General features: G+C 40.2%; 3 protein-coding genes across 9 annotated transcripts; 1 reads left to right on the top strand and 2 right to left on the bottom strand.

The window, feature by feature from the left end:
• Positions 1 to 5,353: 5,353 nt before the first annotated feature.
• On the bottom strand, positions 5,354 to 25,243 carry Casp3 (caspase 3). Of its 2 annotated transcripts, none has more exons than XM_070016409.1 (7): positions 25,115 to 25,243; positions 16,736 to 16,803; positions 14,903 to 15,027; positions 11,114 to 11,242; positions 10,621 to 10,796; positions 9,965 to 10,085; positions 5,354 to 7,137 (listed from the first exon to the last, which is right to left on the bottom strand). In XM_070016409.1, exons 2-7 carry the CDS (start codon positions 16,786 to 16,788, stop codon positions 6,908 to 6,910), a joined length of 834 nt encoding a protein of 277 aa, XP_069872510.1. In that variant the 5' UTR covers positions 16,789 to 16,803; positions 25,115 to 25,243; the 3' UTR covers positions 5,354 to 6,907. The 2 variants fall into 2 exon arrangements, with proteins under 2 accessions (XP_069872510.1, XP_069872511.1); XM_070016410.1 differs by lacking the exon at positions 25,115 to 25,243 and adding an exon at positions 20,108 to 20,126.
• A 257-nt stretch (positions 25,244 to 25,500) lies between these two features.
• On the top strand, positions 25,501 to 54,156 carry Primpol (primase and DNA directed polymerase). 3 transcript variants are annotated; one of them, XM_070016402.1, is made up of 14 exons: positions 25,610 to 25,629; positions 25,924 to 25,951; positions 29,627 to 29,852; positions 31,943 to 32,040; positions 34,115 to 34,244; positions 37,880 to 38,027; positions 41,923 to 42,210; positions 45,096 to 45,258; positions 47,028 to 47,116; positions 49,509 to 49,598; positions 49,677 to 49,785; positions 52,071 to 52,153; positions 52,253 to 52,299; positions 53,820 to 54,156. In XM_070016402.1, exons 3-14 carry the CDS (start codon positions 29,673 to 29,675, stop codon positions 54,066 to 54,068), a joined length of 1,674 nt encoding a protein of 557 aa, XP_069872503.1. In that variant the 5' UTR covers positions 25,610 to 25,629; positions 25,924 to 25,951; positions 29,627 to 29,672; the 3' UTR covers positions 54,069 to 54,156. The 3 variants fall into 3 exon arrangements, with proteins under 3 accessions (XP_069872504.1, XP_069872502.1, XP_069872503.1); XM_070016403.1 differs by lacking the exon at positions 25,924 to 25,951 and having other exon boundaries at positions 25,501 to 25,629; positions 42,073 to 42,210; XM_070016401.1 differs by lacking the exon at positions 25,924 to 25,951 and having other exon boundaries at positions 25,501 to 25,629.
• Cenpu (centromere protein U) lies at positions 37,899 to 85,763 on the bottom strand. 4 transcript variants are annotated; one of them, XM_070016408.1, is made up of 13 exons: positions 84,578 to 84,649; positions 82,319 to 82,370; positions 80,789 to 80,888; positions 77,317 to 77,419; positions 75,197 to 75,257; positions 74,498 to 74,776; positions 70,167 to 70,236; positions 66,883 to 66,991; positions 62,870 to 62,948; positions 62,600 to 62,647; positions 61,963 to 62,024; positions 57,938 to 58,094; positions 37,899 to 38,040 (listed from the first exon to the last, which is right to left on the bottom strand). In XM_070016408.1, the coding sequence occupies exons 1-13, from the start codon at positions 84,640 to 84,642 to the stop codon at positions 38,020 to 38,022; spliced, it is 1,206 nt and encodes a 401-aa protein (XP_069872509.1). In that variant the 5' UTR covers positions 84,643 to 84,649; the 3' UTR covers positions 37,899 to 38,019. The 4 variants fall into 4 exon arrangements, with proteins under 4 accessions (XP_069872509.1, XP_069872508.1, XP_069872506.1 ...); XM_070016407.1 differs by lacking the exons at positions 37,899 to 38,040; positions 84,578 to 84,649 and adding exons at positions 54,703 to 55,054; positions 85,697 to 85,763; XM_070016405.1 differs by lacking the exon at positions 37,899 to 38,040 and adding an exon at positions 54,703 to 55,054.
• Positions 85,764 to 102,828: the final 17,065 nt, after the last annotated feature.

Here is a 102,828-nt window from a genome sequence, read left to right as displayed (position 1 = left end):
GCTGCAATCTACCCACCCACAACTGCAGGCTGTGTCTCTGGGTAAATACTATTGAGAATTAAAACATAAAAAGAAACAAAAAATCAAAGCCAGGTGCCAGTGGCTCACATCTATAACCCTAGCTACTCAGGAAGCTAAGATCTGAGAATTGTGGTTTGAGGCCAGCCTGAGTAGGAAAGTCCCTAAGATACTTATCTCCAATTAACCACCAAAATAAAAAGCCAGAAGTGAAGCTGTGACTCAAGTGGTAGAGCGCTAGCATAGGTCCTGAGTTTTAGCCCCAGGACTGGCATACACATACACACACACACACACACACACACACACACACACACACACACACACACACACACACACACACACACACACACACACACACACACACACACATGTTTTCTATGTCTTTTTTTGATACTAGGGTTTGAACTAGGGTTCTCAAGCTTATTGATGTTTTCAGTGATGGCACAACTTGATGGATCTCTAGAAAATTTTACCACGGTTCTACAGTACTCTAATTTGTCAGACACTATTTCTGCAATTATTTTATTTAAAGATTCTCACACCATTTCCACTGGAAGAAGATATTGATAAATCAGCTTTACAGGGAGATCTCCTTTGGACTGAGTTTCCTGCTCTAGGCCCTTACATTAACTAAACCAAACCAGAATGGCGTCACTCATGCTAAGTGCCACATACTCAAATTGGGTTTTTGTATTTTTGTGTTTGTTTTTGTGGGGCTTGAACCCTGGGCCTGGGCGCTGTCCCTGAGCAATTCAGCTAAAGGTGAGTGTTGTACCTCTTGAGCCACAGTACCACTTCTGTTTTTCTGGTGGTTTATAGGAGATAAGAGTCTCTTGGACTTTCCTGCCTGGGCTGGCTTTGAACTGTGATCCTCAGATCTCAGCCTCCTGAGTAGCTAGGATTACAGGCATGAGCCACCGGTGCCTGGGTCTCAAATTGAGTTTTGAATTCAGCCAGTTTTTTTTTTTTTTTTTTTTTTTTAAATCAAGTGTCACAGCAGCCTATCAGAAAGGGGACGGTTTACCATTGTGCTTTATCCCCTAGGGACATTAAATAAAATGATCAGTTTCCCCTTTTTTCCCCTTCCTCCTGCTTTCTTTAATAAACCCCTCCTCCTCCCCCTCCCCTTCCCTCTCCTCCTCCATCTGCCAATTAATATAAAGTGTGAGAAAGTGAGTTTGGGACCTGGTCTTGGGGAAAAATAAAGCCAGCCTCCTCTGCCCAGGCAACCAGAGTGTCCCTTTTAATAGCTATAAGACTGCAACTAATGAATTGCTGTAATTTTCCCCCCAAATATGATTGTGGCCAGTTCCAACTAAGTGGTGGCCAGCCAGGGGGCTCCAGAGCTGGTGCTACCTAAAGTGCTGAAAGGGAGGGAAGCTGAGTCCTTCCACCTCCCCTCCCCCAAAGTCTTAGTCATAGTTTACCTGGAAGTTTTACATGCTGAAAAACAGCTTCCCGACAAACAGTAACTATAATGCACGTCAACTTGGAACTTCCTGGAATTTACTTTGTGATTTGAAATGATGCCTCTTTCCAACGAAGCTGCATGGTTGTTATTCATGAGTGACTTGAGGCGGAATTCACCTCAGGGTTTCAACACAAAGGAAGAGGGGAGGGGGAGAGAGACAGAGGGATGGCTCACAGATAAAAGTTCACAAGACTCTACCAATGACTTGGTTTTTTTTCAGTTTTAATTTCTTTTTTTCTGTCAGTTGTGAGGCTTGAACTCAGTCCCTGAGCCTCTTTGTGCTCAAGGTAGCGCTCTACCACTTGAATCACAGCGCTGCTGCCGGCTTTGAACCATGATCCTCAGATCTGAGTCTCCTGAGTAGCTAGGATTACACGTGTGAGCCACTGGTGCTCGGCTGATAAGCCTTTTCCCCTCTATAGCCTTCTAAAGGTTGTACAAGGGGATTATAATTTCATGGATCATCTAGTATCAAGTGTTTCTTGATCAGTCAGTCTTCCCATCATTCCCCTCCTCCTAGACTGATTTCACATTTTCCACTGCCTTCATCACAAATAGACATTGAACATTATGGCTATATTTATCCTCAGTTCCCTTTTTTTTATTAATCCACCTATCTTGGAGGTTTGTTTTTAGATTTTTAAGGAAATACATAAGGAAAGCCCACAGTAAACCACTTAAACATTTTAGTAGGAATAACTTTAAGGATGTAAATATATTAACACAGGCCCTGCCTCTGTTACAGTTTTTCCCTTTGTCCAGCGTTCTAAATGCTAATGAAAACTTCAATGATTACAATACTAACTGTGAATTACTTTTTCCTTCAAGTAAGAACCCAGAACATCTGGTCACCTCTAGATAAAATCAGAGAAGTAATGCTTCTCCCCGATCTTCAGTTCTGTGTATCCTCAGTTCTGTCCATCAACTGACTCAAAGCATGTAAACTGTGAGTGGTTTTTTTTTTGTATCATCCTGGCCTTTGGTACCAGATTGGTAAGACTACAGGTCATGTGTGCATACCAGACACATGCAAATCGGTTTTTTTCTCATTCCAGGGTCTCAAGCTCACATTAGGGGATGAGAATCCTGGGTGGAGGAGGCAGGATAAAGTTGTGCAGGGGAAGATTTGGTGCACGGATTGCTTCCACCACACATGACAGCACGTGGGCAATTTATGCTCACAGATTTATAAATAGAAGTGGTCCAACAGAAACCATTTGCAAATCTTATTCTCAGTCCCTTCCATTTGAATTTGCACCAGCAACCATCGCCCTGGAGCAAATGTTGAGAATAGACTAGCTGAAAGCAGGGAACGACTATTTCTATATGACACACATGCTGGTTAAAAATCAGAACCAACAATGTATTTTTAGATTTTGCACAGAAGCATAGTTATTCTTGTAAGCTTTTAAAATGGGCAAAAAGTCTTAAAGAGAACTGGAAGGTCAAGAAATTAAATGCTGTAAATGGACTCAGGATATGAATATGTAATAAACCCCGTTGAAGATGGTTAGATGATAGGAGAGTTATTTTACAGAATATCAGGGTTTTATCTCCTTGGCATCCTTGCTACCACCATCTTTCAAGTCTTGATCATCTCCAAATCTTGAGCATTTCTACCATCCCACAGGGCTCTTCATCCTCTATCGTCCACTTCTACTAACTAAGCTACTTTTGCTCTGGCCACTAATGGGGGAAAAAATCACTTTCTACACAGCCTTAGGTAGAGAGATGCTTCTTAGTTATAAGACTTTGATATATAACTTGTAGTAGAAAAGACATACATTTGGTATTGCATTTGATTTTGGTATCCTGGTATTGTATATGTTTATTCGAATTAGGGACAGGAAGGGGAACAACAGAATGGTGAAACAAAGGACAAGGGAGGAACTAATGCAACAGCGATATACACAAGACAACATGTTGGAAATGAACTGTACAACTTGGGTGGGGGGTGAGGAGGGAAAGTAGGAGAAAACTGAGGAAAGGGGTAACAAGGTTGACAAGAAATGTATTCATTACCTTACTTTATAACCGAAACCCCTCTGTATAACATCTTCATCTTCATAATAAAAAAAATAGAGGGAGAGCAAACACACACACACACACACACACACACAAACTTGTCTCAGTTCCTAGCCACAGAGCTCCTGAAATCTTCAGATGTCCTGCCTTAAGAGTGGCTGTTGCTCTCCATAGCCAACTCCTTTAGAACACATCTGAGTTTATGCTAATAAGGTGGATGTGGTCCCCCTAGATAATCTCAAGATAGGATTGGCCACCACCTGAATGACCAAATGATTAGAAGATCATAACTTGTCACCCAACCCTCAAAGCCTCAGGGAAAGACAAGGATGCCGGAGATTTTCTACACAAATTCTTAAGCAATGAGATTCAGAATTTACAGGTTGGTGAACATATCAAAGTGTTGGCATGCTGGGGCACCCAGAGAAGGTATGTGAGTTCTAAACTCCTCCTCCCCCCACCCCTTGACCTGCACATCTTTTCCACATAGATTCTCTTCTCCCTTCAGTACTCCCAATTATGTTGACTTACCCTTCTTAGGTCTCAGGAATATTAAAGTATTACTTTCTTTTCTCTCTACTATTTTCAGTCTTCCTCTCAATTGGATCCTTGACAGACTCAATTCTCTCCTACTCCAAAAAACCAAGCCAAACTAAAGCTCTTACTATAGTAGGTATTTCCTGCTGTTCCCCTGATCCAGAGTGTTTTATCTTCCTTAGAGCTGGGTTGATTTTTTTTTGTTTTTGCTTGTTTGTTTCTTTGAGGCAGGCTCTTACGTAGCTTAAGTTAAAACTCAGGCTAGTCCTGAACTTGTGACCTTCCTGCATCAGTCTTTCTTTCAAGTGCTGGGATTACAGGAGTGTTACCACCTCACCCAGCTTCAAGAACAACCTTGTATAGAATTTTGCACATGTGCAAGTATACCAGCAGGCAGATCCAAGAATGAGACTGCTATTTTAGAGTAAAGAATCTGATAGGTGTGGCTAGGTTTTTACCACATAGAATCAAACCATTTCATGCTTCCATCTAGGGGAGATTGTACCTCTCTCTAATCTTGACAACAGGTGTTAACACCCTCTGGAGATTTGCCAGACAGATGACACATTGTTTTGTCTGCATTTCTTTATTGTGATCGAGATTAACTTTGCTATCTGGGTTAAGGAATTGTCTGGTGTTTCTTTCTTTTTTTTTTTCTGTAGGTTAATGCCCTTTATCCAATTTTTAAAAATTGGGTTGCTAGTTTTTTTTTTAAATAACTGAGCCCTCTTTATGTAGCAGGAAGATTGGAACGTGCTAGATTTTCTGTAACAGGTCAGAATCATAGGGTTATAAAGAGGCTACTCTGCTACTGGAAAACAGCTACTCTGCTACTGGAAAACAGAAGATCCTCTCAATCTTGTTTCGGGTCTGAAAGGCATGCATTCATTATAGAAATAGAAGAAATTAACCACCTCAGTCCCATGTTTCTATACTTGTTTTTAAGGTACACAGTGAAAGGGAGTATTTCCCTGTCCAAGCCAATAGCTACCAACAGCTCACAGCCTGTACTTTTGCTTGTTTTCATTCCCTACTGTTCCTATTAAAAATCTGGGTTGTAGAAAATTCAAAAGATGGTCATATTTAAGGACTGAACTTATTTAGTTTTGCATCTTTCTGCAAGGAGCTTCAACACAGAAAAAGGCTGATTATTTATCAACATCTCAAACAAAATACCAGGTCAGAGCCTTGATGTACCCTCCTGGACTCTTCCAAAGTCAATTCTTGGTTATCAAGATTTTAACTTCTACTTAATAGCACAACCTCAAAACATCAACACAAAAGACTCGAACCCACCAGTGATTCTAAGTTTAAATTTATGTTTTGAAATTTAAAAAATGCAAAATAACAATTTAATAAAAATCGTCACACAGACACACACTTTAAAATGCCATTACATGCTATAGTTACTTAGAAAAAGTTAACAGATCTAATCAAAACAAAACAGTAATGGATTACAAATATGAGTTGTGTCTTTGAGGAAGAAACTCCTTGAAATGTCAGAGCCAGTAAGGAAGGGCTCAGCCCCTCAGGGAAGGAGGAAGCCTGGATCCCAGCTTCCTGGGGGCGCTGAGTTCAGACCTGTAGCTTCCTCATGCGCTCTGCAGCACTCTGAAGAGAAGCTTCCGGAGTCTGGATGCCTTCCATCCTTTCCACCCAGGTACAGTATAAACATTAGCATGCTGTTCCTTTTGATTGTAAACTTCAACAGAAAAATCACCGGCTAACCAATTTGACTACAAGTATTATTGTTTTCATTGTGATTCCCACCACCTCTGGATGAGCTCCCCTTCAGAAATTTGGTTACTTTATTACAGGGTGATTTATACCTTGGGACGTCCTCCAGGCCCTACTGTATGTGTGTCTGAAGAAGGCAGCTTGGTGGTCCTTCTCCAGAGCCTGGCTGGAGCTCTGTGTCCATTCAATAGGCTGAGCCCTGTTTTGGTCAGACTCCTCAAATTACAGTGCTCAGTAGGTCTATTTATCATTGTTTTCCTTATGCTCCACTATTTATTGTACAAATGGAATATTAGTATGTTCATGAAGAATTTCTTATCAAGTTTGAGGTTTTTTGTTTTTTTAAAAAAACTTGGCTGGTCTGTACATCTCACCTGATTTGTATAAAGACAGTGAGAATAAACATGCTGGTAGATCACCTTAGCACCTTATAGTCAGGTTTCTCTCTTAATGTTACACATTAGCCTTAAAAGAATCAACTTGATTTACTCGTATTTTCTCTCAAATAAATATTTAGCTTCTTTTTCAATAGTAAACATTTTTTTTTCCACAACAACATGCTCAGGAAAAACATTACAAAACCATGAGTTATGGTAACATGATCTAAAAATGCAGTCCATTCAATTCATTTTCCTAAATCAGTTTGAAAAGGAAAGTTCAAGAGTTTGACCAAGTTCCTGGATCCCAGAGTACTGAGACTCATGACTCCACATCTCCGTATCTATAGTATGACAAAAGCTAGGACTGCCCAGTTGTAATGTAGGGAGAGAGGATCATGAAATTCACTACTGCTGAGTCTTAACTTCCTTATAATTCCTTGATAATTCATAGCACAGGACCCTCAAATCTTCCTAATTATCAAAGACAGAAGTTTAATCGTGGCCTTTCATAATAATGGTACCATGCTCTGTATTTATTTGTTCCTATTCACATTCACTTTCAACTACCTGTGATTGAGTTTGAGGTAGTGTGACTGTGGTTCTGAGAAGTGGGTATGGTACAAGTATCATCTAGAGTATCACATGAGATTTAAATGGGAGGAAAGTAAAGTATTATCTACTGTCTTCTCATTTGGCATAGAAACTAAAAAGGAAAAAAAAGAGAATCAGCATCTCTTCAGTGATGGAAATACAGGTCTTTTGTGAGCATGGATACAATGCATGGAATCTGTTTCTTTGCATGAAACATGGAATCCAAGGAAAAGGACTCATATTCTCTTGCTACCTTCCAGTTAACCCGCGTAAGAATGTGCATCAGTTCCAGCTTGCTCGCGTAGCATTTCAGCATGGCACAAAGAGACTGGATGAACCAGGACCCATCCTTTGAATTTCGCCAGGAATAGTAACCTACAAAGCAAAATAGAACCAAAATACCACAGATATCTCATTTTCACTGGAAACAGAAATCACAGATGAACTACCATTGGATCAGAGTTTTATTTCTGCTCTCCCCTCCCATAGGGATGAACAGGTAAACATGCACATAATATAATGAAAAGTGGAGACATATAAAAATATCATTATAGGTGGTTTGGTGTTTTCAATTAGATTTTATTGTTTTAGCACTGGCCTAGCTAAGACATAAAGTGTATATGTACGTGCATACACTCCAGACTGAGAAATGAATGACAATTCATTTCTCTATATTACATCTGATTCAAGTATTATAAACACAAAGCATTAAAAAATCTGAAAGGTGGGGCTGGGAAGGTGGCTCAGTGGTAGAGCACTTGCCTTACATATATGAGGCTCTGGGTTCGATTCCTCAGCACCACATAAGTAAAAAGAAAAAAGCCAGAAGTGGCGCTGTGGCTCAAGTGGTAGAGCGCTAGCGCTGAGGGACAGTGCCCAGGCACAGAGTGCAGGCCCCACGTCTGGATGCGCCCCCCCCCCCACCAAAAAAAAATCAGAAAGGTGATGGCAATGCATTTACTGTACTTATTTGCACATTAACTATTAGACTCATTGCATTTAAAACAGAAGTACAGTGAATAGAAAGATGCCCAGAGGATAAAAGATAGCATATCAAGCACATGCTAAAATATTAAAAAAATACTTTTACCTTATATTTCCCAACTCTGATACACTGAATTAGTCATCAATAGTTGTATGATTAATATATTTATACACATGCACATCTGAGGGAAGCTGGGAGGAAGGCACAGAATCAGTGGAAAGCGGGTGAAAAAATACAGAAGCAAGGCCCATCATCTGCACTGGACATTGATGAAAGTGAACTAAGCAACTCAAGTGTGGTGATGGGAGGGAGGGAAAGAGAAAGAAAGAGAGGGAACAGGTGATATTAAGCAAAAGAAGAGAAATGTAGATATCACCCAATTTCTAAGAAATAGTTTTATTGCGAAAGTTCATAGAGGTCATAAGATTTGTAGATTAAGATAATGATGATTATCATTGTGAAGGTTAAAATGTATTTCTGACATTAGCTAAGTATAACTATGCCAGAGTACTGTGAAATTTATGTATCAATCTCAATAAAGAAATTTTTGGAGAAAAATATATTTATTTATATGATGACATGTAGTACCACAAAAAGGTGGAGGTAAGCAGCATATCCAAGTATTATCTTCTCTCTCTCTCTCTCTCTCTTTTCTCTTCTTTTCTTTTTTTTGGGTATAGGTGTTGGGGCTTGAACTCAGAGCCTGGGTGCTGTTGCTGTCCTTGAGCTTTTTTTGCTCAAGGCTGGCACTCCACCACTTGAGCCACAGCTCCACTTCTGGTTTTTTTAATGGTTAATTGGAAATGAGAGTCTCACAGACTTTCCTGGCTGGGTTGGCTTTGAACTGTGATCCTCAGATCTCAGTCTCCTAAGTAGCGAGGATTACAGGTGTAAGTCACCACTGTCCAGCTTGCTTGGCCTTTTCTGGTCAAGGCTAGCACTCTACAGCTTGAGCCACAGCTTCACTTTTGGATTTTTGCTGGTAAATGGGAGGAGTTTCTTGGATTTACTCTCAGGAGCTGGCTGGCTGAATTGATAGGATTATAGTCCTGAGCCACCAGTGCACTTCTACTTGTCCTAGATTAATCATGCTTATCTCCTAGCTCACAATCCAGAAATCTCCCTTGTCCACTAGGACATGTTCTAAGATGCTAGAGGAGGGCTGAATCCTATACACATTATGTGGTTCCCTATGTACACATGTATACACACACACACACACACACACACACACACACACACACACACACACACACACACACACACGTTAATGTTTTTTCCATCTTAGCTTCCCTTAGGCAGAGTGGCAAGAGCTTCTGCAGTTTGATATTTGACAACAAAACCTGGATGAAAATTCTTTTTCAGAGGCTTTTGGGGGCTCAAGAAGATGGATTTTACTACATAGGTTTCTTTACTTATGAAGGCAAGACCTTTCATCTCATTTCTGGACAAAGGGATGACTCATGACCCAGGAGGGAATGAGCAATTACACTATTCAGAATATTATCCAACTTAAAACTTCTATTGCTTATTTCCAGAACATTCCATTTAATATTTTCGGTCTGCAGTGAACCATGAGTAACTTGCAAACACAAAAGAGATCTTCTACTCTAAAATATTACATGGGGTGACTTCTGACTTAAGACTCAGTTTAGTATAGTGTACTATGTAGTATTAAGTCTATGAGTGGCTTGGGTTAGTTTTCTGATCTCTGTGGTTAAGGTACTGTACAATATAGACAGATTAGCTAATTTTTAGGGATATAAAAATCTTGATAGACTCTGGCTATCCAGTGATAGTCACACTATTGTTAACCTCTATAGTTATGACACACACACACACACACACACACACCCTACATCACATTTACTTTTGGTAACTTACACACACACACACACACACACACACACACACACACACACACACACACACACACACACACACACACACACACACACACACACACACACACACACACACACACACACACACACACACACCCTACATCACATTTACTTTTGGTAACTTTCTTACCAGGTGCTGTGGAATATGCATACAGGAAGCACACCCCCACACCCCCACACACCTACATCACATTTACTTTTGGTAACTTTCTTACCAGGTTCTGTGGAATATGCACACACACACACACACACACACACACACACACGCACACACACATCCCTACATCACATTTACTTTTGGTAACTTTCTTACCAGGTGCTGTGGAATATGCATACAGGAAGTCAGCCTCTACTGGTATTTTCTGGCATGGCATGTCATCATCAGTACCACTATCTGTCTCAATGCCACAGTCTAGTTCTGTGCCCCGGCAGGCCTGCAGGTTAGAAAGTCAATTTATATATATATATATATATATATATATATATATATATATATATATATATATATATATATGTATATATAATTTTATTTTTATTTTTATTTTTTGGGTCCAGTCGTGGGGCCTGAACTCTGGGCCTGAGCGCTGTCCCTCAGCTCTTTAACTCAAGGCTAGCGCTCTACCACTTGAGCCACAGTGCCACTTCTGGCTTTTTTCTTTTTGCTTATGTGGTGCTGAGGAATTGAACCCAGGGCCTCAGGCATGCAAGGCAAGCACTCTACCACTGAGCCAACTTTGTATTTTTTAAAAGATGCATATACACATAAATGTGTATCTGAGAAATGTAAGGACAGTGAAAAAAATAGAAGATAAAAGTCCAAAATTGAAATACACTTCATTCTTCCTAAGCAGTGTTTTAAATAAATACAAAAGTAGCCTCAAGACAAAAAAGTTCATCTACTGGATAATCTACAACAGAGGAAGTGAATCTGTGATTAATACTCCACCATGATGTTCAGTTGTAACTGACCTGAAAGATGAAAAGCTTAGGTTTCCCAGCTAGAGTTTTGCAATAATCTCCTCGGAAGAAACTTGTTAATTTTTTCAGTTCAACAGGTCCATTTGTTCCAAAAATTATTCCTTCCTCACCATGGCTCAGAATTACACAAATAAAGCTGCTCCTTTTGCTGTGATCTTCTTTAGAAACTGGAAAGACATAAGTAAGAAAAAAAATATTTCCAACTTTTTTCAACAATCTCAGATAAACTATGAGAACAAGATGATGAATTTTCGATGTTTTGTTTTGTTTCTTGATTTTTTGAGACAGGATCTTACTAAGTAATATAGGCTGGGTCTCCATCTCTTAATTCTTCTGCTCAGCTCTATGAGTGCTATGATTATAGGCATTAACTCCAAATGTGGTAGGATAAAGACACTACAAGGAGAACCCAACTTGGGCATAGTCAAATACCTGAAATAATTTTAGGGAGTTGGCATGAATTAAAATTCTTCTTATTTCTTACCATTATACAGTAATTCTACAATTTCTTCACGTGAAAGGTCATTTTTATTCCTGACTTCATATTTTAAGTTCAGGAATGTTTCTCTGAGGTTTGCTGCGTCTACATCTGTACCAGACCGAGGTGACATTCCTGGAACAGAAAGAATAACTTTTAATTCATTTGAAAAGAAGAGAATCACTTTGAAATGAAATGAATGACCTAGCAATTCACACAATCAACAAATTCTTCATTTTAAATGCTAAGAAAATTCTAATTAATCATGGTGATACAAAGTGTCTTTAGTTTTCTTTTTTTTTTTTTTTAGCATGTAAGACATTTCATTGTCTTTACAATGAAATGTAAAAGCTGTCTCAGTGCTAGTGCTTCAAGGATAGCTTTCACAGAGCTTGGATGGGAAAAAAACCAGAAGCAACTTAAATATCCTCCCACATAGGGGCTTGTTAATAAATTAAGACATTTACATAACAGAATACTAGGTTGCCATTTTTTGTGTGTGTGCTGGTGCTAGGTGGGCTTGAACTCAAGGCCTTGACTCTGTCTCCGAGCTTTTGCATTCAAGGCTAGTGCTCTACTACTTTGAGACACAGCCCCACTCATGTTTTCTGGGAGTTAATTGGAGGTAAGAGTCTCATGGACTTTCTTGCCTGGGCTGGCTTTGAACTGTGATCCTCATATCTCAGCCTCCTGAATAGGTAGGACTACAGGCATAAGCCACTGATGCCCACCTAGGTTGCTATTTTTTAAGGCAAAAATTTGCCATAGGACAATGGTCATTGTTTCAAAATGGTTTGAAATTCAAAAAAGAAATTTGTTCAAGGGGAAAGTTGGTGTTAGGTCTACACACCCAGGTCTACAGCTTTTCGTCGTTCTTTTCTAATGCCCCCCACATAATGGACAGATTTAGTACATGATGCACTCAGATTAAGAAATGCTGACATTCTGAGGGAAACACGCCTGAAAATCTGTATGAATATTAAAGTATCTATCTTTAAAACATATGGAAGCTGGGTTTGGTGGTATACATTTGTAATCCCAGCACTCTGGAGGCTGAGCCATCAGACTAAGAAGAGTTCCAGAACATCATGACTTACATAGCAAGACTGTCTACAAAGCAATGAAAACAAATGAGAAAGTGAATACTTTTCCCTTTCCCCTCCAGACTTCTATATTCATCCAATAGAAACATACAACAACAGCAAAAAATCTTGTTTCTGAGGAATGTGTCAGTGCTTTTTTTTTTTTTTCTCTCTGCTAATCTTTAATTTTTAAAAGTTCTGTTATGTGCATCTGAAGTTAAAATATACTCCTGGAGGTGCTTATAAAGAATGGCTGAGGCTGATGTGGTACTGTGTGAAAGATGGTTGAGTTCTGAGGCTGGTTTGTTCAGCTACTTTATAGACTAGAAAGCCTTTAAGTTTCAAGCTGATAAAAGAGCTCACTTTAAGACAGAAGTCAGGCCATTCAGCCAATATTTTTCAGAAGAAATATAATGACAAGCTTCAGAAAGAAAAGAAAAAAGAAAGAAAAGGCAAAGAAAATTGTACAGGAAGAAGATATTATTATTGGCAATAGGAGGTAGAATGTAGGTAAAATCTTTAAAAAAAATCATAAAACAAAAAGAAATGAAGCATTTTGTCTGTTATTTCATAGTTAAAGTTGGTATTTCAAGTTACAGCTAGGAAATGGAGGTGTGGCTCAAGTGATAGAGCACCAGCCTTGGGCGAAAAAGCCAAATGAGTGTGCATACATGAGTCCAAGCCCCAGAACTGGCTAAAACAAAATCAAGTTATAGCTAAAGCAATCAACCTAATGCTGTGGAAGAGTTATAGCTAAAAGCAATAAACATAATGCTGTGGAGGTTTAGTACCCGCTTCCAACTATCATTCTGACTCTTTCAACTATTCTACAAGTCCTGGTGATTTTTTCCTGGTGTATCATGACTTCCTCCCAGATCTAGTTTCTCAAATTAAAAAATTAATTCTAATATAATTACTAGCTACTTCAAAGAATGATCATAGCTTCATCTTAAAGAAAAATAGGAAGATTGCCCAAATGCTTATTATTACAGTAAGTTATACAAATTAGACAAAAAGTATATTTAGAACATACAGTCATATACCCACTAAAATGACAGATCAGAAAACTACATAGCAACATCAAAAATGCTTATATTAAGTGGAATAAGCAGAGTGCTACACTGTATGCATGTTATACATAAAATAAAACTATCATCATAATTACAAGCAAGATAATAAATTAACTTTTGGGTATTGTGAAGGGTTTTATTTTCTATATTTTTCTATATTCTCTTATGTGCTTAGGCCATACTGAACTTAAAGAGAGCCATTTCAGTGGGAGAGACAGAAAAACTGAGAATTAAACTCCAGTGAATGTCTAGAAATGAATCTATCAGTAATACCACCAGAGAATGAGATATGAGGATCAAGATATAAAAGCAACCAGCAATGGGCTCTTATCTCTAACCAACAAAAGGCCTAAAGTAGAAGTTCCGCTCAAGTGGTAGAGCACTGGCCTTGAGCAAAAAAGCCCCAAGATAGCATGAGGCCCTATTCAAAATTTAGGGAAGAAAGAACAAATATCTGACCAAAGCTTAAGGGAAAAGCTTCTTCAATGTGCAAGGTCTCTGTCTTCCTCATAGGCTCTGAGGAAAGGGCAATCAAGCAAAGATATAAGGAAGAAAAACAGAACAGAGGGTGGAGTAAGAGCTTGCACTGGCGTCACAGCTGGGCAGACCAAGGCCCAGCCTGCAGCCCTCAGCCCCAGACCTGATAGTGAACTACAACCCACACCCACACCCCACTCCCCCCCTCGTGCCTGACAGGTTTCCAAGCTCTCAGCATAGAATCCTAGCTACTTTTCAGAGTTACTATTCAAATAAGGAGATGCCCAGTAGGTTCTGGAAAGAATTCAAACAAGACAATTTACTACTTGTCAAGAACTTTTCACTGGTATAAAAGAGGAGAGGGGAAAGAAGGAAGGGTTGCAGATACAGAAGTGAGGCTCACAGATAGGGCTGGCTGTCAGAAGTGGGGCTATACCTTAAGGCTCCCTCCTCCTCCCTTCTCTTCCTTCTTTCTATTTATAAGTAGAACTCTGTTTTCTCCCCACACCCTGTTCCACGTCTTAATTAGTAACTGTAGAGTTTGTTCAAAACAACTCCTCCCCCTGTGCACTCCTTACTCTCAGGTTAGGAAACCAGATCACAATTAAAAAGTAGTTGTAGCTGGTCATTGTAGTTCATGTCTGTAATTCCAGCTACTAGGGAGGTGGAGCTCAGGAGCATCAGCGTTAGGGTCCAGCCTAGGAGTTAGTGGGATACCATTTTAATAAGCTGAGTGTGGTGGCGCTGCCTGTGATCCTAGCTACACAGGAAGGAGAATCTGGTTCTAATGTCTGTCCTGGGCAAAAATATAACAGTATTCTGGAAAAACTAAAGCAAAAGTGAGTTAGAGCATGGCTCAAGCTGTGCAGTACTACTGCCTCCCTCCCCAAAGTAGTGTAAAAGCACAGAATGGAGACCAGCTACGAACGAAACTAGAGATCCTACGAAACTAGAGATCCTGCGAAGGGAAAGCCTACAAACACATTTCCTCAGTTCATATGGCATTATAGAATCTGAAGGGCCCTGCCTTCTCTCTACTTGATGGTTTACTTCACTAATAATTCTAATAACTCACTTCACTGACCAATACAATAAACACATCAGTATGGCTTTCTATATCAAATCAAATACAAATGATATAGGACAAATCATGTTAAGGTACATACCTGTGCTTTTATCAAAGTTCTTATTATTAATTATTATACATACACCCATTTCAGGATAATCCATTTTGTAACTATTATCCAAGGATATGCCAGAGTCCATTGATTTGCTGCCATGGATGATCTTTCTGTATGGAAATCAAACAACAGGTTACAAAGGGAGAAAGGATTACTCCATGAATAAAACTTTTATGACTCATAACAACAGTTAACTTTTGCTTAAGACTATATACCAGACTTTGTGCTACAGATTTTTCCTTGTTTAAATCACAACATTGGGTGTCATCTCTAGCACATCACATACAGATAGGTGGATACAGTTAATTAATTTCACAATGACCCACTTCAGGGTTAAGGCTGAAGGCTTTCCTTTAGGTTTTAGTAAAATTTCATCAAACATACTTTATAATTTAACATTTTCTGATAACTTTATGAAATAGTTCATTTTCAAGGTAAGAGTAAAATCTCAAATTACCCTGAGATGATTGGAAACCACTAAATTATTTGTCAAACTTCATGAGCTGAACAAATTAGGGTCACTAAAACATTTTCTTAAAGGGTATTAAAGGGAAGCTGGGACAGGAGGATCTCCAGTTCAAAGCTGGCCTGTACTATCTGTCTATCTCAAATCATCTGAAAGAAAAAAAGAAAGAGGCAAGGAGACATTAGTTCAAAATCCTAAGAATAGAATAATAAAAATGGGCCTCAGAAATAAACTCTGATTAAAAAAAAAAGACAATAAAATTATAAAAGACAACCATTGTCCATCTTTGTGGAGTACAGTATGAGATTTTACATTTGTGCTGATCACCTCAAGATACTTAATGTCACACAAATTCTCACACAGGTAGTAACAGACATGGATTAAATGGAGATTATTTGAGGTTTAGTTTGCTCTTCTTTTTTTTTTTTTTTTTTTTTTTTACTGTCTGCCAGTTATGAGAAGCAATACTAAGCACAAAAAAGAAAATAAAAGAACAATGAAGGATAAAAGATGATCTTCAACAAGGCAGATATTCCCAGACTGAAAAACTAGAATTGCATTTTTGTCTTAAAACCTATAAACAAGAGGTGAAGACACAAAACCAACCTCTCTGTGTAGTGACTTGGGAAAGTTCACAATACCCTGAGGGATGTGTTCTGTCTGGGAAGGGTGGAGAGGAGGGGAAAGGAGCAGAGTCTTTCTGTTTCTTTTCTTTTTTTTTTTTTTTTTGGGTTTGGTCATGGGGCCTGAACTCTGGGTCTGGGCACTGTCCCTCAGCTCTTCAGCTCAAGGCTAGCGCTCTACCACTGAGCCACCTTCCCAGCCCGAGTCTTTCTGTTTCTAGGGACTAGATTCCAATTATGGCTCCATAAAACTCACAGGGTCTATTAGGTCAAGCATTTTCCTTTCTTCTTCTCCATTTCATGAGGAGGTTGAGAGACCGGAGCTTAAGTAAAGTCAGAGAGCTGAGGTAGAAAGTGAGTTTGGGTTCTGGCTTGAAAGTTTGTATTCTTTCTTTTTTATATGTGTCAGTTGTGGGCCTTGAACTTGGGGCCTGGGCACTGTCCCTGAGCTTTTTCACCCAAAGCTAGCACTTTACCACTTTGAACCACACTGTCATTTCTGGTTTTCTGGTGGTAAATTGGAGATAAGAGTCTTACAGACTTTCTTGCCTGGGCTGGATCTGAACTTCGATATTCAGATTTCAGCCTCCTGAGTAGCAAGGATTACAGGCGTGAGCCACCAGCACCAGGCTAGGCCTGCGTTCTTTCCACCTCCACATTCCTCCAAGTCTTCTGTACTACGCATACTCATCTTTCTTTGACTACACAGGATTCATTTTTAATACTCACGTTTCAAAAGTTTTAATGGATTTTGAATCCACTGAATTTTCAGAGTTCTCCATGGCTACTTGTCTTAACTAGAACATAAAGAAAACAAAAGTTAGTGAAGACAGTCAGCCATTATAAAACCATAGCATTAATCACAGTGGTTATTTCTCCGAATATTCTTCATTTGCCTGTATTGTCTGATTCCTGTCAGACCTGGGGAGTAGGCTCATTTGCATAAAGTTTAACTCCTCCTCCCTTCATTCTTCCTTAATTGGTGATTTTTTTTTTTTTAAATTCCCAACTGCAGTATCTCTGCCAGCTGAAGAGACTGCAGTTTCTTTCCATTACCACACAACAAATCAGGTCTTCATAGGAACTCAGCTTCCAACTCAACAGAGTTAAAACAAAATCCTAAAAACTTTCCACAATGGCATACTTCACATAACACTTTATTGCAACGGTTAAATTCCCAAGAGATTCTGTACCAAACCACCATATAACTTTATTCTTAAACTGGACTTTACAGTTCCAGCTTCTCATGTAGAGTGGTGGAATGGCCTAGGAAACCTAAAAGTAAAACCTAAAAGCTCTTTCATCTCAGCAGTACAACTACATGCACACGGTAAAAAGTCTTTATAATCAAAGCAGTTGCCACTTCCTGTATTATTAGGTTTGCTAGGCATTTCATATTACTCTTCCCAGTAATTCTAGCCAGGAAAGTCTAGTAATTAAGTCACTGTCACAGGTCACAGACACAAGACACAGTCAGGAGCCCTTTGCCTTTATGGGGCTGAGGGAACTAGCCCCTGACTACTTTTCTTTCAAGAGTTCCACTAGATATTCTCTAGCTTTCCAGAAGCAAAGGTACTTGTTATGGTGGTCTCTCTCACTAAGTTACATAGAGGAAAAAGTAAGCAGAGAAAAGCATGTGCACATGTGTGCACTCGCATGCACACGCGTGCACACACACACACACACAGAAATCCTAAATGAATTTCTCTAGACTCTGGAAGCCCTGCTTATGTCAAATATTTCAATCAAAATACCTTTAACCTCACTCCTGTCCTAAAATCAGAAATACTATAGACCTACTTCAGTTTTTTCTTGTTTTTTGTTTTTTTTTTTTTTTTGCTGGCTAACTGGAGATAAGTCTCACAGATTATTCTGTTGGGCTGGCTTTGAACTTGATCCTTAGAAACTTAGCCATGGATTATAGCAGGATTATAGATAGGCATGAGCTACCAGCACTTGGCTTCTGCTTTTTAAAATTTGTAAATTGTAATGCAATGTAATGCAATGTATTTCAAATATTTCTGTTTGCAATTGCACAGTTCATTCAGTCACACTGTTGTGCAGACTATTCCCTCCAGAACTTTATTTTCCCAAACCAAAACTGTATTAAGCTTCTCCATGAAAGGTTTTTAGGAAAAGGTAACTCTCTCCTCTCTCCCTTTCCCAAAGCTCCCACAGATGGGAGAGTTATACCTTCATCTAGCCTGTGTTTTGTATTGCTATGAAGGCTCTTTGCTTTTCTACCATGTTCCTTCCTATAGGTTTTCTAGATAACCACAGGAGGTTGTGAGCATACCTGAGCAACACCATCTTTTAGTCAGTTATTGAGCTTTTAGAAAGCACATATTTTATATCAGGAACCATTATGAGTACTTTGACAAAAGACAAGATAGAGTTCCTACCTTCAAGAAACTCTCATTCTAGAGAGGAAAAGTGGTTACAGATTGATAGAGTCTGGTAGGAGCTATGAGAAAATAACATAAAATAGGGTAGCCCAGGCAATAATCACCTTTGGTGATTAACCTATATCTAAATAATATAGAGACAGCAATTAGAGGTTGTCCTTCTTGGGGAAAGGCCAGCAAGAGAGACCAGTTTGATTAGTTTATCAAGGAGTGGAGGGAGATAACAAAGGAAAGATAAGATATCATAATGTCTTTGGAACTAAGAAGATCTTTGATTCTATTCTACTTTTGGTTTGGTTTTGCTTTCTTTGACACTGGGTCTCAAGAAAGTCCTAAGCTGGTCTTGAACTTCCTATGTAGCCCCCAGCTTAGCTCAAGATCATCTTATCTCTGCCTCTTCAGTGTTCAGATTACAGGCATGCGCTATCACGCTCAGCTATTATTGGAACACTTTAAGTGGAAAAATAAACAGCATGCTTAAAAAAAAAATCACTTTGGCTGCTGAGTAAACAATCAACTATAGAAAGTCAGTATGAAAACATACAGAAGTCTTTTGGAATAGTCTAGGCAAGAGACAATGAGATCTGGGGATGATCAAGATTGGAGATGTACAGTGATGCTGTAAGACTGTATATATGAGAGGTTAAATACAACTTACGTAAGGAAAAGCTTGAGCCTCCCTCAGTAAGAACAGAGACAGCTCTTCACTGCAATTAACAGTTTTAAGCCTGCAATTAATGTTTCAGTCTTAACTCAAGTAATTACCATTTGACTATTTCCAATATTAGGCAAGAGACAGATACTTATCTTTTAGTAAAGTAGTCGGTAGCTAAAAGAAAAAATAATACTAATTCTTTTAGGAGTTAACAGAGCATCATCCTATTTGATGAGGATTTCTCAGGAACAAATTCTATTAAGGTACTTTACTTCCTTCATTATCAGCATGTGAATGATACATATCTTCTCAGTTATCACTTGATCTTAATGAAAATTTGACTCTGGTAAATAAGGTCATCTAGCACCACACATGTGCACACTTGCTCTCTATTTGTCATGGATTTTCCCCATATGACACACTCAGTTCTCACTTGGGAGCTGAGCTCTGCTTCCTGCTGAGCTCCCTAAAGTGGTACACTTAGCATTACATCATCCCCATTAGCTAATGCCTCGCTGAATATATATTATTCTAGGGCTAGTGATCTCATCTTAGAAAGCCAAAATATTACCTCCTAAGGGAAATATTCACTGTCCTCCATGGTTACAGGAGTTTAGGCTTTTGTATTTTCATTTGACAACGAACATTGTCAACTGTAGAGAAAATACACAATAGATGCTTAAAAGCATATATCCTGGCACGGCCATGGCTTTAACATTAATTAGTTCTTGCTGTGTTGATGTATGTAATTCTTTGCACCAATTTAAGATGCTGACAGCAGAAGGAAAAAAAAATCTAACGATATTACAGGGAATTTGTAGAAAACCACTGACTGATAGGAACTGATTAGATAGGAACTTAGGACTTAGGCCTCAAAATTCTCTACTTTCTACCTCTCCTGAGCACTGAAGATATAACAGATATTCAAAAGATTACATACGTTGTCAGAAGAAATTTACTGTCACTCTGAAGTAGATATTTAAACATTTCAAGCTGTGTTTTCCTAAAGAGGTGAAAAGCTGGAATATTTTCCCTACTTACATGATGGTTAGCCAGTAATTCATTGCAATAGTAGGGGTAAAATAGAATAGATTATCTGTGGAATTAAAACAGAGGAATGAAAATTAATTTCTAAGATTGAAATCTCTTTCTTAAGCTATACTATGTTAACATTTTGATATAAAGGACAAACAGCTTGTTATGTAAGAAGGAGCAGTATGAGAGTTTTCTATGGTAGGGATTTGTAAATGAGATGTTAAATGAGTCAAATCAGTTTTAGTGAACCTTGATGAAGAAATCTGTCCCCAATCATTATGCAGTTCCTGGTGTCTGTCCTACAAGGAAATGCTGAGGTCAGGAATAAAACTTAGTCTCTGCTCTAGTGATTTTTGAAATCTCAGAATGAGATAGAAGAATCAACATGGTTTATTTTCGAACATTTCCATGAATATACTTTCAAAGATTTAAGAGTATGATTTACCAAAAGAGCAGCCAAAGAAAGGAACAAAATCCTTCTGCTCCAAGCTTACATAGGCTAAACACTGAACTAAAAGATATTTATTTATTTATTTATTTAGGTGTCAGTATTGGGGCTTGAATTTAGGATCTGGATGCTTTCCTAGCTTTTTTGCTTATGAAAAAAGAAGAAGCCAGGCACCAGTGGCTTATGGCTATAAGCCTAGCTACTCAGGAGACTGAGATCTGAGGATAGCAATTCAAAGCCAGTCTGGGAAGGAAAGTCTGTGAGAACTCTTAACTCTATAAACCATTCAGAAAACCAGAAGTGGCACTGTGGCTCAAGGGGTAGAGTGCTAGCCTTGAGCTGAAGAGCTCAAGGACAGTGCCCAGGCCCAGAATCAAGCCCCATGACTGACACAAAAAAAAAAAAAAAAGAGAGAGAGAGAGAGAAAAGAAAAAAGTAGAAAGCTCACACTTAAAATCCTACCTACTCAGAAGGCTGAGAGCTGAGGATCATGGTTTGAAGCTACTCTGGGCAGGAAAGTCCAGACTGAGACTCTTATCTCCAATTAGCTACCAAAAAAGCTGGAAATGGAGCTGTAGCTCAAGTGTTAGCCTTGAGCAAAAGACACTCAGGACCTGAGTTCAAGCTCTAGGACCATTCCCACCCCCCCTAAAAAAAAGGGAAGCCACAGTGGCTTTTTGGTGGTTAATTGGCTTTTTGGTTGTTAATTACAGATAGGAGTCTCAAAGACTCTCAGACTTTCCTGCACCAGTTGGCTTTGAAGTGCAATCTTCAGATCTTAGCCTCCTGAGCAGCTAGGATTATGGTTGGCAGAGCCTACATATATGAAGAGCCAACTGAAAGAGCACTTACTCTATCTAAGCAATGAAAAAAATAGAAAAGATGATTATGGTGTATCTGGTGCCACTGGGCAACTTACTTCTAAATGCAATGCACAGGTTTCCTGCTAAGCATTCCATCTACATTGCTACTTACTTCCATACAAAAGGTAGAGTCAAGTCCAGTATGACTTCTGGGAAGACTCTATCTCTGTGAAACAACTGATTACACTCATTGCCAACCAGTGAGAACTAAGTCTTAAAAGCAGTTTGATTTCCAGATTAAGTAAATGAAACAGAAAGCACTCTTGTTGAACGATAGATTGGGTAAGAAAAGACTTTAGTTGAAATGTAGTACAGGTTGTACCCAATCTGTCCTATCTGGTGTCTGAATTTCTTTGGGGACATATAAAAAATAACTGAACTGGTAAGACAAGACATGCTTAGTGGTAGAGTGCTTGCCTTGCATGCATGAGGCCCTGGGTTTGATTCCTCAGCACCACATAAGCAGAAAAAATCAGTAGTGGTGCTGTGGCTCAAGTGGTAGAGCGCTAGCCTTGAGCTGAAGAGCTGAGGGACACTAGCCTTGAGCTATAGAACTGGGGGACAGTGCCCAGGCTCAGAGTTCAGGTCCCATGACTGACAAAAAAAAAAATAGTTATCATAGGTTTTTGCTCATAGGTGGCAGTATACAGGTATATATGTATATGTGTGCATGTACATATATGTATATGCATGTCTGCCCATATATTTCTCTCCATGGGAAGACATACATATATCTCCATGGGCAGACATACATATACATATGTACATAGAATACACATATACCTGTATACATAACTATGTACATGGATAAACATAGAATATATGTCTAAGGGACTACTTAGGAAGTAGAGGGGTTAGGGGAAAAATAAATGTACATATATGTATACACATACATATATATACATATATAATTGAGATTCACTGTAATTGTACATAAAAAACAGTATAAAGAACCTCAATGAAATGTGATGATTGGTAGGGGTTGGGGGAAGAGAAAAGACAGCACTAGTGAGAGAGCATTGGGCTAACAAGGGGGAAGGAGGATAACTGTGGCTGAAATAGATTGTTGACATAGACGAAAGTGAAACCTAATGAAACTTTATTAGGAAGTGGGGAAGAGAGCAAGGCCAAGTGATAGACCGTTCAGATTGGTTGTAGTAAGTTGTACACGTGCAGGGAAATGTCACAATGAAATCTCCCCTTGTATAGGTAATGTATGCTAATAGAAAAAGGGAATAAGGGCTGGGAAGTTGGCTCAGTGGCAGAGCGCTTGCCTTGCATGCCTAAGGCCCTGGGTTTGATTCCTCAGCACCACATAACGCAAAAAGAAAAAAGCCGGAAGTGGTGCTGTGGCTCAAGTGGTAGAGCGCTAGCTTTGAGCTGAAGAGCTGAGGGACAGCGCTCAGGCCCAGAGTTCAGGCCCCACGACTGGATCCAAAAAAAAACAAACAGAAAAAGGGAATAAAATTTCATTGTCATAAAAAATAATCATTGAACTAGCTATTATTGTCACTGGGCTTGGTAAAGTCAGTCTTTCAATACTTAAAATGCAACTTAAGGGAAAACACTCAAACTGGAAAGGAAAATTAAACACAGAATATGCTAAGTTCAACTGTAATATAGGAACAAATAAAACCAGCCTTTTCTCTGGCATGGTCTACAGAACCAGGAAGATGCATAAGTATGCAGAGCATCTGACTTTGTGCTACAAATCAGAAAAAGACATGATACTTTGTGCAAGAGTTTGGTCTTTTTACTTTTCCCAACTGAAGCCAAGCTTATATGTATGTGGTGACAATAGCACAAAGTGGCTAAGCACATTCTGATACTTACTTATCTAACCAGCTTGCTTAGCATCTCTGGTAGTTGCCATAAGCACTGCAACTATTACAATACTCCCATATTTGATTGCTAGCATTTTTTAATCCACATGTATTAATTCTAAATTACTATGTAACTGTAAATCAACTTTGTGTGTGTGTGTGTGTGTGTGTGCGCGCGCGCGCACATGCGCACGCATGCAGAACATAGGTTCTGGACCATGTCCCTTAGCTTTTTTGCTCAAGGTTGGAACTCTACCACTTGATCCACAGCTCCACTTCCAGCTTTTTGGTGGTTAAGAGTCTTATGATTTTTCCTTTCTAGGCTAGCTTCAGTGACCCTTAGATCTCAGCCTGAGTAGCTAGTTTACAACGTTGAGATACTGTAGCCTGGATAAAATTTGACTTTTTTAGATAGGGAATAGTCATTAAAAAGCATGTTACTGTAATAAAAGCCAGTGGACAAGCACTCACGTGTGTCAGGATCTAATTATAAGGAAATGGGTCAATAAGGTACACCATGATAAATAAACTAGTCTCGGTATTTGCTTACAGCGTAGTAGGAAAGATAGTAAATATGCAAATATGAAAGATGTGGCACATTCCTGTTAGGAAATGTCTGGTGCAAAAGGATAGGAAGACTTACTTAACCTTGGAGCTGTTAAATGAGAACAGACTCCTAACTCGTTCCTACTTGTAAGTCAATTCTATGGGGAGAAAGAGAATGCAAAAGAACTCTAAGCAGAGAATAGGTAAGAAGGTAAGCACATATCTATTCAGAAACTGAAAGGACACTAAGGTAAAAGATAAGACAGAGGAGGTTATTCAGGACCCAATAAACGTTTGGCCTTGTTAACTAGGTTAAGGGATAGGGTCTATTCTATAGTTTCACATTTAAAGAATAGCCTAGAGAGGTGTAAGTTAAGAGAGCCCAGCCAGGAAGCGGATGCACTTAGCACAAATTGGCAGAAACCAGAGATGGACAGACATGCACACATGCACATGCAGGAGGTCTGCAAGGGTCTTGTGACTCATTGTGGAAGAAATGCGGTAGGGGAGGGGGAGCGGTGAGGAACCGTTGGATTCTGGGTGACGCTTACTAAGAAGGGGTTAAAGTCCCAGATGTTCAAGTTAGGCTTGAGAGCAGACCGACTAAGAACAAGAGTGACCTGAAAGGCCCTCTAATCCAACCTGGTCTGAGATGCCAAGGCAGCTCCTACAGTGACTTGGACCCAACAGAACAATGAGAAGGATTCACGACTTCAAAGTGCTTCCAATGAGCATCTTGAAGGAACTACAACACAATCGATCCCCGAAAAATCCAGGTCCCAGACACCTAGAAGGTACCAGACGAAACCTTCCTGCCATAACGGGAGGCCTCTCGCCCTGGGGCCATGTTTCCCTGAGCCTTTTCCCTCACTCCTCCCTTTCCGATCCACGCCTCGGCCTGCAGCCGGCTTGTCTCAGCGTGCACCGGGCTGCCACCAGCTTCCTGGGCTCGGTGGCTCTGGCCTATCCACCGCTGCACCCCTAGGTGGTCTCTGGATCCGAGGCCTGGCCCGCTGGAACCCAGGCCCTGTACCCTGTTCCTCCGTCCGGCACCCTGACGCCCCGCTCTCCAGGCTCCGCGGGCGGCACTCACCGCGCTGCCCACCTGCCCGGGTCTCCCGGTTCCTCAGCCCCAGACCCCGCTCCCCGGCTGGAGCGTCACGCCGCTGCCTTCACGGCTCGCCCCGCAGAACACTGAAGCAAAACAAAGGATCCGCCGCCCGGAGGGCCTGTCTCCTCGGCTTCCATCAGGCAGCTGCAAAACCTTGAGAGGATGAGGGAACCGGCCTAGGAAGCCCGCGAAGGGGGCCAGAGGGGTGAGGGTCGCACTCACCGCTCAGATCGCACTGATCCACCGAACTGCAAACACCGGCTCGCTCGCCTTAGGCAACTTGCTGCTTCCAGCTAGGCTTTAACAAGGGAGCAGCTGGTAGAGATGAGTGACTAAGTAGGCCTCCTCCAGAAGCCACGCCCCCTCCTGCCAGCCACGTCTCGGCAGGCCACGCCTCCTGCTCCGCCAAGCCACGCCCTCTTTTCCTGGTCCCTCTTCCCCTCTCACTCTCCTAGGTCTCTTCGTCTCCTCAGCCCCGCCCCGTTCCGGCCCCGCCTCCTGGAGAACGCCACTCCCCTCCAGGCTCTGCGTGGAGCTCGCCTTCCGGTTGCGGTAGCTCCGCCCCACGTTGGTCCCGCCCCCGCGCCAGTTTTGAAGCCCGGATCCCGCCATTTGCTGAGGATTCTCCAGCCTTCTCCTCTGATGCTGAGTTCTGTGGGCATATTTAGGAAGACGCTCAAAACTCAGGCCGGCTGCCTGAGCTCGAGGGGAGGAAGGAGACAGGCCTGGACCCTCAGGTAATCCCTTTTTCCTCTCAAATGACCTGAGGCCTTTCCTCAGATTGTTGTGTGTGGTGTGTGTGTACAAAACTTTTAATTTCTCTACTGGTTCCGGGGCGACTGTGCTTTTACATTTTCATAAGATTGTCTTGTTTTTGTCCTTTCAACAACCCTTTTAAAGTAGGAATTCCAGCTCTTAAAGAGATTAGGTGGTTTGTTTCTAAAGGAGAAACATGGATCCCAGAAATAAAGCTTCTCCCATTTCTTTCTTTTTCTTTTATGTCGGTCATGGGACTTGAACTCTGGGCCTAGGCGCTGTCCCTCAGCTCTTCATCTCAAGGTAAGCGCTCTACCACTTGAGCCACAGCGCCACGTTCAGTTTCTGAGTGGTTTATTGGAGGTAAGAGTCTCAGGAATTTCCTTACCTGAGCTGGCTTTGAATTGCTATCCTCAGATCTCAGCCTCCTGAGTAGCTAGGCAAAATGATAAAACAAAAAATAAACAACAGGGGCTGGGAAGGTGGCTCAGTGGTAGAGCGCTTGCCTTGCATGCTCGAGGCCCTGGGTTCAATTCCTCAGCACCACATAAGCAGAAAGAAAAAAGTCGGAAGTGGCACTGTGGCACAAGTGGTAATGCGCTAGCCTTGAGCTGAAGAGCTGAGGGACAGCGCCCAGGCCCAGAGTTCAAGCCCCACAACCGAAAAAAAAAAACAAAAAACCAACAGAAAACAATGATAGGCCAAAGGACTGAAGTAGGGAGGGGAGAAATTCAGTCAGTTTATGTTTAGTTTCTTAAGTTGTTATTTATCCAGGGAATAAGCATATAGTAATTTTTGTTTAAGTGAATTTTTATCTCATTTTAATATGGATACTTAAGTCAGTAGGAGAAATAGCATAAATTCATTACAAGAAGTCATGAAAAAGCTAATGCTAAGAAAATGTTAAATACCAGAACATTAGTCAATATTAGAATTTGATAATTGTTAGGAAATATATAATACTGGTGTATCTAATCTCAGGGTAGAGGGAAAAGTTCACATTGGAAAAATGAATCCAGCTGCTCCAAGGAGCTGGACATCCACAGTCCTAGCTGGCTAAGTCTGGGCATAAACCCAGATGAGACATGCTACACAGATCTAAGTCATCTCCACTTCTAGCCTTGTTTCCTCTTTTACTCCTTAATGTGAAAGAATAACCCTGGCCTTTTTTTGTAACTCGACCACCTTTAGTTGTAAAATGGTGTAAAATATGTAAATAACATTCTGTGTTAAAAAATAAACCACAGAGCTCTTTAAGCCTACTCTTTTAAAATACAAGTATTTTCCATTAGAACATGGAAGCTATTACCAAAAATAGTGAAAAGAAGCTTTGATGTATAATCATATAAAAGAACAACAGAACTCTTTTCCCTCCAAGAATTAAAAGCATTTCTAATATGATGACCTCCCAGAGGGTAGGAATAAGGAATATGATAGTCCCAAACTAGAATGCCACCTGCTGTCCTTGTCTCCATTTCTTTCTTTTTTTTTGGTCAGATAAAGTCCCAGTTTTCTGACCCTCTCCCAGTTGTTAAAATTTTCAATCTTTGCAAAGAACCCACAGTCATGACAGGTATTGTGCTTCCCCGCTCCTAACCCAGTTTCTCATGGTTTTCTCATGCTAGTGAATATTCAGATGGTTTTTGGTGTCACTATGTGTCAATGTCAATGTGGCCATTCCTATACCGTTATTGGTTAAATATTGTGATTTACGTGTGATTGCACTGTTTATTTTATTCACTAGTCTGGGGATGTGTTGGAAATCAATCAACTTAATATAATGAAGTCGGTTTCTCAATTAGGTTTATATATAATGAATTTTTTTTTTTTTTGTCGGTCATGGGGCTTGAACTCTGGGCCTGGGTGCTGTCCCTCAGCTCTTCAGCTCAAGGCGAGCGCTCTACCACTTGAGCTACAGCGCCACTTCCGGTTTTCTGGTGGTTTATTGGAAATAGGAGTCTCACGGTCTCTCCTGCCCGAGCTGGCTTTGAACCTCAATCCTCAGATCTCAGCCTCCTGAGTAGCTAGGATTACAGGCGTGAGCCACCAGCGCCCGGCTTTATATAATGAATTTTTAATCTGTGAAGCAAATTTAACTCAATATTCAGAATCTTTCTAGCAATAAGGAGTCCTAGCATTTTGAATCAACAAAAAAAAATCCATTTTAAAAACTGCCCTACTTCCTCAAGCTAATGACATGATATTCTTTTCCAAAGCCTATCTGTTATGAAACTTTATATTGATATTCCTAGAATAATGTTTGTTTCTTGTTTTATAATTCGTGATTTTCACGTGAATTAAGCATAAAAAAATTCGGAGAAAATAATCTTAAGTCTGTTACAGTTGACGTCAATTTGAAACCATAGTAATATGTCTTCTTTCCCCTAAAAAGTGATAATATTCTTACTTTCTCCTAGTATTTTAATGATAATATTTTTACTTCTCCTAGTGCTTTTTCCTTTCAGGCAATATATCATTAGCCAAAGAATTTGGTTGCTCCAAAATTTTCTGATAAAGTTGAAGAGAAATGCATAAGTAAAAGGAATTTACTCTCAAATGGTTTAATAAATAGTTATTTCACTTAAAAAGGAATACATCTGTTTTCAGCAGGGTATCTTACGAAACAGATGACATTAATGAGGAGAGAAACAGTAATCAGTTATCTGTTTCTGTGTAAAAACTAGCCCCAAATTTACTGGTTTAAAAGACTCAATGAATTTGTTTTTTTCTTAATAATTCTGTGGGTTGGCTGGGCAATTCTGTAGGTTTGTCCCTGAGGACAGACTCCCTGAGGCTTACTCATGTATCAGATTCAGATGCTGGCTGTGGAATGGCCTAATGTGTCTGACAGCTGGTACCAGCTGTTGGCAGGGATGCCTTGGTTCTTGTCTATGTGATCTTCCATCTTCTGTAAGACTAAAGTTGTAACATAGCAGTCTCAGGACAGAACTCCACAATAGGTGAATCTGACACAAAACACCTATTAAACCTTTGCTTATTTTACATTTGTCAGTGTGACATTGACCCAAGCAAATCACATGACCAGGGCCAGAGCTGATATGAAAGGGAGCTTAAATAGCATCTCTTGCTGGAAAAATAACAAAAGAAAAGCCTGTAATGACATTAAAGTGAAGTTTTTTTGTTTTTTTTTTTGTCGGTCGTGGGGCTTGAACTCTTGGCCTGGGCGTTGTCCCTTAGCTCTTCAGCTCAAGGCGAGCGCTCTACCACTTGAGCTACAGCGCCACTTCCGGTTTTCTGGTGGTTTTATTGGAGATAGGAGTCTCACAGTCTCTCCTGCCCGGGCTGGCTTTGAACCGCGATCCTCAGATCTCAGCCTCCTGAGTAGCTAGGATTACAGGCGTGAGCCACCAGCGCCGGGCTGTGAAGTTATTCTTTAAGGAGTTACCTTCCTTACTAAAAATTGTGTTGAGAATAAAGAGGAGAGGAAGTGGAGGTGTGGCTCAAGTAGTAGAGTGCCAGCCTTGAGCAAAAAGGCAAAGCAAGAGTGTGAAGCCCTGAGTTCAAGTCCTGCTACTGGCACAAAGTGTAGGGTAGGAGAGAGAAATGTTTTCTTAGAAGCATAATTTCATAAATGATTCAGAAAGCACTTACATCTAATGAGGCTTTATAGTTTACAAGACATTTTCATATCTCATCACATCCTCTGGGTACTGTATAAAGTTTTCAAGATAATTATTTTGCAGTTGATTAAAGCAAGATTCAAGGAGCTTCATTAACTTTGCATGGTCTAACACTATTAGGTGAAAGAGCTAGGGTCTAAGGATGTGATAGCCAACTTCTCCCTGTTCTGTGGCAAAACTTGAGGTAAAGAGCAAAATGTAAAGAAAACATTTATTTCTTATTTCTTGATATATATAGATGTATATACATCTATATTTTAAAGAAATGAAGTTTGAAATTTATCAGATAAAACATGTTAATATTTACAAGAGAAATGTATGGCCTTTTTGTTTATAGAAAGCGTATATGATGCTAGATTTGTGTTCTCTATACTTCTGAACCAATGATGGGAAAATGGGAAGCAAAACTGAAGCAAATTGAAGAACTAGCATCTCAATATGAGAGGAAACCATTGTCCTCAGTCTATAGACCAAGACTGTCCAAGCCAGAAGACCCACCTTCCATTTGGAAGCTATTTCATCGACAAAATCAAGCTTTTGATTTTGTTAAAAGCTGTAAAGAGGTAATTGCTGCATTTTCAGGTTTTTTCTTATCTGTTGAGCAACTATAAGCTAAAGATTTTTCTTAATCTATTATTTGTCTTCATTTCAGATTATATGTTCTATCAAATAATTTAATGGGAATTTTATATCACATGCTTTGGGAAAAATATCTCTTTGGATCATTAAGATAAATTTGTGTTTCCCCTCCCTCCCACCCTTCCTTCTTTTTCTTTCCTCCTTCCTCTTTCTTTATTTTTAGTACTGGGTATTGAACCCAAGGCCTATGCTTGCTATACAAACATTCTACCAATTCAGCAGTGTTCTAGCCCCCATTTATATTAATAATGAAAACTAATGACATATCTAGTCCAAACTAGTTTAAAAACTTGAGAGGAAAGAAAACCATAATTATTGCCAATACATTTTTTGTTTGATTTTTATTTTTTTGGCAGTTCTGGGACTTGAACTCTGGGCCTGGGTACTGTCCCTGAGCCTCTTTGTGCTCAAGGCTTGAGTAATAGTGCCACTTCCAGTTTTAGAGTAAGTTTACTGGAGATAAGAGTCTCATGGGGACTTTTCTTCCAGGGATGGCTTTGAACTGTTATACCTCAGATCTCAGCCTCCTGAGTAATTAGGATTATAGGCATAAGCACCAGCGCCTGGCTTGACAATACATTTTTTTTTTTAATTTAAGAGGAACCGTTTTTCCTTTGTAAATGGATGCTCACTCAGATCTCATAAGAATAGTTTAGAAAATATAAAGAAAACTTTCCTCTTCTTTCTGAGCAAACCTATTCATGCATCAGAAATTAAAATATACTTTCATTTGACCTTGGATTTTAAAATGATATAGGAATATGCTTGCTGGTCTTGCCTGTCATAAGTCTATAACATTTATTGAAAAAGATTTTTAGTAGGATCAAACATTTTTCTCATTCAGAAAAATGAAAGTGTGTGTATGCATGTATATATATATAGGCATGAAGAAGAGTTTGAACTCCGGGTCTTGCACTTGGTAGACTAGCATAGTGCCACTTCTGGCCCGGGTTTTCACTGGTTATTTTTAGGAGAGGGGCTTGCTTCCTGTTAAGGTTCATACTTGAACTGAGATTTCCCTACTTAAGGCTTACCATCATTGCTGAGATCACAGACTTGTCCCAACACATCCAGCTTCTCTCCATAGAGATGGCCTCAAGCCATGATCTTCCCAATCTTGGCCTCCCAAGTAACTAGGATTACGGGCATGGCCCACCAGCCCCTGGCTCTGAAAGAAGTTCTTTACGGCAGCAGCTGCGAATAATTCTAGCTAGTCAGTATTATAGTAACCTTTCAAAAATTTCTTCTCATATACATGTTTATATGTACTAGAGAAACTTAAAATTATTTTTACCTCAAATCACTTGTAGTTATATTTAGGAAATTTTGAAAAATTTAAAGTGAACAAATGTCAATAATTTGATTTTTGGTTTTGTGTTTTTTTTTTTGTAGTGCTAAGGTTAGAACTCAGGGCCTTCAGCTTTCTGGGCAGGTACTCTACCAGTTAGGCCGTTTCCTACTGCTTGTTTTGGACATGGAATCTCTGAGTCTTTTCTGCTCAAGCTGGCCTTGAACTACTATGACTCTCCAGTTCTCAGATCTCAGCTTCCTAAGTAGCCAGGATTGCAGGCAGTTGGCTTAAATGATCAGATTTTTTTTTGGGGAGGTCGGTTGTGGGGCTTGAACTCTGGGCCTGGGTGCTGTCCCTATGCTCTTCAGCTCAAGGCTGAGCACTCTGCCGCTTGAGCCACAGCGCCACTTCCGGTTTTCTAGTGGTTTGTTGGAGATAAGAGTCTCAGGGACTTTCCTGCCCAGACTGGCTTTGAACCGAGATCCTCAGATCTCAGCCTCCTGAGTAGCTAGGATTACAGGCGTGAGCCACCAGCCCCCCTCCCCCCCATGATCAGGTTTTTTACTGATGTAAATACAGTAATATTTGTCTTGTTTTTAGTAATACATTTTTCACATTTTGGTTTCTGAAAAAAGTAACATTCTTTATGCACATTTTGTAGCTACAGTTGAATTTAAATTTGCATGTCGTAAATTTTCAAATATTATTTTCAATTTTATATAGGATGTTCATGTATTTGCTTTGGAATGCAAAGTAGGAGATGGACAGCGTATTTACCTTGTAACAACTTATGCTCAACTTTGGTTTTACTACAAATTGCGGTAAGTAGTTGTAACAGAATAGCACATGAAGCTAAATTATATTTGTTTTAGTAATTTTAGTGAGATTAATTCAGGTTGAGTTGACATTCACAGTTCTGGATCACATAATTAGTTATACCAACATAATAGTATTAAGTTCTGGAGTTTCCTGTCATCATTCTCTTGTTACTCAGTTATCAGGCATTAGAGCATGTGCACACACATACATACTTAGAATTTTGTGAAGTTTCTTTTTTATAATTATATAAATGTTGTACTATTATATTGTAATATTAATTCCCAGTGCATGCTTATCTTATTAATTTTCTAATAAAGAAATAAGTGATGTTTTGTTTTGGTTTTTGCCAATCCTGGGGCCTGGGCCTGAGCCTGGGCCTGGGTGCTGTTCTTGAGCTTCTTTTGCTCAAGGCAAGTGCTCTACCACTTGAGCCACAGCAACACTTCTTGCTTTTTTTGAGTAGTTTATTGGAGATAAAAGAGTCTCACGGACTTTCCTGCTCGGGCTGGCTTCAAACTGAGATCCTTGGATCTCAGCCCCCTGAGTAGCTAGGATTACAGGCATGAGCCACCTCAGTGCCCAGCTAAGAAATAGGTTTTACTTGAGAAATTTATTCACTTATACTTTAGACCTGGGCAATGTATGGAAAAGGACAGTAAGTTAATATAGATAGCTTCAATTGACTTACAATACTTTTATTATAAGGTTGCTTAAGTAGCATTTAATACAATGCTTGATTTATTTATGTTTATATACATGGAGCACCAGTAATACATGAGTTAAACTCGTAATATGACAGATGGTGTTTTTACTGAAACAGACTCTCATGTTGAATATGGTGCTATTAAGAAATTGTATATATACCTGTGTGGGTTTTCTTTTCTTTTTTGTGTGCCAATCTTAGGCTTAAACACAAGGCCTGAGCTTTTTTGCTCAAGTTTAGTGCTCTACCATTTGGGCCACAGCTTAACTTCTAGTTTTTTGGGGGGTAGTATATTAGAGATAAGTCTCATGGACTTTCTGCCTGGGCTGGCTTTGAACTGTGATCCTCAGATCTCAGCCTCCTGAGTAACTAGGATTACAGGTGTGAGTCATGGGCTTCTGTATTTTTTGAGTTCCTATATGATATGTCACATGAGGATACAATTTCTCCCCACTTTTCCTTCTTTAAGTTACGATAGACATTTTTTTCTATGTAATGCCATCTGAACTCCACTTAGCCCAAATTACCATTTACATTTTGAGTTACTATCTATTCTTGTTTACTTTTAATTTTTAATGACCTGTCAGTAGATATACAAAAAGTTTTTAATTCAACATGTCAGTTTCTGAATATAATGTATCTTGGTCAGTGTTACCCCTTCCCTCATTCTCTCCTCCCATTATCCCAACGTCACCCATTCCCACAAGATACCTACTTCTGGTTTCACATATGTACATTTAATATTACAGCAGCATTTTCCCACCATTGCTCTTAGCATCTATTCTTATTAACCCATGTCAGGCATTTCTCCCATGGCAGCATTGCTAGTGAGCACTGGAAATTTATTGAAGTCATATGATTCATCATTTTTACTTTAAAAAAAGAGCACCTTTTAAGATATCATCTTCCTAATAAAATTAAAAATTACAAATTCCCATGGAAAAATTGTGATATCCCTAGATACCACATAATACCTCCATTTGCGACAGAATATTCTCAAGCGAAATTTGTTTCATAATACCATAAAATAGAAATATTATACAATGCCAAAATCATGTCAGTAAGTAACACTGTAAGATTGACTTTATTTCTCAGTTGACATTTCAGAATATGTTTGTTACATCATTTTTAATAGAAACTGTTGACACTGTGAGCTATAAACTTATTGTGGGATGGTTTTCACTTTATCATTTCATAATTATATGTAGTTAAGGCACAGCTAACACTGTATTTTAGATACAAGATCACCTCCTATGATTTAAAAGGTATATGGTAAAAATCTAAGTCTTTTTTTTCCTAATTTAATTTTATTGTCAAGAGGTTACAGTTACCTATGTAAAAATATTCTAACAGTCTTGAATTATTGAATTTAGGAAAAATCTTTTGCACTGTTATGAAGTTATTCCTGAAAATGCTGTGTGCAAGCTCTATTTTGATTTGGAGTTTAACAAATCAGCCAATCCAGGCACTGATGGGAAAAAGATGGTCGCATTACTCATAGAAGTAAGTGACACACTTTCTTCATTCACTTTTTCATTGATTCATTCAGTGAACTCACTTTACATAACATGTATGGTCTGGTCTGTGTTCCTCCTCTTTTTCCTTGTTACTCTTTTTTTTTTTTTCTTTCTTTCCTTTTTTTCTTTTTTTGGTGTGTGTATGCCAGTCCTGGGGTTTGAACTTGGGGCCTGGGTGCTGTCCAAAAGCTTTTTTGTTCCAGGCTAAGTGCTCTACCACTTGAGCCATAGCTCTACTGCCAGTTTTTTGGTGGTTAATTGGAGATAGGAGTCTCATGGACTTTTCCTGCCTGGGCTGGCTTCAAACCATAATCCTCAGATTTCAGCCTTCTAGGTAGTTAGGATTACAGATGTGAGCCACTTGTATCTTGCTGACTTTTATTTTTAATATCACTTTTGTAAGTAAGTTATGAGGAGAAAAGAAAATTAAATTTATGACCTAATATTTTATAAAATATTACTATATATAGTTAAAAAACCTTGATAAAGATGACAGTTTTCAAGTTTTCTGTTTTGCAAATTACATACGAATTCTCTGACTTCCAAATAGTTAGCTGTGGTAAACATCAGGTAATTTTTACTGTAAAATTTGCATCTGAGATCAAGTTCAGTGAAACTTTGAGCAAATTAGTATCAAGAATTAGTATTCAACAAAATTAGTATCAGCTGCCAGGAATTTTGTATGTATTTTGTGCAGGTTCTCAATTCCAGGTAGACTGAAATGAGAATCTGGCAAGCATGCATGGCAGGAATAATGGTCATACTTTATTCAAAGATCTTTGCTCATAGACTCATCGTTGGCAGTAAGAAGAGCAGCCTTCTTGTGGCCCTCTGTGGCTTACTAGGAATTAAGAGTCAGAGATTTTTCATTATATGTAAATATGATGGTACTATTAGCAAAAAAGTATTACATTGTTTGAGACACTAGATATTTCTTTAATGAAATCAACCAAAGAATAAATCCCATTTATAACATACACTAATAAGAAAAGTGGGAATATTCACTGAAGTTTAAACATTTTTTTTCCTGTAATTCATTATATCATCTTATCCAAATAGTCCTTGAACAACTAATCTTGTCTACAGCAAAAGCTGGGAAAAAACTAGAAACCTAGTTTCAAAATTAAACATTTAACCTCTGCTTTCACTGTATTTGATGTTGGTATAATTTGGGGAGGGGAAGGGAAAAAACAAATCGTTTAAATAGGGATACAGGTGGACCCATTGCAACAATGAGATGTACAAGTTGTTATGTCGAAAAACGAACTTTACAACTTTAGTGGGGTGGGGGGAGGACTGGAGGGGTGGGAAGGGAAAACAAAAGAGAAAGCAACAATGCTTGATAAGAAATGTACTCATTATCTTGCCCATGTAATTGTAACCCCTCTGTACAGTATTTTCACAATAAAAACAATGGTTACCATGTTGATAGTTCGTTGATATTTGTCTTTGTTGAATATTTGTATTTTATTTAATACAATTTTTTTATAAACACTCAGGTTGAACTTAATTTTATTACTTTGTATATTACTTGTTTATAATTTAGTAAGTATGTTTTGTCTTTACAAGGAAGCATAAATTAGTTTAGCTGTTATCTTTAAAATAATAATAAATAACTGGTTAGTAACAAGTGGCTAGAATGTTAATGCTTTGGTTTAATTACTTAACTAATATATTTTAATAATGCTGCTGCTACCAATTGGGATGAATTCTGCTGCTAATAATTTTGTTAGGTAACAAGTAACTACCTATTTTTAACCTATAGATTTTTATAATTATAAGTTTTATTAAAGTTTACCTTGGGAAAGAGGTTAGGAGAGTCTGATTAATGTTATCTTCTAAAGAGTCATCAAATTCTCTGAAGTTCCAAAGTTTGGAACTCAGCCTTATTTATCAAAAATGTTCAGCCTCTATTAAGTGTGGGTTCCTATTTCTATATATTCTGGAAATAAAATGGTGACCTCAAAGCGGCATATTTTCTGACTTCATAGATAGATTACACGATCCAAAATTAAAGTTTAAACAAGATAGGAACTTATTTCTTCTATACTATCCGGTGTGGTTCCATTGTGATAGGAACAAGGCTAGTTTCTATCTTGGCTGTTCCTAAAATGGTGGTATTTACATTGTCATAAATTCTATATTCTAGTCAGTGGAAAATGGGAGATGAGAAGGGCACCTTGCCATTAAGACTATAACTTAGAAATGGAGTTTGTTCCTACCTTTCCCTTTCCATTGGCTACCTTTAGTCAGATGGCCACAGTTTGCTTTAAAGACTCCAGGAAAAGGAAAGGACATATACTAAGAGATACCCTCTGTAATATAGATAAAACATGTCAGAATGACATAAATGAGTATAAAATTATAGCTAAGTACTACAAAGAGATAGAGCATTTGGGAGAATTTGACACAGATGGGGAGACTGAGGAGATTTTTTTTTTTTTTAACCAAGAAAATGAGAATTTATTTCAGATGTCAGTCAACTCGGAAACCACAAGGGGGAGTATATTCCAATAGAATACAAAAATGTTACTAAATACAATTAATTCCATAACTATGAGGTATTTCAAGTGGCTAACAAACACTCTTTCCTAATCTCAAGAAAACTGCACGTGGGCCGGGCGCTGGTGGCTCACGCCTGTAATCCTAGCTACTCAGGAGGCTGAGATCTGAGGATCGCGGTTCAAAGCCAGCCCGGGCAGGAGAGACCGTGAGACTCCTATCTCCAATAAACCACCAGAAAACCGGAAGTGGCGCTGTAGCTCAAGTGGTAGAGCGCTCGCCTTGAGCTGAAGAGCTGAGGGACAGCGCTCAGGCCCAGAGTTCAAGCCCCACGACCGACAAAAAAAAAAAAAAAAAAAAAAAGAAAACTGCACGTGGTAGTTCATACTAGCTGCATGTTGCAAATAGGAAGCCTCCTGCTGAGGGAAGGATGACTTGTCTGGAGGCGGTACTGTCAGTACTTTGAAGTAGTTGCATGTACCAGGCACTGTGATAAGTCTTCAGTCTCATTTTCTCTAAATCTTAGGTGGTACTGTTTTTTCCTCCACTTACCAGTTGAGGAATGGATGCTGTAGATTTAACTTGAATTAGAGAGCTGGTAAATGGCAAAGCCACTCAAGCCTGCCTCTGTGTGGCTCCGAATCTTGGGCATCTACCCATGCACTTCCTGTCTGCTGCCAGTATCAATATCATCTTGCTCACAAGCTGGCATCTTGGAGGTGGATATGGGCCAAATAGGAATGAGAGATTTTCTAATAGTTACAGCTATAAAACAGTGATATTAGTGACTTCAATTCATAGAAAATATGTAGAGGGGTGCTTAAGAAGAAATGTTTCATTATGATTTTAAAGGGGGCTAATTTATGAATTGTCTTCTAGAAGGCTTCTTTAATCCTGAAAAGTTAATCTTATGAAATTTAAAATACAAACGTAATAATTTTAAAATGAAACCCATTTTGATGTATGAGTAAGTTGGTAAAATTGTTATATTGTGAATATAGTTTTTAGTTTTAGGGTTTTTTTTGTTAAATTTACTTGCCTCAAGATATTTGAATTTTTCTCAAAGAAAAAAATTAAAAACTCAAGTCATAAATTTTTCCATTTTCTTTGTGTGGACAGCATGTTTGTAAAGCACTTCAGGAGTTGTATAGTGTTCACTGTTCAGCTGAAGACGTTTTCAATCTGGATTCTAGCACTGAGGAAAAATTTAGCCGCCATTTGATATTTCAGCTCCATGATGTGGCCTTTAAAGATAACATTCATGTTGGTAAGTTGACTGCCTGTACATGGAGTTAAAAAATCATGGAGTTAAAAAAAACTATACACACATCTACCTATCCTCTTTACATTTTGTTAATACTCACCAGATTTTATGGTTGCTAATCTATCCTAACAAAATGAAACGTAATTTTTCATGTATTCAGGATTTACCTTTACCTTTCCGCTTATCTTTATGCTAGGTTAATCTGCTCATTAGTGTCTCTTATCATAGTTATTGAGGTAGCTATGTGTGTCCTTGTACTGGTTTCTGTTGTAACAGGATTCATTTATGTTTTCTGGATCACTTCTTAAGCCTTTTCATTTCAAGTCTTAATCGGTGATGCCTCATATCTGGATTTCTGACCTTGCTAAGGCTTTGAATTAGTTGTAGCTTTGGGGCTTTGGCTCCCAGGTCATATTTTTTAAAAAAAGCTTATTTCCAGGTGTCAGTGGTTTACACCTGTAAGCCTCTCTACTCTGGAAATTGAGATCTGAGGATTATAGTTCAGAGCTAGCTGGGGCATGAAAGTCTGTGAGACTGTTTTTTTCCAATTAACTACCAAAAAGCTGGAAATAACGTTGTGGCTCAAAGTGGTAGAACATTAGCTTTGAGCACAAAAGCTTAAGGACATCGCTCAAGCAGCGCTCAAGCCCTAAATCAAGTCACAGGACTGGCGCGCGCGCGCGCGCACACACACACACACACACACACACGTTCTAGACAGAATCTTAGGTGAAGAACATATGTGTAAATATGTGTAAGCCTACTAGTATTAGTATTACTAGAGTATTTGTCTCAGGACTTAGGCATATAGAGACATTAGTCCCAGCATCAAATGAAGCCAGCCCAGAGGAGAAACAAATAGACAAAATATGAACACCAAAGCAAGATTTCAGTAGATAGTGTTTATCAAACCAGACATAGGACAAGTGTCCTTAGGTCTAAAGTATAGTTAATTGAAGTTCAGGTAACAGGCAACCTGTTATCTGAGTCACAAGTATCTTTGTTTCACAACTGTTTAGGGCAAAAGGCATGGCATAGTCACCCAAGGACTGGCAGGAAAGTCAGGAACCTAAAGTGCTGAATGATGGTAATGCCTGGTCCCTAGGATGATGTGTACATGAAACTCCTATTCCATTGATTTTGATTTGCTTAGCTGGACATTCCATCTCTGTCTTTTCCTCTCATGCCTTAAGTTACTAGTAATTGTAGGATAATTAGTCTTATAGGCCCACTAGTCTATCTTCATTCTGTCCTTTTCCCTTAATTCCCACCATGGGCACATTCTCCATAGTTCCTGAGCCTTTGCGCTTTGAGTTGCTGCTGTCCAAACAGACATCCTTCCAGTTCACCTGATCTTTTATTAAGATGCAGAGTCACAACTAGGCCTGATGATTTAGGTTCATGTTCTTCTGCGTGGGAGATAATATCCAGTGCTCACTGTGTCAAAGAACTTGCCACTTCCTGAGGTAGTTTCCTGTTTTGTCTTCTTTTAATGTTTCATTATAGCAGGGACAGTTTCTTTTTTTTGGGGGGGGGGGTCCGGTCGTGGGGCCTGAACTCTGGGCCTGGGCGCTGTCTCTCAGCTCTTCAGCTCAAGGCTAGCACTCTAACACTTGAGCCACAGCACCACTTCCGGCTTTTTTCTTTTTTTTTTTTTTTGCTTATGTGGTGCTGAGGAATCGAACCCAGGGCCTCATGCATGCAAGGCAAGCGCTCTACCACTGAGCCACCTTCCCAGCCCAGGGACAGTGTCTTATTCACGATTTTAATTCCAGAGCTTAATACATATTAATAATACCATATTAAAAATTAGTATAACAAGCAAATGGTATTAAGCATTAATAAATATAAGTAGGCATTTAATACATTATTTGCTAAATGGATGCATGTTAAGTAGAAAATGAAAGCAGAGTGCTAATCAAGATCAGTTTTTGATTTTTACTTACTCCTCCATGATGTATGACTATTGGTCACAAGGCTAGAATCTGTGGCTACAGATGGAGAGAATAGGTACTTGAAGAGTAACTGTAACTAGCTGTTTCTGCATATATATCTCCTGAAAGCAGATGACTTTCAGTCTAAGCTTTGGATATATTTTCATCGTGTAGACAAAAATGGCCTGTAGATTCAGAGAGAACAGCTTAAACAGAAGCATGGAAACATGAATTTATGCGAATTTGTGGAGCAGTGGGATAGTCCAGAAGAGCTAACTTAGACACATAGCCCTCATAAATGGGATGTCATCTAAGGCTTTTCCTCTAAAATTATAAATGGCCAGAATCAGACACAAAGTAATTCAAATTTTCCCTTTAGTCCCCCTCTCTTGGTGTATCTATTGATGACATTTCAATTTCTATTGTCAGCTTTTCAGAAATGGGAATTAGGTTAAAAGTAAGAGATCATAGAATTTGATCTGTAAGATACTTCTGCCAAATTATTTGAAATTTCTAGGATTGATTAGTTCTTTTGAATTAGCCATTGAGAGTCCCTGTCTAGTGAGAGGAGGTGACGGAGGTTAGAGAAGGGAAGGAGACTCTGGAGAAGTTTGCCGGGAGCCAGTGTGTTAGTACATATGCTGGCTGACTGGCCTGATGACCTGCTCATGTTAGCTCTCCACCAAGGTTCAGGCCTGCCACTTCAGCACCACATCAGAGCTTGCTTCTTTTATTGCCTAGGGTCAAGTAGATGGGATTTTAAGTTTCCATTAATTATATCAGTTAATGCACATAAAGTTTTCTTATCCTTTAATATGTTTTGATGTCTTGCCACTTGATGTCTTGTCTTACCTTCTCTCCCTCTCTGTAGAAATAATCATGTCTGTATATCATTAAAAGGATTAAAGGTCTTGCTTTCATTTTGATGTTCAGTATGTATATGTATGTATGTGTGTATGTATGCATATATGTATGTATGTCACTTTTCTGCGACAAGTGCTATGTAGTCCAAGTTAGCCTCAAACTCATAATCTTCCTACTTTTGCCTCTGACACATGTTTAATGCTTTTTAAGCAATTGTAGCTGATCATGGTGGTACACATCTATAACACTAGCACTTAGGAGGCAGGAAGATTATGAGTTCAAGGCCAAACTAGTCTAATAGCTGGTAAATAAAGTGATAAGTAAACCTAGTCTATTAAATTGGAGAGATTCAGTTTTTCTTATATTATCTCATTTATACAGTATCATAAACAGTCAAATTATGACTTGGTTTTATAACTTGGTGATATAAATGGTAATGTGAGTTGAAAGAAGTTCCAGATTGTTTGATGAACTTTTCCTGGTACAGATAGAACTACTATTCAGAATGCATAGGGTAAATGTAAGTACCAGATGTATCTAATTGCTTTAGTTTGGATTTGAGGTCAATCTGTGACCAGTGTGAGAGAGTAGGATTGGCAGTGACCGTGGAGCTGCAGAAGTCAGGAAGTCTTAGGTGGTAGGAGGTAATTGAGAATGAGCTGGTGAGAACTTGCCCACAACCTGACTTCAGAATGGTATGCCAGAGGCTCTCAATATTCTGTCATTATCCCAGCAGCAAGTTACCCGATGCACACTGTCATTGCTTAATCACTATTCTAATTTGTATTAGTAAAAGTGGTGCTTTTAGTGACAGCGTGTTCGGCTCAGGCCCATACTAGTGACTAACACAAGAATGATTTATTTACTGGCTTGCAGGCCAGTGGGAATCGAAAGTAAAAGATTGCCCAAAAGAAAGAAATGAAGTAGCAGAAGAGACATGCCGTAGTTTGCTATAGCAACAGCTCAGTTTTAAAACCAATAATCAAAAAATAGCAAGCCTTACTGGGTAAAATTGTTGAGAGTAGATTTTGCCTAGATTTGAAGTTACAGTTCACTGAAAAGAATTAGATTGTAATCATGTTGCCTATTTTTTGCCTTAGGTAATTTTGTCAGAAAAATTTTGCAGCCCGCTCTTCACTTAATTGCCAAAGATGATGATGATAGGATTTCAGAGACATTGGACCATGAATTTCCCCAATTTTCTGAAGCACCATTAAAACAAGGAATTTCCCTTAACAAAATGTCCACAGATAAGGATAAAGGAGAGAGCTGGACATTGAATTCAGAGAAACTGGAGAAGTTGGGGCCAGCTAAGCCAAGTGATCCTGATCTTTCATTTTTAATTGTGAAGAATAACATGGGAGAAAAGCATCTTTTTGTGGATCTAGGTAAATAACATTGAGTGTTGTCTCTTAAACTGGCATATGGTGGGGGGGGGGGGGCGGTACCGGGGCTTGAACTCAGGGCCCCAAGTTCTCACTTGATTAATACTGCTCAAAGCTGGTACTTAGCCGGGCGCTGGTGGCTCATGCCTGTAATCCTAGCTACTCAGGAGGCTAAGATCTGAGGATCGCAGTTCAAAGCCAGCCCAGGCAGGAAACTGTGAGACTTTTATCTCCAATAAACCACCAGAAAACTGGAAGTGGCGCTGTGGCTCAAGTGGTAGAGCACTAGCCTTGAGCTGAATCGCTGAGGGACAGCGCCCAGGCCCAGAATTCAAGGCCTATGATCGACACACAAAAAAGAAAAGAAAAGCTAGCTCTCTGATACTTGAGCCACACCTCTACTTCTAGCTTTTTGCTGGTTAATTGGAGATAAAGGTTTTTCACATTTATCTTCCCAAGCTGGTTTTGAGCTTCAACCATAGCTTCCTAAGTAGCCAGGATTACAGGCATATTCACTGGAACCGGGCCAGTGGATGGGCCAAGTCAGTGCCTACTTGTTGCTGTGCTTAGGTACTTGCTACAGTAACAGGATATAGTCAGTATACTCAGGTGCTAGGTTTCTATTTCAGATTTTAGGTGTCTATAGAATGGAAGTCCCAGGCTGGCTTAAGCTGCAAAAAGGAGTGCTTATGGCTGGCTGTGCCCTAAACATCCAGAGGATTTACCTGCCAAGTTTTGGCAGGGGACAATTGAACCAGCACCCTTTAATTAATTATATCAGTTCAAACAGTATAAAAATGGTACTTTTATGGAAAAGTAAGGGTGGACACTCTGTTGACTGAAAAATTGTGTGAGTGGTCAGCTGGTTAGTAGTAGAGGGGTCATTGTGTCAGCTTTCTTGCTGGGGACTTCTTTCCACCTAGCTGTGCTGGGTTCTTATCTCTGAACAACCAAGAGCCAGAATGAAGTAGTATCGCTGGGTAAGAGCAGTGTGCTGGTTTGGGTATGAACAGTGTATGAGTTAGGAGCAGAGGAGTACCCTTCTAAATGGCAGGTTTGCCTGATTAGCAGAATACTGGCTGCAGGTCAGATGAGCCCACAGTTAGTTCAGGAAAATGTGTAACAGGAAGTTGACTCACAAACAGCAGCATTAGGCAATAAATGTACTCCATCCCAGTATGAAAACCTCAAGCAGAATACTATTTCATGATAGTTCTAGCCTTAAAAGTGAGATCCCTGGACAATAAGGAAATTTTCCTCATAGTTACCACGATACTCAGATTTACCAATGTACCATAAGAGGATGGGAGAATCTGTCTTCTTCTTTTTCAGTAGTACTAGAAGTATACTTCTACTGTGTGTGCTTCTCATTGCCACTGGGGCCACAGGTGTTCACCACCAGTCCAGCTTTTTTGTGGAGATGGAGTTTCTCATAGTTTTCTGCTTTAGCTGGCCTAGCACCAAGATCCTCCCAATTTTAGCCTCCCACCTCACTTAGGAAGACAGGTGTATACCACTATAGCCAGCTATGGATACAAGAGTCTTAACATTTCTTTCCAATTGGCTTCAAACCTTGATCCTCCCATTGGTGTAAACCAGTGGCTCCAGGCTAATGTTTCTTTTTCTCTTTTTTTTTTTTTTTTTTGTCAGTCTGGGGCTTGAACTCTGGGCCTGGGCACTGTTCAGCTCAAGGCGAGCCCTCTACTACTGGAGCCACAGTGTCATTCTGGTTTTCTGGTGATTAACTGTCACAGACATTCCTGCCTAGACTAGCTTCGAACTGCAATCCTCAGATCTCAGCCTCCTGAGTAGCTAGGATTACAGGCGTGAGCCACGGGTGCCTGGTGTTAGTAAATTGTTTCTTAAAGGTCTTTGAAAAATTTAGAGATTCAGTAGTACATATAAAAAAATTTTTATTTTTGTTCAAGACTGGAACTCATACTTGGTCTCCGTTGCTTGTTTTTGCTCACACTGTCTAGGGCTCTGTGACTTAAGCCACACCTCCAATTCCTTAAAAAAACAATTATTGAAGTATAACAGTATAGAAAAGGTGTAAATTTTGATGAATTACTACAAAATTGTCACTGTTTCTATTCTTCCTTAGACAAGAGTCTTCGCCTTGCCCTACCCAGCAGTGACCTCCTTTCCAAAGTACCACAAGTCTGTTTCTTTACCCTGACAGAGCAAAGCAGTTCTCACAGCCAGAAGCTACCTGGTTTTGTCAGCTAAGCCTTAGGTGTTGTCACAAGCTGGTCTGGCTTTCCTATTTGTTTTCAATTAGAGTTTTCCTAAAATCATCTAATTTGCTATTTCTAGATATGGCATTCTTCCATGTTAACTTCGATTTTTTTTTTTTTTTTTTTTTTTGGTCCAGTCATTGGGCCTGAACTCTGGGCCTGGGCACTGTCCCTCAGCTCTTCAGCTCAAGGCTAGCGCTCTATCACTTGAGCCACAGTGCCACTTCCAGTTTTTTTCTTTTTTGCTTATGTGGTACTGAGGAATTGAGCCCACAGCCTCAAGCATGCAAGGCAAGCGCTCTACCACTGAGCCACCTTCCCAGCCCTAACTTCAATTTTTTAAAAATTGTTTCTCATGGAAATTCTATCAATGTAATTTAACATTTGCTGACTATAAAAGCAGTCACAGAAAACAAACATTCTTTTTTTATTTTTTGTCAGTCCTGGGCTTGAACTCAAGGCCTGGACACTGTCCCTGAGCTTCTTTTGCTCAAGGCTAACACTACCACTTGAGCCACAGCACTACTTCTGGCTTTTTCTGTTTATGTGGTACTGAGGAATTGAACCTACGGCTTCATGCATGCTAGCACTCTACCACTAAGCCACAGTCCCAGCCCCAAGCATTCATTTTTAACCTAACTTTTGATGTAGGAGTATATACAAGAAACAGAAACTTTCGACTGTATAAATCATCAAAAATAGGAAAGTGCGTGGCTTTGGAGGTTGCTGAAGACAACAGATTTTTTCCTAAACAGCCAAAAAATGTTTCTACAGAAAACCAGTATTTCCTCTCTTCCTTGGTCAGCAATGTCAGGTATGTATACCAGAATTAAATCATCACACATTCAGGAATATTTGTTAGAGTAAATGGTATTGTACATTGTTGTATGAAATGTATAAACCCATTCTACCTCAAAGTTCTTAAAATCCTTTCCATTAACTGAACTTATATACTTTCTAGTGTTTCTAAAATCATTAGCACTTCTATAAAGAAGAAAATAATACTGAATTTAATCCCTAGCACTGACCCCCAAATCAAAACATTTTTTCCCATGGTATAGCTCATATGGTTGTTACCTTTTTCTTCTTATATCATGAATATCTGCCAAGTTAGTAATTTTCCAGCATATAATTGTAAATAAAATGTTCAATGCCTAATACTTTCATATTATAGAGACATAATTTACTGTCAGATCTATTGTTGCACATCTAGGTTCCTATGTTTTGGTGAGATTTAAAAAGCATGAAAAGTCTTCATTCCTTTTTTCTGGGATTTGAATTTTGTCAGCTCAAAATGTAAGGGGCAGTAGACTAAGCAAGTTAAAGACTTAACTTGCTATATTTTTTTTTCATTTGTCTTCCTCAAATATTCAAGGAAAAGCATTCCATCAAAGTTAATTTTAAGGATACATTTAAGAATACATTGATGTGGGGAATGTTGTGAGTAGACATTTTTCATATCTCTCTATAGATTGTGTTCCCTTAATAACATAACTCAGAGTAAGGGTCAAGTTTTGATTTCATCTTTTTTAGTTGTTTTGTTTGTTTTTTGAGATGGGTCTTACAGTTTAGGTCAGGCTTTACTTGAACTTGGAATCCTCCTGTATGCTGGAATTATAGGTGTGCATCACCACACCCATTTAGTGTCCTTTCTTCTAAAGGGAAAATAGTAATGACACTTATCCTACAGAATTGTTGAGAGTATTAAGTTAAAATGTTCACATCAAGCATGTCCACCAGTGGCCAGAACATGGTGTCTGCCCAGAAATGTTAGATGGTGGTGGTGTAGCACCTGCAACTCTGGCAGTAGTGTATGTAGTAGCATGAGGGGTCTGTGACTCCTGGTGAAGTTTCAGTATTAATTTTTCAGCAGTGGAGGAGTCTTCTACTGAGTAAAAATGTCTTCACTTGTGTTTCATGTATCCAAGTCAATGTCAGATGTTACCTAGAAGTCAAGGTAACTTCTCTTTGAGTTAATTGTAATCCCTTTTCCCTGATTCTTTTATCTTCGCATCTCCCTGTTACTCATACTTGTTATTACAGTGGACATTTCAAAGGCTCTGTGCTTTTGAGGACTAGAATTAGACTTCCTGTTTCAGCCATCAGTCCTTCGATTCCTTCTGTATGTGAGGAAAGTAGTTGAAACAATCACCAATCTTATTTGAAAAAACAATTTATTTTCTCTATTTAAAAAGTCATACTTTTTCTGTTTTTTAAATACAGCAGGGTAAATCCTCTTGTTGACTAAGTATAAAAATGGAACTTGCTGGGCACCAGTGGCTATAATCCTAGCTAGTCAGGAGGCTGAGATCTGAGGATCACGGTTCAAAGCCAGCCCAGGCAGAAAAAAGTCTGAGACTCTTATCTCCAATAAACCACTTGAAAACCGGAAGTGGCGCTGTGGCTCAAGCGGTAGAGCGCTCGCCTTGAGCTGAAGAGCGCAGGGACAGTGCCCAAGCCTAGAGTTCAAACCCCATGACCAACCAAAAAAAAAAAAAAGGAACTACTTGGAATTCAGTTTCTTCTCTGTTGTCCCCATTTAAATTCTAATGTTACTTTGTGTCTTTTACATACTTCCTTTAGATTCTCAGATACTTTAAGAATTCTTACATGTGATACATTCCAGAATAAAGGAAAGAGAAGTGGGTATCTTAACAGTACCAAAAATTCAGGTAATTTTAAGAAAACAATTTCGTATCAAACTTTAAGGTTATAAAATGTTTTGCATTTAAATTCTAAACTTTAAATATCCATATATGGTGATCATTTAAAACTACATCTAGGTTTCTACCCCAAATGGAAACTGTAAGAAAAAAGGTGCTTGTTAAAATATTATTCACTAATTTTCATTTTATGATATTTAAAACATATAAAGGAAACACAGCTGTGATGCTCGCTAGACACTATGTTGAAAATGTACTATACAAATTGTAGGTGGGAATGGGAGGGAAAAACTAGAAGTGAGGGAGTATACTTCTGAAAAGAAATGTACTCATTATCTGACTTACGTAACTAATTCCTCAGTATATCACCTTTATAATAACAAAAATATAAAAGTAATTCATATTGTTTATATAAACACGTATCTAAAATGGCATATTGTCTTTTACCTTTCTTTCTAGTCAGAACAGGTAACTACCCCAATAGTTTCCCTTTTTAGTCCACTGACCTTTTCCTGGATTCCAGTGTATTTTAACTCATTCTTTTAATGGTTGCAGATCATGAAACGCTTTATTGTAATTTACTCATTACTATTCTTAAAAACATGTAGTTTTTTTTCCCTAAGATTCCTTACATAATTCTCCAGTAAACATTTTTACTCATATATTTTGGTATATCATTATAACACTGAAAAATGGAAAGCAAACCTATATATACAATAAAAAAGAATTAGTTGCACATTGTGAAAATATTCTGGAACCTAATAAAGCCTAATACCATAGGGAAGCCATCCCTATGGTATTAAGACAAAACTAGGATTTAAAATTATATGTATAGGTCTGGGGATATAGCTCAAAGGTAGAGTATTTGTCCAGCCTGTGTGAGACCAGGGTAGATGATCTGTTGCATGGCCAACAATACATACAGGGATGACAAACTTAATATTATCTTTAAGTGGTCATACAAAGGGTTTCAATTCAATATGTCAGTTTATGTCCTCCCTTCCATTACCCCATCTCCCAACTCTACACATCTGCTCAAGTTACTTGGTTCCATTTTCTTATATGTGCATTTGACTATATGATAATATTCACTCACTATTCTTCTCCATTTTGGTTGACATTCTTACATAATTTATTTTTTTCTGGTTGCTTAAGATTATTTCTAGATAGTGCTTTGGAATATTAAGATTTCCACATCCTCAAAATTATACCAGTATGTATATGTCTGTATGTGTGTGTGTCTCTTTAAGAAAAGCAAAATTTTCTGTCTAAAACTGTTAAATGAGAGCTGGGCGCCGGTGGCTTACCCCTGTAATCCTAGCTACTCAGGAGGCTGATATCTGAGGATCACAGTTCAAAGCCAACCTGGGCAGGAAAGTCCACGTGAGACTCTTATCTCCAATAGACCACTGGAAAACAGGAAGTGGCAATGTGGCTCAAGTGGTAGAGCGCTCGCCTTGAGCTGAAGAGCTGAGGGACAGTGCCCAAGCCCAGAGTTCAAGCACCACGACCGATGACCCCCCTCAAAAAAAAAAGTTAAATGAGATTATAAACAGATCACTGTAAATTATGACAGCAGGTTCTTACAGAATAAAATGGAAATGTCAACATTTTCTAGCTACTGACCACAGGAACACAGCAGTAGTGAGTAAACTGGATTATTTTTGGTGTGATGCAGAACCATGGACATCTTATTAAGGGAGTATTAGAAAGGATTTAGAGGCTTTGAACCTAAATTAATTAACAGGAATATACAGGAAGTGTTGCCAGGGAAAATTCTCCAATTGGTGATCTTAGTGAATCTTATTTGGAAGGAAAATAGACTAGAGGGTGACTAACACTATCACTAGTAAAGCAGTAGTGTTAGCCAGGATATGGAAGTGTGTCTGGCTATTTTTTTGTGGTTTGGAAAATGTTCTATTTTGTCTGTTGTCTCAGATGTGATAGCAGAGAGGTCGTTTGTTTTTATCTTGACTCCTCATGACTTAGAGTGACCTATCTGCTGTTGATGTTCTGGGAAGTGAATTTGTTTTCACAAGAGAATACCAAGTCTGAGGTTTGAAAGCCAGAGAAGCTTGAGAGGAGACCTGGGCTTAGTGATAGAAGCAGGTGGCTCCTGCTTGTGAGAGGACTGTTTTTCTCTGTCAGGAGAAAGAAACAGTTGCAGTTATCTCAAAGGCTTTTTATAAAACTAACTGAACATCTGACTGAAGGATTGAATTTTACCTGCTTGCTTATAAGGAGCAAGAACCTAGAAGTGACTAAAAGGCAAATTGCAAAAAAAATAAAAAGATAAAAAGAAAAAAGCTGGGTGGATTAAAAAACTCCTAACTGTCCTAAGTAACAATTTAATGAAAACTTATCTTTTACTTGTCTTCATAAACAATTTTTTCTGTTGTAGGAGGAACACTTCAAGGTTTTCAGTACTCACCCTACCCTGAAGTTGATCGGTTTGTTCTTTCTTTGGTGAATAGAAATGACGTGGAAGGAGGTAAAGCTAATCTATTCTTTATTCTTTATTCTACTGGATAGAGTAATAGTCCCTTTAGAAACATTATTTGCATTTTAGGAATTCGGCGTTGGAACTACTTTTTCCCAGAAGAATTACTAGTCTACGACATTTGCAAGTATCGCTGGTGTGAAAACATTGGGAGAGCCCACAGGAGTAATAATATCATGTAGGTATCATGCAGTAATAGCATGCTTATTGCTGAGTTGTATGTATATAGCCAATGCTATATTTTAAATGTTTGTGACTTTGTGTGTGTGTGTTGTTGGTACCCTGAGGCTTGAACTCAGGGCCTGGGTACTGTCCTTGAGCTTTTTTTACTCAAGGCCAACACTTTACCCCTTGAGCCACTTCTGGCTTTTTGCTAGTTAACTGGAGAGAAAGAACCTCACCAACTTTCCTGCCTGGGGTGGCTTTGAACTGCATTCCTCAGATCTTAAACTCCTCCGTAGCTAGGATGATAGGCATAAGCCACCAGCACCTGATGTCATATTTATAACTTTTATATAAAGTTGAGGATATACAATTTCTTGTTTTTGTAACAAGTTGAATTAAATTTATGTGTTGACTGTTCTATAATATTTAACTTAGTTCTTACATTGCTCCTAGCACATAGGAGCTTTGTTTGACCTTCATGAAGACAGCAATAAGCAGGTGAACAGAAATGATGGGAAGGATTGTCTCTCCTTTTCTCTGTACAGAATTAAAATTGAGCGGATCTAGGCAAGAAGGAAATTCCTCAGCATCATGTAGGAGGGTATGGTGATGCTTGCTTGTTCAAGACCAAACATGGTATTGATGGGAACCATTGTTGGATGCTTGCTTTATATGCCAAGCCTTGTGTTAGAAATTTCCTTAGAAGTACAAATAAAAACCAGAAATAGAATTTTAAATAATAGGAAGATATGGTAGATTAAGGATAAAATAGAAATCTTGAACCTCTGGAGTACCTAGGATTACAAGCATGAGCCACTGGCCTGGTTTGTAATATAAGCTTTTAAAACTACAAATTTCCCTCTGAAGAACTTACTGAAGGGTTGAGCATGGTGGCTCACATCCATAATACCACATACTTGATGGTAGAGATAGGAAAATTAAGATTCCAGTTCAATCTCAAAAAGTTAATATCTCACACCTATAATCCCAACAACTTGGAAGACCAAAGAGGATTGTGCTATAAGCCTGGCCCAGGCAAATACAAGATCCTATCAGAAAAGCAAAATGAAAGGGCTGGAGGTGCGGCTGAAGTGGTAGAGGATTACCCAGCAAGCACAAAGCCCTAAATTCAAAATTCCAATACTGTCACTACAAAACAAAACCCAAAAGATCACTTTGGCTGCATTTCACAGAACTTAGCATGTAGTTATTTTCAGTTTTATTCAGGTCTAAATATTTTCACGAGATATTGGTTATTTAGAAATGGTTTTAATTTCTAAATGATGGGTTTCTTTATAGTTATTTTTAAAATCTGTCCTGTGGTCAGAGAATGTGTTGGCATAGCCGCAAACAGGTACTTTTAAATTTGGTAAAATTCACATAGCTTGCATGGAGTCAATTTTAGTTGTTGGTAATCACAGAAAGCTCCTTCATGTATGTCAATTAGATCCAGTTTGCAAATTGCTTTAGTATTGTTCCCTATTTTCTGCATCATTACTGAACTTTCCTGGTGGGTACTGATCTATAAATTACCAAACATATCTTTTTTTTTGTTTGTTAGTCTTGGGCTTGAACTCTTGGCGCTGTCTCTGAGCTTTTCAGCTCAAGGTGAGCGCTCTACCATGTGAGCCATAGCACCACTTCCCGTTTTCTTGTGGTTAATTGAAGATAAAGAGTCTCATGGACTTTCCTGCCTGGGCTGGGGCTGGCTTTGAACTGTGATCCTCAGAGGTCAGCCTCCGGAGTAGGTAGGATTACAGATGTAAGCCATCAGCACCTGGCTAGAGCATACTTTTTTAAGGACTTGATACTGTATTTGTGGGTAAATTTTCTGTCCTTACAATGCTATCGAGTTTTTTTCCTCACCTCTTTTGAGGAAGTATTTGGTGGATATGGTGAGAACTGTTGCATCTTTGGAGGGGATCCTAGTCATTTTTCCACATTTTGTGACTTTTTCTAGCAACTAGTTTATTTGGGTTGCTGTATATCTATTGTCATCCTTTAACTCTTGGATTTTCCTCCATCTTTAAGTCCTAGGTATATTTTTTTTTAAATCCTCAGTCTCATCTTGTTCCAAACCAGTATTCAATCACCTGAATTTTTACAGTGTTGAGAAAGATCTACATACTAAAAAAAAGCACACTTCCTGAGTATATATAGATATTTATCATGTGACCACTACTCAATCACTTCCAGTATATTCCATGTTTTCCTGCTAGGCACATTTTATAGATAACAAAGAACTGAATTTTATTTCTATCAGGTATGGGCATTAATTCCTTTTCTTTATATATCCAGGATTCTGGTTGATCTGAAAAATGAAGTTTGGTATCAAAAATGTCATGACCCTGTATGTAAAGCAGTTAACTTCAAATCTGACTGTGAGTTCTTAATTTTTACATTTACCACAAAGTAAAAAATGAGATAATTAGATGTCTATATAAAAGCTTCCCTCCCCCCCCCCCCCCCATCTGATTCAGGTTTTCCATTGCCTGCTGAAGTCAGTCTCCGGTTCTTTCTCAAAGAAGTAAGTGCAGCTTTTTGTCTTTCTCTTTCCAAATTCATTTCTGGCACAGAATCATAAATGACCTATGAGCAATACCCAGCTGTTTTTAGTTGTTTTTTAAAAAAAAATAACATCTGGCTACATAGCTCAGACTGGCATCTAATTAATGTTGCAATTGCTTAACCTCCTCAGTGCTGAGACTTCAGGCATGCACCACCACGCTTGACCAGGTAGCATCTAAACATTGAGTAGTGACTGTTTTTACTTATTGGAGTTGTTTTCCTGTCTCAACGCATGTCTGACAATGTGCGGCTTCTTCTTTTTCATTGCTGCATAACAAATTGTATCCTCAATGGACCTGGTCCCAGAATTTAAGAAGTTTTTCCCTTTTTGCTTTACAAAGTAAAACACTCAACTTTGTCTTTTTGAACAACCATTTCTGAAGGATGCATCTTTGAAAGTAAAAGGGAACATGCAAGTTAAGTCTGCCAAGTATTACCTAACACTTAACTTTTCTCTTAAAGATTTATATTTACTCAAATTACATTCTTTGCAGGAAAAAAACAACAGAAAATACATTAAAAATGGAAAAACTCTTGCTCACTCAATTTGGCCCAAATATCAATTTTTTTAGCATATATCTTCCATTATTTATGTTTGCATACTGTTAAAAAAAAGTCATAATGTATATGCTATTTGCCCATATATTTTCCCCTAAGGTATGAAAAGTACTTTAGTAGTACCTATTAACTGAATTGCTGTCCACCGAAATGACAGGAAATGACCTTTTCATCTCTACTAAGTAAAAAGACAAGGGAAATTTCACTTGTTTTTTTTTTTTAATTTCTTTGTGAACTTTGTGGGTTTACCACCTATATTTCTATTATGAACTGTCTATATCTATTTTTGTATATCTTACTAACATTTTACAAGATTTTAGTAATGTTTTATGCTGTTCTATTTTCAGACTTAATTTTATACCCCCCCATTTTTTTGAGTTATATCAGCACTACTTTTTTTTTTACATGTTTTACACTTAGAATAAACTACCAGCTACAAGATGACCAAGTTTAAGTTTATATTCTAGAAAACTCAATCTAGTATTTACACAGTCTGATTTTTAAGATGTCTCCTATAAAACAAATACATGTAATATAATAACCGACAGCCATATTCTTGCTAAACTACTTACTAGGTTAAAAAATGCTTGGAAGTAACAGAACAGCTGAGCACTTGTCAAGCATGCCTATAATCCTAGCTACATAGGAAGTCCAGATTGGAAGGATTGTGGTTTGAGGCTATCCTAGGCAGAAAAGTTTGCAAGACTAGCTCAATGGAGAGCTGGATAGAGTAGTGCACCTGCTATTATTGTAGCTGCTTTATAAATTAGAGGCTTAAATCTGTTGGCAAGCTAGTATTCATCTAGAATATTCACTTCAGTGTAAACTGTTTTGGTGTGTATGGTAAAATCACTTACTGTCTAAATATCCTTTATCTTCCTATCCTGCTGGCTCCCTCCACCCTTCCTCATTGAAATAAAGGAAGAAGAGGTTATAGCAGATGACATGGGCAACAAGAAACCCATGAATCCTCATGAGGCGCCACCCTGCAAGCCATCACCAGGTGCATCTTTTGATGCTGACTGGGACAGTGGCAGTGACGATGCTTGCTTGTTACAAGTGGCTGAAGATGCTGAACTAGCTGATGTTGCAGAGAACAGTCTTCTCAGTTACAACAGTACAGAGGACGAAATTCCTGATGAACTAATTATAGAAGTCTTACAAGAGTAGCTAACTGCACACAATACTTCTACAACCAGACTGTCATTTGCCTGAAGACTATGACTTGTAATAACAATCAATTAGGGCTGGGGTTTGAGCTCAGTGGTATAGAACTTGCTGAGCATGTACAAGGCCCTGGGTTCAATCCCTAGAACTAAAAAAAAAAATGATATTAACTTATTATTAAACTGATTATATCAACAGTTTTATTTGTTTTAGTGTTTCTTAAGTAAACCAGTTTATTTTAACATTAGCTTCAGTGTACTGAAATTCAGCAGAAATCTCCAGATTACCAAAAATAGTCTACATTTACATTAGCTTAATTTTACAAATTTTTAAGTTAAAACTCATGTGGGGATAGTAAAGATTAGGTGTCAGCAAGGTGCCAGTACTGCCTGTAATCATAGCTACTTAAGAGGCACGAGCACATGCGTGCGCGCACACACGCACGCGCGCGCGCACACGCACACACACACACACACACACACACACACACACACACACACACACGGTGGAAGTAGAGCTATGGGTCAAGTGGTAGAGCACTAGCCTTGAGTGAAAAAAACTCAGGAACAGTGCCTAGGCCCTGAGTTCAAGTCCCAGGACCTGTACCAAAAAAGAAAAAAAAAGAATGAAGATTAGATGTTAACAATATTAAAGTTTATTGTTAAAGTTTATTACTTAAGACACTAACGAGAAAAGATGACTATAGCTTCTAAAATGCTTAGATACTTGAACTGGTGTTACTTAGTTTGAATAACAAAAAAACCTACCACAATCTAGTGATTCGCCTATATGTTATTTATAAAACAGCTGAGTTTCAGAAGGTAACAGACTACCATGAGATCTTGCTCCACAGGCGCCTTTCAGTCACTGGTTGTCCCTTTCCCCTCAAGGAGCTTCTCTAACTGCTGGTTGATATTTTTCAGATGGTTTTCTGCGGCCAAAAAGGTTTTCGCTTTAAGTAACAGAGCTGGAAGGCTGGATGAATCATACTGTTAATGAAAGAAAATTATAAATTCCCAAGTTATCAGAACCTTTATAGCCCTGTAACTTTGCAACTCAAATCTCTTACTAATATAAATTTTGACAGAGCTTTCCATTAGATATGCCTTGCAGTTTTAATCTGAGATCATTACGAAAATGGATTTTAACTCATTTTCTTGGGTTATAATTGGTAATATAAAGTTGCATGAGAACCACTCAGCAAAGTTTGCACTGCTCTCTTTTTACTCCAAAAGAACAGTTGTTTGAAGAACTGTGGCATCTGAATTATTAAAAATAGAAAATCATGCCCGGGACAGGTGAGGACTTCGGGCAAGTAAATGGGCCTGCTTGATCTCACATCGATTTTAGCATGAAAAAACTCTAAGGAAGGTTGACCTACTGCATGAAGTGATGGAATGAGCAGTAAATACCAGGCCTATAGAAGTTCTTAATAAGAAAATCCATTAACTAGAAAAGTTACAAGATCAAGGAATTGTCACAAGGTTGCCAAATCCTCCATATTTATTTATTTTGTTGGTCCTGGAGCTTGAACTCTGGGCATAGTTTTTGTGCACAAAGTTAGCACACTACCACTTGAGCCACAGCTCTAGTTTTTTTCCCCCCTATAATTGAGTGGAAGTAAGAGTTTCATGGACTTTCCTGCCCAGGCTGGCTTAAAACTGTGATCCTTAGATCTCAGCCTGTTGAACCACTAGCACGTGGCTCATCGTGTTCTCTCTTTTTTTTAATGTATACTTTTTTATTGTAAAAACACTGAACAGAAGGTTACAGTTATATGAGTAAGGTAATGAGTACATTTCCTATTGAGCATTGTTACCTCCTTTGTTTTTCCCCTACCATCCCTTCCCTATCTCCCCAGATTCTCCCCCCCCCCCAAAGTTAAGTTCATTTTCAACATAGCGTTCATCATGTTCTTGAGCATTAAAAACAAAATTTTCTTTTTTTTCTTTTTTTTTGGGCCGGTTGTGGGGCCTGAACTCTGGGCCTGGCCGCTGTCCCTCAGCTCTTCAGCTCAAGGCTAGCATGCTACCAATTGAGTCATAGCACCACTTCCGGCTTTTTTTTCTGCTTATGTGGTGCTGAGGAATCGAACTCAGGGCTTCATGCATGCAAGGCAAGCACTCTACCACTGAGCTACCTTCTCAGCCCAAAAAACAAAATTTTCTTAAGCATTAAAAACAAAATTAGAACAGAATCCCAACAGAAAACACAACTCACACAATATCTCTAGTTGCAAACTATCTAAGGGGGATATAGTTTTAATTTGCTATTTTTTTTCATATTTTGTTCCAGTTCCAGGGCTTGAACTCAGGGTCTCAAGCTCTCACTTGGCTTTTTCTGTGCATGGCTGGCACTCCACTACTTGAACTACACACCCAATCCAGCATTTTGCTGGTTAATTAGAGACAGTCTCATGGACTTTTCTATGTAAGCTGGCTTTGAACTGGGTCCTCAGACCTTAGTTTCCTGAGTATCTAAGTTTAAAGGCAAGAGCGATCAACATGCAGCTGTTTTTGTTTATTTGGCAGTACTAGGATTTGAACCAGTCTTTCGTGCTTGCTAGGTAGGCACTGCACTTGGAACTATGACTGCAGACCTCCCTTACAGAATTGTATTAGGCTTTTGATAGTTTGCCATTTAATATAATGTTTGTAATACAGTTTCTTAAGTAATGAAAGTTGAGCAAAATACCTATTGAAATATGGCTACCACCCACATACGAAGGGAATTTTTCTGGCATATACTATGTTACTAGAAAAATTCAGCTTAAATGTTTTAAGATGCCATGGTCCATGCCAAGGCAGAGTGGATGGGAAAAAATCCTATTTGGTGCTTCATGTTTCATTCAGGAAAAGGAGGAGACATACAAAAAATATCTACCTCCTAAGGCAAAAAGGAGGTATGCAAAGAGCCATATTTGGGAACAGTTGTTTATTCCAGGCAAAGGCATTATAGCTAAGGATGCAGCTCAATGATAGAGCGCTTTCCTAGCTTGTACCAGGCTCTGAGTTCAGTCACAGCAAACATGCACATACACACAGCATCTTGGCTTTTAACGAAAGTGATTAATGTTCAAATTGAAGCAATGCTACTATTAATTCACCAAATCTACAACCAAATACCAACTCCAAATAAGCTTTAAACTAGTTAGGTACATAGATACCTTAAAAATATTCTTTCTGGATTTCTAATATGCAAACAGATATTTGACTCACAGAATTACTAAGACCAGTGTCAAAACATTAAAACTCAATTTAGAAGTGAAAAACACAAATCTGACCATGATTTACATATATATATATATATATATATATATATATAATTATGTCTACTATATGTACATATTTATATAAAATTACACTAGTGTTTAAATACATAGTTTTTTCCAAATAAATATTTGTTATTCTGAGTTGGACATCATAACAATGGAAAAATTATAATCACAGAAATTGCAAAATTTATGAAAAATATACCATATTTTCCCATTGTGTTTCTGTTTCTTAATCTCTAAAAACATACCTAGATATATGGGATAAGACTTTGTTTTTCAGATACAAAATATACTAACAACAAAGAGAAAGGTTGGTCTTTAGAACATATGCAACTATCTGGTGATGTGGATGCAAAGTTCAAGCCAGAAGAGCATGATGGTTGGTACACAAAGTACACACTTGTGAGGAACTTCACTTTTTAAAAAGTTCATGGTTTTGGATTTTTAGGTCCTTAAGATTTTTACTGAGTAGATAAAACTACAATAATAAATTTCAGTCGTTTATAGTGACACTCTGTTCCTCTTCTTCAAAGCTACTGTCCTTTTAGCACACCCTCTCATGTACAGAAGCACCGTAAGAAGTAGAAATCAAACTTACTGTGTCTCGTATGTTGGGTTCTTTCTCCTGGAGATCTGAATAATCTTGGTGAAGCTGTTTTAAATTAGGTAAGAAGCACAGCACGTTGCTAAGAGATGACTTTCTCTCCTTAAGTTCTTCATATTTTGTTTGTAGTTGTTTCAGCTGTGGCTGTAAGCTAGAATGAAATTATGTTCCCTTAAAATAAATGACATATAATGACAGCGCATGAGGCCGAGCGACGTGTGAAAGCACAGAGGACTCACTACAGGATCTCTGGCTCAGACACGAGGTCTGTGGGAGCGTTCAGGTTGAATTTGGACACGCAGTGAGTGATTACTTGGGACACTTCCAGAAGAATATGCTTTCCACTCCCAAGCTTCGTCATCAGTTACATCTTGGGAAAGACTGAATTACAACGTAAGGCTGGCTAACATTTTTTTTATTTGGGGGGGGTGGTCCAGTCGTGGGTCCTGAACTCTGGGCCTGGGCACTGTCCCTCAGCTCTTCAGCTCAAGGCTAGTGTTCTACCACTTGAGCCACAGCGCCACTTCCAGCTTTTTTCTTATGTGGTGCTGAGGAATTGAACCCAGGGCCTCAAGCATGCAACGTAAGTGCTCTACCACTGAGCCACCTTCCCAGCCCTGGCTAACATTTTTAATCTCAGCTAGGCACTGCAATTTAATAGTGAAAACACGGGCAAGAAGTCTTCCCCGGTTTTTATCAAAATCTCACCCAGTCCTGAGGTCTACACATAAAGCTGGTGGAAAAACTACCATAGCCTTGGGCTTAAATGCTTCATCTCTTGGTACCTCAGTTCCTTCAGCTATAAAATAAAAAGGCCAACTTGCATTTTATGGCCAATAAAAAAATAAGAAAGGCTGTCAATTTTTATTTTTCCAAGGAAAAATATTTTTTAAAAAACTATCTCTAAAACTAACCTTTCTGAGAGTCCTTTCAACAGTTCTTCACATTGAACCCCTGCAGCAGTAGCTGAGACTAATTAGAGAGCTCAGAGGGCAGCAGGCTGAGTCAGTGGCCTGCCTGAGTGCTGACACCCACCCCCGCCCCTAAACTCCCATCCACCTAGGAGTGCCTGAGTTACTCCCTGTGCTTTAGGATCTTCACATGCCACGCTGAGGTTTATTCTTACTATGCCTTTTCAAAACATACTTCAACTTCTGAAAAAATATCTAGGAAAGAAATAAGTGTTCAGACTTGTCTGCTCCCCTTGCACTAGCGACAAGCGTGACAAAGCAGGACTTACAAAGCTGTAACACCCCATCCCACAGGATGATCATGACAACTGGTGGTGGGCTTGTAGATGGAGGGCTGAAGGAAATGGTCTGCCTCAGAAGCTCTTCCACATTACTGTCATTCTTTACATACCTTTACTGTATTTTATTTGTCGTGGGGCTTGAATCTGGGCCTGAGCACTGTCTCTCAGCTCTTCAGCTCAAGGCTAGCGCTCTACCACTTGAACTACAGCGCCACTTCCGGTTTTCTGGTGGTATATCGGAGATAAGAGTTTCATGGACTTTCCTGCCTGGGCTGGCTTTGAACTGAGATCCTCCGATCTCAGCCTCCTGAGTAGCTAGGATTACAGGCGTGAACCGCCACTGGCGCCCGGCACTTTTAATTTTCTTATAATGACTTCGGCCAATGGAAACTTGATTATGGACCAGACCATAGACTAAATTTGAGCACCACTGGACTAAGCAATTTCTCCCTCTTAAGTTTTTATGGCAGTTTTAACATTTAAAACTTAATTACACTCTTGACACATACCAGCTCTTCTCTTCTCAAGCTTCCCCGCTCAATCTCCCTAGCTCAGTGCTGAGACCAGAAGGCAACTGCTCTATCACTGAGCCTCATCCCCCCCCATCTCAAGCTTGTGAAGCTCACTAAGAGGGAAAAACATAACTCTCCAGCTCACAAAGCAGTCCTGTCCTCAGAGGAGCACCAAGAACTTCTCATGGGCTTCCAGACTCCTGTGCGCTCCAGTCTTTTTAACCAGCCCATGGGGGTCACCCTGGCCTGGAAAAGCCGGCTAGGTCCTCCTGGCACAACACTTAGGAATAAAGATTAATGTGTGGGTCAGTCTAGGTGTATATCTGAACAATACAACATAGGAGTTGGGTATGGTGATACATAGATGTAATCCCAGCACTCAGGAGGTCAAGGCTAGCTCAGGTTACATAACAAAACAAGCGAACAACATAAATAGTAACACTTTCTGTATACCAGCCACCGTGAAGCACCTGCAGATGAATTCCCACACCTGCTCAGGTGTAGGTAATATGCCATATACAGAAGCAGGACTGGAAGAAGTAATTTGCTGAAGGTTTTCTAGAAAGTAGCAAGCAGAGGCTTCTTGCAACCCAGACAGTAATCGCGGAGTTTATGCATTAAGTCGTTAATAGGGCTGTCTAGGCCAGAGAGGAGGTGAACTAGAAAAGATCAATTCTAATTTCTCCTGAGCTGATGCATTCTGCAAACCCTGCTGTCACCAGGTGCCCAAGTGCAAATCCTAGTTCTTTTATGTTTTGGGTTTTTATTGTTTGGTTGGTTTTTTTGCCAGTCCTGGAGCTTGAACTCAGCTGGACACTGTCCTTGGGCTTCTTTTGCTCAAGGTTAGCACTCTATCACTTGAGCCATAGCATCACTTCCAGCTTCTTCAGTGTATGTGGTACTGAGGACTCAAACCCAGGGCTTCATGCATGCTAGGCAAGGACTCTATCACTAAGCCACATTCCCAGCCCATGCCTAGCACTGTTAATAATGACCTGTAGAAAAAAACCACTCCTCCATTGGACAAACTGTATTGTCCTTTTAGGTGAGCTCTCCTACAGGATTTTTCTTTTTAAAAATTATCTTTAGTTGTATAAAGGAGGTGTCACTTAACAAAGCAGTACATGAATACAGTATATCCTGATCTGTGTCATCGCCACCCCCAACCATTCCATCCCCTCTTATTCACCCCCTCCCTTCCATTTCTTAATTTTGTGGTATTTATAATAAATCCTTGACTGCATTCCCCCTCCTTCCTCTTTTTATTGTCTACCCCCATTCTCCTGGCCTTCCCCTTGCAAGTATTCATTTTTTGGTGCCTATTTTGTTGGGCTTTGACTTAATCTTTCTAAAAAATTGTATTGAGCTTTCTATAGCATCTATTATAATTTAATTCACTTGGAACTGCTTACATACCACCCAGTGTGTTTGCTTACAGATTCATAGGCACATTCTAGCTACTACTAATGAGAGAAACCATGCAACCTTTTGTTTCTCTGGGTCTGGCTTGCTTCACTTAATGTAATTCTTTCCAAGTCTTTCCATTTCCTTACAAGTGGTACAGTATCATTCTTTTCTAATAGATAAGTAAAATTCCATTGTGTGTGTATGTGTATATGTATATATATATATATATATACTTGTATATATGTGTGTATATATACAAGTATATGTATATATGTATATATACACATATATATATATACATGTATGTGTGTGTGTATATATATATGTATGTATATATATATATATATATATATATACACACACACATCATATTTTCTTTTTTTTTGGGGGGGGGGTCCGGTCATGGGGCCTGAACTCTGGGCCTGGGCACTGTCCCTCAGCTCTTCAGCTCAAGGCTAGCTCTCTACCACTTGAGCCACAGCGCCACTTCCGGCTTTTTTCTTTTTGCTTATGTGGTGCTGAGGAATCGAACCCAGGGCCTCAAGCATGCAACGTAAGTGCTCTACCACTGAGCCACCTTCCCAGCCCATACCATATTTTCTTAATCCATTTGTCCATTAAGGGGCATCTGGGCTGATTCCATATCTTGGCTATGGTAAACAGTGCTATAATGAACAGGGTTGTACTGTAGCCTTGTTTGTGTTCTATTGGATGCAGATGTCCAGGAGTTGGAATGGCTGGATCATAGGGTAGTTGTATGTTCTGTTTTTGTTTTTTTTTGAGGAACCTCCACACTGCTTTCTAGAGTGGTTGAATAAGCCTTCATTCACAGGATTTTAATATCTTACCGAAGCAATTCATCCTGGACTTCAATCAAACGCTGTCTTTTCTTTTCAATGCTGGTGATCGCCTAAGTAATACAATTTCTTGGTTAAATCCATAATACACTGCTACATACTGGAAGTGCAGAGGGAAATAAGATTGACTAGGTAGGGCTTAGAAGGTTTTCTTTAGCATTCTGGCAGGAATGTGAAGGTATGCCTTTGAAGGCAACTATGGGACTCTGGCCCCCCACCTAGCTCTCTTTTGCTCCCTGGTTCATGATGTTGAGTGGTTTTGTTTTGACACATGCTACCCTTATGATATACTGCTTTGCCAGAAGCTTGAAATCAGTGGGGCCAACTACTCATCAACTGGGACCTTCAAAGCTCTGAGCCAAAACTACGCTTTTCTCTTCATAAGATGATTACCTCAAGCATTTCATTATGGTGTTGGGAAGGCTAGCAAACAGATCCTTGTTCCTTAGCTTGCATTAATGTTACACACCCAATAAACCACAAGGTCAACTAATGAAAGTCTGACTAAAAAGCTAAGAATATTTTATACAAACTCTAAAGGTTACAAACCCCAGAGTTAAGTCTTTTACTTAATTTCACTTGTTAGTAATGCTTAACTTATCACCAAATGATTCTCTAAGTGACTTACCTTAGCATTCTTCCTTTTCAGGGTTTTCAGTGTGTGGACTTCTTTGAGCTACACAAAACAAAAATAAATCTGTGTATTTTCCAAATATATTTCCAAATACTAATTCAATTCATATATATCACACCTAGTTTAAAAATAATGTGAGATATGGGCAGTTCTCATGAGTTTATTTTCATATTTCCAGCAAATGCAAACTGTTCTTTTAAAAATAGTGTGCCATCCCAGGATAGGTCAAAAAACGTGTAGCAATAAATTTATCAGTGGGCTTACCATTCTGATGAGTTCTTCTTTAATGTTAAGGTAAAATTTGGTGACGGCTTCTTCACAAACTGCAGATTTGATTCTTTGTCTGCAAAGCAATTAAAAGGGAAGAGAGTCATCCTAGGTATTATAATGGGTTTTGAAAGGTGGGTTTCATTTGCTTAATATATAAACACACCATTTGGCATATATCATTTTAAACCTAAGATGGTGGCAATGTTTGACCTGTACCCCCTTTTAAAGTCCTTTAGGCTTAAAATATAAAATGCTGGCCTGGCACTGGTGACTCACATCTATAATTCTAGTTACTCAGGAGGCTAGGATAAGAGGATCACAGTTCAAAGCTAGCTCCAGACAAGAGAGTTTGAGACTCTTATCTCCAGTTGACCACAAAAAACCCAGGAGTAGAACTGTGGCTCAAATGGTAAACGTGCCAGCTTAGAGCAACGAAGCCCAGGCCCAGAGTTCAAGCCTTAGTACTGGCAAACATATACAAAACAAAAACAAAAAGGACTGAGGGACATAGCTGTAGTGGTAGAGTACCTACCTAGCAAGTACAAAAGTACAAGAACTCAAACTCAAGTCCCAGCACACAAAAAAGAAAATACTTTTTGGGTAAAGATGAACACTGGAAACATGCCTCAACCAAACAAAACACAACAAAAAAATATTTTTCCCAAGTCCTTTGAGGAGCCATCCCCCGCATTGGCTAATTCCATAGCCCAACATGGTTAGAGTCAGTTCTAATCCTTCCTTACTGCCTGCCCTAATGACCAGCAGATCTGACTCTTCCTCTAGCAGCTGGGGAAATGACTGGATGGCATGTTTTAACTAACAACCAGTAAGCAGTCGTATTTTTTTTTTTTTTTTTTTGAGTCCAGTCGTGGGGCCTGAACTCTAGGCCTGGGTGCTGTCCCTCAGCTCTTCAGCTCAAGGCTAGCGCTCTACCACTTGAGCCACAGCGCCACTTCCAGCTTTTTTCTTTTTGCTTATGTGGTGCTGAGGAATCGAACCCAGGACGTCAGGCATGCAAGGCAAGCGCTCTACCACTGAGCCACCTTCCCAGCCCCAGTCGTAAGTATTTTTACCATCCATAAACATGGAATTTCTGTCCATTTATATAGTTCTTCAATAGTTTCTTCCATCAATTTTGTAGTTTTCTTTGTAAGTATCTTGTATCTATTTTGTTAGATATATATATCTAAGTATCATGTCTTATTTTGGAGGTTGCTACTTTAAATTTTTTTTATGTCTTTTTAATGTCAAATTCTCCAGTCCTTACTAGGAATACACAAAAGCAACTGACTATTTTATATCTTGCAAAACCTCAGATGTCATCTGAGGACAAAGACCATTTTGTTTCTTCTTTCCCAGTCTATATTTTCATTTTTCTTGTCTTATTGCCTTTTTCCTGGTCTTGGTTGGAAATCTTCTGGTTTGTCATCATTAAGTATGGTACTCACTATAAGCTCTTGCTGTAATCATATATTGCATGAGTTTATTTATTTATTTTGTCAGTCTTGGGGCTTGAACTCTGGGCCTGGGTACTGTCCCTGAGCTCTTCAGCTCAAGGCAAGTACTCTACCACTTGAGCCACAGTGCCACTTCAGTTTTCTTGTGGTTAATTGGAGATAAGAGTCTCATGAACTTTCCTGCCTGGACTGGCTTTGAACCGTGATTCTCAGATCTCAGCCTCTTGAGTAGCTGGGATTACAGGTGTGAACCACTGGTGTCAGCAAGTTTTTTTTTTTTTTTTTAATTTTGGCATATTTGAGACTTTCTAAATAAATAATGATGCCACATAGTACCTTTTAAATATGTTAAAAACAATAGCAAGAGAGAAAAAAAAACACTGTGTCCCTATCTTGGGGTTCATTTCACTTATCATCTTATATGGTCATATGTATATAGCTTTTGACTTTTTCTGCTTGTCCTAGACTTATACTAGTTATTGCAAGTAACAGTATAACCTCTGTTTTCACTGTATTTGATGTCGGTGCCCTGCATCTTGTATATACATTTTTCTAATTTGGGGAGGGGAAGGGAAAAAACAAAATGTTGAAATAAGGATACAAGTTAACCCATTATAACAATGAGATGTACAAGACACTATGTTGAAAATGAACTTTACAACGTGGGGGTGGGGAGGGAGGAGTTGAGGAAGAAAGGGATAGTAGGGGAAAAACAAAGGAGGAGGTAACAATGCTCGATAGGAAATGTACTCATTAGCCTATTCATTTAACTGTAACCCTTCCATACGGAATTTTTACAATAAAAAATATAAAAAATAATAATTTCTTCTAAGGACAGAGACCGTTTTATTTCTTTCCCAATCTATGCTTTCATTTTTCTCATCTTACTATGTTATGTAAAACTTCCAGGAAGTTAAACAGGAAGGAGACATTCTTGCCTTTGCCTGATTGGAAGTCTTCTGGTTTGTCATCATTAAGTATGGTGCTCACTATAAGCTGTTGGTAAATATTCTTTATCGTGTTAAAGATGCTTTCCCTGATTTTACTGAGGTTTAATTATAAATAGGTTCTGGGTTTTTGGCCAGTGTTTTTCTTGTACTTATTAACATCATATCAATGCACTCAGGGCACTAACCTCAGTCATCCCCCTCCTTGTCCCTTGCCCAATCTCCTTGCTCTCAGATATCCGCTACAGCCCCCTCAAAGACCTTTGTGCCCTGATGCTGTCCATCCAAGGCAGGATTCCCCTATCTTTCTGTCACCAGTGAAATCACCCTGGATCACAGTTGGAATACTACTTTGTACATTCTGATAGGTGTGAAGTATGGAAACATTTTCTTCACCACTCTGGTAAAAATACAGAACAAATTATCCCATTAAGCCAGCCCTGGTGGCTCACGCCTGTAATCCTAGCTAATCAGGAGGCTGGAATCTCAGGACTGCGGTTTGAAGTTAGTCTGAGAAGGACAGTCCACAAGACTCCAAAAAAAGAAAAAAAAAATCTAAAAAAGCTGAAAATACAACTGGGGCTCAAAAGGTAGAATGCTAGCCTTGAGCAAAATAAGCTCAAAGACAACACTCAGGCCCTGAGTTCAAGCCCCAGGACTGGCATGCACATACACAAACAAAAAACTCCAAAACCAAAGTACAACATTAGTCATGTTTAAGCATACAGTAGTGTTAACTATATACAGTACTGTTGGATAGTTGTGTTTTACAACACATCTCTAGGTTAGGGGTATATAGATGTCTCCAAGGCCCACCAGTATCTTTTAAAGCATTGTTAAAGAAATATCTTCCCTCCACTAGAACTGGAGCAAGCAGTCCGCCGAGCCTTTCATGGTTCTTCCCCAGAGCTCTTGAATGTTCCCTACACAAGCTCTGCCAAATCAAATGCACGAGATGGGCCCCGCGCCCTGGCTCACTGGGGGCATCCTCCTAGGCTGCAAGTCTAACATTCCTGGACATCATTCTCATGATGCTCCTCACCCTGGTGGCAACGTTGATTCTAGAGGCAAATCTCTCCGGGGAGTGTGAGAGGAACTAGACTTGGTTTTGGAGAGAGCCGCGGAATATTCCCAATGTGAATGCTGAGTAGCAGACAGGAATTCCTCAGTTCTCACCATTTTCTGCTTCCTCTCCATCCCTGTCCCTTCCCAGCATTGTGATATATGAGCCTCTTAGCCCCTGACGTGACACTCTGGGAACAGATCTATTGTTGATGCCATTCTGTGCCCACCTCCATGCCTGTTGCTCACAGGAGCTGACAGCGTCAGCTGTGGCCTTTCTCTACACCCACTGTAAAGCCAACAGCTGGGAGAGGGAGGGCAATTCACAACCATTTTAAACGCAAAACACATCAGATCAGAGAGTCGATTGGAAACATTTTAGAACAGATGACCATAAGTCTAATACATGAATACTGGAGTATCATGGAAAGGTTCAAATGTAATGATAATGAAAACACACATCAAAGTCTGTGGGATGAGCAAAAGCAGCACCTTCTTCAAGGGCCGTTGATCGGTCCAGGCCTCACAGCCAATGACTTACTTATATTGCAGGAAGATTTTCTCAAATGCAGACAAAATAATATCCAACTCCATGATGTCACTGGCTTTCCTTCCTTCTAGACACCAAATATGCATACTCTCAGAAGTATCTAGAATGTTAAGACAAGTCAATTTAATAAACTGATTATTCATGATTTGGTTCTAGATCCAGGCTTCTGAAAGCCTGAAACAAGATGGCCCAAGAGCACCCCAGAAGAGCTATATTCGCTCCTTCCTTCCCATCGAAATCCTACTGTCAACCTGCTGTGTCTGTATTTACTAGTTTGCTGTTACCCAACATCCACTGGTGATACAGCTCTTCTCCGTTTGCTTATTCCCCAAATTTTAATTTGATAGGCCTTGTGTTGAGAACATCATGCTTATTGAGTATATTTATTTAAAATACACTGGATGAGCAGTCTAGAGATTTAAGTCCCATTCTGAGTTTCGTTCTCACTCATTCTGAGATGAGTTTCCTCAATGGGAAAAGAATGAAATAAAACATATCCTGCAAGTAAAACAATATCTGTGAATGTATTTATGAAGACTATATAGGTGTGATTATCAGACATTTTCTAACAAACACCCACATTTTCTATATAAAGTTAAATGTCTGGCAGATAAGTCAACTCTTTTTCCTTAATTAATTCCTATTGCTAGTGAGCTTCCTGATTCAATTCAATGCTTCCAGATCCAAGTTCAATGTGGGGCTGTGGTGCATCCATGACAGCTGAAATTCTTTGCTTTGCTATTCTTCCCCTTTCCCCTTCCCTTCAAGTCTGGCTTGATCAATAACTAGGACCTGAAGGAGCAATGCTGGGCAGCTCCAAGACCATCGTAAGTGAACTGCAGTTTCTAACTTTCACCTCCTTCAGTGCTCCCTCTCATGTCAACCATCACATGAAACTCTGACTACCAAACCACAGGTGAGCCAAGCTACAGGCACAAAAGAACAGTATGCACAGGAGCTCCAAGGCACAGACATGTGAAAAGAACTCTCAGACCTGCCACCCCAGCCCAGTCACCCACTGAATGTGCAGAATGGCCCAAAGCAAGATTCTGGGGAGATCAAATGGTGGTGGTTGTAGGTCTGGGGTTGGCAGATTTATTCTGTCCACTGCTAGGTAGTAAGTACTGTTGCCTTTGTGATGCATGCCCATGATCCCAGCTATGGTAATAAGTATAAATAGGGGGATCATGGTAGCCAAATGCAAGATCCTATCTCAAAAATAACCAAAACATTCAGGGATGGGGGCGTGCTCAAGCAGTAGAGCACCTATGATCAAACACAAAGCCTTGCATTCAAATCCCAGTGCCACCAAAAACCCCAAAACACTGGCTGGGCTCACTTAAGGCATAATCTAAAAATTAACTTTTTTGTCTTTAAACCTGGTAAGAAGAGTAGTACCTATATCTCACATGTTTTTGAGGATGATATCAAACAATATGACACATAATAAACAGCCCAGTATTAGTGAAAGCCACTCTTGCTTCTAGGACAAACACAATACCAATCCAATTCAGCCACCATCCTGTCTCCTGAATCTCTATTCACCTAAGCCCAGTACCAGGATCTTTAGAAAACTAGTAATCAGTAAAAAGCAGTCCAGCTTTTGCAAAGTAAGCAATACCTAAAGGGATTATTAATCCAAATCAAATCACCCTTACCTCACAGGACCAATCGTTGATTAAGATCTATATATAATCTCTGAATGGAACATTTTTTGTTTTGACTTAGAATTTGCTTTCTAATGTGATTTATTTTGCATAGAGTTATATATGTGATATAAACATGAACAAAAGCTGTAGGCATGCCTTCAGAACAGATTAATAAGAAGGTTCACAAGGATCTGAACACTATGTACACCGCTAACCCCAGAACATTCCCTGCCTGCCTTGTTGTAGTTGCCACTCTGAATTGAGTTTATCATTGTTCAATCCTACTGCACATGAACATAATCCTAAGCAATGTAAGGTTCTACGTGCTTTTGACTGTTTTATATTTATACTGATGCACTTTTGTATTCTGTTCCTGTGCAGTGGATGTCAACCAATCATGAACTGGAACCTCCAAACCGTGAGCCACAATGAACTGTTTTTCTTTTATAAGTAAATTATCTTAGGTATTTTATTAAGTAACTGAAATCTGACTAACACAGAAATGGAGTCTCTTCAACAGCTTGCTGTACTGTTTTGCTCTTCTGTGATAGTCTAATGGTGTCCCATTTCCCCTTTTTCTTTTTTCTTTCTTTCTTTTTGTGCCAGTACCAGGGTCTGAACTCAGGGATCTGGCACTTTCCTTTGGTTTGCTTATATGACTAGTGTTCTACTACTTGAGCCATACCTCCAGTCCAGCATTTTGCTGGTTTAATGGAGTTGGAGTCTCTCAGGATTTTATGCTTGGGCTGCCTATGAACTTCAGCAACTCTATTTACCAAGATAAATAAAAACATGTTCACACACACACACACACACACACACGCATACACAAAAAAGTATTAAAAAGTTCATAGTGGCTTTATTCATAATAGCCAAACCTGGAAACAATTGTCCATCAATGAAAATGGATAAATTGTGGTTGGGTGACACAATGAATGCTACTAAGCAATAAAAGTGACTCAAAACAGTATGAGTAAATCTCAAAACATTGTATACTACTTGATTCTATCAATATTCTGGAACATGTAAATTAATGGATGATAGAAAAACAATCTTCAAAAAAATTGTCTCTGGTAATGATGGCAGGGACTGATATTCAAGAGTTATGGGGCGGGGGATCTTTCTAGAACAATAGTGTATTTGGATAATGGCCTGAATTATATACATTTGCATTTTCCAAGACTCCATGGTGGTTTCACACTTAAAAATCTGGGATTTCATTGTCTATACATTTTAATGGAAAGGGAAAAAAAAACTATAAACCAACATTGAACTCTAGTTAATGATGCATAAACTTAGGGATTTCAGAAGAAGTGTACTATACCTGTAATTTATTTTAAGCTGTCTTAAGAAATTAAAATGGATTAACTGACAGATAAGGGATATGGCCAGTATAATAAAAGGTACTTTAAAAACTGAGGTAATAGGAATATCAATACAGTAATAATTCTTTCAAATTGGTTTTATGTTGAAATTTTTCATCATAAAATGTTAGAAAAAATGTTACTCAAAGTCATATTTTTAATTTTTAAAAGCAAAATTTTATGAGTTTTCGTAAAAGCTTAGGAATGGATGTGTTTCCTGAACATCTGTATGAGAAACTACATATAAACACTCATCTGGTACCTGAGTCTGTGGCTTCATTTCTTGGTTTTTTCTTTTTGCCTGGAACCACGGTCCTTTTTCTCTGAGTCTTCTACCAAAAAATGAATTTTAAAAAAGGTTGTTGTTTTTTTTTTTAAAAAAAACATGATTAAAAAGACAACATTACCAAACTCAAAATATTTTAGCTATATTTCTCATTTAGTCCTAAATTATCATATTAGTCATATAAATTACATACATAAAACATTGAAAAATTAAAACTTTCAGTTGATGAATATCTCTAGAAGGGAAAAAGTGGAAGTCTTATTAACATAACAATGAAATAGATGGGCAAAGTGGCAATAATAGTAATAATAGTAGTAATAATAATACAAGTAGTTGGGGCTGGGAATGTGGCTTAATGCTAATAGAGTGCTTGCTTAGCATGCATGAAGCCCTAGGTTTGATTCCTCAGGACCATATAAACAGAAAAAGCCAGAAGTAGTGCTGTGGCTCAAGTGGTAGAGTGCTAGCCTTGAGCAAAAGCAGCTCAGGGACAGTGCCCAGGCCCTGAGTTCAAGGCTCAGGACTGGCAAAAAAAAAAAAAAAGAAAAAAAGAAAAAGAAAAAAAATACCAGCAGTGGAAAGGAAGGCAGGCTGAGTGTCGTAGCTCAGCCTGCACTATGACAGAGCAAGACCCTGTCTCAAAAAAAAAAGAAAAGTCAACAAAGAAGTTCCCAACAAAAAAAAGATAACGTGAATAGAATCAGCTCAAAGTTTTATTTAATGTGATATGGTGAAGTACCAGCTCTTATGGCTCTCTGGGAGAAGAAAGATGGCTCTCCTTCAACCTTTGCCCAAAATTCTTTGGTTGGCCACCAAAGAAAACTGACATAAAGCAGATCAATAGGAGAAAAGCAGTATTTAATTACTTGCACATGTACGGCACAGGAGACAGGAAGCAGAGTCAGATGACTGAAGCTACATCCTGAGCTACAAAAAGGAATGGGAGGCTGAGGGGCATGTGAGAGCTGGGGTCACCAAAGTTATGAAGAAGGGAGGAGAGAAGAGTAGGGCGAAGGAATGTGCCCTCATGGTAAATGGTCCCCTGGCAGCCCACTTCCTGCTACAGATACTTTTACTCCACAGATTCCCATTACAGCTGTCAATTTCCTGTATAAAGGCACAGCTTTTAGAGCCACCCTTATGCCTGCAGTTTCTCGGAATAATCAGCTGGAAATGTGCCACTGATGCGCACTGGGGGTGAACTATTCTGGCCCATTTTAGAGGAATGTCAGGAGTCTCCACGCTCTTGTCATGAACAACCATGAAATGAGGGAAGGAGTGGTAACTTTATTTAGACAAGACAAGAGGCAACATGGGTTTTCTGAAAAGGGGGAGACTGGGATCCCAATGAGCCCAGTGGATACCTTGCCCCTATGTTTGTGGACAACTTCCAGACAGCTGCAGAGCAGCTGAAGCCCAAGGGCAGCCTGGTAATCCCATTCAACTGGAGGGGCAGGCATGGAGAACAGGGAAGCCGAGGCTCCTCGGAGGAGCTGCTCAGACAATCAGGACTCTGTCCAGGAGTCCCTGGGAGGCCATCAGGCAGTGCTGTCTATGTACAGGATGAGTATAAGAAGTTTCCAGAAAAAGTGCTATATGCGATTAAAGACCTAACAGCCTAAGACAGGAAGTGTTGGGAGAAATTAGATGTAGAACAACTGGTTAATTCCTGTGTGGCAAGCAGAAACACTACACTTAGGAATAAAAAGTATAAACTATTCACTCTCAGACATGGTCATATTGCTCTGAACAGGATAAACTCTGGATCTTAGGAGAAGGATACAAAAAGAACTATCTTTTGCCAAAGGATCCCAGTCTATAAAGTGAATTACATTGCAATGCCATTTATAGGAGAGAGACAGAGGACATGCCTACCCAAAAAGGCTCCACGTGGACAGTAATTAACAAACAGCTTGAGAAATTACACTGCTCTAGAGAGTAAGGCAGACCCACCCCAACAAAGCCTAAAAGCAAGCTCTGACCACATCCACCAAGAAACAGAGAGGAAGTGGTTATAAAACTGTAAGATGACTTGAATAATTCTTCCCCTTGAGCATGAACAGCACCTTTGACATGATGGCCACTTCCTTGATAATACACAGTGTAGTATTCTGGAGAGTCTCCAGCTGGCTTTGAAGATACTGGCCACAACATTTTCATAGGTCACAATATTCTGATTGGTCTGTGGCCTATAAGAGTAGAGAGATCCCAGGCTCCAACTAGAGAGGAAATGGACACCTCATTCTTACAGCTGTAAGGAACTGAATTCAACCAGCAACTTGAAAACTCTTTGATGAGGGCATTGGATCTCAGAGGAAATATCAGTCCTGAGATATAGACCTTGATTCCAGCCTTAAATGGCCCTGAACTGAGAAGCTGGCTATGTTGATCCCAGTCTTCTGACCTATAGGAACTGTGAGGTAATAAATGAATGTTATTTTAAGCCACTATATTTGTGGCAATTTGTTACAAAGCAATTGAGAACCTATATAGAAACTGAGCCCCAACAAGTAACAGATGCTTAGTAAATACCTTAAACTTTCTACAAGTTGACCCTAATAAGGTAAGAGCAAGCACAGGCAACTTCAAGACAATTAGCCAATAATTGATCTGGAACCCTGCTGGAGTAAAAGTTAACAGTACTCACAAAAAGAGAGAATACAGAGCTCAACAACTAATCAAAACAATGTCTATTACATAATTTAAATGCCATGTGAGAAAGTGTGACCTATAGTGAAAATAACAAAGCACTCAACAGGAGCTAATGTAAAGAAGGTTCATGTGTGCTCAGAGATGATTATGAATTTTGACATTTACAGAACAGCATGCTCCAAACTACAAAGTCCAGCACATGCAGGATATTTATCAAGAGAGACCCACAAAAAGTGGGTCATGTATAATGTGCTTTTGTTTATGTAAAAAGGGAAATAAGAAAACACATTCATATTTGCATGTAGAAAGAAAACTTTAAGAACACATAAGAAAAAACAAATTGTTTAAATAGGGATACAGGTTGACCCATTGTAACAATGAGATGTACAAGACGCTATGTCGAAAAATGGACTTTACAATTTGGGGGTGGGGGGGAGTATAGTTGTGGAGATGGGAGGAAAGGGATGGTAGGGGAAAAACAAAGGAGGAGGCAACAATGCTTGATAAGAAATGTACTCATTACCTTGCTCATGTAATTGTAAACCTTCTATACAGTATTTTCACAATAAAAAATTTATTTAAAAAAAAGAAAAAAAATTATAAGTAACCCTGTCTGTTTTCTGGCTGGCTGTTTTCTAGAAGACAGGAGAAAAGAGACATTATACATTAAAATTTTTCCAAATAAGAGAATAAACTAACAAAGGAATAAACCAACAAAATAAATCAATGACATATTAAGAACTTGACCAAAATATAGTTTATATCAAATATCTTAGAACAAATGTAACACTGTACCCTTATCAAAGCAAATAAGGTAGTTCAGGGGCTAGAACTCAGTGCCTTGAGCTCTCTTGACTTTCTTCTTCACAATTGGTGCTTAATCACTTGACCCCCAACTCCTGCCTAGATTCTTCTGCTTAGGCTAGCTCTGAATGATGATTTTCAGACCTTAGCCTCCTGAATAGCTAGAATTATAGATGTAAGCCAGGCTCCCAAAAACTTTTTCCAAGGAAATGAAATAAGGTATGCACAAAGATTTAGCTACAAAGAATTCATCAAAACACTTAAAATATTGTTAAATTGAAACTGCTCCTCAGTGAGATATTGACTGATCTGTGAATGTAATGATACTAGAAATACTAGGAAATGATACTAGAATTCTTATTAAAAGTACATGATTGCACTTCAGGGTGAGAAAAGCTCAGAAAAAAAAAAAGATTGTGGAGTACAAACAAAACATGGTGGTTTGTTAGTGTTAAGGAATTATAGGTGAACTTTATCTGCCTTTCCACATTTAGGTTTTCTAAAATAAATATTGTATAATTAAAATAGAACACTAAACTGTTGGAAAAAATTGAAGGAAAGAAATAAAAGGTTGTTTGTTTTTGTTGGTCAGGAGGCCTGAGCTCTGGGCCTGGGCGCTGTCCCTCAGCTCTTCAGCTCAAGGCTAGCACCCTACCACTTGAGCCATAGCACCACTTCTGGCTTTTTTTGCTTATGTGGTGCTAAAGAATCAAACCTAGGGTCTCATAATGCAGGGCAAGCACTCTTCCACTGAGTCACCTTCCCAGCCCGAAATAAAAGGTTTTGTTGGTCCTAAACAACCTTCAGTAAATTTTTTTCTTTCTTTCTCAAGGGATGGCAGATACTCTTACCGGTTGCCTTTGTGTTGCCCGAGTTTCTTTGTTGACTGAGGCCTGGGTGCTGAGGGGTGTGGTGCGCCCAGGAGTGACCACTTCAGCCTGAGTGCTGAGAGGCTCAGTCCTTTTAGGAATGACTGTGTCTGCTGCTTTCTCTGAGGGTTCTGAAGCCGGCACAGCTGGAGCAGCATCACGGTATTCTGGCCTTCTTTTCTTTACTGAGTTCACTTTTCTGCTTACATTGTCTTCTGTGCTCTCAGAGTCATCACTAATGGGCTTCCGTTTTCTTGTGGACTGTGAGGAAATGAGCACACTAGGTGAGACGATCAGTGCTTATGATTAGTCACCATAAGCACTGCAGAAATCGATATAATTCCCATTTCTAAACTTTGAAACTGAGCATAGATGGTTGAACAAGTAGTGGAGAGACATGAGACCTACATTAAAGAGTTCTCTGCAAATGTCACAGTTCTGACTTTGTAAATCACAACCTAAACACACTACTGGACTGCTATGAACACTGACTAGGTACATGGAGATCTGATACAAAGTGATTCATACAAACACATCAAATACAAAAATAGTCTACGCGGATTCTGAAAGTACCTTCTACACCGGTGTCTATAGTGTAACTGCAGAATAGTTTCATCTGCACCAATCAAAATGCAATGAAATATTACAAATTAAGATAGAAGAGAGAATATCCACACGTACCTTTCTTGTACTAACTCTTACAGATTCGTTTCCACTTGCTTCACTTTCAGTAGTGCTCGAACTGCGCCAAAGAATAAGCATCATTATCTCGCCCAGATGCCAGTATCTGTAAGACTCTTATCTCCAATTAACCATCACAAAGCCAGAAATGAAGGTGTGACACATTCAAGCGCCAGCTATGAGTGAAAAAGCCAAGTGAGAGCACAAGACCTGAAGTTTAAGCTCTAATACCAGCAATGAAAATGAGAGAGACAGAGACAGACAGGAGGGAAAGGGGAGAAAGAAGAGAGAAAGAAAAGGAGAAAGAGCACTTTCCTTAAAGTTTAAAGGGTTCAGTGCAGAGCTAGGCTGACGACAGTACAGTGGAATTTAACCGGCATGAGGCAGAGAAGAGGGATTCGTGGCTGCAAATGAAAATACATGGTTAGGAACCTAGAGCTTACTTCTAAAGATACTTCTCCAGGCACTGAAGAGTGGAAAGTTAAGGTAAAGTATCTGTAAATGAAAAAGCCTGGCATGTTCAAGAGATAGATGGTATTGGTAAGAGAAGAACACACTAGCAGAAGTCAAAGAATTAAAAGAGGCTGAAATCCAAAAGGAGGTACAGAGGAGGAAAAGTAACCCAGACCCTAGGAATGGCACATGCGAATGGCCTGAGATATGCATATTTAGGAATCTGATGATCAGTAGAGACCAAACAAAATAGGGTGTTTTTACCCCCAGGAATCCAAAAATGAAATCTGTTAATTTTTTTTTTTGGGGGGGGGTCCAGTCGTGGGGCCTGAACTCTGGGCCTGGGCACTGTCCCTCAGCTCTTCAGCTGAAGGCTAGCACTCTACTACTTGAGCCACAGCGCCACTTCCGGCTTTTTTCTTATGTGGTGCTGAGGAATCGAACCCAGGGCCTCATGCATGCAAGGCAAGTGCTCTACCACTGAGCCACCTTCCCAGCCCGAAATCTGTTAATTTCTATAATAGATGAATAGTGATGACATTCATAATTTTTTTTTTCAAGAGTGTATCCTAGGAATAAGTATTCTTGATCTTTTTTTTTTTTGGCTACTGGGACCTTGAGCTTGCTAGACAGGTGCTCCACTACTTGAGGCATCTTGTTTTGTTTTTGAACAGGTTCTCATCTTTTTGCCTGAGAATTGGCTTTTGAATATAGTATTGCTGAGATTAGAGAAATCATCATCATTCCCAGCTTGTTCGTTGAGATAGAGTTTGTCCACTTTTTGCCTGGGCTGGCTTTGACCCAAGATCTCCCAATATCTCCCAATCTCTACCTCCTAAGTAGCTGGTATTAGGGGTATGTGTCACTATGTCCAGCTATCCTTAGATTTTTCTAATATCTAGGATGTATTTAGCAGACAGTAGATGTTTAATAATTTATAAAACTGAATTAACTTTTAAAAGTAAAAGCTTCATGTAAGAAACTCATAGCCTTCACATACATAATTACCCATAACAGATTAGAGAAAATTGGAGGACTCCATTTATAGTAATTTCCTCATCCAAACAAAAATAGACCATCTTGGAATAAACAAGAAATGCATAAAATGTACATGAATAAAATTTAGAACAGCAGTAAAAGAGCTTCATTTGCTCATCACTGTACAAACTCCCATACTCTGATTCACTGAGAAATTAACCCAATGAAGATAGCCTGTTGTCTAAGAGATCCAGTTGTCAATTATTTTAGTTATTTGAATAATAACCAACTGTTGAAATTTAAGTTTTGGTGTTGCAGTTCTCTTGAAGAAAAACCTAAGGAGTTATCTCAAAAGATCTTAAGAGCTTGTATCTTAAAGAATTGTTCCAATGGGTGCTAGTGGCTCACACCTGTAATCCTAGCTACTCAGGAAGCTGAGATCTGAGGATTGTAGATCGAAGCCAGCCCAGACAGGAAAGTTGACGAGACACTTGTCTTCAAATAACTACCAAAACGTTGGAAATGTATCTGTGGTTCAAGTGGTAGAGCAGTCTCATTGAGCTAAAGAAACTCAGGAACAGCACCAAGGCCATGAGTTCAAGACCCAGGACCGCACCGCCCCCCCCAAAAAAAACTTGCACCAAAGTCTTGGTAAGTACAAAGCAACAATTCCTTGGGATAAATCATACCTTTGTTTCTCTTCTTTTCCTTGAGGAATTGAAGGCACAGGAGATGCACAGTGTCCAAACTCCTCCTCATCAGCATAGATGGCAGTGCTGTGAAAGAGAGGGTCTATGGGAGAGACACAGACCTTGTCAAGCGACAGTCCTGCACGGTGGAGGACAATCATGAGCAGAAACACAGGCCACTTGGCCTGTATTTATGACCTCCTAACTCGATAACTTGAAATTTAAATCATATCGCCAATACATGCATATTCATAGATTATAAGGCTGTGCTCCTATACTTACACATTAATGAGCCTAATTTTAATGATTAAAAACTGGAATAAGATATCTAACATTTTTGTCCTCTGCCTGGTAGACCACTGGAGTGAGGTTGTGAGAGGCGACCCATCCAAACTCTATCATCACAAAGCACCCAGGACACAGTGGGCTCTTGTATTTGTGAATGGATGCCTTTTGGAGAAAGATCTCAGGCCTGCTTGCTTCCCCTCCTCTCTGCTCTAGATTGGTGGAACTTCTGGAGAGCATGCAAAGTCCATGTGAATGAGGCAGAAGCGATGGAAAGAGACCTAATGGTCTTGGGAAGCACAGCAAGATGCTGGGCAGGCACGTCAGGAAAGAGGAGCAAAAGCAACAGAGCCTGGGGGGCTGGGGTGGGGGGGGAGGGAGGAGGGCTTATAGCAGGGCTGGAGCAAGATGGGGGAGGGGAGAAGATAAGTGAGACAGATCTGAAGAGGTATCGGGGGTCCCCCAAGACCCAAGCAATCATTTCTTCATGCTCAAAGGTTAACATGATAGCAACAATTTAAACTTTTATGTTCAATAGCTGCTTAATGAACCTATCAATCTTACAGTTTTAAAATTAGTAATATATTCTGCATTGTTCTCAACTAGGCAAAGGGATTTAGGTACTCTACAGCGGTGACTAAGAAAAGCAAAAAGCCAAATAGATGAATTCTGAATTTCTGTATGTAACCAATCATGCAAGCTGACCCCTTACAACTTGACAATATAAAGACTACAATTCAATGTGAAAATGGGCAAGGGTCATGACTACATAGTCACTTCTTTAGGACATATACACAGAGAAAAACACTATGGAATTAATGATTGCCCTTTTCTTTCTTTTCTTTTTTCTTTTTTTTGAGACTGGGTCAGCCCAGGCTGGCCTCAAACTTGTAATTGTCCTGCCTTGGTTACCAGGATTACAAATGTGCAATACATGATCTGTGCACGATGTCTTAAGGCTTATTGAATATACTGAAAACCAATGTATTTTACATTTTATTTTTATTATTTATTTATTTATTTTTGGGTCTGGTCGTGGGGCCTGAACTCTGGGCCTGCGCACTATCCCTCAGCTCTTCAGCTCAAGGCTAGTGCTCTACCACCTGATCCACAGTGCTACTTCTGGCTTTTTCTCTTTTTGCTTGTGTGGTGCTGAGGAATCGAATCCAGGGCCTCAGGCATGCAAGGCAAGCGCTCTACCACTGAGCAATCTTCCCAGCCCTGTATTTTACATTTTAAAAGGGTTAATTCTGTGGTATGTGAATTACATCTCAAATTTTGTATGTGTTATGTGTGAGTACCAGGACTTAAAGTTAAGGTCTTGCACTCCACTTGGATTGTTAGTGTCATAGCTGGTACTCTACCATGTAAGCCAGGCCTTAAATCCACCTTTTTGCTGTTTAATTGGAGACAGAATCTCTCAGACTTCTCTGCCCAGGCCAGCTTTGAACTGAGATCTTCCGATAACAGCCTCCAGAGTAGTTAAGATTATAGGCATGAGCTACCAGTGCCTAGCCACAAATCAGTTTTTTAAATTATAGATTTAGGTAAATCTAGTAAGTGATTTAAACTTTTTTTTAAACCAAATCATAATAAAAGATGTATTGCAGTGATTATATCTCATCTTACAAGATATTTTTTAAAACCTGTATTTTCTATATATTAGAAAAAAAAAATCCAGGCACCAGTTGCTCATGTCTGTATCCTAGCTACTCAGGCTAAGAGCTGAGGATTGCAGTTCAAAGCCAGCGCAGGCAGGAAATTTTGTGAGACTCTCATCTCCAATTAACCACCAGAAAACCAGAAGTGGAGCTGTGGCTCAAAGTGGTACAGGACTAATTTTGAGCAAAAATAGCTCAGGGATAGTACCCAGGCCCTGAGTTAAAGCCCTAAGATAAAAAAGATGAAAGTCAGAGATAGTTTCCCAAATTTTCTATTCTTGTTCCAGCAAAATGCCTGACTACACTGCCACTGCAAATGCAGGGCCCCTTGGCACTCATTCGCTCTGGCCTTGAGAGTGGTCAGTGACACAGGATGCAGCTGTTACATCTGGACAGCTGGGTATCAGCTGACAACCAAGAACCCAAGAACATTCTCCCTCCTTCCCTGGAGCACTTTGTAAGGGAAAATTCCCCCACTCTTCTCCCTAATGCCCCTTTTCCAATGGCTCGGCCAAGTGGAAGTAAGGACACTAAGAAGGGTATCCTGGGGCTGGGAAGGTGGCTCAGTGGTAGAACGCTTGCCTTGCATGCATGGGGCCCTGGGTTCGATTCCTCAGCACCACGTAAGCAGAAAAAGCCGGAAGTAGCCCTGTGGCTCAAGTGGTATAGTGCTAGCCTTAGCTGAAGAGCTGAGGGACAGTGCCCAGGCCCAGAGTTCAGGCCCCATGACTGGCAAAAAAAAAAAAAAAAAAAAAAGAAGGGTATCCTGATATGAATGGAATGTTAATCCATGCTGGTAGAAGAGGCACACTTTGATAACATTCTTAGTGCCAAAGTACCTTGAATTCAAATTATCAAGTACTTCCACAAACATCGATATACACAGACAACTGATTTTTTTCCCCCTAGCTGTCCTGGGGCTTAAACTCTGGGCCTGCGCGCTGTCCCTGAGCTTCTCTGACTCAAGGCTAGCATTCTACCACTTGAGTCACAATACCATTTCCTTTTTTATCTGAGTAGTTTATTGGAGATAAGAGTCTCATGGACTTTTCTGCCCAGGCTGGCTATGAACTATGATCCTTGGATCTCAGCCTCCTGAGTAGCTAGGATTACAGGTGTGAGCCACTGGTGTCCAGTTCACAACTGGTTTTTATGTGTCAAGACCCTTCCAATTTTTCTATCTAGCTAAATGCTGTGACTTAAGTCTTCTTAAGGAAGATTTAAAACACTAATGGAGCCGGGCGCTGGTGGCTCATGCCTATAATCCTAGCTACTCAGGAGGCTGAGATCTGAGGATCACGATTCAAAGCCATCCAGGGCAGGGAAGTCCAGTCCGGGCAGGAAAGTCTGTGAGACTCTTATCTCCAATAAACCACTCAAAAAACAGGAAGTGGCACTGTGGCTCAAGTGGCAGAGCACTAACCTTGAGCTGAAAAGCTGAGGGACAGCACCCAGGTTTAGAGTTCAAGCCCCACAATCCCCCCCCAAAAAAAATACCCCAAAAAACAAAAAAAAAAAACACTAACCAAAGTTTTCATAAGGTTCTTCATCTTTCTCATTTCTGGAGATCACAGAATTCTCAGGAAAGTCAAAGGTGTCATTAGGCCTGTGCTCTTGAGCGGCTTTCTAAAAATGAATAGAGTCAAAATCACTGAATGGGCACACACAAGGAACACTCCAACCATGATTTACTTAGCAAGGATACTCTTGCTAGCACTGCTGTCCAAAGAAATACGTGGCACTTTTGGGAGGTACATAGACTACCTTGATAATCTAAGGCAGCGATTAGCAAACTGATTCTGCACAGCACTGAAGAATTGGCCCTTAGGTTTCTTTTGCAACTATTCAACTTGGCCAGTATAGTGTATAGTATAGATAGCAATCACTGAGGAAGGAATGGAGTAGGCCATGTTCCAGCCAGACTTTCTATCTGCCCACCAAAATGGGATCAAATGGGAACTTCATACCATTTAAAAATGTAACAGTGATTCTTAGTGGATCAGCTGAATAAAAGGAAGAGGCAGATTAGATATGTACACAAGCTACAGCATGCCTAAACCCCAAGTCTAGGCCTGAATTTTCTCAGAAATATGCAATCTACCTGACTGGTTATAAACAGTTTTGGGAGTACATGGGATAGAAACTGTTTATGGGAGAGAAAGTAGCATTCACATTATTATTATTCTGTAGAACTGAGGATTGAACTTGAGGACTTGCATTTGCTAAAAAGCACTCGATCACTTGAGCCAAGTCTCTAGCTCTTTTTTGCATTAGTTATTTATTTAGTGCTGGCCCTGGGGCTTTGACTCAGGGCCTTGGTGCTATCCCTGAGTTTCAAGGAACTCAAGGCTGGCATTCTACCACTTGAGCCACAGCTCTACTACTTGGTTTTTTGTTTTTTTGTTTTTTTGTTTTTTTTGGTGCTTAATTGGAGACTAGAGTCTCACAGACTTTCCTGCACAGGCTGGCTTTGAACTGTAATCCTCAGATGTCAGCCCCCTAAGTAGCTAGGATTGCAGGCGTGAACCACTGGTGCCCAGTGGCAATGGTTATTTTTTGAGGCAGGTTTTCACTCTGCACTTGGGTTGACCTGGTCTGTGATCCTTCTGGTGTTCCCCATGTCACTAGGGATGAAGCCATGTGCCACTACGCCCAGTTATTGTGTTTCCCGAGTAGCTGGGAATAAAGGTGTGCCCACTGATTGAGTCACTCACTGATTGAGATGGAGTTTCATGAACTTTCTTATGCCTGAGCTGACCTTATAACTATAATCTCCCCAAGTAGCTAGGATTACAGGCTTCAGCCATCATACTCATCAGCTATGTAATTTTATGTGTCCGTTACCTGAATATAACCTAAATCAAGATGAGTCAGACAGAAAGTTCTAAAATGTTAATGAAGGCTGTTTCCTCTGCTATATTGGGAACTCTTTTTCCCAATTAAAACAAATTGGTCATACCCAAAAAAAAAATACTTACAAAACTGAAATTCTCTCAACATGTTCTGTCATAGTCAACAATGAGAAAATTACGTTAAAATACAAATGGCTTACTTACATCTTTCACGAAATGTGTTCTTCCTGCAGTGTTCTTTGGATTTTCTGTACTACTATACAACAAACAACAACAAAAATAAGATGAGAAGTTAGAAAAAAAGCTAAATAACTGTCCCATAACTTCCAAGCATTTTCTTGCAAAATTATATTCTGCAGTAGTTGCATAAATAGTTTGCATCCAATGGAACTTGAATTATGGATAATCTTTTAGAAAACAGAACCTGTATTCTTATAAGTTCAACAACTAGAAAATAGCCTTAGCTCTGTAGGCTGAGAAAACTCTCTCACCTGCTGTGATCCTCATCCTTCTGGCCTAATCAGCTAGTAGGGAATGACTGCAGAACTGACCAAACAGAGCAGCCTTTTCTATCCCAGGCCTGGCTCTCTTACTAAATTTTCTCATTTAACTCTAATGACAGGGGGAGGTGGAAGGCATGCCCATGTTACAAAGGAATACTTGTCCAAAGGAGTACACAGGAAGAAGGGAGGCCTTAACTAAAATCTGCACTGCTTCAGATCTGGAACCTGCTATCTTATTTCCCACCCACTTATTCTTCCCTCTGATGGACAATAAAAGAAAAAGGATAAAGCTATATTTTTTTTTCTTGGAAGGTTAAAGCAAACGAATGCAACAATAGTGACTACAAGAAAAAACTGGAAAGAACAGTGGCAGGAAATACATCTTAATAACTGTAAGCCAAGTGCTGGTAGCTTGCCTGTAATCCTACCTACTCAGGAGGCTGAGATCTGAGGATCCATTTGAAGCGAGTCCTGGCAAGAAAGTTCCTGAGTCTTAACTCCAATTAATCACAGAAAAAGCAGGAGGTGGCACTGTGGCTCAAGTGGCAGACTGCTAGCCTTAAGCAAAAGGAGCTCAGGGACAGTGCCTAGGCCCAAAGGTCAAGCCCCAGGACTGCTAAAAATAAAAATTAAAAAATATTAAAATAGGGCTGGGAAGGTGGCTCAGTGGTAGAGTGCTGGCCTTGCATGCATGAGGAGCTGGGTTCGATTCCTTAGCACCACATAAGCAGAAAAATCCAGACTCAAGTGGTCTCAAGTGGTAGAGCTAATATTAGCCTTGAGCTGAAGAGCTGAGGGACAGGGCCTAGAGTTCAGGCCCCATGACCAACCAAAAAATAAATAAAAATATTAAAATAATAATAATTGTAGTTAGTCTAGTGAGTACGGACTGAGCTTCCTCTATGAACCAGCCATTGCCAAAGGGTACTAGAATAACTGGAATAACACAGTGCAGAGTCCCTGACCTAAAATATGCAGGCACACTAAAACCATATTCTTCAAGTACCCATTTGTAGGGAGTAAAACCAATTTAGTGCATCTGAACCAGTATTTCCTTTTATTTCATATAATTTTACACTTATGGAAAATTAGCAAAACTAGCACAAGGACCTTCCATACAACTTTTGTCCACATCTATCAATTGTTTATACTGTTCTCTGTGTTTGTATATTTGTATCTGTGGTAATTCTAAGACCCTGCAGCCCTAAATATTTCTTGAATAATCATCCTATAATTTCTCAAGTAAAAAAATGTAATATTGATATAATTACACAGTCAATACCTAAATTCCATCAATTGCCTTATAATGTCCTGTAAAGTTTTAACTGTTTCAATTTTGTTAAATGGAAACACAGAAGAATATAAAATATGGGATTTCACTGGATGTAGTATTTCCATAAGTCTTGTTTGGTTTTGTGTGTATTAGTACAAACACATGTGTACTACTTTTTCAGTAAAATCTTATTGTGAATTTCAGAATTTTTTTTTTGGTTGGTCATGGGACCTGAACGCTAGCCTGGGCACTGTCCCTTAGCTCTTCAGCTCAAGGCTAGCCCTCTACCACTTGAGCCACAGCCCCACTTCCGATTTTCTGAGTGGTTTATTGGAGATAAGACTTTCATGGACTTTCCTGCCCGGCTGACTTTAAATGGAGATCCTCAAATCTCAGCCTCCTGAGGATTATAGGCGTGAGCCACCAGCGCCCAGCTTAGAATTTTTTTTAAAGGAACACTTGAGAGCAGTGGTTTCCCAACTATAGGTCAGTGGCAGAGCACTTGCCCTGCATGTATGAAGCAGAAATCAAAAGCTATCAATGATTCATCTGAAGGGCTTGTTAAAAACGGATTGCACGCGCGCGCGCACACACACACACACAGGGTAACATCATGAATCGATCCTGGGAATTAAGGAAAGTGACTTCTGAATGTTGCAAATATAAACTTAACCCAAATTCTTTCACCTGTGTCTCGATGCCGAAAAACTCGGGTTTACTAGGCTGGACTCCAGGTGGAGCTTCCAAAACATGGAAGCTTCTGTCATAATCATAAATAAAACTGTGTTGAAGGTGCACTTAGTGTGTTTTAGGAGACAGAAGGGTGAATCCTGTGTCTGAATCCTCCACCCCTCAAAAAAAAAAAAAAAACAACCTTTAAGATAATAAATCTCACTGGTCAGTTAGATATGCTTTAACTCTTTTCAGCTGGTCAGCTGATGTGCTATGCTGCTATATTCCTTCGTAATTCTCTTCCCCATTGGCCACAGAGTGCAGTCTGGGTTTTGTTCACCTTCCTGGTCGGCTACTCCAACATCTACAGACACCCTCCAGAGTTTCCACGGAAGAACTCCTGAGGAGTACATTTAATTCCCCAAAAGTCTTCCAGCCAGATCCAGGCCTAGTCTAAGATGCCATCCAGACACGGCCAGACAAGGCCAGAGTCGCTTGTATATTAACCTTTTAGAGTGCAGTTTTGCAATCTGTCTTTTAAACATATAGCCTATCGTTACATTCACCGTGCCTTTTAATAAAATTAACATGCCTGGGCCACCATGGAATTCCCTTACAGCATTTAGGATTTAGGGCAAAGCAGCAAACAAACAGCAGCTTGGTTCTCAGCTCTCTGGTCTCTGCTGGGTTTTTGTTTTGCCTCCCCCCCCCTTTTTTTTTGTCAGTCCTGGGGCTTGAACTCAGGGCCTGGGCGCTGTCCCTGAGTTTCTTTTGCTCAAGGCTAGCACGCTACCACTCGACCACAGCCCCCGTTCCAGCTTATTCTGTTTACGTGTCACTGAGGAATCGAACCCGGGACTTCATGCACGCTAGCCACCTTCGCAGCCTGCTCTGTCTTTTTAACGGCAAAGACAACGGAGTTAAACGGACAGACAGAAGACCTGCAGACCTCTACTCCGCCTGGAAACGTCTCCCGGGCTCCAGGACTTAGTACCCTGCCTGTAGTCCCGCCCCTCCTCCCCGCACGGCCGTACAGACGTGAACACTGAGGCCCCGCACGCACAGATGCCTCCTGGAAGTACAGACTGCGGCAGAACCACCGCACGGAGAGCTCGGAACGTTCGGAGCACTCACCCCGGAAGTCTCGGAGACCTCACCCGCCACCGCAGAGCCATCCTGCCACTGCCCGCGGAGCCCACGAAATTCCCGCCCAGTCCCACCCTACGCGGACCAGCCAATCAGAAATGACTACGCGCCATCTACCCCGCCCCTTTTCTGGGCGGGCCCAAGGCCCTACCGGAGCGAGCCAAAACACGGCGAGGAATTGGATCGTGACGGAGCCTTTCAACCAGCTGCTGACGGCGACGGCTGACTACAATCCGGTGCCATGTTTTCTGAATACCGGCTCCGAAGCTTTGCCGGGTGGGAAGGGGGTGGAGACACTAACTGGCGGCTGGGCGGGAGCCCGTGAGAGTTGGAACCGAACCCAGGGCTGGCAGCTGCGGCTGGCGCCCAGCTGTCAAGTCAGGATTCGTTGTTTTGTTAGCTCCCCTGATGACTTTGGTGAATTTGGCTTCTTATTCTTCCCTTATTCCTGTATCTCCTCCCTGTTAACAGGGAGGGTCCCTCCTGGAACTATATTCTTTGATTCTTTTTGTCTTCTTCTTGTTTAAAAATCGACTGCAGTGTAAAAGGAAGGAAAACATTAACCCCAAAGGGATGGAAGACCCAAATGTATGAGCTAAAACTATAACATTGAGAAGAGAGCATGGGGCAGAAACATCATGGCATTAGACCTGGCAATGATTTATTTTTTTACTATGAAACCAAATGCACAGTTTGGGATGATGGACAGCAGTGGTTGTTTGTACAACAAAACCATACACTTAAACTGGTTCCAAAAAACAAAGTGTCAGGTGCCAGAGGCTCATGACTCATAGTCCTCGCTCTTCAGGAGGCTGAGATGTGAATATCATGGGTTAAAGCCAGCCCTGCCAGATAAGTCTTCAAGACTCCATCTTCAATTAAACAGCAAAATGCCAGACTGGAGACATGACTAGAGAGCTAGTTGTGAGCAACAGAGAACATAAGGAGCTGGGAAGGTGGCTCAGTGGTAGAGCACTTGCCTTGCATGCCTGAGGCCCTGGGTTTTATTCCTCAGCACCACATAAGCAAAAAGAAAAAAAGCCGAAAGTGGCGCTGTGGCTCAAGTGGTAGAGCGCCCCCCCCAAAAAAAAGAGAACATAAGGCCTGAGTTCACCTACCATATGAGCACACAAAACAAAGGTTAAAAATACTAAATTTTATGTAATATCTATATACATAGCTATAAATATTGTTTGCATGTGTGAGTATTGAAACTTGAACTCAGCACGTGGGTGCTGTTCCTTAGCTTTTTTCCTCAAGGCTGGCACTTTAACATGAGCCACAGTTCCACTTCCAGCTTTTCCTGGTTAATTGGAGATAAGAGTCTCAGGGAGGGCTGGGAAGGTGGCTCAGTGGTCCAGCGCTTGCCTCACATACATGAGGCCCTGGGTTTGATTCCTCAGCACCATTTAAACAGAAAAGGCTGGAAGTTGCACTGTGTCTCAAGTGGTAAAGCACTAACCTTGAGCTGAAGAGCTGAGGGACAGTGCTCAGGCCCAGAGTTCAAACCCCACAATTGACCAAGAAAAAAAAAGTCTCAGGGACTTTCCTACACAGGGTGGCTTTGAAATTTGAGCCTCAGATTTCAGCTTCCTGAGAAGCTAGGAATAAAGGCATGAGCCACCAGCTACTGGCTTATGTTTATATGTTTCTATATGTATATATTTCACAATAAGAATATTAGAATGTGTTTTGTATGTCACAGTAAGAATTTTACAATGTGTTTCAAACATAAAAAAGAATATATAATGTAAAGTTGAAAAACAAACATCCATATAATCACCACTGGATTAGGACCTAAATAATATACTTAACTTCTGAGTATCCTTCATCCTTCTGAACAATGTCTTCTTCCCATGAGTTTTTTTTTTTGTTTATCACTCCGATATTTCTATGTTGATATATCTCTAAGTGATGTATAATTATTGCATATTTCTGAATGTTATATAACTGATATTTGGTAGGTATTCTACAAGTGTCCTTTCTTACTCAGAACTATGATTTTTAGAAATATCCACATTGTATCCCATCTGGGTGTAGCTATAACTTATTTTTATTGCATTTGGAACACATTAAGTAAATACATCACTTTTTCCGCCTTCTGTGTGTGGATTCATCAGTTATTTTCAGTCTTGCTATTACAGCAATGAGTCACCAAACATTCTTGTGCATGTCTTTCAGGGCCCACATCTAAAAGTTTCTTGAAGAATAGTCAGTGATGTTAATGCCACCTGGGTTATGGTCATTTAAACTTCGCATTATGATGCCAACTTTTACACAGTGTTCTATACACTGTAGACTGTTCAATTTCGGCTCCCATCAGCAGTGTATAGGACAGCCCTGATTCTTTGTATTTTTATATTTTGACCTATCTGGTTAATTGAAATCTTTGCAATTCCAATGTGTACTTCCCTTAAGTAAAGCAGCTTTTCATTGTTTCTAGGTCATCCCCGTTTCCTCTTCAATGAAATGTGTGTTCAGAAACTTCCCAGAAATCATTTGGGCATGTGCCATGGAAGGATACGTCGTCCCTCAGGTCTTGAAGGAAGTTAACCACCTATAGGGAGAAATAGGCTTCCCGGAGATACTGAAGTTGTCAGTCTTAGGGAGTGGGTACAGAAATCCATCTTCTGGGAAATAGGTGTTGTTAAACTTTGTGTACTTTGGGGTATGAAAGAAAGAAATCAATGCAACTGTGAGAAAGTATTTCTCCATTTAGACATGATTAACCAAACCCCATAGAGACATAACATTTAATTATGACACTACGCCTTCAATTCTGCAGTTAGGGAAACACGAATTTCCCTGGAAATGAGGGGGTAGGTGAGGGTGGGGGTAGGGGCTGGAAGATAGGAATAAGCAAAATAGATGCTTCAGAGACAGACAGTTCAAGTCCATTACAGAAATGTGTCCTAGGCTATAGACCTAGTCAGAAGGAAGGCAGAATTCCAACTCAAATATTCCAGCTTTCAAACTGTCTTAGCACTAGTCCATCATCATGAAGCTGTGTTACTTAGATGATCAGCTTGGCACAGTAGTTCTCAGGTTGGGTGAGGAGAGGAGAGAAGGGCTATTCTGGCAGCACTAGGAAGGGCATTGCGCAACAAAGCACTGGATCAGTGCTGTCATATGAAGACCACTTCCAGTGTGCTTTAGGTGCTGTGATTGCTATGCGTACAAATTGGATCCCAAATAGTAATTTCAAAGTTTTCTCTGGCTAGCTGTACTGTTAGAGATGGAAACCGGAGCACCTTTCCAAGCAGAAGAGGTAAAGCCAAGTATCAGGAGGAGTTTGGCTTAGGAACAGAACCAAAGGTCTCATGGGAGAGCATTAATGGATGGTGGGGACTGGTGAAGGGCAGAAGGATCAACAGAAGGAAGAAGAAGGATCTCGTAGACAGGAGAAGCTCCAGCCAAAGAAGATCCAGCCAGTGAGAAGACCCCCCCCCCAAAAGGAGAGTGGTGTGGGGAGCCATGGCCACTGATTTTTATTTTGAGAAGGTACCTGTGTCATACTGTGCCCTTTTCACCATTGCCAATCTTCTGCTAACATTTGCCAGACTCACTAGCCTCCTGTAGGTATGGCTGGGGTAGTAGAGAATGAAGGATTGTGTTTAGGTGGTGGGAAGGAGGCTAGGTATGGGTGTGGGAGAGATGGAGACAGTGTGGTTACCCCACTCCCAGGAAACCTGGAGAAGGTAAATATCTACTGGAGGATCTCAGAGATACCTCCAAACAGGTCACTTCTGGATGTTGGAGGCTACCTAGGTTTGTAGGTCTTCAAATTATATAAAATATGGATGGGCATGGTGGTGCCCACCTGTAAGCCCAGCTACTTGGGAGGCAAAGGTAGGAGGAGCATGGTTGGAGGCAGTCTGGGGGAAAAAAAAATGTGAGCCTCTATCTGCAAAACTAAGAGCAAAAGGGCTGAGGGCATGGCTCAGGCGCAAGAGCCACACATGAGGCCCTTGAATTCAACCCTAAATACTACAACCAAAATCAAAAATTTTCATCAAATATTTTCATGTTTGGGAAATTGGGGGGTGAGCCCTAGAGATATTATATGTAAACAACAGGAAATAAATCCAGCACCGTAAGGCATGGAGATCAGAGGCAAAAACATGGTGGACCCTAGATTCTTGGGAGAGTCTTCCTAATGGTGCCTTTATTTTCCCCCTTCCCACAGGTAATTCTTTACTGTGTCCACCAGAGGGCAGATAAAGAAAGGGGTTGGAGACTCGCACGCGTAATGGAGAACTCATTTTCAGACCTAGTAAACAGCAGTTCAAAGTCAGTTCAAGATTAGTAAAATGAGATGGCTAACCTGCCTTTACCTAACTCATTTTTGCCCCTTTATGTGAATTTTATTCTTCAACAATCTCCACGGATTTCCCTTAAAGTAAAAGTCTGGCTTTCTATAATGAAGAGGAATTTTTGTTTCTTCTCAAAATTTCCTACTTGGTTGTTTACTTTCCCAAGCACTTAGTGAGTACTGGGTAAACAGGAATCTCTCACTATTCTTATCAGTTTTAAGCAGACCAACTGTGCAACAAGTATAAGGATGACAGTGTACTACAAGCTGAACTGTCCCAAGAGGGCTAGAGGGCAGGAGGGAAGGAGGAAAGTGAGACCCTTGAAGAAAAACCGATTCTCTTATCTTTTCAAACTGGAGGGGAAGAAAGGTTTTTCCACTTGTTGCCATCAGCAGTGACGTCATTCCTTCATGTGTCAGATACTTTCCAACACTTCTTGGCTCTCTTACCGGACAACTAAGTTTACTTTCTCTGGAAGTAATGTGGTCTTACTTTTTCCAGAGCTAACTGGCACGATTCCTACCCAAGCTGAGCTCACAGGGCTAAATTGGTCTGAGCAGGACTTCAGGACAGGCAATGTCACATGCCTCAGATTCCATTCCCAGCACCCTGAAGCGCTAGGAGGGGCGGGGCGCAGAGCACTCCCCAAAGCAACCTGCTTTGGAAATAATGTTATTATAACTCAGAATGATATAAAATGGCCATGTGGACACAACATACTGAGAAAGAGAAGAGAGAATAAAAGGCTACCCCCCAAAAAAACAAACAAACAAATGACTACTTTCTTGGGGAAACAAGGAAAGAAAAATAAAGAGCAAAATACCTTTCCAACAGTAGAGCGTTGTCTTCATAACTGTCTCTCAAGACACGGACAAAAATGAATTTTCTGAATAAAAACTTTTCACATTTTTTTTTGTTTTGTTTTTGGTGTGTGTTGGTATCTGGGTTTGAACTTAAGGTCTTATGCTCAGAAGTGATGTGGTGGCTCAAGTGGTAGAGCGCTGGCCTTGAGCTAAAGAGCTGAGGGATAGCGCCCAGGCCCGGAGTTCAGGCCCCACTACTGGAAAAATAAAAAAGGTCTTATGCTCTCAGCTTGCTTGTTCACTCATGGCTGGTGCTCTACCACTTGAGTCATACCTCCAGCCTGGCTTTTGGCTAGTAAATTGGAGAAGTCTCATACATATTTCTGGGGGTAGGGAGTGGGGAGAGGGTCTCAAACTACAATCCTCTGGATCTCAGCCTCCTGAGTAGCTAGGACTACAGACTCCAGGCTCCTTTTACCTTCTTCTTGTTCTTTTTTTTTTTTTTTTTTTTTTTTTTAACTGATGACTATGGACATTCATTTTGGTTGGCCTACACAGTTGTGCAAAGTGTTCTTGGTACTCAGTGTTTTCCCTAGATAGCTTTAAGTCTCCCACATTCCCAAACCCACTGATACTATCTTCCTTCACCCGCCAGCTCAGCTTTGCCAGGTACCAGTAATCAGAGGTCATACATTTGAGAGAAAATTCTAGGGCACAAAGAGCTATGTCCTCCCAGAGAAAGTCCTATGAAGAAAGGCATTGTGCCCCCTGGCAAGCCTGGGCCGGCAGGTACTGTGTGGACTCTGCCTTTGCCTACTCCACGTGTAATCCTTCACAACCATCCCAGGGGACCATGCGGAGGCAGACAGGCACAGGAGAAAGATTATTATAAGGTTTATAAAAAGGGGCATATCTCCCCTGGGAGTGGGGAGGAGCACATGGCAACCACCCCTGTCCAGGTGACAGGTAGGTCTGGGGGAGGAAGCATGAGGTAGGTCCATGCGCAGGTAGGTCTGGGCAGAGAGAGGGAGTGGGCAGCTGTATGGTGGGAACTCTGGGGCAGGGAAGCGCTCAGGTCTGGCTGGAGCTGAGGACTACAGGTGGGAATAATACTAACTCCTGGGATGGTCGTGAAGGATTACAGGTGGAGTAGGCAAAGGCAGGTTGCACACAGTACCTGCCTGCCAGGCTTGCCAGGGGGCACAAAGCCTTTCTTCATAGGACTTTCTCTGGGGAGACAGAGCTCTTTGTGCCCTAGAATTTCTCTCAATTGTAGAACTTCGGATTACTGATACCTGGCAGAGCCGTGCTGGCAGGTGAAGGAAGGTGGTATCAGTGGGTGTGGGAATATAGGAGACTCAAAAATGCCAGCACACACTGACTAATGCAGAATGTGAGCAGACTGGTTTTTGAATGTTTCACACATGGCCCATGAGGTGCGTGCGTGACACACCCTCACCTGCAGCGGGGTGTTGGGGTTACTCCCTGTTCCCTCGCTACAGCTTTCACACTCTACCTGCAAAGTCGAAAGCCTGCTGGAGTGTGGAGAATCCCAGCATCTCACCTAGTCAACTTGAGCCAGGGCAATTTTAGTCAGAGAAATTTGTCAGTTAAAACTTTCCCCCCTACTGGGCACTGGTGGTTCATGCCTGTAATCCTAGCTACTCAGGAGGCTGAGATCTGAGGATTGTGCTTTGAGGCTAGCCCAGGGAAGGAACATTTGTTATACTCGTGTCTCCAATAAGCAACTCAACAACAACATAAAGCCAGAAGTAAAGCTGTGGCTCAAATGGTAGAGCACTAGCCTTCAGCAAAAGCAGCTCAGGGACAGCACCCAGGCCCCGAGTGCAAGCCCCCCAAACAACAAAACAAAACAAAACAAAAACACACAAAAACCCTAAAACCAAACCAAAGCAACTCTTTCCTTTCCCATTAAATATCTCAATAATATAAGGCGTGATTAAGAACTCTAATGCATCCTACATTGTGGGTGGTATCCTCCTTTAGACCAAGAACAGAACCCACAGAACCCCTCTGCACCCGAAGAAGGCTGCTTAGAGAAAAAAAAAGTCATCCAGCAAGATTTCTACTGTTGGAATGACTCAGTGGAGCAAAGGAGTTAGGAATTCAAAGGAAACGTATCTCCATTGCTTTTAGGCCCAACATTTAGGTGGTAAGTAAGCCACTCAGTTTCCAATCAGCCCTGCTGAGTAATGAGGTGACTAATAGGATCAGCACAGATTTAGGCACTTCGTTTGGGTTATAGTGAAAGGACAGGTGGGACTGGTGGTGTGGGAGGTGGTCTTCTGGGATCTCACAATCTGCAGCCTTGAAGCTTTCCCAGCTCTGGGCATGGCACTGGTTTTGCTGGTGAGAGTTGGAAGAATTGTCCCTGAGCTGGGACTTGATGAATGTCCCCTCCATTCAGACTCAGGACTGGAAGGGACACTTTTGGGAGTTGATGCAGTTGAATTGATCCTCAGCCTTCATCAGCCAAGGCGCTGCCTGAGCCTCTGCCCTCCATCCATCCACCTGCTCTGCTCCTGCAACGGCAGGCAGGGGTTGGGCTTCTCTGCTTATTCTGCCCTGGACGGAGAGAGCAGCTAAAATGTGGATGAAGAGGCAAAATGGAAATTCCCGACAATAGTTTGTGTCTTCCTTTGCCATAGGGCACAGTGAACTTAAAACTGCATCTGAGACCTGACTAGTTAAGAAAGCGTTCAGGGGAGACTGGGCTCATGGGGTGCTCAGGGCACTGGATCTCAAACCTCACAAGGGAAAGGACAGCCAGACTTGGGGAAGCCCTTCAATCAGAAGACCAGTTCAGGAACTTACTAGATGTCTGACCTTAGACAAGTTAGCTGACTGCTCTCTTATTTTCCCATGCACATTTAGGATATAAACTTAACTGGAAAAAAAAAATAAGGAAGTGAGGTTGGTAGTGTGGCTCAGGTGGTAAAGTATCAGCCAATGAGCATAAGCGTCAGATAAAGAGTTCCAGTCCCAGTTTTGGACAAAAAAAACAACAACAACAAAACCAAAAACCATGGAAGTATTCAAACATAAGCTCCTTAATTTTCTGCCTCAATCACCACGATCTCCTTCTGCCTGCCCATGTTTTCTCTTTTTTCTCCAATGCAGGAGACTATTGGTTCCTCCACTTAATTGGGATTATAACCTCCCGACACTGCCTGCCCTGACAGCAAGGTATTACCAACCCCTTTCCCAATCACCACTTCTTCTACTGCATCCGACTTATCCTCACGTCAGCTTCTCCAGTATCTCCCATCTTAAAAGCCACCTCCACCTCCAAGCAAAAGTTAACCTCTCACCTGTGAGTGCCCAGTCACCATCCAGTCACTTGATGGCTCATCTCAGCAAAAAGGAGCTCTTTCCTCTTCTTTCTGCCTCAGTCTACCCCCACCGCCACCCGCTCAGTCGTCTCTTCTCTCAGCTCTGCCCAATCACCACTTCTGACCTGTATCTCCAGGGATTCCACCTTTCAACAGCCTCCAACACAGCAGATGCCACCTCACTGCCTCCAGAGTGCTTATCTGCTTGGCCTCTGGGACACCACCCTTCTGCTCTTCCTGCTGCTTCCCTGGCAGGTGGCCCTGACTCCCATCACTGCCTCCTTCCTTAGTTCCTGTTCAACTCTCAGAGGCCACCAGGGCCTGGTTGCGGGCTGGGAGGTGTGGGAAGAGCTCCTCTTTTTCTTTTCCACATATCTTCTACAGGTTACCTGCTCTGAATCTCTGCTCTAGCTGGTGGCTTACAAACCACTATCTCCAGCTGAACCAGTGCAGAAATAACCTTGTCTAAGCGGATCCTCAAGGGAAGATTGTCCAAACCCAAGCTCTGGGTTTCATCTCTGCTGATGTGTGTGCCTCCAAGTCCCCCCCTTCTCAGTAAGCATAGCTCTACCCTCTACCACTCTGCTTAGACACTAGACCCTCGTGACTCCCCACCACCACCCTAGGATGGTTCTGGCTCCCCATTGCCTGGGGAAAGACCATTTCCACACCCCTCCATCAGCCCTGGTTCAAGCTGCAATCATCTGCTACCTGCTTCTTACCTGATAATCAGGTTTCTGCACTTATTTCTCTGCAAGTCTTTCTAGAACAGCCAGGTGTCTTTCAAAAGGGCAATTCAGGGACCGTCACTCTTTGCCTCCAAGCTGTAAGAAATGTGTAGAGGCCTTGGCAACTAGGCAGGCACTGGATACAGCTGATGTGGATAAATGAAGCTGAAGGACATAGTAGAAAAGAGGCCTTGGAGTGCGCAGACCTTGCTGTGGATGACCGATGGTGAGAGAGAAGACTGGAAGATAATGGCAACACTTCATGCAGAAGCACCCAAACTGTAAGAAACACTAAGAGCTGACAAAAACTGGTTTATGTCAAAAATGAAAGACAATGCTATAAGATGACTAAGTAGTACCTATTTAGTAAATCTATTTAAAAGAAAATCTATTGTCTTTTCCAGAATTAAAATGACTTATTTTACCTTGTCTTTAAAAATGGCAAAACCCCTCAGTATATATATTTTTAAATAGACTACTTTTTCTTTTTGCCAGTCTGGGGCTTGAACTCAGGGCCTGGGCACTGCCTCTGAACTTTTTTTGCTCAAGATTAGCACTCTATCACTTGAGCCACAGCACTGCTTCTGGCTTAAAAAAAAAATGTTGTTATTGCTGCTTATGTGGTACTGAGGAATCGAACCCAGGGGTTCATGCATGCTAGGCTAGCACTCTACCACTAAGTCACATTCCTAGCCCTAAATAGACTACTTGAAAAAGGAAACTGTCACTCTCTTAGCATTAGCCATATGATTATTGAAATAAAATTTGCTCTGGATTAAAATAACAGCATACCCAGTCCGTCAGTCAAGAATTGTAGTATTTGCTGGGTGTTGATGGCTCACGCCTATAATCCCAGCTACTCAGGAGGCTGAGATCTGAGGATCAAGGTTCAAAGCCAGCCCGAGCAGGAAAAGTCCATGAGACTCTTATCTCCAATAAACCACTAGGAAACTGGAAGTGGTACTGTGGCTCAAGTGGTAGAGTGATCTCCTTGAGCTGAAGAGCTCAGGGATAGCGCCCAGGCCCAGAGTTCAAGCCCCATGGCTGACCAAAAAAAAAAAAAGGAATTGTAGTATTTTTCAAATCAATGCAAAAGTTAAGAAGATATAAAGTACAACATAAAACTTGAAAGAAGCTCGGTATTTATCTAGATGTTCCAAAACCCATGAACCAAGTTTAGTATGAGAGAATACATGTAAAAAATGATTAAAATATGACATGCATAACTAAGTTCCATATTAGACCCTATTCATATAAATGGCAAAACTTCTGTCCATTTTCATTTGTGTTCTATTTGTGACCTGACAGCCCTCCCATCCCTCTTGATGATATACTTGATTGGAACAGTGCACACGCTGAAAGGTGAAATACAACACAGACCACCCCATAGCAGCCAATGTCATTATATTTCCTGCTGGCATTTCCAGTTTGTCAGAAATCTGCAGAAGTCAAGAGTACTACTTAAACTATGTACATAGCTTAGGTGCCAACTCTTGCCACTACGTACCCAAGAAATACCTAACAATTGTGTCAAGAGCTTCATTCTAAACAGTGTCTACTGCTAGGATGCCAGGGCTGTCCAAGGGAAGGGATTTAAAAGTGCAGCACTTCTGTTATCTATTTCTATGAAAAACATCAACCCCCTGAGTCTGAATTTCATCTGCTTCTAAAGAAATTCAAATTGCACACTTCACTAGAATACTTTCTCCAGAACTGCCATAAAGGCCAGATTCTTTGTGATAGAATTTTGAAGTACAGTACTAATGTCTTTGACAGAAAGGTCAAAGTCTTGTGCAAGGGTAGAGGTACCTTGGAGGTTGAATCAGGAGGACTTAGTAATCAATTGGAATGAGATATTATGGAAGAGTCAAGGATTGCCCCAAATGTCTGGCATGCACTACTTGGAGCTTTCACTACGCTGGGAGCACAGAAGGAGAGATTTGGGAACATTTCAATTTCAGAAATATGAGGCCAGAGGTGTTTCTGATGGTGTCTAAATAAACATGACATCTAGGCAGTGGGTGGTACACACCAAAAGCTCGACATAAGGGTTGGCCTGGAACCCAACACTGCTCCAATGTGGATCTGAAAAGTCCCCAAATGCCCATGTGTTTAAAAGGCTTTCTTCCCCATGCCAGGCATCAGTGGCTCATACCTGTAATCCTCGCTACTCAAGATGCTGAGATCTGAGGATCACAGCGCAAAGCCAGCCCTGGCAAGCAAAGCTGTAATGCCGCGGACCGGGTTCTGTCGGGACGACGGAGGATACCTAGGGGAGGAACCTGGAATAGGACGGGGAGATGGCAAACAGACAACTCACACACATTAGGAGTGGATGCTGAGTGCTGAGTGCGATTTAATGCAGAGGATAACAAACTTTTATAGCAAAAAGTCTCCATAAGAAAGGGCAAAAGGTTACATAATCTTGCTGCAGGGCTTCATTCTTGGGCGGTCACCAGCTGGTCGCCTGATAAGCACTTGTTTCCGGCTTCACCTCTATTTTTAAGAAATACAATTGGTTTCGATGATTGTCACCAATTAACCACTACTTTTTTCTATAGAGGCCTTAACTGTCCCATTAAGATCTTTCCTGTTCCTTCTTTAATAGTAAGGTCAGGGAGGCCTAGATCTATACTTTTTTCTATAGAGGCCTTAACTGTCCCATTAAGATCTTTCCTGTTCCTTCTTTAATAGTAAGCACCAAGGAGACTTAGATTTAGCAAGTCTCTTAGTAAATGAGGAAGTTCTTTCTCCTAAGTAGTTATCTCAGCAATTGCCATACATTCTTTCTGTTCTAGCCGTGCCTACAACTTTTTGTAAATTTCTTACAATTCCTTCTGCTGGAGTGACTTTGTGAAACCCCCAATACTTTTATATTTACTTATAACTTGTCTACTAGCCTCCATAAGAGGGGTTTCAGGGTAGCACTGAACTCTGGTGAGTTAGTCATATTTTTAAGACACTCATCAGATATTGGAGTCGTCAACACTCTTAAGAAAGAGCTTTGAATAAGGGAACGTTGACAATGAGTAAGTACAATGAACAGTAGAAACAGTAAAAGATTAATAGGCACTCTTTATGAGGAGAAGAAAGACAGAAACACATCTTTTCCCAGGGGTTTTTCCAGCCTTTTCCCAGGAGTAGGCCTCTTAGAAGCCCTATTCTCCGAGGTAGACTTCGGTGAAGTCCCAAAACTTGGAGATAGGTTTCTGTAAAGCCCCATTCTCTGAGGTAGACTTCGGTGAAGTCCCAAAACTCAGAGATAGGTCTCGAGGCCCCTATCATGGTCTGATAGATGGTTTCCCATGCTAAGCAGACTCTACTGGGGTCGGCGTGGCACTGTAAGACTCTTATCTCCCAAAAATTACTCAGAAAAGGCCAGAAATGGCACTGTGAGAGGAAGTTAGTTTATGGGGGGGATGCCCTTGAAGGGAATATTGGGTCTTATATGTCATATGTCATTTATGTGTCATGCATGTCATACATATCGTGCACATCACATGTTATGCATGTTGTTTATGTCAGGTGTCACGTATGTCATTTTCATTTAAATGTCACATGTCACACATATACAATGCATGTCACGTGTGACTCTGATTCATTCATTTTATGCTTGAGAAAGATTCCTAAAGCATGTACTGGAGAAAGGGCAGCCCCCTCACCAAATGGTGGTAGGAAAACTGGATATAGAGGAGATTGAAACTAGATCCCTGTTCTTCATTATATAAAAGTCAATTCAAAATGGATCAAAGAATTTAATCTAAGACTTGGAAGTTCAGTGCTACTAGAAGAGAACAAGAAGTAACAATAATGGCACAGACAATGCTTTCCTGTGTAGGGCTGCAAGCCCTGTGAAATCCAAAGTCTGACAAAGTTATACCAAATTAAGTTTCTTCTCTTTTTTTTTTTTCAAAATTTTTATTGTGATTAAGTGGTTACATAATTCCCCAAATTTCACAGTATTTTCGGGTAGTGATGCTTAGTTAGTCACAAACACATTCTAACTTTCATGGAGCAAATTGTCTATCATGGTCTATAACATTTATGAGTTCTATGAGCTTTGCAATACAGTTATTTCTTCCACATTGGGTGATATGTAGATTTCTTTTGTTTTGCATAGCATCAGCTGTCTCTTCATTGCAAAAGGAATTATTTTAAAAGGGAAGAAACAACCTACACTGGGCTGTCAAGCATAAAATGACTGAATCGGAGTATTCAGATTTAGTTTATTCTCTAATTGATCCCTGTGTTTGGATATCTTTAATTGAAAATGTTTTATGACCCTACATTCTCAGCTAATCTAATACTATTACTCCAATAAAACAGGTTACATTTTTTAAATTTCTTGAACCATTCCAACTTGTTATCCATACCAGGCATATATCATATGTCATATATTATATGTTGCATGTCATGCTATATATGGCGTTTGATACAACCTGCATGAAAATGTGATGTGTGCCACAAGTGACACATGACATGCAACATATGAATAACACACATGTTGTACCTGACAGCTATTCAACCAACAGAGAATTAATACCTAGATTATAGAGCAAACACAAAAGTAATAACCAACCCCCCCCCCCCCCGCCCAAATAACCAAACTCAGAAATGGACAAGCAATTTATAAACACATTATAAAAGAAGAAATAAAATTTTCAGTATATTTATGAGTGAGGTATTATTCAGATATACACAAGGAAATCTTGGGCTGGGAAGGTGGCTCAGTGGTACAGTGCTCGCCTTGCACGCATGAGGCCCTGGGTTCGATTCCTCAGCACCACATAAGCAGAAAAAGCTGGAAGTGGTGCTGTGGCTCAAGTGGTAGAGTGCTAGCCTTGAGCTGAAGAGCTGAGGGACAGTGCCCAGGCCCAGAGTTCAGGACCCACAACCGACAAAAAAAAAAAAAAAAAAGGGAAATCTTGAGAATCTTTTTATACTAACCTGTAATCTCTTACTTCTTGGGTTCCACTCTTTCTCTTGCTTATAATGCTATAGTCACACTGGCCTTTCCAGTTCTTTGGGTACATGGAGCTTTCTTACTCCAGAGCCTTTGCACTTACTGCTCCTTCTACTTGAAACCTTTTGCCCAAAGTGCTACGAGCTGTTTACCATTCATTCATCATTCCTGCAAGATCACCACTGCATGGAGACCTTTTGTTCCCATTACACAACATCAGTATAATTGTCTTCTTCAAAGCACCCATCACAATGTGAAACGATTCATTTGCTTTCTTTTCTATTGCCTTCTCCACCTGTTGAGTTTCTCACAGGCAATGATTTCTCTCTCTCATACAGCCAGAATGAAAACACTGAAGTGCTGTGAACCTGTGCTGGGACAATGCCACACCATTAGATAGGAACTGAGACCAGGTGTCCTGAAGCTTCAGGTTAAGAAGAGCTGGCATTAGCATCAGCGGCCCCCATTTCATCAGCAAGGTCCCTGACAAAAGCAGCAATGTGGAGCAAGAGGCTGAGGCCACTGGCTCTAAGCTGCCCAGGCACGAGGCATCAAATTGGGCCTTTCAGTTTCCTTATCTGTAACTTGGAGGTAAAGGAGGAAATTGACTCAAAAGCTATCAATACAAAAATGGGTTAATCTCTGTCAAAGATACACTGCATGTGGCAACACTCAATCCATTTTAGTCATTCTTATCAAGTTAGGGAGAAAGGTAAAGATCTTTATTGCCAAGGCCAACTATGCTTGAAGCGCCTTTCCGAGTTCAGATAGAAAATGAGGGTGAACCCTGGCTGGGCCCTGGAGAGAGAGGTAAGCTGGAGGGCTGCTGCTGGTGGCTCACCTGCTCTACCTGGTCTCCTGTCCTGGCTCATGCTGCACCTGCGATTTCTCATGCAGCAGTTGAAAGCAAATTAGCATGCTGGGGGTCTGGAGGGAAAAGAAGGATTGCCTTTCTAGGTAAAAACCATCCTTTAGTTAATCACATGTCCTCTTTTCTGTGTTGGCACAAAAGCTCAGAGATCAGTGGGCATTTAGATGTGTGGTTTTGCCTGTGGGAAACACCAATGCTATATTTAAATGAAACACTACAAATTTAATTTAAAAATAGCACTTAGGAATTAATAGCCTAAGAACTTCCACAAGTAAGTAATCCAAAAACCCAAAGCAGCAATTTTTTTTAAAAAAGTGGACAAATGACATGGATAAGAGGGTATTTCTATATAGATACAGATCACCAACAGCAATGATCAGCCAGGCAATGCAAACCTAAATCACCATGAGATACCACTTATTTAAAATAATCAAAAGGAAAACAAATGTCAGTGTGAACACAGGAAAAATTGGAGCCCTTGTACATTGCTAGGGGAATGGAAAATGGAAAAATATTAATTTAAAAAACTTATGTACAGAATTACCCTAAGACCCAGTAATTCCATTTCTGAGTACAGACATGTAAGAAATAAAAACCTGAGCCTTAAGAGACATCTATACATCGATGTTCATAGCAGTCAAAAGGTAGAAGCAACTCAAATGGTGATCAATCAATTGGCAAGTGCATTAACAAAGTATGATATATAAGTAAACTGTGATCATATTCAGCCTACTAAAGGAAATTCTGATATATCTTACAATATAGATGAACCTGGAAAATATTAAGTGAAATAAACCAATCAAACGAGGACAAATGCTTCATGACTATACTTATCTGTGGCATGTAGTCAAATTCATAGACCCAGAAAGTAGAAAGGTGGTTGGCAGGACCTGAAGTGAGGAGAGATAGGGAGGCATTGTTTAATAGATGCTCAATTTCTGCTCTGTAATATGTAGAGTGTTGTGGATGGATGACGGTAATGACAACTCAGGGATGTGAGTACAGTTAATGCCTCTGAACTGCATGATGAAAAATGGTTAAAGATGATGCCTGTGTTTCCCATAATAAACCCACCAAATCCCAGCATGTCATAACAGTCTCACTGCAAGAGAAACTTTATTCAGTTTCTAGGCTCTGTGCTAACGGAGAGAAAAGAAGTTTTGCCCTCTTTAGTGTGTTTTGGTTCTGGGGTTTGAACTCAGGGCCCGTGGGGGGGGGGTGCGGGGGGTGGGAGGGAGGCTGACCATGAGCTTCATTTGCTCAAACATAGTGCTCCACCTCTTGAGCCACAGCTCCACTTCTGGTGGTTATTTGGAGATGAGAGTCTCACAGACTTTCCTGTCCCAACTGGCTTTGAACTGCAACCCTCAGATCTTAGCCTCCTGAGTAGCTAGAGTTATAGGTATGAGCCCCTAGTTTCTAGTTATTTTGTGATAGCAATAGAAACATTGAGTAAGACAAGTTTTTGTTTTTGTTTTTTTGTCAGTCGTGGGGCCTGAACTCTGGGCCTGGGCACTATCCTTCAGCTCTTCAGCTCAAGGCTAGCGCTCTACCATTTGAGCCACAGCACCACTTCTGGTCTTTTCTGCTTATGTGGTGCTGAGGAATCAAATCCAGTGCTTATGTGGCACTGAGGAATCAAACCCAGGGCCTCATGCATGCAAGGCAAACGCTCTACCACTGAGCCACCTTCCCAGCCTCAAGTAAGACAAGTTTTATCCAAGATAGGTGCATAAGACTGAGGCTGAGATCTGAGGATTGCTGGTCTAAGCCAGCCCAGACAGAAAAGCTCTGTGAAACTTTTTTTTTTTTTTTTTGTCGGTCGTGGGGCTTGAACTCTGGGCCTGAGCACTGTCCCTCAGCTCCTCAGCTCAAGGCGAGTGCTCTACCACTTGAGCTACAGCGCACTTCTGGTTTTCTGCTGGTTTATTGGAGATAAGAGTCTCATGGACTTTCCTGCCCAGGCTGGCTTTGAACCGCCATCCTCAGATCTCAGCCTCCTGAGTAGCTAGGATTACAGGTGTGAGCCACCAGTGCCTGGTTCTGAGAAACTCTTATCTCCAATGAACTACTCAGAAAAAGCTGGAAG

Source organism: Dipodomys merriami, unplaced genomic scaffold (assembly GCF_024711535.1).
Source record: "Dipodomys merriami isolate MVZ:Mamm:240054 unplaced genomic scaffold, mDipMer1.0.p SCAF_12, whole genome shotgun sequence".
Taxonomy (NCBI): domain Eukaryota; kingdom Metazoa; phylum Chordata; class Mammalia; order Rodentia; family Heteromyidae; genus Dipodomys; species Dipodomys merriami.
This window is presented reverse-complemented; position numbering and strand designations above follow the sequence as displayed.

What these genes read in the sequence shown, in the direction of transcription:
- Casp3 (XM_070016409.1), bottom strand. Translation starts at nt 16,788, where the DNA reads ATGGAGAACTCTGAAAATTCAGTGGATTCAAAATCCATTAAAACTTTT. An exon ending in TCCATTAAAACTTTTGAAAC is followed by an intron (nt 15,028 to 16,735) that starts GTGAGTATTAAA and finishes ATTTCCATACAG; the next exon opens with AAAGATCATCCATGGCAGCA. An exon ending in GAACTTTGATAAAAGCACAG is followed by an intron (nt 11,243 to 14,902) that starts GTATGTACCTTA and finishes TTTCTGTTCCAG; the next exon opens with GAATGTCACCTCGGTCTGGT.
- Cenpu (XM_070016405.1), bottom strand. Translation starts at nt 84,642, where the DNA reads ATGTTTTGGAAGCTCCACCTGGAGTCCAGCCTAGTAAACCCGAGTTTT. An exon ending in GTCCAGGATGAATTGCTTCG is followed by an intron (nt 58,095 to 61,962) that starts GTAAGATATTAA and finishes ATTTCATTCTAG; the next exon opens with CTTACAGCCACAGCTGAAAC. An exon ending in AACCCAACATACGAGACACA is followed by an intron (nt 55,055 to 57,937) that starts GTAAGTTTGATT and finishes TTTCATTAACAG; the next exon opens with TATGATTCATCCAGCCTTCC.
- Primpol (XM_070016401.1), top strand. Translation starts at nt 29,673, where the DNA reads ATGATGGGAAAATGGGAAGCAAAACTGAAGCAAATTGAAGAACTAGCA. An exon ending in TAGAAATGACGTGGAAGGAG is followed by an intron (nt 49,599 to 49,676) that starts GTAAAGCTAATC and finishes TTTGCATTTTAG; the next exon opens with GAATTCGGCGTTGGAACTAC. An exon ending in CACAGGAGTAATAATATCAT is followed by an intron (nt 49,786 to 52,070) that starts GTAGGTATCATG and finishes TTATATATCCAG; the next exon opens with GATTCTGGTTGATCTGAAAA.